The sequence below is a fragment of the Nylanderia fulva genome, unplaced genomic scaffold (assembly GCF_048542155.1).
Source record: "Nylanderia fulva isolate GAGA-0341 unplaced genomic scaffold, ASM4854215v1 Scaffold1, whole genome shotgun sequence".
Classification (NCBI taxonomy): Eukaryota; Metazoa; Arthropoda; class Insecta; order Hymenoptera; family Formicidae; genus Nylanderia; species Nylanderia fulva.
The window spans coordinates 1,954,980-2,096,786 of NW_028189192.1; the positions used below are offsets into that span (position 1 = coordinate 1,954,980).

Consider the following 141,807-nt stretch of genomic DNA (forward strand, 5'->3'; position numbering starts at 1 on the left):
GAAATCTAGGCGTGACATGTTTTTGTGAAAAAAATTATTACGTACGATATAAGTTTTTTCTCGGTGGAAAAAATACATAAGTATTCTCAAAAGGTTTCTCTTTTTGCGTGTGCAACTAACTACATTATGTCTCTCAGTCGAGACGTTGTAATACTAATATATGAAAGCAGTTATTGCAAAGGAACGAAATATAATTGGGATTAACCTAAATAAAGCTTGTTATCTGAATTTTATTTTGGCTCAGGACAACATTTTTAAGCAATCGCGATTATCTGTCTATAGTACTTTGCAATAAAGTAAATAATTTAAATAATTTAATAAACAATAATTAAATTTTCAAATATATCATTATACGATATGGACGATCCATTCACAATTAATACAAGGTTCTAATTTTCTCATTGTTTTAAAAAAATGGAAGTAATAAACTTTGGACTTTGGACTGACAGCAATACTTTCAAAAAATGATACACGTGTTACCTCAACATGGCAAACTGGTATGATTGCATTCACGCCAGTCGCAATGGATACGTTATTTTTTTCTACATATGATATGCCAAAAGTGCTGTTAAATAAAAAGAGAAATAGCGCGCGAGAAAATAAAAAGGCAATTATCTCGCGCGAAAATGTCGCTTTTCTCTGGGAATCACAGATCAGCAATATTTTTTGTCTCATCTTTTATGAAATATATATATATATATATATATATATACACACAATATACCAGATAGCCACAGTAATTATTATGACATTATTTTGATGTCAAAATGCATCATTTTGATGTCATAATAATTACTGTGGCTATCTGGGTATATAAAATATTCTAAATAAGAGTATTATTCACAATTAAATTCTCGAATTCTTTTCCGACGATTTCATAATTGATCATAATTCACCCTCACAATGTAATATTGAATTGATTTTTCTAACGTTTCCAAGAACTATAATTATAAATTGATCACGTACTGCTTGCTAATTGTATATGCGAAGCACGTCGTTAAGAAATTAATTCTTTGAAATGCAATAAAACGCAGAAAAACGCGTGCAATTATCGTTTGAAATAATGACTTGTGATTAATGCATTTTCTCGAATCATAAAAGTAGGTTACTTTTATGATCTGCTGAATATTCGCGAAAGTAGCAATGTATTTAATCATCGTGTCCCATAAAAATGTTAAGCACATGAAAGTTTGAGATAAAAATATATATTGCACGATTGTAAATTAATTACTTCTAAGATTTCTTACCTTATTATAATTAATCGAAGGTGCCTTTTATTTCTTATTTTAATAGGAATTTAATCTAACACTGTTAATTTAATTAGAAATATTTTCAAAGGTAAAATAATGATTGTGCGCGACGATTGAACGAATTTTAGTTAAGTGCGTGGTGTGCAAAGTAATTAAGTTCTATATACACGTAACGCACTGAATGTGATAAGATATTGTATTGTATTGCATGCAATGGACGGGAATTCAATAGTGCTTAATAAATATAGTAAAGTGAGAAAAATGAAAAATCAATGACATATAATATGCTTGCATTACCTTGCTTGCGTAATATCGAATGTCTTCTAACAAGAAAACGGTCGGAACTAACTCTCACCGATTTTAGTAAATTTGGAATATGTTTTAGAGCATTGAAAAATATTAGATCCGTATTTTTTTTTTTTTAGTTGCGTATCTCGACATTTAGGGGGTAACCACTTCCTTGAAAAAATTGGTTTTTTTTCATTTCTGAGTTAATACGGTCAAAGATATAAAAAAATCATTTAAATAAAAGTTTTATTATTTAAAATTTTTTATAACAATTCTGAAAGCTTATTTAATACCAAATCCAACCATATGTAACAAAGTTGTTTTCCAACAACGCATTTTTCAGAAATAGGCTAAGAATGCCATTATATGCGCTCCATTCATATCTGCTAGACGCTCCCTACTCGTGATGACCGTCTTTCCTTCGTAATCTCACAGAAAGAATGAATTAACCATAAAAAAATTATATATATTTATATTTTATTTACATTTTCTGAAAAAGTGAAATTTTTTAATTTATCCTTATTTTCACTTGTTATTTTTGTAAAATTTGGAAATTTTGTAAGGATAAAAATGGAAAAACATCGAATGTCATCAAATCTGCGTCACCCATCTGCGTTATAAATGCTTTCTGCATATTTGTGTGTGTGTACCAGTGTATTGATTTTATATTTCCATAATGCAAATTTGATAACGTTGTGATATAAAAACATCAAAAGCTATGAAGTATATAAGCGTCCATTATATGAAAAGCTACCATTTTATCTTATGAAGTGATAACGTAAACAATTGTGTATTGTACACCAAAGAGAAGAAAAAGAAATGAAGAAAAGAGGTGTCGAAATTAATATAAAAAGATCATTACAGTAATTATAAAGTACGTATTATTTTTTATATAATCAAAATTCGAAACAAATTTAAATAAAATTATTGAATATTAAATACAAATAAAAAAGGCCTAAGAGCCATACGCGGATGTTCCTTGCGTACATCTTCAACAAAAATTAATTTTTCGATTCCCGATTCAGCGACTTTTGGATCTATATTTTTCTCTCGCGTTTATTTATTTATTTCTTTAGGGGGGTATAGGGGTTTATAAATCACTGTTCAATTTCCAAAATTATTTTCCTTTTAAAAATAATATTATATTCAATATACAAAGTTTCCTCGTATATTTAATTCACAGTTTAATGGCCAAATATATGAGAATTTTAAGTTGTTAGTCAATAAAATTTATTCATTATAATATTACATCATATGAAACGCTCCTTCAATATAACGTTGAATAATTACAATCATAAAAATACATCGTTTTAATTCGAGTTTCTATATAACTATTTTGTCAGTTAAAACATTTTAAATCTTGGATAAAATAAGAGTGCCCAAAAAAGGCAAACTGGTTCGAAGTTTGAGATTTTTTGGTAATTAAATGATTGTTTTTCCAAACATGTTCCCTAAAAATTTCGAATAATAGATACTTGTTATTGCTGCCGATATAAATCAAAAAATAGGATGCGTGGTTTGTTGCATAATATCAAAACTGAAATTCTTAACATAGAGATATTTGATTTATATAGAACTTTAAACTCACTTAATAAAAAACGGTCAAGACAATTCCAAATTCTCCAAAATCTTTTACCATCTTATATCTGGCAGGAGATTTTAAATCACCATTGCAACTCCTTTTCTTTGTTCAACCAAAAATTATATCTCGTACATAAGAAAAAATTCCTATGGCTACGTAAATCGCATGAAACAGAGTACATTAAAAATATTGATCCTATCGAATTAAAAACAACATCTTCGACAAATATTGTTGATAACACTGTTTCTGCCAACAGTTTTCGTTATGCTACACATAACCCTTTACAACAAACTAACCAGAAATGGTTTATTAATTTAACTGATAAAAAAATTCCCCCCAATGTAACCAATCTATTACAATTGGGAGGTGAATTTAGTCTCCCAGTTAAATTAAATAAAAAAGTAGCTATACACGAATTCATCAAAGATATAGAAAGCAATTCTAACGGGATCAGAAATCTTACTTCGATTCGTAATGCTGCCATTCCACAATTTTCATTATTTTTAAACAATAACGACAAAAAAACGGACATACAAGAAAAATTATTTCACATGCATAAAGACACAATTAAATTCTGCAATCAAAATCCTAATATTTTATTTACCAGAGCAGATAAAGGCAGCATTACAGTCGCACTAGAAAAAGAATTTTATATAAAAAAAGTTGAGAGTCTCCTAGAAGACGATTCTACGTATACCATAGTTAAAAACAATCCATCAACAAAAATAGAAAAAGACCTCAATATTTGTTTAAAAAAATGGTTGAAAAAAGACTTCATCAACAAAAAAGAATATTATTATTTATTTTCAAGCGACTCTCTTCTTCCTAAAGCTTATGGGCTCCCCAAGATCCACAAGGAAAATATTCCTTTTAGATTAATAGTTTCCTCAATAAATACTTCTCTATATAATATTGCTTCTTTCTTTCATAAAATTTTAAAAGATAGCCTTCCTAGAGCGGACAGTTTTGTAAATAACAGTTTTGATATATGCAACATTCTATCAGGGAAAACAATACAAGATACCGACATAATAGCTTCATTGGACGTTGTTTCATTATTTACTAATGTTTCCGTAGATCTTGCATTAAACGGTATCAATAATAGATGGCATTTTATAGAGTCACACACAAAGATTCCCAAAAATGAATTCATAGGTATGATAAAATTTATATTAACTTCTACATTTTTCACTTTTAATAACATAACTTACAAACAAATTTATGGGACTCCTATGGGTTCCCCACTTTCTCCGATCATTGCCGATATAGTCATGCAGGACTTGGAAACATCAGTAATTAGTAATTTAAATTGCGAAATGACTTTCTATTTCCGTTATGTAGACGACATTATTTTATGCACTTCCGCTGACAATATTACATATGTTTTGAACGAATTCAACAATTATAACGATAGACTACAATTTACATTGGAAAAGGAGGATAATCGTTGTATAAGCTTTTTAGACATAATGATCAAAGTAATAGATAACAAAATTTATTTAGATTGGTATCACAAAAAGACATTCTCAGGTAGATTACTTTCATTTTTTTCAAATCATCCGACTTGTCATAAAATAGGAACAATTTATAACTTGGTAGATAGAGCTTTATTACTATCACATCCGCAATTTCACAAAAAAAATATAGAGAAAGCTATTAACATTTTGCTATCCAACGGTTATCCTCTTGATCTAATTTTCACAGAAATAAAACGCAGATTAAAAAATCTCTCAACTAAGAAATTTAACAAGCCTAATAATAACAATATAACAGATACTAATAATACTAATACTAACATTAAATATTTTGTCATACCATATATAGAATCAATATCTGAGAAAGTTGCTTCAGCAATAAGAAGACCTGACGTAGTGGTAGGATATCGTTGCATTAAAAAATTAAATGACTTCATAAGAGTTCAAAAGGACAAAAATAATTGCCCCACGAATTCTAACGTTATTTACAAATTGAATTGCAACGATTGTGACGCCACATATGTCGGACAGACAAAAAGACAGTTAGGAACGAGACTTAAAGAACATAAAAATAATATTAAATTAGACTCTGCTAGACATTCGGTTATCACGGAACACATTCTAAACGAACAACATACATTTGACTGGGACAATATTAAAATTATGGATCATGAAAAGAATTACCAAAAAAGACTAATATCTGAAATGATCCACATTAAAGAACAGAAAAATGGAATTAATTTAAATACAGACACCGAATTGTTAGACAGTAGTTATTTTGACATACTTAAAAAATTTGCTGAATCATAATTTAGAAAAAACATTGGTAATAAATAAATACATCACGCTCTCTATTTTGACATTTGGTATTCAGACTTCGCAACACACACTTGAAATATCGGGGAAAAGGACTTGTTAAAACGATAATGTAAGTTGAAAGATTTTTTAATTTTTTCTGACATTGATTTAATTCGCGTATTATATCCGTAGCATGCTCAAATGTCGCATAACTTGGCATCTCAGACCAATCGCCTTGCATATCTATTGGTCAACAGCGAAGAATCGTTTCAATTTTATATTTTAATATTTAACTAACTTTGTATTTTTAACATCTAACTTTATATTTTAATATTTAATTTTTATGTATTGATAAAGACTGTAGTGCAGTCGAAACGTTTACAATTTATATCGATTCTGTAACGGAATGTTAATTTAATGATTTAACTATTAATAAAAAAATTTTTTACATCTTATTTATTTGCTCGTTTAGTTGGCCTACTATATATGATTGTTTAATTTTGTTTAATTTATACGAGCCTTTCATTAATTAATTTTATAAAATTAAATTCAAGTATGAGATATTTCACGTTTAAAGTCTTGGTAGTGAACCAAGAATAATATGTGACTTGTGCACATTTTTGTTTATTTCCAACAAAATATCTCATACTTGAATTTAATTCTTAGTAGTGAACCAAGAATAATATGTGACTTGTGCACATTTTCGTTTATTTTCAACGAAAATTAATTTAATTTTTCGTTGGAAATGAACGAAAATGTGCACAAGTCACATATTATTCTTGGTTCACTACCAAGACTTTAAACATGAAATATCTCATACTTGAATTTAATTTCATAAATTCCTATACCTTCCTAAAGAAAATTAATTTTTCGTTGGAGATGTACGCAAAGAACATCTGCGTATGGCTCTTAAGCCTTTCTTATTTGTATTTAATATTTAATATTACAGAGCCTTGATATACTTCTTTAAAATTATTGAAATTATTTAATTTTAATATTTTTCAGAATGATACATTTTAATCCATAAACGTAATAATGTTACTCTATGTAACTTTCACTGTTTTCAATCTTCCACAAATTTATTTTTCCTTTTAAAAATAAATATTATATTCAATTGATACAAAGTTTCGCTCGTATATTGTAAATACAAACAGTGATAAATAAAAAGGCCAACTTATCGAGCAATTATTAGAGTTGTTCAGTCAAATAAAATTTATTCCATGTATAAACTATTAAACATAAAACATTATGTAAAAGCTACAAACATTCAATACTAAAACTTAAGCAAAAATTACAATCATAAAATAATAAAATAAACGTTTTAATCGCACGCGGTCTTCCTCAGTATAATATTATATTCATTGTTAAAATCTATTTTTAATTATTATAATAAAAAAAGAAGAGTGACCGCAAAAACAGGCCTAAAACCGCCCGTTTCGTGAACGTCGAGTTTTGATGTTGGTAATAAATGATTGTGTATCATCAAACATTGATTCCCTAAAAATTTCGAATTGAGCATACCTTTTATTGCTGCGATATGAAGGGTTGAAGTTGGTATTATTCACAAATAAAGGGTACGCCATTTTACACGTTCAACACAAAATATCTCGAGATTATTTCTCATATCAAAAAATGTTTTAGACAAGATTTGTTTATCTGTTAAAAGACCAATTTATTGTGACCTCAAATTGACATTTAAGTCAAACTTGTAAAGGTCATTTAGAGCTCAACTTGCGATTTTCAGTACTCATCTCGAATTTTTCTAAAAATGTCTATTTGAACGCTATATGACCTTACAAATTATTCCTTAAAGGTCCATTTAAGATTCACGAGTAATTAGACCGCAGAGACAGGTATCCGACATCAGTTGAAAAACATTTGATTGAATTTCGCAAATTTATTTGAGGTCATGATAAATTGGCCTTCTAACAGATAAACAAATCTTGTCTGAAACATTTTTTGATATTATATATTATATATTAAATTATATATAATATATTAATACTAAAATTGCACGTATTAATAAACTTATTCTAATGCTTTAATGTCAATCATAAATTATAGATAAATTATAGGTTTTTTAGTTGCGTAAGCATGTCTATTTATTCTTTGACCTTATAGTTAAACCTCTCATTTTTAAACATCGAGTTAAAAATTATTTTTGTTGATTTTCTTCAATAAGCTCTACTTTGGTTTTACTTAAAACATTTTCTCATTCTCAATTTACAAATACACTGGTCGAAAAAATTATTACAACACGCACTTAATATCAAAATTTCGCGTAAATTTAAATAAGCGTATCTTCGTGAAAAATTATCGTATTTGAAAAAACTTTTTTTATGTTTTAAAGAGTGAACTTTCTACTTTAAGATACTTTCGTTCGATTTTGATTTCATCCTCTCCTCTTCTCTCCACCCTTTTATAAAGTAAGATGTATTTTTTTTCAAAAAATTGCAAAATTTGACGAACTCTACGAAATAAATTTTTTCGCAAATCTTGAATCAATATCTTCATTATTTTGTTCGTTCACATATGTAACGATCAGCGTTTATACTATTTTATAATTTCAATCCGATGTTTCTCTTATTTTTTATTATTTATAATTTTCAATTAGATGGTTGTTTTATTTTTGTATTGAAAAAGGCTGTTGTGACAGCCGAAACGTTTACAATTTATTACAATTTATTGTTAAGATAATAAACACGAATAATATTATATAACATCTAAATCAATTGCTCTTTATTGGCCTCTAACTAATTGAGTATTGTTTTAATTTGTCTTAATATAGAAAACACACAATAGATTACTTTAACTAAAAAAATGACATATTTTAATTATAAAGCATTGTGTCTTGTTAAAATACAAAGTGATCAAAAGTACACATTAAAAAAATATATATATTCATTTAATACAAACACATTGCACACAAATTGTAGTAATTGTCAATCATTATTTCTGATAGAACGATATATATTGCTATATTCTATGTGCAAAAGCGATAATTGTTTTTTTTATTTTTTTCAGAAAAATTATTTATACTCCGAAAAATTATTTGTTCAAGAAAATGTATTTCAAAACCGAGTTGATATGGTATAATGCTTTACTACTGGCTTTATTGCACATTATTGGTATTTATGGTTTATTGACTTTCAACTATTTGGAAAACCCAATGACTACATTGTGGAGTAAGTGTTCCGAAGTTTTGATGTAAGATGAACAACCCACTTTCTGACTTTTTAAATGCAGCAAAGACAGTTATTCTTTATTTATGAAAAAGCAGTATAAAATAAAATTGATAACAAATAGTTTCATTGTGAATCAGAATTTTCTGTATAATATACACATTTAATTTGCTAGCAAATAAAACTAGATATTATATTAAAGTTATTTATTTAAAAATACCAATCTATTGTCGGCGTTTGTGACCCTCTGATTTATTATTAATTATTTATTTCAAAACGTTAGATTCTTTGCAATTAAAAGTAATACATAGTGTTCTTTATTTAATTGATAATTGATATGATCATTAACGTCAAAGAAAAAAATAAAATTAAAATATATTGACAGAGTCAATAAGTGTGTCAGAAAGTGGGCGTTTATCTTACATTTTTACATAGAAATCTAAAAGATGTTTGAAAATGATGATATTTTCCGTGTAACTTTTAACGCGCATTTCGACTCTCAGAATTATATATTTGAAGCGAAATCGAAATCATAATAATTAGCATAACTTGGTGCGAGTTGAAACGTTCAAATATTTATAAAGCAATTAATAATATTAAAATTCTTCAATTATTTCCTAAGCCATTTGATATTTGAAAATTTACGCAAAATGATACTTTAAGAAAGTACATTTATTTATATTTTTTTATACTTTCAGCTCTATTAAATTAAATCCATATTTGTTAAGAGTCAATTCGTGTTTGCCAAGAACCGTAACTGACATGTTTGCTGAATGTGCAATCATAATCATGAAAGATAAAAAATTTCTTTAGTGAAAATATCAGTATTTTTCTCTTGGATCTCTACGTATCTCATTTTACAAATTGTTTACAAATTGTTTACGTTTTTATTGTTTTAAAAAATATAAATATAAATAGGGTAAGCTCGGAGAAGATAACCATAATTCATAAAAATGCAAAAAATATACTTTTTTGTTATTTTTTAATAATATTTGACACATTACTTTATTTGTGAAGAATATATAATATCTACTATCAAAATTAAATAATAAACACATAATAGAAATTTTTTATATTATCAAACTACTAAAATATGAACATTGGCCATCTTTCCTGACTTTTATGAAAATGTTTATAGTATTATAAGACAGTCGAGACTATATATTTTATGTTAAAGTAATTAAAAAATACTTATAATTTTACATATTTAGTTTTTTATTTGTATACATTAAACATATTAAATATTAATATATTTTTTAAATATAAAATAAACTTTTATATAAAAATTAAATTTTAAATATAATTTTTCAGATTGATTTTTTCACTAAAAATAATCTTTGAAACAATCTTTATAAAATAGAACAGAAGTATTTAGATTAATATAATATAATTTTCTCATATTTTGTAGTTTTTGTCGTGTACATTATATCCCATCTCGGAGTGACCGCTGGCGCACATCGACTTTGGAGTCACAAAAGTTACAAAGCCAAGTTACCATTAAGAATTTTCCTTATGGTATGCTTTAGCGCTTGTGCACAGGTATCTTTAGTCCCATTACATTTTATTAATTTGATGAAGGCAGTTCTTTATACACATTATATATAATGCATGCAAAATGTGTTAAAAAAATTATATTTAAAATTTTTATTTTAGAGATACAGAAAATTAAATTACATAAAAACAAAGTTTTTTGTATATTACAAAAATGTTGAAAATAAATAATCCTTTACTAACTAAATCTTATCATACAAACAAATACATAAATCTTACATAAACAAAATTATATTACAACGTTTAATTATCAACATATTTGGTATTAAAAATTAAAAAACTTAGACAAGATGTTCGATTCGAAAAAAATCAATTTTGATTAAAGTTAATTAAAAAAGTTATATTTTATGGCTTTATGTTCAACACTTCTTTGAAAATACATAATAATATAAAAATTATTTGTTTTTATAGAATTCGATATATAAGTGGGTGAAAAATCATCGTATGCATCATAAATATAGTGATACTAATGCCGATCCTCACAATACCGGGCGGGGGTTCTTTTTTTCGCATGTTGGTTGGATAATGATGAAGGAAGATCCGGAATATATTGAAAAAAGCAAGCAAATCGATTTATCAGATATGAAGTCAGATCCCGTTGTAGTTTTTGGTGAAAAGTAAAAACTATTCCATTTATTTGGTCATAATTATTATTTTTTACATAATAATATAAATAAGTATCTTTATAAAGTTGGCGCCTCCATTTTTTAAATTCTAAAAAAATTATGAGAGTTCTAAATTAATTTCACGACGTCCCCCATTACGTAAAAATTCTTTTGCAAAATTTCCGAAAATATTCGGTTTTTCAAATTATGTTTTTATTTAAAGTATGTTTGCTTTAAACAAAACTCTTTCTAAAATCGACTGAGTGAGAATTCTAAAACTTAAAAAAAAAACAGAACTCTAATAATTGTTTTAAATTATATAGACAAATTATGTCTGTATAATGTATACATTTTTTGATCAAATAATAACTTTTTTTTTAATTTCTTGAAATATGTAATTTTTAAATTTAATAAATAGATTTATAGTGAAATGCACATATATAAAAAAGCGTTAAAATAATTTTCAAATGTTTAAAGTAGCATTTTTATAGATACTTCTTGTTACTTCAATTACTGTTTGGTTTCATTCTACCTACAATGATACCCGTGTACTTCTGGAATGACACCTGGGCTAGAGCCATCATATCGCAAGCGTTTATACGATACATACTCACTCTAAACGCTGTGTGGTCTATCAATAGTTTCGCTCATGCCGTTGGTACCAAACCATATAATAAGTACGCAATTCACATGTATAATTCACGATACTTGGAACTTGTACTTTTACAGAATTACATCTATATATAGCAAACAACAAATAATAAATAATAAAAATTGCCAATTTTACATAAATAATTTAACATAATTGTCTATCAATAATAGCAATTGTATTTTATAACAAAGCATTATGGTAAAGTTTTCGAAAAATAAGAAAATTAATTGATTCTTTTTCTTATTGGAATAACTCCTTGATAATTTTTATGAAAGATCAAGGTTTACAATCTCATTATATTGACAATGTTTGATAACATCAGTTTCTTGTTTTTAGGAATATAGAACCGACAGACAATAACTTGATGAATTATATAACGACAGGAGAAGGATATCACAATTATCATCATACGTTTCCATGGGATTACAAGTCAGCAGAATTAGGAACCAATATAATGAATTACTCTACATTCTTTATCGATATTTCTGCAAAATTAGGATTAGCCTATGATCTCAAGTATCCATCCCTGAAATTGGTAAAGAGCGTCATTTTAAATAGAGGTGATGGGAGTCATCCAAAACACCAAGAGCAAAGTCCAATTAATTAATGATTAATATAATGATTAAAAATACAAACATAATCACAAAAGTAAAACAAGAACTGTAGTAAAATAAAATTTTAAAAATAGCCCAAAAAATAAAAAATACATCTTGTACTTAAATATGTATTTTGTGATCGATGAATTTTGTTTTTTGTTAAAACACAAATTTGAATTTTAACGGGTTAGAAAAAGCCAGATGCAAATAATAGTGCGTCGATTTCAAAGAAAATTGTTTTAATGAGGTTGAACCCATTGAAACTGAATAATTATATGAAACATAATTTCAATGAAAAATTAATTTTTCTTGAAACCGATTTATATATATACACATAACACAAATTTTCCTTGTGTTTTTTTGTTGATTTATTTTTAATGATAAACAAGTTAATAGTATGTAACGTATGTAAATTAATGCGTAAAAGGCGTAAGGGACAATTTTTAAACTCTATGTAATAAAAAGTTTAATTTAAATAATATAGGTGATTGGGCAATATTAAAGTAAATAACATAGATGATTGTGCAATATTAAAGTTAAATATTACAAAAGTTAGTACACAATTATAAATAAATAGGAAATCTATTAAACTATTATTAATTATCAATAAAAAAATCAAAATATAAGAATTTTTAAATTTAACTATTTAATAACAATAAGTATATAGACTATAGACTATCTCAGGTAGATCTATTTTTCAAAGAAAAATAAGTTTCTTTACAAAATTTTCGAAAATATATTGTCTATAGAATATTGCAATTTTTAGCTGGAAAATGAAATTAGATTTTCATAAATTTTTTATAAAAATATATTATATTTTATATGAAATGTATAGTTATTACTTACTTGAAACACATTTGCTGTACAATTTATCTCTGTGACATAGAAACTCTTAATAAATTCTTAATAAAACAACTTACATAACTTTAAATTGTTAATTCAGAAATTTGCATCTCGTGGCACGAAACGTTCTTGTTTCGAGGTAAACATTCTTGGAGAAATCCACGATAAAAGTAACAAGAAAGGTCGAAATTAAAAGATATTGCGCAATCAATATCAATATGGGTGAAGGTAATCAATATTGATTATGAAATATTTGCATGGAAATTTTTCGGAGTGGCAAAAACGCGCTGCGGTTATATTTCTTGCCGTAGTGGAAACCGTGATCCAATTTAGTCTTCTAATATTTCATCCGACGAAAAATCGATTTTTTATATCAATGTCAACTAAATGGCCGATAAATATTATTCTTCTTATCTCATTCGAAGAATATTAGTGTAATTAAATAGAGAAGCTCTCTCACACGAAATAGCCATTTGATACAAAATAACAAAATTACTTGTTATTATTGTACATTATATTGACAACTTATACTAAAAATGCTCAAATTTGTTTTTCCCTCGAAAAAATTTGTTTATTCCACACAAAAAAAATATATATCTGCTCTTGGAAAATTTATCGTACGGAAGATCGATCTTGTAAAGTTGATTTATTAATCAATTTGAGCAGCGAAGGGATGAAAAAATTAAGTTCTATGGAAAAGTACGGTGAGATAGATTCTTTTTGCCTTTCTGGCGCTAATTTAGAGCAATTAATTAGGTGAGCATTCAGTATACAGAGACCCATAAAGCTTACGTTCTGAGATGAAGCAAAATTAGCCTTGAATCTTTCTTTTAACAAGAAAGACGGAGAGAAGAAAAATTATTAATATGTATATATATAATAAATTATATATATATATATATATATATATATATATATATATATTATATTGATTATATATTAATTATGTATTTTTATTTTATTTAATTTACATTTCATTTTTTCGACTCTCGTGACTCAATCGTGCAAAAAAACTGTGTATCTACAATCGAGAGTTACGATGTCCTGAATTTATTATCCAGCGCAATATTTGACACGTTATTTTCGTAAATGCGGATGGATGACACATATATAATGTGAATTCACCAGCAAATGGTATCACGCACTCTCCGTTTTTCTATGACGCCGTATTATATTCACTGTAAATGACAACACACAGTTCGTATTCCATAAAAAAGTGTGATTGACATAGTCATTATATGGATCATTAATTATAAGACAAATATGTATTATATGAAACTGCAAACAATAGCTTATATCAAGTCCGATCTTGATAAGAAACTAGTCGACGGAAAAGCTTTCACTTTTTATAGCTCATTGTTGGTTCTTTTTTTCTCTCCCCCTCTCTGTCTTTTCCGTTCTTTTTTATTTAAATTATATTATAATAAGAATATTAAATCGGCTTTTTTAATATAAAAACACGATATATACCTCCTCCTTCTCGGCCATAGAGCCAAACGCGATGTTATTGCGAAACTTAAGCAAGAAAATTAAAAAATCTGGGAATTTGTATCTTATGGTTGAGATCTCAAAAATTCCCCTTGTTCCTCTTTTTTTAACTTCCTCTGTAAGGAGTATTTATTTAAGAATAATATCTATTATCCTTCGAATATATATTTATTATTGTAGAAATGTATTATTGTAAACTTAAATTATATATTTAGTCTGTATATATATATGTATATATATATGTATATATATATATATATATATATATATATATATATATATATATATATACACATATCTACACACACGCGCGCGCGCGTGTGTGTGTGTGTGTGGAAAATGTCAAACGCAACGTTTCACGCAACGTATATGTGTGTAATTATATTCTTCTATAAATAAAGATAGTTAACAAACGCGTAAAAAGATTGGTGTTTACGTTTCGATATGCGTATTATTAGAATGCGTACGATATTGACTTCGTATTAAAATTCTGGTTGTAAACAAGATTAGAGTGCGTATATACATATGTTATTAACATCATTAATATGATATCACATTGAATAACATTACGTATAAATTGACGTAAGCTCCAATTATTCAAAACTGCATCCAAATTATTCCAAAAACAAAAAGAATGACATTTCAACACATTTCTCACCGTGTCGCATTATTATGTATTTCCTTCCCCCTTTTTTCTTCTTGTCATTTTACCTTTTTTAGTGCAAAAGTTGCGTCTCGCGTCTACATGTTTCGCAACGACGATAATAATAGTGATGACAATGACAGCAATAACAGCAATAATCCCATGCCATATAACAACTTACACATATGCTAAAGTCAGCTAAAGCAAAAGCAACGAGAATGAGCGTATGATTAGGGTGGATTATTATTATTTTTTTTTTTTTCGTCATTCTCGGATAAAAAATAGAATTTTTACCCCAAACACGACACGCTTGCTGCGAGCGCTCATCGCCAACTGACAGCTAACAACTGATGCGTCAAACGCTAGGCGGCAAAACTAAAAAATCAGCGAGAAAATGTCAAACGTCGATGTCAAATGTGACAAATAGAATTTATCTGCATTGTGTAATGTTTGCGATAAAATTCTGCGAACATTACAGAACATTGCACTTTGCTGCATGTAAAATTTTGTTCTTGTATTTCTATTTTGTGACATAGCTTACATAAACTATGAAAGAAAAAAAGAGAGAGAAAGAGGCAGATATTATATCTTGCATGCGTATAGAGAGAATTATAATCATATTAATTATATGCAAAGCATAAAGAATGTTATTATAACATTTAATGCTGCATTGTATTTATATGTTGTATGTATGCAATTTTCAATATGATTTTTAACAATATAAATGATAATATTTCTTTATATAAGAAACCATTATAGTACGACGAGATATATTATAATTAGTGATTACCTAATATTTATGATTTATAATAATATAATAATAATATAATAATTTAATAATTGATGATTATAATTAGTAATTCCTTTTTTAACGAACTAATGATAAAAAACCTAAAGTTTATTGAATGTAAACTCTCACTTAAAAAGAAATTTTCAAAAAATGTGCGATTCACTCGTTTGCTAATTTTTATAGTCGTCATTTTTTGCGGTAAATTTCAAAGGTTCTAAAAAATTGCATTGTGATAATGAGCAAGACCTATATTAAAATAATTCGATTCTAGATATTTAAATCTATTCTTTCACAAGGTTTATATTTTTTGCAACGTGCATGTGATATTTCATATTCTCTAGTATTTTCGTGACAAAATTAATCCCTATTAGCACAGCTGTCAAAAAACTATTTAAAGTTATTTTTCTTTCATTACGTACCTGAATTATTCAATATCCACAAAATCCTTTGAAGTCATTCACCAAACAATCGGTTGTTTCTTTAAAGATGAGAGAATCGAGATGAGATTGTTCTTTCACACACGAAAACGAATGTTTCTTTCAAAAATTGACACGAGGAACAACTTAAGACGCTTTTCGATAACGCGATGCCATCCTGCAACAATCAATAAAATATAATTTTAGCAAAGTTTTAATATATATTTATATATTATAGTATAGGATAAAATGCAAAATTAATCATTATTCAAACGTAAAAAAATTACTTTCACGATGTATTTATTTTAAGTAAAAATTTTAGTAAGGTAATTTTAATAATTTATTATATATATATATATATATATATATTTTTTTTTTAATATAAACACACATAGTAGATTGAATGTATGTATCGCTTTAGATATATCGTGAAATTAGTTCAAATATATCGAAATTCATGCGTATCATGTATGTAGAGTATTGCACATTTAAATGTCAAATTCATATGTCAGTCGCAACTGTGATAATGATACATAGACGTTAATTTTCGTGCAATAGAACCTAATATATATATCAGAAAAATTCAATATCTCAAGACCAATTTCAATTTCAGATTTAATATCAGTTTAATAAACACAGTATCGGTGCAAAAAGATAAAACTGACGCTATTATCATATGCAACCTATTCCTGAAAATAAACCGATCGCATCTACTTCCGCAGACACACAAGCATCTGATATTAATGTACAGATGCGAGGAAAGTAAGTGAATTATCAATTTTACCCATCACAACTCTCTGAATATATTTTTCTTTATCGAATACACAATAACATTCAGATCGCGGAACACATCGATTCAGATCGCGGAGGAGAGGAACGAAGATGAAGATGAAGATGACAATACTTGTTGCAATCGCGCAACCTTCTGCCCTCCGATATTACGGGAGACCCTCGTGACCGACGTGATATCCGCGTGCTTCAATCTACAACTGACATCGGCGGATCTCTTCTGGTTCGGGACTGTGACCGGCATGATCCTGCTGGCCTGGGCCGTTCTGTACTTTTGGTTGGGTGACGTAATGTTACCAGGCGGCAGCGTCTTCGGCCTCCTACTTCTCATTCTTTTCTCCTACGTGCTCGGCTGGACTCTCTCTTACATCCCTCGGCTTCATCTGCCGCCCATCTTCGGCATGCTCCTAGCTGGTATAATATTACGCAACACCGATGTCTATAATATACACGAGGAACTCGGACCGCGCACGACTTCCAAGATCAGGACCTTCTGCCTGACCTTCATCATGGTACGTGCCGGCCTGCAGCTGACGACGACTGCATTAAGGGCGCATCCTGTGTTCGTGATGATTCTCGCACTTGTGCCGTGCACCGTAGAGATGCTGACGATCACCGTCTCCTGCAGATATCTTCTCGATTATCCGTGGAATTGGTCTTTTATGACAGGGTGAGCGAATTTTCATATCGTCGCACGCAGAATTTCTCAGAATTATATTAATTAGGAATAATCGCAAGTTTAAAATTTCATTCCAGGCATCTTAACAAAAAGAATAATTCATACAAAATTATTATATGTATGAATATTATACACACACCGAAAGATTTGAGAAATTGAATTGTTTTTTTGTTCTAATATTCTTTAAAATTCTTTATAATCTTTTTATTAAAAATAAATATTAAGAAAAGCATTATTTATTTATTTGTTCAAATAAAAATTTTACACAGTGTTATAAAATATCTTATATATTTTTTATTTGATAGAATTTTATAATTTATTAAAATGCAATCGAGTATAAGATTCTCTTATCTTACTGCAAAAAATATAAAGAAAGATTTATACAGTATTAAGTTGCCTTTCAAGGACAATCGTGGCCTGCATATCTCCGGTTGTATTGGTTAACTGCATGCTCACTCTAGCTGAACAAGGTTACGGAGAAGATAAAGGCTTCACCAGCTTATTATGCACGGCAGCATCTATCGACGTCGTCCACATGGTGTCTCTATTTTCCATTTGCTTCTCTTTCGTTTTTAGCAATGGTATATAATAAAAATCATAAAATATCCTAAAACGTCATATGAAATACATTGATCAATTTGCTAATTATTTTAATTCTTTGAACGCAAAAGAGTTTGCATTTCAAACAAATTTTTCGAATCTTCGACGAAAGAAAATGGAAAAAGAAATATCGATATAAGATAACATAAGAAATTGACGATATGCATTTTATAATTTATATTTAAATTGTAGTTCTAAAGCTAAATAATTATCCGCGTTCGCAAAAACTATTCGTTTATATCTAATATGTATGTAAATTGAACATATGTGATTTAAATATTTTGTAACTTTCATAACATAAATTAAACAAATACATTAATGCTTAGCATCGCAAACTGGTAGTAAACTGCATAAAAATTATAATAAAAATATAAATGTATGAAGAAAGCTTTTCGTATCAAACAAGTTATACATCTTTCTAGATGACAGAAGAACAGAATGGTGGTCTTATATCCCTGGTGGGATTCGAGATTTCCTTCTAGGACTTATAATAGGAATTATCTTGGGCTTCGCCTTGGCCTTTCTTCCTCATCGCAATCACGTAAGTATTTTATTCACTTCCTCGCGTTTAAGTATATTCGCGAAATTCGAGTCACGTATTCGCGAAAATACGTTCGTACAATCTGAATTAATGCCTTATGATCATCTTTTCGCAATGTTTCATTAAAAAATCGCTCCTTCCAAAAAAATAAAATGTTGTGCCATTTTTATGATAAATATTTACATATTCTAATTTCTTATATAATTTTATATTAATTGTACTCCTACTTTTTTGATTGTACATCAGAAACATGCATTGTGGTATCGCATCGGCGGTTTGGCCCTTGCATCTTTGATGTGCACCACAGCAGCATCAAGACTTGCGGTTACAGGTGGAGGATTTCTCGCTACCGTTATATTATCGTTTATAGCAATTCACGGATGGCGAATCTTATCAGTTTCGTATGATGTAAGTATAGTAAAAATCAATCGAAAAATAAAAAATTTTCTCATTGTTTATTCGCGTCTAGTTTACATCTTAGAAAAATTCTAGATTTATTTCCATTGTTCTTTTTACATTGCAGGCTACGCCTTTTCATAAAGCGTTTTATTTCTTGGGGCTTATTGTACAACCGATTTTAGGGGGAGTAATCGGGGCTGATATCGATTTTAGAAATTGGGCTGCATCGAAATTTGGACTCTACCTCGCCTGTGTACTCATAGGTATATCCGTAAGTTATCATTTTTTATTTAGTAAGAAATAATTTTAAAAGGCAATTACAAAGGACATTGAATATATAAATTTTTTGAACATTATATAAAATGATAAAATTTTGAAATTAATTTTCTATCGCGACATATCAATATTTATATGTTGTAAATGCAGGTTTATATATCGATATAAATTTTACACAATTTTCCAAAAGGCGCGCGGTATCACCACTTTTCTAACGACTCTAAGAATGCCCTTCACGTTGAGAGAACGATTATTCGTCGCTATAGCTTCAGTACCAAAAGGAAGTTTACAGGTAAAAAAGAAATTATCTCAAGTAACAAAAAAAAATATAATTAACAATGTGTAAAATTTATTTTCAAAGATATTTTCCTTATAGAAATTTATTACTAGTAAGTCCAAATAATCACTTATTTCGAGTACTTAAAATTACTGTCAGTAATTTAAATACTCGAAATGAGTGATTATTTGGACTTACTAGTGATAAATTTCTGTAAAGGTTTAAAAACGTTAAAATAATATTTTATTGATTAAATCCCTTTTTATTTATTAAAAAATGTTTATTTTCACGTTAATATATAATATAAATATATATTTAACATTTATTAAATATTTATTTTATTAACATTTTATTAATATAACTTTATTATATTATTTTTTATGAATAAAATGAATAAAAAGGGACTTGACTAATTTTTTAACGTTTTTAAAATATCTTTAAAAATAAGTTTTAAACATGTTTTTACTATTTTTGGAATCTCTTCGTGGTATCTTTATATCGTAATATAAGCAATTTTTTTACGTGAAATAATCAATTTAACATCAAATTAGGCAGCGCTAGCGCCGATGGCGTTCGAGCGTGCTAGAAAGGAGGACGATCCAATGAATATCGAATTAGCCCTCGATGTGGTAAGATTATCCGTAATTACAATAGTATTTCTGGCCCCGCTTGGCGCGCTCGGCATGATGACTAGTGGCCCCTTTTTCCTGAAGAAGATCAGTATCGAGGAACAAAAAAGGGAGCGTGAATTGAGCTATTCGCGCATCGTAGCTCTGCAACCCGTTATAAAGCGCAAACGAAAGAAAAAATTTATTGCAAATGCCAATAATAATAAGACACTTCCGCTGATAGAATCGACACTGTAGCATCTTAATATAAATTCATATATTTTCCCTTTTTCCTTCATTTCTTGTAATACAATTAATTATGAAACAAAGAAATATGTACATACTTGTTCACTGCTGTTGCTCGCAGCTTGGTTACAACCGGCGAAGAGATGGCGACCTCGATTTCGCGCGTATAGAAATAAACTCGGTTGACATCGAAATTGCGATTCCGAGGCGTAATTCGATTCATATTTCACGACGAAAGTCCGACACTTCACTGAACACTTACTTTTCGCACGAGATTCCGGTCTAAATGCACAATAATCGCGAAAAACGCGGGAGCCGCGATGCGACGCGCCTCTATTTTCCGACATTTTGAATTTGAATGCGATATTGCGATATTGCGATTCTCGAAGTATCGAAACTATCGAAGCGGCGAACCAATCACAACGTTGCTGTACGTTTCCTTCGAAGTTGTGTTCGAAAATGCGTCGAACGTAAAGTAACTTTTATCAACCAATCAGAACAAAGTGTCCTCAGCTTCTAATTGGTCGATTACAGTCTATTCTATTCGATGAGTAGATTTTTGAACGTAACCTTAGGTATTTTGATTTGAGGGTTAGATTGATTTTGATACGTCGCACGTGGAAACGTTCATATTTTCTTGAAATTTATTTATTTATCCTCAAATATGGTTCGCAAAAAAAGGTAACATTTTGTAAATAAATTAAATTCATAAAAGTAAAATCTGAATTTTAAAAAGTTCTAATAGCGTACAAAAATTAATTCTGCGAGAAATTAAAATTAGATTTTAATTATATGAAATAATTTGCGAAATAATCATCTTTGACAAAATTTACTAATTTTTAATTAAGAGATGAATGAAAAAGTAATTAAGTTCACAATTTTTTAAATTTAAAGGACAATTTATATTTATGCTTTGTAAACGCTTCAATTTCTAAATAATATTAAAATGTTTTATATTTGTTAATTTATTTTCTCTTATGCTAGAACAAGGAAGCCTCTTGATAATGAAGAGGCAAGTGATATGGAAGATGATATCGCAGACATAGACATGGATGCTGTGACAGATTCAGAGGAAGAATATACAGAAACTGAAAGAAAATTGCTAGAGAAAGTGCGGAAACAACATACCACTGAAAATTTTGATAGTGAAGATGAAGTTTACAAATTACATGAGAGTGATGAGGAGGAACAGGATGATGATCAGCAAGATTCGATGGAGTCTGATGTTGAAGAATTACAAGAGGATCATGATATGCCAGATGACAGAGCTTGGGGCAAGAAAACAAGAAATTTCTATTCATCAGACTTCAAATATACAGATTATGCGGTAGCGCCTCAAAAGGATTTAATTAATGCTGATATGGAAGAAGAGGAGGGAAAGAAGCTGCATTTGCGATCAATGGAACAATATTTAGATCTTGACAGCATGAATATCAATCAAGTAGTACAAATTTTAACTGATAGGAAAAGTGATCAAAAAGATAGTAAACAAATATCTGATAAGGAATCTTTTATGTTTATGGTCAATAATTATAAAGGTATATATATAACATACGTCATGATATTTTTTGCTATTATTTAGTTTATTACTAAACATGATTAATTATTTCGTTTATGAATATAGTGTTTTAATTAATTTTGTAAGAAACTTTTCTCTTTAAGCAAAGCTTTCCACAAATATATCTCTTAATATATTTTTAATGTTATAAGTTTATAAAGTGAAAAAATATATTTCTTTTGCATATATTGTATAAATACTAAAAACCTTGAGAGCATTAATGTATAACTATTTCTTTTACAGATTGTATGACAGAAGCAAGAGATATTTTGGCACCCTTCCTTAAACTGGTTGAAAATGGAACATGTCCTGATTGCGACGCTGTAACTTTAATTAGAACTAAATATTATGTTTTATTAAATTATTGCATCAATATCTCTTTTTGCTTGATACTAAAAGCTAAAGGTTTGCCAGTAAAAACGCATCCAGTTACAAAATGTCTAATACATTATCATAAATTGCTCGATCAATTGCAATTAGAACAAGGAAATTTATGGGAACAAGTGGCAGAGATAGTTAATGCAGTTAAGGAGGGTAAACCTATTTATTGTATATCAGATGGTTCTAAAATACAAACTCGTAAAGATATTCCAAAACAGACTGGTTTAAAAAAGAAATCAACACATAAAAAAGAAACATTAATAGAACAAGTCGATCAAAAACAATTACTATCAGATAGTATGGAAGAAGTAGATCCAGATGAAAAAGCTATAGATGATGAAAAGGATAATGCCATGAACGTAGATCCTATAATCAAAGGGGAAGAAAAAAGAGCGATCACTTATGAAATGGCAAAGAATAGAGGTCTTACACCTTATCGTAGAAAGGAATTACGCAATCCTCGAGTAAAACATAAAAATAAATACCGTAAAGCGTTAATTCGTAGAAGAGGCGCGGTACGTATACATATTTATATAAAATATGAAAATTAAAAGTTTATTGCTATACTGACATAAGAATTTAAGATATTTTATATGATAAATATTATTTTTTGCAGGTAAGAGAAGTCAGAAAGGAGTTGAAACGTTACGAAGGAGAGATCTCGGGTATCAAAGCTGGTGTGAAAAAGGGCATTAAATTAAAATTATAAAAGGATTTTACTCATACATATATCAATGAAAAATTGATATTAATGAAATTAATCTCGTTCAAGAACTAAGAAAGCAAAATCATATATAAACATTATTAATCCCAATATTCCAATTGATAATAATGTATTAAATGTTGTATATTAAAAAATATATAGCATGTACCTAATTTTTAATAATTTTCGAATAAAGAAGGAAAGAAAGTACACACTTGTAGTTATTTAAACAGTAAATATACGATATTAAATACAGTATGACACTAATACAGTAGACAAAATGCTTTATTTTATCAGAAAATTGTATGTACATATAGAATGAGAAACACAATGGCGTTTTAGCAGCAACATTCTTTAAAAACTACAGGTTTTTGTTAAATGAAACAACTTTCAAAGTATTATATTACAAAACTTAATATATTTACTCTTCCTTGCTGCAAATTAGTTCGTAAAGTTGCAAAACGGTATGTAGCATTTACGAAACTGGGAACGTCAATAAAGTCAATGAATAATTTAAACTTCTACTTTTGCTAATATATCCGATTCGCGGAACAAATGGTATTCTTTATTATCCGCGAGGTCGACTTTCGTGCCGCCATATTCGGGAAGTAATACAACATCTCCAATCTTAATGCTTAAAGGCACATGCTCTCCTTTCTAAAAAAAAAAAAGAAAATATAATTACTAGCAAATATTGTTTAGAATAGTAGATAGTAGCCAGAAATATATTAAATGTGATATAAAAGTATGTACAATTTTTCAATACATACATCATTCCTTGCTCCAGGTCCTGTCGCAATAACTGTGCCTCGCAGGACTTTGGCTTGCGCTTTCTCCGGCAATACAATGCCACCTTTTGTTTTTGTTATAGCCTCCGCTCTTTGTATGAGGACTCTGTCGAAAAGAGGAATAAGTCTCTTCACAGCATTAGCAGCAGCCTGAAACATGTATAATGTAATTATGTATATTTTCTTCAGTCTCAGTGTTTTATTTAAACTATAATAGAAAAATTTCTTGTGGAAATGATAACCAAGCTATACTCTTCATGACTGACGTTTAATTAATTACCTTCTCTGTTATAAATCTTCGGGCATTTAAAATAATATAAAAATTTCATTAAAGTATATAATAAAGAAAAAAAATTGAAGTATGATGCAAGCAACTAATCAAATTTCTCGCTATACGCCAACTTTGTGAAATACCTGAAATTCCTGCATATTTAGCTACTTTTTTCCTTTTTCAGAGATTAAATTACTATACAAGTATGTAATTGCAGTCGAGGCACCGATTCGTCCATATCTCGACATATTCATAAACAAACGCCATTCGCTTCGAAGCAATAAACAAAAAGAAACAGCAACGATATCGCAAAATATTTCGTTACTTTAGGAATAATTGGGGATACGATTTAGAAATAATGAAGATAAAAGGCATCTTGTGGAGTTATAGAGGGGTTATAAAGAGAATGACGTTTCGTAAAAAACAATTTTCTCCACAAAAAAGAAGACAAAAATCTATATCTCTACTGCATCTCGTGTTTGTTTCATACAGAATTTCTCACCATAATTGCGATTTCTTTGGCAGTCACGACAATTCTAGGCAAAGCACGATAAAAGCACGCTCTCGAACACGTTGTGTAACCTAAACTGCGGCCGGCACTCTGAGCAGAGATCTTCTCGAAGCTTCCCCTCCACGAAGGTTCCTGCGAGTCTCACGTTGCGCCACTCGTCTTATCGCGGCAGAAAAGTGATTACGCAATCACCGGCGCTCCCCGTAGAATTTCGAGAACCACTCCGGTCTCTTCGATCTTTCGACTTTGAACGAGAAATTAATTTTATTACTTATTTATTTCGTCCTTCTATTATTCTCAAATCCCCTTTCGATTTACGCTCTTGAAGTTGCCGCTAGAAAACGTCATTACCGGCGAGACTTATAATCGATAAATATTCACGATATAATCGATATATAAAAGCGAGCTGTCAATTTTTTTTTTTTTTTTTTTTTTTTTTTGCATATCGATAATTCGCCACGTCATGATATTTATGAGAGATAACGAGAAAAAATAGAACTGCCTGATAAGAGGGAAAAAACGTCTTTACATCGAATTTAAATCTCGCTATATGACATGTATAAATAATAAGCAAAAATAGGAAAGTTTCGAATTTTTGATATTCGTTTTCTCGAACAGTCGCGTTAAAAATAAGGCGCTAACTTCCAAATATACGATAATAAAAAGGGAACATATAGATATGCGAGGATGACTGACGACACCAGCTGATTGCGTCACGCGGGATCGTCGTACTTTCTAGAATCTGTTCCACGCGGAGGTCTCGTTCCATATATATATATATATATATATATATATATTATTTGCGTTTCTATGAAAGAAAATATTCATTAAACCTTGAAAGAAGACCACCTTTAATTCTGTTTCCTCCTTTAATTTATTTTCTGTACACGAAGCTCGAATTTTGATCGTCCTAATTATTATTCGAAATTAATGTCCGTCGAATTCAGTCGAACGTGGTGGAAAGATAAGGAAGAGGTTGGAAAAAGAGGAGGGGATTATCTCTCGTCTCTCTCATTCTCGCTCATCCAGTTCCATTTCGTTCCGAGTCGCGCAGACAACGTGTGCGGGTCACTTCGCGCCGATCTTCAACTCTCCGTTTCTCGACGTCGATCGACACCGGTCTATTAATTTCGCCGAGGAGCACCTTATTAAGGATCGAAGGTGAGAGGAAACGACGCGGGAAAGATCGCGAGGAAAATTCCCCGAGGCGAATTTAGCCGGCCGGAAAGTTCCGCGTGCGCGATCTTCGCGAATCGTCGACGGGATTCTCGTTTCTTCCAGAAGACGATTCTCGAAAAATGAGCCTCGGGGTTCCCGAAACCCCGGGTCCAGAGGGTTTTCCGGATTTTCCGCGATCCGCGGAAGCAATGGTTTTACTTCGGGAATCTCTTAACCTCGCGGTCCCACGCGGAACTTTACATAACCACATTTTCATCCTGAGATTGAGAAGATAATTTATGATAAGAATATTTTAGCTGAATTTGATAGATATTTACAAGATTTTTGCGATCTCTTTGTTATATGCTTACACGATGTGCAAGATTCTCTTATAATAATTTATCTTAATTTATTAATCTATCTGTCTAGTATAAGATTTTTTTTTAATTTTGTATCAATTAAATATTTATCTTTTTTTGTTTATAATAATACAATTAACAAGAGAAGTGAGAATTGAGTTGAATTTAACAGATATTTTGAATATTTTTACAATCTTTTTGTTACATGCTTACACGATATGCAAGATTCTCTTATAATAATTTATCTTAATTTATTAATCTTTATCTGTCTAGTGGAAGATATTTTTTATTTTAAATTAAATATTTTATCTTTTTTTTATTTATAATAATACAATTAACAAGAAAAGTGATTGTTTCAATATACTTTTAAAAATTGCATCAGAAAATACAAAGTTACTTTTTTAAGTTAAACTTATATATATTATAGATAATAATTCTTAAGGTTTGCCAGTAATAATTAATAAAAATCTTTCCTCAATGGTAAAAGTCGACTTTACTTTGTTTTTTTATATAAAACATTTCTACAATTTCTCTTTTTCTTGTTTGTTTTTCTTGATGCAAGATCCGATGCAAACTAACGACTGAATGCAATGTAGTGTCTTTGATATTATTTCTATGTTTTTTGATGCGCGTTTCTAAATATCTCTTATATATATTATATACATTGTTAAAATGATATGGTTTAAAATTAGAACCTCGACTGATATTAATTATGTTTCTTTTTAGATGCACAGACTATCTACCATATTGAAAGGAACTGCCCTACGCCAGTTCCAGGCACGTACTTATGCCAAAGATGTGCGTTTTGGAACGGACGTTCGTGCTTTGATGTTGCAAGGTGTAGACATTTTAGCAGACGCCGTTGCAGTGACGATGGGCCCTAAAGGCCGCAATGTTATTGTGGAACAAAGCTTTGGAGGTCCAAAGATCACGAAAGACGGCGTAACTGTGGCAAAAAGCATCGAATTAAAGGATAAGTTTCAAAATGTCGGAGCTAAATTAGTACAAGATGTAGCTAATAATACAAATGAGGAAGCCGGTGATGGTACCACAACTGCAACTGTATTAGCTAGAGCTATAGCCAAAGAAGGATTTGAAAAGATCAGCAAAGGTGCAAATCCTATAGAAATCAGACGAGGTAAGAGGATCAATTTTATATAATTGATAAGTTAACTTAATATCTTTTACGTATCATGCAGTGTCTTAGGAAATTTTATTTTTTGACCTTGCACTGCGAGATAAATTTAAGATTAGTTTATGTATACTTGATATATTTTTGTCGGAATTATTTATTAAAAAGTCTGTGACCTTTCAGGTGTAATGTTGGCGGTAGATAAAATAAAAGATGAATTGAAAACTTTGAGTAAACCAGTCACGACACCCGAAGAAATTGCCCAGGTAGCAACGATATCCGCTAACGGTGATCAAGCCGTTGGCAATTTAATATCTGATGCCATGAAGAAAGTTGGAAAGGATGGTGTGATCACTGTAAAGGATGGTAAAACTCTCAATGACGAGCTGGAGGTCATAGAGGGATTGAAATTCGATAGGGGCTACATCTCTCCATACTTCATCAATTCCAGTAAAGGAGCCAAAGTCGAGTTTCAAGACGCGCTCCTTCTCTTTAGCGAAAAGAAGATCTCCTCTGTGCAGAGTATTATTCCCGCATTAGAACTGGCCAACACGCAACGCAAACCTCTGATTATAATTGCCGAGGATGTAGATGGCGAGGCTCTGTCGACGCTCGTTGTCAACCGTTTAAAAATCTCACTGCCAGTGGCTGCGGTTAAAGCTCCTGGTTTTGGTGATAACAGAAAAGCTACTCTTCAAGATATGGCAATAGCTACCGGTGGCATTGTATTCGGCGATGACGCTAATCTTGTCAAACTAGAAGACATCCAGGTAAATATATGTCTGATTTAATAATTCAACAGCCTATAGCTCTCAATCAATGTTGTAGAATTTCATAAATAATTTACTTTTCAGGCAAGCGACTTGGGTCAGGTAGGAGAAATTATCATCACAAAGGATGACACTCTTATTCTGAAGGGCAAAGGGAAAAAAACTGATATCGACAGAAGAGCTGATCAGATCAGGGATCAAATCGAGAACACTACGTCCGACTATGAGAAGGAAAAGCTGCAAGAACGTTTGGCGAGGTTAGCCTCTGGAGTCGCTGTCCTGAGAGTTGGCGGAAGCAGCGAGGTAGAAGTTAACGAAAAGAAGGACCGTGTACATGATGCGCTCAACGCCACTCGCGCCGCTGTCGAGGAAGGAATTGTTCCCGGAGGTAAATCTCGATCTCCTCGTTTCACCAGGTCTATTCTTTTCAGCTGAACTGACTGCACTAGTTTAGAGTTATTTCTTTCTTTCCAATGTAGAGTAAAAAAGATAAACTCTGAACTCTAATGCAGCCAGTTCAGCTGAAAAGAACAGACTTCATGAGAGTGTGTTTTTGTGTATACACTAATAAATATAATATTATGACGACGGTTTTTCTTACAGGTGGCACTGCTCTGTTGAGATGCATTCCGGCCCTGCAACAGCTCAAGCCGGTGAACAGCGATCAGGAGACCGGGGTGAAAATTATAGCGGACGCTTTGCGTGTGCCATGCCTACAGATCGCACAAAACGCCGGTGTCGACGCCAGTGTGGTGGTGTCCAAAGTGAGTGAGGGCAAATTGGGTTACGACGCTTTGAAGGACGAATACGTCGATATGATTGAAGCGGGCATCATCGATCCCACAAAGGTCGTACGCACGGCACTCACCGATGCGGCGGGTGTCGCGTCGCTCTTGACGACGGCGGAAGCGGTCGTCACCGAGTTACCCAAGGAGGAGACGCCGATGGGCGGTATGGGAGGAATGGGAGGAATGGGTGGTATGGGTATGGGTGGTATGGGCATGTAAAAAGAACAAAAAATAGACAAAGACTGAGAAAGGAACATCATATTTGTACCGCGATCCTGTACGTTATGAGACACAGCCGCGCAACGTTGTTGAAATAGATTCGGACATTTAATCTCTATTCGAGCGAAACAGAGATCTCCGATCACAGTTTGTATTTTGAAACATTAAAAGTGATAACACTCGACGCATCTGATATACGAATCCATCGTATGAATTCGTCGTTTGTTTTACATTTGCTTCTGTTCTAGGGATCTGTAACGTTACAAATAGTATATGCAGATCATTCATTATTTTTAATTTAAGCGAAGTATACATGTAGTACATGTAGGAATGTTTCAAATATACAAATGCATTTAATTGTAAAAAAAAACGGTTACTACATTATGAAACTTGTTGATATGTTTATACAGGTGATTTTGTGGCGAATTAACGATTTAACCAATTACATGATAATTTTTAAATAAATTTCAATTATTTTGTCCATCGTTGAATTTCCCATATTCCATATGATAATTGTTTTATAAAATCAGAAATGAATAGGTCTTGTTCAATGCTTGATATATTTCAGTTTTCTAGTTATGTAACATTCATTAGAATTGTAAATGTAAAGATATGAATGTATGTGTTAATTATGGAAGGTTAAATATATTTAGATTCATAATTTTTTATAATTATTAAATTTATTTTCTGCTTTAATAAATGTACGTTAAAATTACAACTTCTCTTTCTATGTGTGCGTGTTATAATAATTTTACAAACTATTATTGCAAACAAGTAAATAATCAAGAGTTGATAAATGAAAATTTTTATTAGAGTATAAACATTCTTATTATCCATTGTCTTGTTTTATTACACTTGCTTTTTCAATAGTAATATATTAAACACTAAATATGCTATATAAATATATGTCAAACAATCAAACATGTCAAAAACAATCTCTATTACATGTATATATCTTCAGTCATTCATTATTTTACATATGGGCCTATTACGACATGATCATCTTAAATATCTGTTGACATTTATATTTTCAGAATATTATCCTATAATTAAATTACTATTATTTTCTGAGATTATAAACATCTAGGTATTCAGGCTGATCAAATCACATGCAATCAAGACATATTTGAAAAAAAAAATATTCTCATCTTTATACTTTCGTAAATTTTTCATATTACGCAAACTCCAAGTACTTGTGCCTATCGATTTTTTTATATAACATAAAATTACTATAAAATCAAGAAGATATAGAATTATATTAATTAATTGAAAAGATATTCCGCTCTTGTCTTTGAAAAACAAAGTTTAAATTTGAACCTCAACGTAAATAAATAGATTGTTTCTTACAAGCATGCGCGAGTCTAGAGCACTTGCAACATATAAATATTTTTCAAAAATATGTTTATTCCTACCATATTTTTTATCCAATCATTTTAATCCAATAAAATGTACAAAATATAGTTGCGGGAGAGGTAGAGAGAAAGACAGCAGAAGTGTAAGAGGAAGAAAAAAAGCAATTTTTTAGTGTAGAATTGGTGTGTGTGTTTGTGTGTGTGTATGAAAAAGAAATATTTCATATTCAAAATACAAAGAAGTCCATTTTAAAAAATATTATATATATATATATATTAAGCTTAGATGTAGATATATCCATAATAAAAAGCATACTTATGTTCGCTATATATTTATATCTAAGCGCCAATCTTCTCGATCTCGTCGGCATCTTCTGCGTCTAGGTAATGAATTTTCTTGCCAAAGTGTTTCTCTATGTCTTTGCACAATTGCATCGCGTGCGGTGAATCAATTAAATTAATGGCAATCCCCGATTTACCGAATCGACCTGTTCTGCCAATCCTGTGCAAATACGTTTCGCAATCGGCTTGTCGTTTTTGATCCATCGGCAGGTCAAAGTTAACCACTATTGTCACCTGTTCTACGTCGATACCTGTCAAATATTATAAATTATTATCATCTTTATATATTTGTTACAGTACGTTTAAGTGTAACTACTAACAAAATTCATAGATTTACTTGCACTATATATTGCATTGTTATATTTACCTCTGGCTAGGACGTTTGTAGTGATGAGAACTTTTTCAAGTCCTGCTCTAAATCTATCTAGCACGGAAATTCTTTGTTCAACTGTCAAGTCACCAGACAGTATCGCTACTGCATGTCCATCTTTTGTCATCTTCTCCGCCAACCAACTGGCTGTCTTTTTAGTCTAAAAATAATACATTTTTATCACAACACTTATTTAGGAATAATAAACACACTCCTCTCGACCAAACTGGCAATATTCGTTGATTCTTATTTAATAAATAAATATTGCCAGTTTGGTCGAGAGGATTGTGTTTAATATTTTTATTTGAATCACTGGTTATTTCAAATATCTGCATTTACTTATTTAGGATTTGATCAATTTTTTAAATACAAGTTCAAAGTTCTTACATGACAAAAAATAATTGCTTGTCCAATTGTTATTACACCATAGATATTGGTAATGGCTGTATACTTTTCATCTATGTTTTTGCACTTAATGTAGTATTGTTTTATATTGTCTAGACTTTCCTCTTCTCTTAATAGTCGTATTATTAATGGATTACTGACTATAATCTCTGCAAAGTTCATCACTTCTGGTTCATATGTCGCAGAGAAAAACATCATTTGACATGTACGTGGGAGTAATCTGCACATAAAGTAAATATAAGTAATGTCTCACATAAAACAAACATTTTGTTATATGTGATGCAATATTTGAGAAATTACTTATGGATACGAATGCATTGGTCTTGATGACCTTGTGTAGCAATCATTACATCCGCTTCATCCAATACAAACACAGATATTTTGCTTAAATCAAAAAATTTAAATTTTTGTCCCCAATCTAGCACTTTTCCTGGAGTTCCTATAATTATGTGCTCAGTAATCTTTAATCCACGGCTTACTGAAATGATTAAAATAAGTGTCAATTGTAGAAGTTGCACAACAAATAATTCAAATTGCATAAGAAAATAATGTATTACTTTCTTCTCCTCTCACAGCATACTTTATTTTTATCTCTGGGCAAAAGCGTGACATTCTTGCCGCTACTTCGCCCGTTTGGATCGCTAATTCATAAGTTGGCGATAAACAAAGTACTTGTGGGTAATCTTTTGTAGGATCCACTCGACTTAACATGGCAAGTACAAATGCAGCTGTCTTACCAGTTCCAGATTGAGATTGTGCAATCATATTTTGTGGTCTAAAAAAATTGTCCTAACAGTTTAAAGACTGCATCTTAAGAAAATATAGAAATAGAAAACAATTAGATTACGCTTACGGATCAGCGAGTAAAGTAGGTAAAGCAGTTTCTTGAATTCTAGATGGGGCATTGAATCCCATAGCATACACTCCTTTCAATAACGCAGGTTTGCTAAATTAAAAATTGATATATGTAAAAAAAAATGTCATTATGTGTTAATATTTGAGTGTGAAAATAAAGATTATTATAATTATTTACAGATGAAGAGCATCAAATGTTTTGACACTGTATAACGGAGAACTTGGATCCTTTCTTTGAATCTCTACATCTTTCGTGGTTTCAACTAATCCTTTCCTTATAATCTTTTGCAGAAGAGATTTCTCCGCTGGCGAAATTTGTTCCTCCGATGTATCATCATCACTCTTTGAATCATTCACAGACACAGGAGGAGTGGTCGCAGCTGGGCTTATTTTATTTAAATTCAAGTTTGTCACCTATATGACATATATAATCAATAAATTATTCGATCAAGTTCAAACGAGGAACACTGAGAATCTAAAACACAAGCAGTGTATTGAAAAAAAAAAAAAAAAAAAGGTACCGGTTACATTATCGCACAGACAAAAATCAAAATAAATCGTGGGATCAAGAATATGTAGCGAGTCGCCGATTCTACGAAGAACAGTGATTTTCCTGTCGCATTTTTAAATGAACATTGCAAACACGAAAAGAATTACGCTCGAGCGAATGTGTAATATATTTCCCGCGAGAATCTCTCTTGTTACCTTCGACGCCAATTTGTCCTGTTCATCGGCATATTGGCCCCAGTCGACCTTAGTCGAAGCCATCGATGCGTCGTTTCTAAATTCTTTCACGATTTCTATGTGTGTGAATCAAAATATCCGATTGCTTATTCCGTTAACAAATAAAGAACGGGCAAAGTGTGTACGATAATATAATCCCTGACGTCGTAATGGGTCGCGAAGAATGACGAGTGACGATGACGGACGGACTCGAATCAGCGTCAGCAGCTCCGAATCGATGCTGGCGCCGCCTGGCGGTGAAACTACGAAACTCGAATTGCGGAACTGTCAACGCCGAGAAATTAATTCCTCTAGATACCACAAATTATCCACCACAATTTTCACTAGACTCCGGTAACAAAAAATAACCGATTGATCGATCGCTCATTTTCCTCTTCCACTTCTCTCCAACACTTATCGATATCACAGCTCCCGATATATCGCGGCCATCATTACTCCTTTCTACCTTGCGAGAAACTGAAGGTTTACCATGTCAGAGCAGTAAGTGTTTTCGTTTCTTAGGCGAAAGAATAGCAAAAAAGGCGACTCTCGAATTTCAATTCGTACGTTCAATTCACCCGTCAAGAATGATAAGTTAAGCAATCGTTTTCGGAGAGACGCGATCGCGTTAGCGAGAGGCGAGAATGATCAGGTTAGAATCGACGAACGCCTAACAATGACGTTGTTGTGACTCGAGAGGCGAGAAAGCTTTCCCAGATTAGCGTCTCGTTCAAATTCGTTCCCTAAAACATTATCTATCTCTCTTTCCAGTGACGATACCTTGCTAGACGAAGATCTTGGGGACGAGGAATATGATCTGGGTAACGACGAGGAAGAGGCACTTCTAGCTGATGACTATGAAATAGAGAGGGTGAGCATATTGTTTACCCATTATTTTTCATTCGGATGAAAGTATTTATACTCCTTTGATATATTCGGTTATTTCAATCGTGCATTGCTGCCTTAATTTTAAAATACTTTATTTTTTAATTTTTTGTTCATATACATTTTGCTTTTGTTGACCTAATTTATTCAAAAGCAATTGCTGCAGTTATATATATATATATATATATATATATATATATATATATATATATATATATATATCATTTGTTCTCAACAATTGACAACAATAGGAATATCAAAATGATAATTAAAAGTAATGATATTGACATTCCTTTAATATTTTTTTTTACAAAGGTTTCCAATAGACGAAGAAAAGTTAGACTTGATTTTTGTTTAAAATTTTTTATTTTATATAGCAAATCATATTTTTAATGTATATATTTATATTATTACCTGTGTATTAAAAAAAATGTTTAATGCTTTTTATGCATAAACTGAAAAAATTAAAACTGCGTTAATTATGCACAATAATTTGATTAGCGAACTGTTGAATGTGCTAAAAGTACCTAATTCATGTATTTTTGAATTCCAAAGTTTCAAACATATGCGTGATGTATAATTATTATATTAGCCCTAATGTTCATAGATGTATTCATATACATACATAATATTCGTAATATTAAATATTTTTCTGGTTAAAAATTGTGGATATATAATTTACAACATTACATTTATTAAAAATTGTAAATATATATATAATTTACAATTTAGAAAGTAAATATTTTACACATGTAAAAATTCGTGAAATTGAGACTGTTCAACAAGATGCAGCACGAACACTTCTGCTTGACTGCAAATGGTCGTGAAAATTGTTACTGCAATATAAAAGATATATGCTTGATACAGGCATTACGATTTGTATTAATGAACAGCTACAAAATTTTATACAGGTTGAAAAAAATACAGGTAGCTGTTACAACCAAGTGTTCTGATAATAAAACAAAAAGTTATACAAATACAAATAACATTTGCTTACTAGATTGGAAATTAATGCAGACAAAAAATTTGATATTACTATAATTTATCTTATTTTATAATATAATGACGTTTTTTTGTATATTCAACAATTTGAAATGTTGTTTTAAAATGTTTCTCTCTAAAAATGCAAATAATTTGTATAGATAATTCTTTAGACAAGTATTACATTAGAAGATGCTTATTTGATATTATGAGAATGCTACATGTATTTGTTTCACCTACTGCGTATAAATGCGATTGTAATTTTTGTATATTAAGATTAAGCGAGATATCAAAAATGTGGAAAGTGAATAGAAAAAAATATGCAAATCTATGTTTCTAAGTCCATTTAAATAACAATTTGATGACTATATACACAATTTAATAATTTGCAAATTTACCCATCTCTAATTTGTAAATCTTTATGATTATATCTCGCCTCACTTACCAGAAGAGTTTTAAGAATGGTCTAATGTAAGGTGACAAATATAAGAAATATAGATACATTATTATAAATAAAAATTTATTTATTATTAAATATTTTTTTCTGCTGATTTATATAACATTAATATTGTAATGTTTTATGATTTAAAAAATTGTTATTGTTAAAAATAAATTTATAATTTTTTGTATATCTAAAAATAGTAAATAAATTTTGTTAAATATGCATATAAATTTTTATAGAGAAAATTATATAGAGAGAACTTTCTATTATGATGTAAATTCTTATATTAGGCCATTCAAATGTATATTATGAACTTTGTTCAACTTTCAACAATTTAGCGATTGTGTAAAAAGCTAGATACATTTCGGGTTTTTTAATACAAAATTGTATATTGCGATTTCTAGTATTAAGTGTTCCCAGATCATCCAACAAATCAAGGTGTAAGAAATAATTCAGTTATATGATGCAATAAGAAATATTCTGATTTCTTTATAACTTGAATTTTTCCATTTAATGTAATCATATTATATATTGATGCTACTTTAAAACTTATTGCAAGTTTTTAAAATTAAGAAGAATATATACATTTTATTTGTATTTGATTAAAGTTTACATTGAACATTATTGTAATTCTTTTGTCTTTAATATGATTATGTTTATATGTGTTTATATAAAATTTGCGCTTAAATTGAAAAAAGTAAACATATTTGACAAATTGTACTTGTAAAATTCTGTTGTATAATTGTATACATATATCGAATTCTATAGACTGAATTATATCATACTATACTATGCAAGTTTAATCTTATACAAGGCCTAAACAAAGCTTTTATTATACAAAAGTGGTACATCGAATGTTACATATTTCATCATCGATTAGTATTTTATCGATATAAGTAACCAGCTGTTACATGTTATCGAAAAGGTATCATATGCACATAGTCACATTTTTCCATCACTGTGTACTCGGACTTGCCATCCTCACTCACATTTGTTTATAAGATCTTTCTGTTTCATATTATTATTACCATTAGAGATAAGAGCATGTTTCCTCCAGTATGTGTTAATATAGTACATTGGTGTAGAAGAAGTAAATCTTTAAAGAAGAAAATTCACTCTAAAAGTTACGCTTATCGTGTGGGGATCAAATATTATCAGGACCAAAATCAGGAATCAGAACTTATACAATATGCGAGTGTACATATCGATAGTTTTTCCACAAACTTTGTTGGAGAGAAAGGAGGATAATTCCATTTGCGCACACTTTAGATACACATTAGTTACAATAATGATACATAGATTATAACTACATTATATGGATAAATATCACGTATTTGCATTACAAATATCTGCCAATTTGATTCCCCGAGCAGCAGAATAGCTATAAGGGAGAAGAGGAAACAGATGATGTACTGGACTTAGGAGTCACGGACGCGCTCGACGACTTAGATGGCGAAGACGAGAATATAGAGTTTAGTAGAGGCAATACTGATAAACATAGCGATAACGATTTCTATAAAGATGGAGAACATCCGATGGAGATACAAACTACGTCGTCGTATTACGAGCAAGACGACGGTGCCCAGCGGTACGCGAATGAGCAGGCATCGCGTCAGTCTGATCAAAACTCGGAGTCCAATAGCGTTAATATTTCTAATAATATTGGCAAGGGCGATCTGCGCGAGAAGCTCCAAAGAAACGTGCAGAAGACTGTTTACGTCGGCAACGGACAAGGAATGGAGGACGACGACTGCGAGGAGGCGAAGGAAAGGCGTAACAGATTTCAAAACGAGCGTACAATGATTTCTCCAAAGATGAACAATGATATCCCGGATACCTTAGAGAATGTCGTCACGTCGGAACCATCCAGAGCGCCGTTCAGAGGAAGAGGACGAGGCCGTGGAGTAAGAGGAAGCAGAGGAGGACGATTTAACGTACAAAATACTGGAAACTTCAATCCAAGGTAACGATGGAATCTTAATAATTAATATGGTAATAGAAAATATATATATACATATATTCTTCAAAACATGTTATGATTTGATAGAGATCCGTACACTTTAAAACAAGTTATGCTGAAAAAATCAAAATATAATATCACCTTTAAAATTATATAATTTTGACCGGTACTGTATTTGTTCCAACTAATAGATATACATTTTAATGAAATGTCTCATTTGCAGATTTGGTGCGCCACGACCAGGTAATTTTGATCAGCCACCTGCTTGTAGACCGCCACTAATAGAGACCAGACCACCGTGTCTCCTTGGTGTACCAAGTAACGTACCAAATCAGCAGATAATGTATCAACAGGCTAATCCACAACAGCCTTTTCAACAGCCCTTCGGCCCGAACGGTCCATTGCAAGGGCCACCGGTGCAATTTGCGGAGAACAGGCCTCAGTTTAGTCCCGGACAATTTCAGGGCCTGATGGGACCGCGTCCGATCGGTAGCCAAAGGCTGCCCGAGTACGGACTTAGGAATCCTCCCTTGGCGGGAGGATCCATGCAAGGACCAGGCTATAATTGTCCGCCTAACCAGCAGCCGCCATATCATCCGTCGAATCATCCACCGAATCATCCGCCGAATCATCCACCGAATCATCCGCCGAATCATCCGCCGATACAACCGCCGTTTCAAAATCCAGGCGGCGTCATGCAGGAAAATCGACCGAGTATGCAGAGTAATCAGGGAGGACCCTTGTTGCAAGGAAATCCGGGAGGAGGAGGAGGAGGAGGATCGCTTCTCGGTAACCCGAACTGCCTGTTACTGCCTGGAAATCAGCCCAGTTTGTTGTTACCCGGAGGAGGAAATCTACCAGTGTCTATAGGCCAGGGATTCCCGCGCCAGCAGCAACCGCTGCCAAGCGCCTCTCAAGGTCCACCTATGCAAAATCTACCGCCGAACGTGCAAATGTCTAGTCAACCACCGCCCTTCGAGAACAGACTGCCGCCGCCGCCGCCACCACCGCCGCAATTTCAAGAACCCCAATTCGAAGGTCGGAATCAGTACGACACAAGAGTTGGTTTTCATCCTTCCGATCAAGTACCCAGTAACCAATTTAATAATACGATGCAACCGGTATCACAACAGTCGGCGCCTAATGTACCACACAGTGTGTCTTTACCTCCAGGCCACAAGATTCTAATCAATCCTCATTTTAGAGGCACCGTTCAACCCGCGAACGATGGTAAGTGCTTTTAAAATAATCATTTATATCGAATGTATTTAGATTATTGATATTTTTGCTAAAAAATTTTTTCTCTAATAATTACATGACAGCTCGACTTGTTTGGGATTCTAATCAACAACAAACTCCAGTTTCTCACGGTGGACAGTTTTCACAACCACCATCGTATCAAAATCAGGGACTCTATAATCAGGCCCAACAAGGTTCATCGCAGTATCATCAAAACTATCAGCAGAATAAAAGTGACGTAAGTAATTGCGTAATACATGAAAGCAAAAAAATAAAAATAATTAAAAATTATCAATATCCGCATTATAGGATCCATACGCATATTTTTCCGATGTGTGGCAAGAAAATAGACCACAGAAGCCTCAGAATAGCCCGAATAAACATTATTCCTCGGATAACAATTATTCCCGAGAGGGAAATTACAGTGATAATAAATATAAATTAGATAGCCAATGGGAGCAAAAGGATAGTTATCCAGAAGTAAATATTATGTTTAATATCAAAAGCATGATGCACTTGTATTAGATCATTAGTTTCAATCGTCTCGTTTTCTCTACATTAGGATTACAGAGGCTCTCAAAATTATCGTGAGAGAGATTTACCGCTACGAGCAAGGAATGATCATACGCAAAGGAGCAGAACGCCACCGAATACGTACCGTAGCGATTCTTACGATCAGGTTCACAATATGAAATTTTCTAGACCGCCGAACATTGCACCCCGTGGACCAAATAGACCGCCGCAAAAAAGGATACCTGAATCTTTGGACAAGGGATCGCGGGAAGTAAGTCCAAAACGCAATAAGCCGTCTAACAGAAATCTTCAAGAAATACGAAGAGTGGATACGACAAATGAACTTGTTGCTGACAAGGTGAATTTCTCATTCTACAAGGAAATTTGCTTCGAAATAATGATAGAATTTAAATACATCGCAAAGTTATGATTTTAGGAGGAAGATAATGATCCGGAGATGCAGGAATACCGCAAGAAAATGGAAGAGCAAAAACGTCTTCGGGAGAGAATATTACGCGAGAAGGAAAACAGGCGTAAGATGGCTGCGATGGAGAAACAAAGTGAAGATATCAAGATGGATTCAAGTACTCCAGGTAAATTGATTTGTTGTCCACACTTGTACAAACACCTCTATGTTTTTCTTATCAACCGAAATATTTTAGTGAACGAAAATACACAACAAGAAATGAAACCTGCGTCAGCATTGATGGGGATTGTAAAGGATGTTAAAACACGCCCTGGTGTTGCTAAAGGACGCGGTCGTCCTACCAATGTACAGAGCACAGAGGTACAACATTAAATGTATCATTATATTATATCTTTCAGTCATGATTGATTTCTCGATGACGAAATGTATAAATTATACAATTGTATAATATATATATATATTTCTGTGCTTGAAATTTTACAACAAATTCCTTCCACATGCATATAATTAAATTATAAATAACAAGGATATATATATGACTCAGTGATAGTATTTCGTAATACAATTTACATAATTGAACTTATGCACAGATACAAAATGTTACATAATTATATGTAAATATACTTAAATGCATATAAAAATTGAATATAGATCAGTATATTTAGACTGAACAAATTTTCTCTTCAGAATCAGCAGTGTTATACTGCATATTTATTAATTATAATAGTAGAAAATATTATTTCTTAAAAATAATATACATTTTATTATTAATTACATATATACATTTTTAAATAAAATATTATTTAATTACACATACAATTTTTTTAAAAGTTATTGTGTACATTTTCCTTATATTCCAATAAAATGTGCTTTTTTAATAAATTGTTTTTTTTTTCTCATTCTTCCTTCAGACTCTATAAACATATTTTAACAAATTTTAAAAAACTAAAAGTTGGCAAACTCTTTAATTAAAGTAAATTGTTTAGGAAATATATAATGTTAGTGTAATTTAGTCCAAGTATGTGTTTTACATTATTATTATTGTAATCAAATAATTAATTAATAGTAGTTATAATAGTAATTATATATAAGTTTTAATAGTAGTTATATATAAATTGATGCAAACGTTTATCTAAAATAATGTATTTTTTGTTATAGGCTGCAGACAGACCATCTAATGTGCGAATTGTTAGAACGATACCAACTATACAAACTACCGATTTGTCAGATACAATCGGTTCGAGAGATAATACCTCCGGATACGCAATTAATCAAGTCAACGATAATGTACAAGTAAGACAAGTGATACAACAACCTGGCACACGAAGAGTCGTCATACAAAAGCCTCTATTAAATGCTCAAAAGGTTATCGCTACCACGATACAGAAAACTGTCTCCAATCTGCAAAAGAATCAGGGACTGCAACAAAAAGTAGTGCCAAATATGCAAGTTGTGCAAACGCAGAAAATCATACAGAATCAGGCTAATACATTACAAAAATCTGGAACTGTTGGACCGAAAACCACGAATATTGGTCAGAGAGTGATGACGCATAAAACACCTGGTAGTCTACAGAAAACTGTAATCAACGATAACGTGAACGTTCACGGTCAAAAAGTCACAAATACGCAACAAAATTCTCAGCGAATCGTGTTACAAAAATCTGCAGTTCAAGTGAAAAAATTACCCGAGATAAAAACGAACACGGTTAAATTAGAGAATTTGGCTGCAAGCACTTCTGAGGCCCAAATCAGACGTATGTGTCAAGCCATCGGAACTATTGAGGTGACTATATTTACATGAGAATATTTCACCTGGCACACTCAGTTTTATTATTTTTATTACGTATATAATTTTTGTTGACATGCTTATTACATTTACTATATACACGTTTCATGTATTTTCTTAACTTAAAAAAAGCAAGACGATTAATTTTTTTGCATGTGCTTTTTATTTCTCGACATGAACTTGGATATATGTGCATGTAAAATAATAAATGTATTATTTCTTATAGAATTAGTTGCAACTAGAAGGTATTACAGCAAAATATTAGAGATTTGTATTTGATATGTATATCTTTGATCTTCTTTAGCTATCAACTTAGATAGCTAATTTTATTCCAATGATTATAGTATTATTAGGAATAATTAGGAATAAGTAATATCTTTATACTTTTATAACGCTTTTTACATATGGTACATGCATATATTATAATGCATTTTGTTTTACGTTTAATTATTAAAATTATAGATTCTATAACAAATGTTAAAATGTTCTAAATACATTACATTTGCATATAATGTAATGATATATATTGACCAAAGATTATTACATGCATATAAATGATCTAAAAATATCTAAAAATATTTTATAATGTTACTTATAATCATTATTTGATACCAAATTGACACATAAATATATTTAGTTTATATCATTTTTCCAACATTATTATTTTTTTCTTATTGAAGAATGTAACTGACAGTGAGTAACTTTAAAAGTGTGATGAAACTTGATGTGTGATGAAACTTTACACTGTAAACTTTACATCGCAATACGAATTTGAAAGATAATTACTGTAATAAAACCAGATCGCAAATTCTGCAAACATTGAAATTGTTAGTGACTTATGAATCTTCCTTATTTTGTTCCTCTCGAGAATGTATGCAGCGCAGACAAATCGTATTAATTTTCTTTCAAAATTATCACATTTTTTATTGCTTGCTTTACACATATATATATATATATATAGACACTTTTAATTTATTTAAATATACTTGACAATCTAATATATCTAACAACATAATCTCTATTCTTCGTGTTATAGAGCATACGTATGGGCGAGGGTAACGCGACCATCGTGTTTAAGACACAATCCGCTGCCATGGTGTTTCACAAGAAATACCAGCGTAAAATGCTAGATCTATCGCTGATTACGGTTCGGCTTGTGCCGCAAAATACTCTCGCCAATAAAGTGGTAACGGCGATCGCGAAGAAATCTTAGAGACGAATCTTGAAATAGATTCTCAGCATATTCTCTACGTTAATTCCATGTAAATCGCGACCTCTCTTTGATTTTTTTTCGTTTCGAGGTCCATCAGATTTATTTAATAAATATAAAAATATGTATCTATATATATATTTTATACACGTATATATATATATATACTCCACGATACTACAGTTTGTAAAGCTTAGTGAAGATGTAGTGAAACTTCCACAGAAGATTCCAGTGAAAGAATGTAAACGGTAGTAAGAATTCTCGAATTTTTTTTCAAACAATCATGAGACATTCAGTGTTATTTACGAGAATTTGTCTATGTACATACATATAAGGAACAATTGTATATTTCATATAAAATAATGTATAATGATGTGCATAAAAAATAAACATGACATGCAACAATATTCAAGTATAGAAAAAAAGAATGATTGTACGCAAAGTTTATTATAAGTAGTGATATATAGCGATAATACTTTCTCAAAAAACCATAGTGCTTTTACGAGCAAAAATAAAACTATTCTATTAAAATCAGCTGTATCCAGAAGGGAATATCTCGCGAGTCACAATATATATATATATATATATATAATATAAATGTATATTTAAGTAAGAAAAGAAACACATTATAAAACATCCTATTATATGCATCAATAATATATTGTAATCTAGATACTCAATAATAATCTTATAGTACATAAACAATCATATTACAATAAACTGCAGCTCATTTAAAGTATTAACTCTAATTTTATGTGTTAAATTCATTTTTCCAAATTTATCTTTATAAGACTCTTTTGTAAAGGGGAAAATATAAAAGTGGACATTATAAATAAAAAAACCAATATGTAAATATTTTTTGCTTTTAAAATAACTAAGAAGTAAAATATATAAGGCTTCTTTGCTTTTCTTTAAAGGTTACTAATTAAAAATACAAAGATTAAAACAGGTCTTAAATTTATTAATATATCGAAACTGTCATAAATTTAATTTATATTTAATGAGTAAAATTTTCAATAAAATATCAATTGCTCGTTTTCTTTTTAGTTAAAAAAAAATAGTGTATACATTTTTAAACCGCTCTATTTTTTATCGTATTTGTGCGATATTATACCAAAAATTAATTTTTAATAATAAAAACAGCAAAAAATGTGGAACGCTTCACGATTTTGCGTGTCATCCTTGCGCAGGGGCCATGCTAATCTTCTCTGTATCGTTCCAATTTTAGTATATGTACTGCCGAAGCAAGTACAATAAGATGTGTCAAAGAAGTTCCTTATAAACTGAATGAGTAGTATAAGTGTACCTACGAGAAATTGAAAGTGATATTCGCCGCCTAGTGGTGAAACTATGTACTACAATAGAAGAGCGAAAGAAAACAGCTGATTGACTTTCGTGTTACATGGCGCGAATAAAAATTCGAATATATAATCGTATTATTAAGAATTAGTAGAAGAAAAAAAATAGTACAAAACAATTATAATGAGGACGTAGTTGTGCACTTCAATTTAATTAAGATATATACGCGATTGGAGTTCTACGTTTACGATATAACCTATAATCTTTTGTATTCATACTAATATCATCAGTGCTAATATTTTATTATTTAATATTTAATACAATGGTTAAATGCGCGTATTTTTTGTCCTATAAAATGTCATTGGAGTTTTGTCAACCGAGACGTTCGGAATTTTTACGTACGAGTATCCGGATGTGGAATCCTACGCGAAAATATACGAATAGGCCGGCTATTATTTTAGGAATCGAAACAAGCTGTGACGATACAGGATGCGGAATCGTGGACACCGCAGGAAAAATATTAGGCGAGGTGATAAACTCGCAGCATCTTACTCACTTAAAGTAATTGCGATTATCATATCTCACGAGCTACATATACTTGAAAGATCAACATGAGTATCATGTGTTTAGTTCACAGTTAAATGAATCATTAATCTATTGATTAAACCTGTATTTAGTTCTTACTAAACAATTTGTTTAGTTATTTAATTATTTATTTAAAATACAAATTTATCTTTGTGTATACAGGTTATTAAAAAAATTATCTACATCATTTCCAAGATAAATGACAATCTAAAAATCTATTTTAACTGTGTTTAATTATATTCTTGTTTTTTCAGATATGGTGGCATAATACCTACAATCGCTGGCAACATGCACAGGCAACGAATCACTGCAGTCTGCGAGGACGCACTGAAATCAGCGAATCTAAGATTAAGAGATATAGATGCTATTGCAACCACAACTAAACCAGGTCTTCCTTTATCACTCGCTGTTGGAAATACCTTTGGCAAATACCTCTCTAGGATCAGTAACAAGCCATATATACCGATACATCATATGGAAGCTCATGCTTTAACTGTACGGATGGAAGAAAGAGTATGTACAATTATAATTGCATATTAAGCATATGTGCTGTACACAGCAAGAGTAATTTATATAATATTTTATAGATAGATTTTCCTTATCTCGTTTTGCTCGTATCAGGTGGCCACAGTTTATTAGTAATTGTTGAAAATGTGAATCAATTTTACACATTAGGTACTACATTGGATAATGCACCTGGTGAAATTTTTGATAAGGTATATTTATAAAACTTGCTATTTATATATAATTATATATACATATGCTAATATACATATATACATATTATTTTATCCGTATTATATTTTATTTCAAGTACAATTTTTTTGATAAATTTGGAATCTCTGTTTCCAAAAGTTGTATGAGCAAAATTTTATAGAAGATATGTAAGACAAAAAGATTTCTAATGTAATTTAATAATGATTTTAGATTGCTCGTAGACTTAAACTTGCGAATATATCAGAATTTTCACACATGAGTGGTGGCCAAGCAATAGAAATGGCAGCGAACAAAGCGACAAATCCGAAAAAATTTGTTTTTGAACCTGCCATGACGGGAAGGAGAAATTGTCAATTTAGTTTTTCGGGTATATCAAACAAAGCATTACGATACATTCTTAAACAAGAAAAGGAATTTGCGATTGATGGGAACACAATAATCCCCGATGTGTATAATCTCTGCGCTGCACTACAAATAGCTGTTGTAAAGCATATGTGTCTCAGAACACAAAGGGCAATGGAATTTATTAATAATTTGAATTTGATATCGCCAGAGAAACGAACTTTGGTATGTTGGTAAGACAATTTACATCAATTTTTTATTCGTTCTATATATTTATTTAAATGCAGGTAGTATCTGGCGGAGTGGCATGCAACAATTTCTTAGCAAAGGCTTTAGAAATTGTTTGCTTGGAAAAGAGTTTTAAATTCGTCAGAACTCCACCCCGATTGTGTAACGACAATGGCGTAATGATAGCATGGAACGGCGTGGAAAGGTGGATAGCGAATGTAGGTGTTATCCGAAATAGGGACGAAATTGAAATGATAGCTGTCGAGAAAAAGGTACCACTTGGGGAAAGTTGGATCGAAAGAGTGCAAGATGCGAATATAAAATGTAAATTAGTAAAATTAAAGGGGCTTTGTGATTAAACATCTGATATGCAATTTCAATTTCTCATTTTAACAAAGACCTTTTATTTTCGAACAATTAATAAATGTGTTTGTTAGAAAAAAATTGGAGGAAGAAAAAATTACTTCACTTTTAAAAGAGATCTTAGCACACTTTTGACGAGTCGGTATTAATAATAGAATCAATTTATTTGTTTTATAAAACATTTATTTTTATAATGTTATACGAATCTATATAACAGTCGGTGTGCGTTCTTCGTTTTGTCGTTTTATCCTATCTATCAGCTGTAAGTCCAAGGAATCGCCATACTGAGCGATATGTTTCTGTTCCTCATACTTATCTAAGATGTTTCGTATCCTCTCTTTAATTGTTTCTATCTCGTTTGTATTGTTCAAAATTAAAGATACGGGTAAAATATCGTCGATATGTATTATTTGCTTAGGTCGCATTTCCTCTGGACATGTAGCCACATAGCCAGATAAATCGTGCAATGCCGGCTTAATTTCTTCGAGGATACTATCAGCATTTTCAGTGTCCATTTTATTGATTATAATCATGGTTGGCATTTTTAATAGGTCCGGTTTGTAAAGTTCGATCTCCTTGTTTAATAAAACCACAGTTTCCAAACAAGATCTGTGTGTATGGCTGGATGATAATTGAAAACCTTGTATGTCTACAATAAACAAGAGCAGCTTCGTCCTTTCGAGATGCTTCAAGAATTTATGACCCATTCCGATATTCATATGCGCGCCCTCGATCAAACCTGGTAAGTCCGCAATACTAAGTTGCCTAAGATCTTTATACTTCATGATTCCTAATCTGGGCCTTATAGTAGTAACTGCAACAAATATACAATTACGAAATCTGATATTTGCTTAAATATTAACAAAAAGGCAGATTTCTTTAAGATAAAGTAATGACACTAAATAAATTAGAAGGTATTATACAGAAATGAGATCTTACAGGGATAACTAGCGATTTTAGGTTTAGCTTTTGAAACTGCTGCCAATAATGTGCTCTTGCCGGCATTAGGAAAGCCGACCAGTCCGACGTCGGCGATTAGCTTCAAGTCTAGTTTTATCGTCTGAGATTCTCCCTTCATTGCACAGTAACCTGTTTCCTTACAACCACCTATTCCACCTTTCGCTACCAGTAGTTTTGTGTCTTCCTTGTTTAATTCTCCTAAATTTTCAATAGAAAAAGAAATGAGAAACGACGAACGCACAGAAAATATATGATTGTGATACTTAAAAAAATCTTATTTACCTAATAATATTCCATTCTGATTGTATATCGAAATGCCACATGGGACTGAAATAGTCGTGTCTTGACCAGGTGCACCTATAATTCCCTTGGCCGCACTGTCACTTCCAGAGTCTGCTTTGATCCGTTTGGTCTTCAACTTCTTGACAACGTTTTCTAGAGTCAGCCCATCCTTCGCAACGACGTACACGTTACCTCCTGCGCCTCCGATTCCACCATAACGAGGTAATCCAGAACCACCCGTACCTCCTCTAACATGAAGACGTAGTGTGTCGAGGAAGTTTGAGCGTAGATATTTTCTAGGAAGCTAAGGTACAAAAGTGAAACGTTTCTTTTGAAAATATAACTAAATAATTAAAAAAACCTGGGTTATAATCTTTAGCTTTTATCGGCCGAAGACAGTCAAAGAGACTCTTTCAATCTTTTAATATAACTAAATAATATAAATGTAATAACTTTATATAAGACATAATTATATATAATAACGTTATTAATATTTTAACACTTCCTGTTCAAATATTAATTGTTAATTACGTAGATATTAATTCAAATGTTCCATAATAAGCGTAATTTAACAAAAAAATCTTTACCTTTTTAACACACTCTAAAATTGGTGTCAAAAGTACCATTATAATAAGTGTTATGAGAAATACGTAATTTTCTCAAATTTTGTTTAATTATTTTTTTCCCACGTTTTTATATTTGCGTGTCCTTTGATTTAATTTTATTTATCAATCATATGTCATTTTAGAGAGGTTAAATTATTGTCAGCCATGCCGTATATTTCTACGGCAAATTAACTTATCAACTGAAATTATCGATCGAAATTCGTCGATAAGTTCGCAAGATGGCCAGTAGATGGCACATTAAGTCTTCATTTCGGTCCCACCATTTTTAGTGCAACTTGAGGAAGTGTAAACCGTCTTTTCCGGCAACGTCCTGCTTCGAGATATATTCAGAGAAGAATATATCTTATTCAGACAATCAGACGCGATGGATTTCTTCCCTGGCTGGTCCAAATCTCTCCTAGGAAGCTGAGATCTAGAAGATGGAAACTCTTACAATAATGGATCTTACGAAAGGTGCATTTTGTTATTTTTATTTTATTTCTAAATAATGCGTCCATTTTGAAAAATACGATTTTTCCTTCTTCCTGTTTCATTCTCTTCCTCGCAATGAAATGTTTGTTTTTATGTATTATTGTTATACATCTCTTTAGCATAATTCAAGTTTTGATTTAATATGTTTATAAATATCTTTGTGTATATAAATTTAATTCTTCTAATGAAAAATTTGTGATACACGCGTATGTACATATATATGTATGTGTATAAACAAAGTTGCTAAAGGAATTCATATGTAGCTTTAAGAAACATCTACGTTAAACAGATATATTATAGTTTATTTATCATTTAGCCGCGTGCTCCGGAATGAACCACGTGATGCTGAAATAGACACGAAGGAAGTCACCGCTCACATGTCGCGGCATATATATATTTCATTGACGCAATCATATGATATCTGTGATATACACAAATCGCAATATTTTTGATTTATACCAAAACAGAAATATGGTGTTTCTTAATCAATAGTACAGTATCAATAAAAAAAAATATATAAATATAATATAAATTAGAAAATAATATAAAAGAATATAAAAAAAGTCCGAGAATATTTAAAGCAATTTCGATAAGGATAAGTATAAAAATGAGAGAGCAAAATAAAAAAATGTCTCTGCAACACACATATGTATGTGAAGTATTAAAAATGATTTTGTTTATATAAGCTACACATAGTATATGCGCCGTTGCCAGTTAAATTAGCTAAAGTTAACCGAAGTAGTTTAACTCTCCGACTCTCATCTCCTTCTACTCTGTGCAGAAAAAAAATATTGACGCGGCCTTTCTCGTCCGAGGTAATGAGCCGACAGTTCTCCAGGAGTCGATGCATATCCTAGGGTCAAGTGATACCAATTACTAGGAGGATATCGCGGCGGATCAATTGGCGGCGTCGCCAAAGAGGCGGGGTAAGAGAATGTCCATCTCTTTCTCTCTCCGTCTCTCTCTCTCTCTCTTCTCGACGGAGGCTCGTCTGAACGGCGAAGAAGATGCACGTACGCGAAGCGTTAAAATTAAATCTAGCCAGAGACCGTCGACTACGACATCCACGACGGCGACGTCGCGGCGAATCGACGCGTCCTCTAGCTCAGTCTCAAGAGCACACCCCGACTGCACGGATGCGTTCCGATTGCCAATCGATCTAGCATCCCACCCCGTCGCGAAACTTCCTCTCATTTCTCTCTTTTCTCGCGAAGAATCTACCGAATCAACCCCGGGTAGTCGCCGCCAATCGCCCGAGGATTCCTCGCGAGACGTCGGATTCGCGCGAACTCGAATCTCACTCGACCGCCTTCACCTGAGATCTTCGCCGAGGTAATCGTCCTTCGTCAAGATCCAAGTTTATGATTATCTCCCAAGCAGAGGATTGCCGCTTGTGTCGTACACTACAAATTTCATTATTTCATATTCATTAAATATTGTGTTTGATATTTATAATCGTAGAGCTTTTCGCTTTTCTCGTTACTTAATAACGCATGATATATATATACATATAAATCTTTGTTTCTTTGCTGAAATTATCTCACACAGCATGGACACTCATACATCTAGATCCAAAGCCGTCGTGTGCAGGATTAGCTGGTAGGACGCTGTGCAGAATTTAAACGCCAATATCATTGTTTGCCGTCCGCATAACTAGATCCGCTCGAGAGAGAATGCTCGACTACGTAATCACCGAAGAACGCATATACTGTAAATTTTCCAATATTCTCTCGTCCGAGGTTGAAATTTCACGAGATTGTTACCGCGTGTCTCTCTTCTCTCGTTAATTATCGCAACTCCATTTATACAAACTTAATATGTTAGAGATAAAAAAATGTCCTTCGTCTTCGTTTTTTTGTTTTTTCATACTCTAGAAAATGCAATCATGCATAGGAAAGTGACACAGCGATGAATCCGAAATCGAACGCAAAATCAATCTAGCGAAACGGTCGCCAGATTTTTCGTCCCCTGATCGTTTTTGAATGGTCGTGGAACTAGAAGAACACGCGGGCGCGAGGAGTCTGTGTCATCGGGTTACTAGCCTTGATCATCTGCCAAATACTTGACAGGGAAAGCGTACCGTTGTCGTTGCCACTTGTGCTAATTTTATGTACGACGCAGAAAACTACGAAAATTGACAGTAATGGAACAGAGAACCCTCGTGACAATATCATCAGTTTGTTATTTCTCGAGTATTTTTAATCGCGAGAATTCGAACTTGTTGAAAAATGCATGTTAACATTATAAGCCGCCTAATATGCAGACTTATACATTCGTACAAAGATGCAAATTTATTACTGTAGTTTTAAATTTTTTTATAAATTTACACTCTCCTTTTTTTCTTTTTACATATACACATATAAGACAAAAATTAAATTTAGTAGAGAATTTTTTATATATATAAATAAAAAAAATATATGTACACATTATTTATATATATATTCTATATTATATAAAATTATTAAATATTTGATACTGTTTTTTATTCTGAGAAAAAAGAGAAAAGAGAGAATTTAAATTTATGAAAAAATGAAAAATATATGGACGATCTTTTCTAATTGCTAATTCGCATTTCCGATGAAACAGATGGAGCAGATGGAACGAGACGACGAGGATTTTGGCGATGGCTACATCGCAGAGTCGCACCCTCTGAGGCCGACGCATCTCACGATACCTCTCGGAGGCGATTCTCGTGCACCCAGCATCAGCAGCAGCGTCAGCGATCTGAATGTTCCGATTTACACCAGGGAAACTACTATACCGCTCTCAGCGAGAAAGGTAAGGCTTTCATAGCTATATATGTTCATCGAATGAGCGGAGAGTTTATTGCTCTTGCGTGAGATTAAATACACGCTCCTTATAAACAATCGTTATGCGATTTAAATGACGATTAAAAAAACTGCGAAATCCATCACGATAAAACATTGAGAATGATGCGATTTCAATTTTATTTAAATGAAAATGTTCAAGTATGAAACGCTCGTAGTATTCGCTCTCAATAGCTAGTGTCTTTCGATCTTTACCAGAATTGAGTTTTATTTATTTATAGCAGAGAAGACAGATACATACAATATTAAAAAATAATATGCATTTTGTAACATATGTGTACATTTGAAAAAAAATTTTTCTGGACAAATTTGCTGAAAAACAAGAATTTTCAAATAATGCACTCAAAATAATTGAAGCAAAAATTGCTTAAGCGATAATTAAAATCCAAGAACACTATTTAATCAGAAAATACGTGTTTATTACATCAATATGTCATAGAAAGGCGCTTGTACTCTTTTAGGCGCCAGACGAGATACATATCTCGGACGGAGCGCCGAACCGAGAATTGGAAAGGAATGTACCTATATATTGAAAAACGTTAGCGGGATAAACATCTTATATTTAGGACGATGTCGAAATCGCGGTTTATTCGAGGCCAGGTGGGCGGACACCTTTCGCGCGCGCGCACATTTCGTTTTCGTGAACGCTGTAAATGCGGTGGAAGACCCGTGTCGGTTTAATCTTGTTGGCCGGATGGCGTCTCTCGTGTACACGAAACACGTGTAACACGTTACACGCGAGTATAGCGCGCGTTACTTTAACGTGTAATCCATTAGCGCGTCGACGATATGTCCGTCTTGCATCAATATTATCGTTAAAAACTCGACATTTCTCTGTCTCATTATTGATCGTCCGCGCTATTTATTCTTTTAGATTATCAGAGGGACATTTTATATCTGTAATTATTTGTTTTAGGAGGGGGAGGAAGAAACAATATTTTATATCTAAACAATATTTTATTATAATTAATAGCGTGAAATGGAAGGAAAGCGTATTTCTTCTTTTCCGTTAAACGAATAAGATCGTAGCTATACTTTATCATCGAGGAAACATTCGTTAAACATTGTCAATTGTTTTAATGGGTGTATAAACACGCGCTCGCGTACATTATGTTCAGGAATTTTTCCGCAGTACAGACTGACGTCGAGATGATTATCACGTTAGATTCTTGGCAAGCATCGCACATAATTCTTTGTTATATATATAAAATAAATCTCTTCTTACATTTTTTCTCTACGCGTTTCTCTTCGGTAACGTAATCATTTCGCGCGACATTATTTAAATCGGAGTAATTTTCGAGGAATTTATCGAGGAATTTTCAACTAGATTTTGTCCAGTTCTGGATCCTCATTGTTGAATGATCTTAATTTTTTTAGCAAATTTAATTTATTAATTACATTAATTGTTATTTTCACTTTCTCGCCCCTTGAAGGAGAAGAGATTGCACGATTGACCTCCAGAAATGAGATCGTAACTTAAGCGTCCACGAATCGTGTCACCAATATTGTTACGATCTCTAACTCATCTTACATCACGGTCGATCCGATTCCAACAATTGCGATCAACAAATAATTTTACCAATATCCCCCATCGTTGCAATCAGTGGCGTAACTATGTAGCACATCGGACACATTCACGACTACTGAAAAATTTGCATCCGACTCTTAACTTTCCCTTTCAAGTAACATTCTCCTGGATTTGCGTTAACATTCCAATTCTCTGTCACGAGTGTAATACAAATAGTATAAAGCAATATAAAAAAATTGCAGTCAACTGTGAATTGTCTCTTCTCCACGTGACAAGTCTATATTCTTTTCTCGTCGTCTTTCTCTCTCTTTATATGATTTTATCCTTTTTATTTCAACCTTTTTTTCTTCTTTTTTCTCTATCATCTTGCTATTATCGAGTTACGCCATTGGATGCAAGAAGACAATAGACGAAGCTAGCCCGCGAATGATGACGCAATATGCGGGGCGTATTGTGTACGCGGCTGTTGTATTCGCGCGCATTTGACCCGAGTTTAATGGAATTCTAAGCATTCGATTAATATATGCCCCCTTGTTGCGTATCGCGAGTAATTAAGCGATGCGTATCGCTCGAAAGATACGACGACATTGAGGCTCGATAAAATTTCCGCGCTAATCGCGCGCGAAGGTCGGATCATTATGCCGTTCGTATACATATATGTGTATATAAAATACGTGTCGGATATGCGTGTACAACTTTGACAGAAATAGTCTTCGCGATATCACGCGATATCACGCTACAATTATTCGCGCCTGCCCTCTGTCCCCTCCTTTTTCCCCTTTATTCTCAACAGGTGGATTCTCGCGATGACGTAAACGAATCGTATCGATCGAGACACACACCGGTTTCCATAGGGACTTGTCTAGATATACGTTTTTTATTGTATAAATGTATGTGAAACTAATATATAATAAAATTATATCATTTTTTTTCTATTTTTTTTAAAGGTCCTGGATCCTCGCCGCGGCTATGTTGGATTCTGACGTCAGAGGCGAGAAAATTCTTGCGTGCCATTTAAAAAAAAATGAAATAACAACAAGTCTTTTTGGCACACTTGTAGAATAGTCTGAAAACTATTTTTTTCCCTCGACAGTCAATCAACAATTGTAAAATGATCCTGATGATCAGACTTTGCATGTGCAAAGACCAGACGGACTGGACTTCATATCGCAGTCCAGTCATTTTATATAGCTGTTGATTAATTATAAAGTGTGTATTTTAAAAGTGTGCTAAAGCCATCCGAAGTAAATGTTTCATTGAAATGTCTTTTTATTTAAAAATGGCACGCAAGAATTTTTAGCGTGCATTTTCTCGCTTCTGACGTCACAATTCCAATGATAGACGAGGAGTCGGGAGCCTTAGATTTTATAGAGATTTCGAGATGATTTTTTCGTTTGAGTACATTAACAATTGCATCAGCTATCGTCGTTCAAGGTGGAGGAACGTAAGGTCGGGAATGATTCATCGAAGAGATTAGAATACACCTTCGTTGTTGAAACTCACGCGACGACGTGAGACGACTCCGTCATCGTGGCATCTTATTGGCCGACCCGGTAGGTGTGTGCGGAGGCGCGTATAATCTGTCCTGTATCTCTTTCCGGCGCGAACGAGAGAGGAATCGTCTTGCCTTATCTGACTGGAAAACTGCGCCGGGACGTCTCACTGCAACTCAACTGACACGAGAGATTATATTAGCCTGTATGCCTCACGCGTGCGCGGGTTCGCCACGTAAAAATAGAAAATTATTACGTGCTCCTCTCGACGAAGTGTAATTTTACGCGGAAATAAAGATAGCCGATCGCATCGGCTCTTATTTTTCCGTAGGCGTAATCTGCGAAAATCTCTTGTGTATTTGCAATATTATCGCAAAGAGTTGGAAAGTGTGCACTTAAAAAATGTAAATTTAGTAGATACATCGATTTTAATTGAATTTTTTTCTCATATTTTCTACGATAATATTAATGTTAGATGTTAAAATTTTGAGCTCTCTATTTATTTTGACGATTTCCTCATCATTTTGGGAAGCTCTTCTTGACGTCTCGAGTTTAAAAAAAAAAATTGCACACGCATATTTTTAATTACGCATTAATGCATTATTTGCATTATTTTATTAATCGATCAATTACTTATCAATTATAGTCGTTTCCGTTTGTTTACATTCATCCAATGTAACAAATTGAAAGTAATAAAGAGATTATTCGATAAGTATATCGAGCATCGACGTCAATGGAGGCGTAAATATAATAAATCGCTAACTGAATTCAATTTTAGTTGTACAGAAAGTGGAGTAGAAAAAAAATAGAAAAACATAATCGATCTTTAAAAAAAATTTGCATTATTTCGAAAAAAATACATATAACACACGTTTAATTTATTAAGCGAAATAATCGTTTTTGAAAATGTCTTTACATCTCGAACTTATTCTTTGAGATAACTCTTGGAATGTCACAATGCATTGCATGCAATCGGTTTATTTGCAATTTTATGCGTGTCACGCGACTATAGGACTTGAGGAAGGGCATGTCATTTATTTTTTTTTCTTGGGAGCGTCACGTCAGCCGCAGCATCCGGAATGATATAAGATGAATGTTCAGTTACATTTTAGTTTAGTTTTAGTCAACGTGCGATGATATCGCATCTGGCCATGTGCCAGCCCTCAACAGACGTATGACGTCACTGGATGCTGGCGCGATCGACGCGAATCTCTTTTTCACGCGGAACGAGAGACATTCATATATGGATATACCTCTCGTTTTTATCCCCTCTATATATTTCCTCTCAAATTGGTAACATGAATAATATCTTGTATCGCGAAATACTTTATATCTTCTTACCGGATCGGCAGCGGAAGAGCCGATCGCTTCCGTATGTTTAATCTGTACTTATCAGCGAATATATATGTATATATTGATAAACCGTGCTTACGTAACTTGATTGTCGCCAATTATTATCAAGATCGATTTTTTTCGGCTCTCAACACGCGAGTTTTCGAAACACTGTTCCATCGCGAAAGAAAAAAACATTTCGTATTACAAAAATTTCTACAAAATTACTCCTTGTTACATAATACACTTCATATAACATATTCTCAAAAAGATGTATCCAAAAGCAATCGTACACAGATGTTCTCGGCCAATTTGAAATTAAGCCAATTTTTAGTACTCGAAGAGATGAGACGGAGGAAAGGAAATGAAAGAAGAAAACGCAATAAATATTTTCCCTCGAGACATTAAAGAGTGTCTTAGTATTCCACACAGAGAGAATTTTCTCTTAGAATTTACCCTGACAAATCATGGTAATAATGAGACAATATGGTTATTGGAAGAATTTTTTATAAGGGTATATTCTCTAATTAATTAATTTAATGATCTTGTTAAAGTTCTCTCTAATTAAATAATTTTATGAGTTTATTTTCTGATTAATATTTATTATTATTAATAATGTATAGAGTAAATTTTACATATATAGTAAAATTAGTCGAACATATTTTCTATCTTATTGCGATAGATATATTAATATTTTTAAATACTAATCAGAGAAACTCTAAAATTCTTCCAACACCATATTGTCCCACGATTACCATAATTTTCCGGGTATAAACTCCAAGAAAAAAATCTCCGTGTGGCACCATTCGAAATGACGAGCAGATCCCGCCTCTCGCGCGACGTCATTGTTTTAACGATCGGCCGAAATTCCGGTGAATGACGCAAGCTCTCATCAGCCAGCGTACGCGGAGGCTCTTCTCCCTCAGACGGAAGTGGGGTTGCACGAAGGGGTGAAACGTGTTTGCGCGCCTGCGTCGCAAGACCGGTCGACGCGCCAGCTGCGCCAACCCCTGTCCGTTGGAGGGTATTAAGGCGCACGAGGATCGAATCGAGGGCTCAGAATAGACGAATCCCTCCCGTGTCTCACCCGCGAGGTCCCAGAGAGGTGAGTTCGCACATATTTTTTACGGGTCATTTTTTTCACCGGAAAGAAAAGACGACGATTACACACGTGTCGTGGATTTCGTTGCTCCAGTTTCTGTGCACATGTCAACACAGGAACACTTCGACTTTCCCTTCGCTAGCTCGGGGCTGGGGTTGCGTACGTCACGGTTAGTCTATAATATCGTCGAGATCGATTTTATCCGCTGGAGTTTAGGTGAAATTCGAGAAAAAAATCTGTTTCGCATACATAGTTCGGGTCAAAGTTCTTTCGAGACCCGCCTTTTTACATTCATCCCCATGTGTTCTCCGGATGGTCGTACTGAAGTAATTTAAGAATATAGAACTCGAGGTTTCGTCCGAACTGCTTGTCAAGATTATATTAATTTCGAATACGAGGCTCGTTTAACGATTACCGAGCACTAGTTTCTTTCATAATGTCGTCATATTGTGAATTCATGACGAATGAAAGATATACCCGTTGACCTTTACGTTTGACCTTTGCTACGGTCTTTCAATGACACTTCAACAACATCGCGACTGTAGAATGGTATGTTTTTTGTTTAATGTAATAATATAAGTATCTTTTTTTTCTTAAGAAACAAAAGCCAGGATAAAATCCGAGACAAATAAAAAACAGGAAAGCTGAATATATATTATACGCGCGCATGCGAGATACATTATAGATGTATGTATAATACCTCGTTACAGTTACATAACACTCTATGTGTTGTTTAAATCTGATTCTATTATACGCAGCGTGCGTGACACAATTTCATAAACAAATAATCATGTGCTTTCCAATCTAAAAATCCATGATAATATCGTAAACAAGGGATACGATTTGCGTATAAAATTCTTTTTACGCAGAAAGTATTATAATTGCATTTTTATTAAAGCATATAATGGGTTATATAAATTAAATTATCGATAGGCAAGTGCATATTATTGCATAATTATATTGTGATAAAATTGTAACCTTACGTCAAATTTTCTTTTGCATCTTACTATGCGATTAGATTGCTTAATTAAAGATCACAGTTTTTTTAATCGAATTCTCCCAGATAAACATTTTCTTTACATTGTTTATCTCTTTCGGAACGATAGTGCTGTAATACGTAATTTTTTTTTACGCATATCTTCTGTCATTGTAAGGGTATCATTATAAGCCGCTATCTTTTCAAGATTTTTTAAGAAAAAAGTGGCGTGAGAGAGTTGACGATTTAGTAGACCAATGAGCTCTCGCATCATGTTGATTAAGAAAAATTCTGTTCAATCGAACGATGACAGCATTATATTATTAAACAGCGATACTTGAAACTTCAAAAATTATCGATAATGTAAAGAAAGCATTAATTTCAAAGTATATTTAAATTAATCAAAATCACTTCGCGCACGAGAATTTAAAATAATTGTTTATATTTTTTTTCGAATCAAAGAACATAAATTTTAAACCTTTATTTTTTATCATTTTTTCTCTTTAAAAAAGCGACAGCAATTTTAGAGTCTCATCACAAACGCATGTTCAAGTCGTGCTTAGTAAATGTTTCACCTACTCGCGCGGATTTGCATAAAGTTGAAAGAAAAGAATAATAAAAGGACATAGGAAACTGGTTGCGTCATTCTGTTCCATTGACAATGCAATGACAGGTGACAGATGGAGTTTTCCGAGTGGAATTTCACGTATGCATTAATGCGTCAAAAACGCGAACACATGAAAATGTTTGTTTCGTATACTTATTTTAACGAAAACATTTTGTGAAATAACACTTTTACGGAAATTGAGACCGTAATTTTATTTAATTCTATTAATTTTTTTGTTGACTGTATAATATACATATATTATATAGATAACTCTTGTTAAATTTTGTTACATTATAAGAATCTTGTTTATCTCCGTAAACAGAATGGGAATTTCCATCTAAAAATTTTATTTAATACACACATTTAAATTACTATAAAACTTATAACAAATTATTACAGGTTTAATATTAAGTATATCAATTTGCAAAGCACATCTTGATTTACATATCGAAATATTCCGCTCAATCTTACCTGCATTGCATCATGTTCACATTTATCACTCTTGTATGAGTTCTTATTTTTTTTTTATATTGCGTAATACGCGATATAGATGACTGTTCTTAATTGATGAATATTGCATTTTGTAAGACGCTTTGCCGGATCATCGAAAGATACTCTTTATCGCCGCGAAACAACTTTTATATTCGTTTTTGGGCTATATTATACCGGCGATCTTTCGGGTCTCGTCGTATCTGCATAAAAGAAATAAATGCACTGAGAAATATTAATGAACCGCAAAAATGTATGTACTTAACACTGCTTGCGCTTCTTAGAATTTTACTAACCAATTGTCTGTTTCCTGTTCTTTCAAGCTGCCTAAACAATGGGCGTGGAAAAGGAAAAGGTATGTTACATATCTAACAATAAAATCCTTGTTTGTTGGAGGCGTAGAATTAAAAATTTAAACATGGGCAATTCATATTCAAATTGGCATGCAACATTAAGAGGTTCCACGTTTTTTAAATTTCTTATTTATGTAAATAACAATATAGTTAGCTGGATATTTTAAGATATTGAAGAACTAAATGAAAAATTAAACATGGATAATTCATATTCAAATTAATATAAGCATGCAACTTTAAGAGGTTCCACGTTTTTTAAATTTCTTATTTATGTAGCAACTTTCATAAAGAGCATTAAATTGCAGAGTGAATTAAAGAGTGCGAAGATAGATTTACAATAACAATAAAGTTAAGCTAGATATTTTAAGATCTTAAAGAATTAACTGAAACATGGATAATTCATATTCAAATTAATATAAGCATGCAACTTTAAGAGGTTCCACGTTTTTTAAATTTCTTATTTATGTAGCAACTTTCATAAAGAGCATTAAATTGCAGAGTGAATTAAAGAGTGCGAAGATAGATTTAAAATAACAATAAAGTTCAGCTGGATATTTAAGATCTTAAAGAATTAAATGAAACATGGATAATTCATATTCAAATTAATATAAGCATGCAACTTTAAGAGGTTCTACGTTTTTTAAATTTCTTATTTATGTAGCAACTTTCATAAAGAGCATTAAATTGCAGAGTGAATTAAAGAGTGCGAAGATAGATTTAAAATAACAATAAAGTTCAGCTGGATATTTTAAGATCTTAAAGAATTAAATGAAACATGGATAATTCATATTCAAATTAATATAAGCATGCAACTTTAAGAGGTTCCACGTTTTTTAAATTTCTTATTTATGTAGCAACTTTCATAAAGAGCATTAAATTGCAGAGTGAATTAAAGAGTGCGAAGATAGATTTAAAATAACAATAAAGTTCAGCTGGATATTTTAAGATCTTAAAGAATTAAATGAAACATGGATAATTCATATTCAAATTAATATAAGCATGCAACTTTAAGAGGTTCTACGTTTTTTAAATTTCTTATTTATGTAGCAACTTTCATAAAGAGCATTAAATTGCAGAGTGAATTAAAGAGTGCGAAGATAGATTTAAAATAACAATAAAGTTCAGCTGGATATTTTAAGATCTTGAAGAATGAAATGAAAAATGAAACTTGTGCTCGAAAGAATTAAATAAAATGTTTTCCAAAAATTGGATTAATATCGCGATGTCTTCTAAATGCAGTCTTGCACTTCCTACGCCTCCGTCACTCGTGTACGTCACAAGATTGGTATAATTAAACATTTTCCTCTCTAGTCGAACGACGACATTCAGGAACAGGCGGCGACGCCAACGGCACTGGCCCCAGCCCCGAAGGTAATTCATCTTTCTCCGATGTTGATTCTCGAATATAGTCGTGTATTTGCGCGGTAAGTCGCTGCAGAAGAGACTGGACATTGTTCAAGTTTCAAAATATTGTGAAAAATATTTTCAAATATCGTTGAATTGTATTCAATAATTATTAGGATGGCTGACAAAATCATTTTTTTTCTTTTTATGATGAATCGTGAAACAAAATATCTCTGCGATTTAATCATCGTTGTTCTATTTACAAAAATACGACCATACTCGAGGATTAAAAACAATTAACGAGAGAGAGTTCTTTTATATTACATATAAACTAAAATTTTCTCTTGCTTATTTATTCTAAATTCTTTACGATCTTGTAAAGTCACACGTTATAATCTCTTAGCTTATCCACCTTGTATAAACCGCCCAAACAAACGCGATAACCCTTTTTTTCTTACGAAATTTCTTACGAAATAATCTCGACTTTTTCCTCCCTCGCTTATCTTTTTATCTTCCTTCTTTTGCACGCAGTCCCCGACGAGCGATAAGGACTGGGTAAGTAACCAAGCAATACCAAACATATTCGTCGCGATGAATCGACGCGCCTCGACGGCGGAGGCGAATTATTATTTAATGTCGAGTATGCATCGCGCAGGGAAAAATGCATGCGTGCGTAATGAGCCGTTGTTTATGTCTCGCCAAAGTCATTGACTCGCGAATTATCACGAGGTCTCGTCCCATTAGCGGATGTGTCGGTATATAGTAGACGAACCCCTCCTGTCGTGTCTTGGGTACACAGTACATCGACAGTTATTTCAGATGTGTGTACAAAACACACGATTGTATCGCAAAAGAGAGAGAGACAGACGAAATAAAATATTAAAACGATAAGATAAGCATCTCCGAGGCGAGAATAATGCACCACTGTATATACGTATATGTTAAATTATCAATTACATGTGTTGTGATGGGGCAAACATAATAATCGAAATAATAATTCACTATGTATTTCTCTTTCGGCCGCCGAAAGCGAGTTTAAACACGATTCAAAGTTCACGAGAGATAACGCTTCTATCGCGGCAATGTGTTGAAATTTCGGTGATTAGAGAAACAGAGGGAGAGGAAGAAGGGCGATATAGCATTTAGTTATCGGTTTATGTGGCAACTTGCCGACGCTAAAAGGTTTTAGAGGCATAAATTAAGTTTTTACGAAAGAAATATAATAGTGAAAATTATAATCTGTTATAATAGAATTAAGTTAGACACTTTTTTTTTACTTTAACGTAATCCATTATTATTGACTGATAATAAATTTATATAACAAATTTATAATAATTAAGTTTCAAAGTATTATGAAAAATATTTTCAAATATTGCCGAATTTTGATTCAATAAATTATTAGGACTGCTGGCAAAATAATAATTCTTTTCTTTATTTTGTTATGAATTGAAATAAGATATCTCTGTGACTTAATTTATGCATCATTGTTCTACAAAAGGAATATGACCATGAAAATTAAAAGTAATTAACGAAAAAGGATTATTTTATATTATATATATATATATAATAAAATTTTCTCTTATATATATAATAAAGTTTAATAGATAAAAGGATAGATTGTGCAGGTGATTAAATAAAATTTAATTTTTTGACAGGTTTTAACTTTTTATTTTGACATATGTATATATTGCATTGTTTAAAAGACGAGATATTTAATTTTTCGAATGATAAATTGACACCGAATAACGTGTCGTGACACATCTACTTTTCTTATTGTCAGAAACGTTGAATTTTATAGAACGCAATTTTTGATGACTCCTAGTGTCAGGAACATGTGCGTTTATATCAGCGGTATTTACATGCAAATTAGATCATACGCGTATCGTCATCTCTCTAACTTCCATATTGCGACAATTGGTAATAATTGCCTTTAATAATAGCGAGCCATATCTGTCGGGACTTATTCATATCGTGTATTAATTACAATCTTTAACTATCCCACTAGAAAGAAATAAGAATTTCTTGAAGAAGAAATTTTGTAAATTAATTTTATCTCCATGTCACGATTTCTATTATACTCAAAATTTATTTAATAATATCGATTTATTAAAAAAAATAATAATAATGCGCACACATTTATTTTTTATATTTAACCGACAAAAAATGTGTTTTCAAGAAGGAATGATGGGCAAATTATTTAAAATGTTATGCCGCAATATCATCTTTATAATATCTGTGTAAGATAACACATCTGGTGCATTCTCTCTCTTTATATATACTTATACGTTTATATTATGAGACATCTTAATTAAAATAATCAGTGCCAATAGCTTTCATTCGGTAAATATTTGCGACAACGCATTTTTGGATAATGATAAAGCATTGCTATTCAAGTCTCAGGAATGTCATTAAAAAAGTTTCCATCTCTCTCTTTCTCTCGATCGAACTTTGTATCTCCGAAAAATGGCGGGAAATCTCGCATTGCAGGCTCGTAAATTTTAATGAAGTTTCGGCGCGTTTTCGGAATGTCGGCGCAGTAAAAATTAACATATTTTGTCTCGATGAACGATTTTATTTACAAACACTCCGGTGTTTAACTCCTCGAATTATTATGCCGTGAGCGAGTGTGTCAAAAAGCGAAACGTGGCGACTCGAAGTCGACCTCCGGGGATAGAAGCACTTCAATGCGGCTTAATTGCTAAATTGACCGACGTGACAGACAAACCGACCGTCATTAACGAGTCGCGCGTCCGGTATCGTGTGTATACAGACTGTTTAAAAGAGCTCTTAGAAGTGCGCAAGCAAAGAGGAATAAGGTGCAAAGATGCTGCAAGATGTTCCATGTGTTTCTCATCTTATTTTTCTCTTTTTTTATTTTTTACATTTTTTTAAGTTTTACATTTTTTCCCAAGACAAAATTGCGCGTACAGAGAATATTTTCTCTTAGAATTTACCCTGAAAATCGTGATGATTGTGGAAGAATATATTAGAAGAATTTTATAAGGATTTCTCTGATTAATATTTTTATCACAATAAAAAAATAAAAATGTATACACAATAATAAATATTAATATTTTTTATTGTGCTAAATATTAATCAGAGAATTTTTTATAAAATTCTTCCAATACTGTCCCACGATGACCATGATTTTTAGGGTAAATTCTAAGAGAAAATTCTCCGTGCATAAATTTTCGCTTATAGGTTCGTCAATATATTCTGAAGAACTGAAACAAAGATTTATATATATATATGAATATTATATGAAGGTTCCCTAAATAGGCGAGAATACTTTGATAATAATTATATATGATAAAAATATATGACGAAGTTGTCAGAAAATTTTGTAAATCTAATTAAACAGGAATATTTATATTGTAATTTTGAATATATCTCTTATTGACTTTTGCGTGATCAGCTGTGATTTAACAAAGTTCGGCGTACCTACTCGCTAATAATAATATAATGCGCATCTCTCATCCCTATCTCCGTATCACGCGATATTCATATCGATTTGTGACCGCAAAACACTCCTTTTTTCCGTAATACGAGAATATATGACTACGATTACACCGTCTCGATATCCCAGGAATCGACACGCAGTTTCGTTTTAATCCCCTTCGGCCCCTCGACGCACAAACTCTTAAAAAATCTGACATTAGCGACAGAAGGAAAATTAATTAATCATCGGAAAAATCGGAGAACCACCATTAAGAGCCAACTCTCGATAAGTTTTACCCGACAGGTAGCATATCTTCGTCTCTTTTCAGATAAATTCTAAAAAAAAGAGACGAAGATATGCTATATACCTGTCGGGTAAAACTTATCGAGAAGTTGGAAAAATCGGCCCTAAAAAATGTATACGATATAGTTGATCGCAGAACTCTCGCTACTTTCGCCGATTCGCGGGACTCGAACGTTCGACTATCGAGAGATCGCCGGCGACTTTCTTGCGACTCGAACGCAAACGCACCTCGGAGGGATTCGCTATTATATTTTTCTTTTAGTGGGGGCGATTCTCCCCTCCCCCGATGCCGAAGGGGTGCGTGGGACGGTGAAAGGTTCACATACCGCACCGCGTGTCTGTCGGAATATCCAGCCGGCGAGGTTCGTCCAATCGCGATGTCGGGTCGTAACGGTCCAGAAGAAGGAGGGGACGTCCTGGAGAGCGGGGCCTTTTGAAAATCGGCTTTGAATAGACCATCGCACGAATATCGGCGGCAGTCGCGCGCGCTCGTGACCGTGACACGCAGGTCTTCGTCTCGTCGAGGTCATCGTACGCAGGGTTCCTGTTCCTCGTTAGAGCGAATTTTCCCGGAGTTTGCCGCCACCGATAGAAACCGATCCGGAGAAAGTATTTGTGCGAGAGAACAAAAACGGAGATACCTGCGAGCCCGAAAGAGAGAGATAGAACGCGGACTATTCGCTCCGACCAAGCATGCAGCTCAAGGTAAAGTTCTCGAAAGCAAACGCATCTTTCTTTTTTTTTTTTTCTTTGCACTTTTAACGAGGGACTAAACGGAGAAGTTCTCACGGATCGAATTTGCGGAGCCGATCTTTTTTCTCTCGAATTTTTTGGTACTCGAGTTCCCAAGTTTTAGCTTTTCATCTCCCACAGTTTGAACTTTGAATTAAGGGAATTATTTTTACTGTAAGATAAATACTGTTTAAAATTCAGAGACGTACGATTGCATCATCTAGTTCAGAATGTCTTGATCCGTGTGAGAAACTTTTAATTTTCTAATTACTGTCTCTTAAAAACCTCGTTATTTTCGTTCGAGAAGGAATATTTCACAAAGTGCGACGAAACTGACCCAAGTTAAAAAAAGTATATATATATATATATATATATTTGTAAAAACAAATCATAAATATGTCTGTCATCAAGGTTCCTTTAAAGGTTAATCTTGAAAACGAGCGGCGAAACCGGATAAGAATATGTGTTTTAAATACTCAGGAGAATCGAAAAATTTGCGATAGAGAGAAAGAGAGAAGGTCAACTCTGGATGTATATTTTTGAATCGTCGATGATAAAACTTTTACAACCGCTTTATTCTTAAGATGAAAGTCGGCGCGTATATAAATATTCGCGAATATAATCAACCGTGCACAAAAATATACGTCTGGATTATATCTGGGGAAAAAAATCAAAGGTATTCCGGACAGATATCGTTGACATGTATTATATTCCTGAAAGAATACTCGGTAGAGAGTTTTGTACATGTCAAGTCAAACAGATCTCTCAAGTATGTCATTGTATGATTTTAATTCATCGATTTCACCGAACACTCTGTCCATAACAATTTACGAAATTTTAGAAATTTATTTTTTCCTATGCATATGTGAGCTAATATTGAGTAATAATAGAGTAGTAGTAGTATAGAATATTATTTATTATTTTCTGTGCATTACAAGGGGATTGCTTCTCTTAAAAAAATATATATATATGTAACATACACGTCTAATATAAATATAATATATTAGAAAAAGTGAGTATATATAAAAATGGCAAAATTTAAAAATAGCGTGCAAACAAGAAGGAATTAATAGAGACTTTTAGTTCTTGAATAATTACAAAAATAAGAAAATAATTAAAAGATACAGATTAAATAATTAAAAGATACAGATTAAAATCTGATATAATATAAAAATTATATACATATCTTTCTTAGGCTTCATAAATGTGCTTTTGCAAAATTCGCTTTTTATGTCCGAAAATATAATCGAGATTTTAATTTCAGCAAAAAACTTAGTTAATCATTAATTTCTAATAAGAAATAAAAATCTGGCTACAAACCATAATCGTGAAACATTAGGGTGGGTATATTTTTAAATTCCTCGTTAAAGTCGTAAAGTATGAAAAAATTGCATATGCATCACATGCATTTTCCTTTATTATTTATAGCTCCAATAATTATGGCATATTTTAATACTTTCCGCATTTTGCGGAATCAATATATTTTTTTGCTTTATCATTGAATTATGCTGAGAATGTATCAAATAACAGATAGTGCGGCTGTGATTTAGACTCACACGTGTTAACATATAAAGAGATTTTTAATATGCGGTGCAATCTAAAAAAATCGTAAAATATTTTATTAATCATATTTAATATTTTATTTAATTATACACGGAGAGAATTTTCTCGTACAAAAAATTTATCCTGAAAATCATGCGCGGTAATCGTAGAACAATATATTTTATAAGAGTTTCTGTGATTAATATTTACAATAAAAAACATTAATATGTACAATTAATCGAACATATTTTATATTTTATTGTGATAGATATTAATATTTTTTATAATATTAATTCTTTTGATAAATATTAATTCTTTTACCATATTGTTCCACGATTAGCATGATTTTCAGAATAAATTTTAAGAGAAAATTATCTCCATGTATAATTAAATAAAAAATATTAAATATGATTAATAAAATATACATTTAAGATTTTTATTGCAAATGAAACGTGAATGGTCTCTATGTATTGGAAATTGAAAGTGTTGAGTCCGGCACGCTACGAAAACAGTTTCTGCGCGTCGATTAGCTGCGATTCGATAATGATCAAAAACGGAGGAAGTGTCTCGTCAGTGCTCCTTGAACGCAATGTACGAGATCTGCTCCGCTCGAAAGCTTCAATGAAAGCCTCCGTCAATGAAGGCCACGTTTACGCACGGTGTAAAATGTTGACGAAAAATTGTTGAGCGCAAAAAAAGTGGAACCCGATCTCGTTCGGGGCCGTAATCGTAACCACTTTGAAACGTTGTCATTCACGTGGAACAGAATGCCGACATCAATCAAGTCCTTTGTCTACACGCGACATTTTTTCGCTTTAAAAGATATTATTCGGAACACTTAGAAAGAGAATGGCTGAACGTCGCTAAAGTGATTAGCGTCGCCCCGTCATCTTTGTGGAATTCTTTTTCAAGGAAAAATTATGAGCCATTATCATAATGCGCAAATGGTTATCGTTATTAAATCTTGCACTAAAAAAAACTACTGAATACTACTCAAATAAATATTTACTTTAATAGTCTCATTTACACATTTGTTTGAAACAAATAGATATTTATCTGTTTTGGAAAAGGATTTCTTATATCACATAAATATTTTTCAAAAATCAATATTATTAGTTTCAAAAAAATGATGTATAAAATAGAGAGTATTGAAGTAAATCTTTATTTGATTATTTAATAATTTTTTTCAGTGTGTATATTTTACCGTGGATGCATATATCATATCGCGAGATCACCGCACGAGAGAATCTTCTAATCCTCGTCATATCTGTTTATCCTGCAGAGAATATCTGAAACATTTCGCGCTATTTTTTGATCAGCGAAGGTTAAATTGAAAAAATATCTTTCTTGAAAGTCGGAGAAGGTCGAATAAAAAAAATGGTCAGTTTCGTATTCATCAATCATCTTTGAGTAATGAGCTGAATTAAAGAGTGAAAAATCATGAATTTAAATTTCAAAAGTGCATAAAATATTCATTGAAATTTTTATGGAGTTTAAGATAAAAATTTAAAATTATTTTATATTTAATTCAATACTTATACTTTTAATAGAAGCATCTAGGTGAAAAAATATTCTTTACTATATTTTTCATTTATTTATAATATCCTGTTGAGATTTATCTGTTACAAATATACTAACAAATCGAAAATAAATATGCTGAAAACGTAATTTTTATATCAGTTATTATTATATATGAAGGGTTAAAGTGGATTTAAAATTCAAAACAAATATATTATTCAATGTTGATAATTATAGTAGATAGCCGTGACAGAGATGATGACCTCTTATAAATCTTTCGAAACTTCTTATAAGTCTTATAATGAAAACATGTTCGAATGTTTTACAAACTGGCCAATTGATATTTTTTAAAAATAATTACTTCATTATATAATCCAACATTACGCAATTTACTTATTATTTTCTGTTATTAATTTATTGTGCATTTTTATGCATACACAAACACATAGAGACTTTAGTAAAAATTAAATCCTAAATCTGATTTATTACATCTTAAATTGATTTACCGAGCAACACAATGGACTTTGTCCGGTTTCTTTGATACGGTTTATTCAGTGTGAAACGGTTACCCTTCATGTCTTTAACTTTCTTTTATATAGATTGCTCACCGACATTTTCTCACGAGAGAGGGGACATTAGGTTAAATACTTTCTATTGCTTAATGACATGGGACATTAATACGAAATTCTTCTATTTCAATGACTTTTTCCACAAGATCTACCCACATCTAAAAGTTTTATTTAGAGAAAATAGAATAAGGAGGAAATCAAAGAGTGGAATATGTGATTATTTCCCCATATCAATCTTTGAAGAACATTAAAAAAATAGAAAGAGAGAGAGAGAGAAAGCAATAAATTGCATTCCAAATATTTTCCTCAGAAAATATTACATATTTTATTAATAAAATAAAAAATGTGTAAAAGTAATAGCGCACACACACAATAATTACATAAAAAATATTATATAATAATAACTATTTTATTTAAAGATGTTCTTTCTGTTACTTAATGTACTTCCAAGTTACATTACGTAAGTAAGGATCTGTGAAATAAATATTATAAAATATATATTATATAATACATATTAAAATATAAAAATATAATATATATTATGAAATACAATAAGAAATTTGGGGAAAAATGAAATGATGATAGCTGCCTCCGAAGAGTCAATTTCCCAATTTATCGTAGTAATAGTCGCGGACCTTGTACGGGGGCACGACTATTTGCTTTCCGCAGGCGGCGGCGAAATTAGTGGCTCGAGGTAACCAGGACGACGGCGTCTCGAAAACAGGCGGCGTAACGTTTTACGAATGCTATTTTTAGCATAACTCGAGTTCCCTTCTCTAGTCGTGCCGCCACCGTCTCTCTCTCTCTCTCTTTAATCGGGAGGCTCGACCGTCGGCTGCGCCAACCGCGACGTGCCGCGCCTTCTTTGCGGCCAATGCGAGAGGATCTCGTGACTTACGCGCACTCACGCATAGGTATACGTGCACATAAATGCATAACGTATGCACGCACACACGTGCGCGCGGATGGCTCGTTCCCGCGACACGGATACGTCATGGCGGTCTGGAATTTTGCAACAAAAATGTCCCTTTATATATATCGCCGTGTGCGAGCGTATAGTCACGTGCGTGTGCATTAGTGTGCGTGCTGCACACATTTAAGCGGCGCTTTTACGCCGCGCGGACGTCACGCCGTCAGACGTTCAAACGACTTCGAGGGTCATAGGCGTCGCCTTCAAGCAGACGGTCACGGGTTATCGCCTAAACGTGTTCGATGAACGGCGGGAAGACTCTGCGAATTTATTTTTATAGTCTTATTGTGAAAAATTGACGAGACATAACACAGCGAATATTCATTAATAACTCGGATTGTGCAACGATCGCACGCAAGGCGGATGCTGGCCCAATTTTGACTTTAGCAAATTTTCTATCGCAGAATAAAATTTTGTGATGGATTTTTTTATTACATATATATTTTTTTATTTTATTAATTTTTTTGTAGATTTTTTTTATATTTTGCTCTTTTAAAGAAATATTAATTGTACATTGTAGTATGAAATAATTGAAGGAAAAAGAGAAATAATTTTATGAAATTTATCGCATAAGTTAGAAAATATTCTTAAGATATGGATTGGATCCGTAGGGGATTTATAATCTCGAAGAATCTTGGAGAAATTGCGCCTTTTTTATGAAACTTCTTTTTCAAAATTCTTACTTCATCGCGAGAAGATCCAAGACTTTGAAAGCAATTTTTCTAGACCCGATTAAAATTTCAATTTCGCAAAATAGATTCCTGTCAATCTATTTTAATTCGCTTATTTTCTTGCGAGGACGTCATTCAATCGTATTAGAACGGAAAATTCTCATGAAATTTTACAGTAAAAGAGAGAGAATTGAGATTCGCGTATACAACACTCTATAAATAAGGACAATTTAATTGACGGGACTTTCTTCGCATAGATAAAATGTACTAATTTCATAAGATAAATCTCGAATGCAGAAGACGTCTGAGATAAGCAAAAGACAGCGGAAGATAAGGTGAATTTGTGTCGTTTTCAAGGATTCTGCATTCGTCGACCGTGAGCTAAATCACTTTATCCGTGCCTTGCGTGCGATCAATATCGCTCAATTTTCCAGTAATACAAGAAGGCTTCGCCCAATTGCCTCTGGGAATTGTACCTTGATTGAAACCCAGCAATCTTAAACGAAACATATGCGGGTAGCAGTCTTTCAATTTTCAACGTTAATAACTGCAGCATTAAGATAGCATTCGGGAAACCCGTGAAAGGAAGAACAAATATTACGTCATCTATTCGGCCACCCATTTAGATCCAATTAATTAAATCGGTTTTTATTACCGTATCTCTTAAGTCCATGAGTAATCATGAACGATAAGCCTCTTCTATACTTTCTCCATATTTTTTTGCGTCATAAATATTTTTGTAATTCCCCACGAGTAAGCGCGACTTTTTCTTTTGTTCAAGTTCGTGATATAATTCGCTATAGTTAACGAATATTACTGCGGAAACATAGACAGAAACGTGACTGCTATTTATACTTTTAGCTTGCTTAACAATAATTATTAATACGAGCACCTGACCTTTACTTCGTCTTAACAAAAAATTACATGAATTAAAATCAATTGGATCGATAAGAATTTTCTTTTTTATATATCTTTCTATATACATATATTCTCTTTGCTTTACAGATTTTCTCGTCAATTGTTAAATATTTTTTTTCTTTTTTATGAATTTAAGATATAAAAAATATATCAAAATATAAAGAAATATTTAAAGAAATATATTCAACATTTTTGGTTTCTTATTTGGTCATATTTTTTTAAAATGCAGTTCGTTCTTAATTTCAGGCAAATTATATAGATATTGCAGGGGGTATTAACATAGATAAGGATTGCTATAATTTTAATTTAATTGGTCTTTTTACTATGAATGAGACTGCATTTTAACACAGCGATCTATATTTCATGCGCAATTTTGATCGAGAACGTAGAACCGCACTTTTGTCATTAATAATGGATGTCAAGCAACGCGAATTATCGAGATTCGCAATTATAAATGCCTCTTTACGTAACACTTCTTTTTTCTGTATTTCTTTTTTGCATTTTCATAAAGTCGTTTCGAATGTATTGTATTATTCCTCATTATTATTAATACTCTAAGATTCTGTCGTGTCACTCGATATAATACATCGTTTCGAATTGGTCAATGAAAGAGAGGCATGTCGTAATTTATACAGCTGATTTTGCGTAGTTCAACAACTCTTAATGGACGAATCGTTTTGCGACAAAGCGTTTTTTTTTTTTTTTTATTTGCGGAAGAAGCCCGAAATGACCGGCGGTGCATCACGAGACTCGGAGACGTTGCGCAAACTTTAGATTTCTCATTTGCACCGGCGCATAAAAAGCACGAGATAATACGTGCGAATATTACTTTTTTTTACAACGTTGCACAGAGACGTTACCTGCGTCCATCGCGAAATTCAATAATCATTACATTGCAAATGTGTAGCACGTGAGGGTGAATTAAATATTCCTCACGAACTCGTGAGAGAGCATGAGAAATCTGATGTTGCGCTTATGCAAAATTTTGCAAGAATCAAATTATGTTACGCAAAGACGAGGGTCGAAAAAGGCTAGGGAAGATAAAATTGAGAGCTATAGGTTGCGCAAATGCACTATTTACTTTATTTTACAAAATAAATTTCCTCATTTATAGCTAAACAACAACGTATTCTCGGAGATCTTTCAGGGGTAAATGAGGGGAAGGAGAGGAATAAAGGCGACTTAAAGAGCGAATACAGAGATAGAGAGAGATTGTCAATAATGATATATTTATATATTTCTTTATTTTTTTCTTTAATCTTTTGAAGAACAGTCTAAAGTTCGCGAGATGACCGATCGACCAACGAGTACAACTTCTCGCGAATTATTATTATACAGGGTGTTTCTAAAACTTCGTTAGAGACTTTAAGAGCGTATTCTACAGGTCAAAATAAGAAAAAATGTTCCTCTAAACATGGATCCAAAAATGCTTTTTCTCCGAGTTATAACCCGCTAAAGTTGGGAAAAAAAGTCGAAAAAATGTATTATAATTCTCGAAGATTTTTACAGAAATTTTGCACAGCGTAGTAATTAATAATGAACTTCATTTTTATGTGGTTTTGACATGCAATTTTATCCGATTTTGAGAAGGAGATATGAAGGGGTACATTATTTATGAAAAAACGTTATCCTATATATGTGATACATTTTTACATTTTATATATATTATATTTTTGTATATATTATTAATATACATATATATCATATTTTATAGGAACTTTTTCCGATTTCGAGCCCTAGAATACCCTTAAAATCTCTGGCATAATTTTAGAAACACCTTGTATATCGCAGCAGTGCATAGTACAAGTGGATAATAAACTTTAACGTTAAGAACGGATACGTCGATGGATTATTGCGATATTATATCCGGGTGTACGAAGTGCACTCGGCTATCGGGCCTCTGCCGACGTCAAAGGAGAGATATTGTCGAAAAATGCACCGATAAATATTTATGCGAGCAATCCTATGTGTATGTAAACACACGCTTCGCGAGCATTATGATGATGATGCGCTTCATTTGCTATTCCCGCCGATTCCATTGTGACCCTGCAAAATTTCTACGTTTATCGGCATGACATTTCCTTCTTTTTTTCTTTTTGCATAAGAATGGATCTACTTGTTAATTCCAGACACAAATTGGCGAGATAAGCGCGCCTTTCCTCGACGTCAATAATCAATGACATAAAACAGCTGATCGCTACGCGCACTTCGAAGATTGATTCAGATTAATAACGTGATGAATAATTCGAGAATTATTACAGACCGATCCCTCTTCTCTCGACGAAACTTCTAGTATCACCTGACGGTTGAATGTCACAAGTGGATTTGCATAAGCAAAATCCTTCTATCGGCTACTTACGCCATTGCTTGCTCGGCACACAAAGTCCCCGCGCGTAACTTGAACGAAGTATCAGTTCTCCATGGAAGTGGCACATGTGTGTGCGTGTGTACGTGTCGCGTTATGTATACATACGTACATCCAGCAGAAAAAAAGAAAAAAAATTGCAGCCTCTCTGTAGCGCCGTATTAAATACATATACGCACACATACGCGCATTTACATTTACGTGCATCTTCCGGGTATGTGTGCACACGTGCTCGCGGGCGCGTGTGTGCGTCGGAGGTCTCCTAGTATAAGAGCGTACAACGGGGGTACCGACCCAGCAGTCTTTGGCACGTGTTCCGAGGCACTGGAGAACGACACCCGAAGTCGTCGTCGGGGACAAACGATTTTTCTCGCGATTTTTTTCCTCGAACCGTGAAAGTGAAGTGTGTTCGCACGTCGCGGGAGAAGGCTTATTTTGCAGAAAAATGACAGTAAAATCGACCGATTTCGAAGTGCCATACTTTAGGAGAGCGGTATGCATCCTTTACATGTTTCTTGTAAATTCTATTTCGAAGGAAGAAGAAAAAAAATTCGATTTTCGGATACCTCAGAAAAAAATGATATATTACTTTAAAAGGCGATCAAGAAATACAGGATAATTGTACGGAACGATTGTGATAGAATTTCCGGAACGAAATCTCTTTCAGGGTTCGACAGATGCTAATTTCTTCCAATTCGTGACTCTCGATGTCGAGCAAAATGTATCCTATTACATTTGCGCGTTGCATATTCATCACTTCATTAAGATCTTGCACGTTTCATCGGCGCATTATCGACATTTGCATTTCAAGAAAGATGCAACAATGTCATACATAATTGGAATAATTATTCACAGGATCGCTATCAATAGGGCATTTTTCACACTTGAAATATCGGGGAAAAGGACTTGTTAAAACGATAATCATGCTCAAATGTCGCATAACTTGGCATCTCAGACCAATCGCCTTGCATATCTATTGGTCAACAGCGAAGAATCGTTTCAATTTTATATTTTAATATTTAACTAACTTTGTATTTTTAACATTTAACTTTGTATTTTAATATTTAACTTTTATGTATTGATAAAGACTGTAGTGCAGTCGAAACGTTTACAATTTATATCGATTCTGTAACGGACTGTTAATTTAATTATTTAACTATTAATAAAAATTTTTACACCTTATTTATTTGCTCGTTCAGTTGGCCTACTATATATGATTTGTTTAATTAACGTTATTTTATGTTATATATATATATATATATATATATATATATATATATATATATATATATGTATCTTACATCATATATTTATATATATATTATATAAAATGTATATTTTGTATATATTATATTATATACTTTATATATATATATATTAAATATATAATATAAATAATAAATATATAATTATAAAATATATAAATATAAATAAATAAAATATTATATGTCTATATAGGTTCTTTTTTATATTTAAATGTGCGTATAAATAAATGTTTGCGCATTTCTGAAATATCAAAGTGCCTTTTTCGATACTCTTTTGTATTCGATAAATCCTCGTATCACAATTTTAAAGCAGCGATATCGTTTTTTGTCGCAGGGTCTCAACGGACGATTAGCGTTCGCTATCGCTGCAGCCGCTCTCGGCTCATCGTTCCAACATGGGTACAACACCGGTGTGGTTAACGCGCCTCAACAGGTATGACAAATGAATTTTCGCATCGACTTAATTATGCGTAAGACAACCTTCTGCGATCTCTGGCTTCACGTCGATTTTATTTGCAACATATATTAAAGAGTCATCCGACACTCTCCGTTACACTTGCTTATTTCCTAATACAGCGACAGGATTACGATATATTGATTATTATTATTATGTCAAAGTCACGTCGTAAAGTAATATAACAATAAAATATTTATGAACCTGTGTACGCAGAAGGTAAACGAAATATAGCGGGAATAAGGAATGAAATGATGACGCGCGCAAAATTTAATATACTGCCGTGTTCTTATATCCAGCTCATCGAGGACTGGATCAGCCAGCTGAAGATGAACCGCACGGGCGTGCCTACGAGCCAGTCGGAAGTGACGATGATCTGGTCGGTGGCGGTATCGATCTTCTGCGTCGGCGGGATGATCGGGGGTTCCCTGGTAGGCTGGGTGGCGGATCGCTTCGGCAGGAAGGGCGGTTTGCTCCTGAACAACATCCTGGTAGTGCTCACCGTCATCTTCGAGGGATTCGCCAAGACGGCGAGGAGCTACGAGATGATCATCGTCGGCAGATTCCTCATCGGTATCAACTCCGGCCTGAACGCGGGTCTGGCGCCGATGTATCTGGCCGAGATCTCACCCGTTCATCTTCGCGGAGCCGTGGGAACGGTCTACCAGCTGGTCATCACCATCTCGATCCTAGTGTCGCAGATACTGGGCCTGGAACAGGTCCTCGGTACCAACGATCAGTGGCCGTTGCTGCTGTGTCTGACAATCGTGCCGGCATTCTTCCAGATTTGCACCCTACCGCTTTGTCCCGAAAGCCCCAAGTATTTGTTACTCACCCGCGGCAAGGACACGGACGCGCAAAGAGGTAAATGATCATGAATAAAAGATTGCGAATAGTATATAAGAACGTAGAGGATCTAGACGAATAAGACAGACAGCTTTGTTCTTGCTCTTCCTTATAAAGATTTTTTCTTTCCCCAGCACTGGCCTGGCTACGTGGCACGCTCGAGGTTCACGAAGAGATGGACGAAATGCGTACAGAGTACGAGTCCGTGAAGCTGATACCGAAGGTCACCGTGCGCGAGCTGTTCGTCAATCCGGCGCTCCGCATTCCGCTCTTCATTTCCGTTATGATTATGTTTGCTCAACAGTTATCCGGCATCAATGCCGTCATGTTCTTTTCGACGAAAATTTTCACGATGGCACAGCTGGATAAGACTGCCGCGCAGAACGCGACCATGGGAGTCGGCGCGATGAATGTCTTGATGACCATCATCTCTTTAGTGTTGGTAGAGAAGGCAGGCAGGAAAACACTGCTCCTGGTTGGATTCGGCGGCATGTTCCTGGACACTGCTCTGCTTGCCATTTGTCTCGTATTCGCTGTAAGTATCTTTAAATTTGATTTTTTCAGCTGAACTGCACCAGTTCAGAATTTATCTTTTTTATTCCTTTACATTGGAAGGAAAGAGATAAACTCGAACTAATACAGTCATTTCAGCTGAAAAGAACAGACTCTTTGTATTCTCTGATTGAAATCACGGAAAATAGATGATATGTGTGTGAAAGAGAAAATTAAAATTGCAATCAAATTTATTTTCGCGCCTCCGTTTTTTAGGATACGTCGCGAGCGGCAGCATACTTCTCAATCGTGCTCGTCATCATGTTCGTCGTCTTGTTTGCAACTGGACCAGGAAGCATCCCGTGGTTCTTGGTGTCCGAGTTGTTCAGTCAATCCGCTCGTCCACCAGCCACCTCCATTGCCATCGCCGTAAACTGGACCGCAAACTTCATCGTCAGTATCGGCTTCCTGCCGCTGCAAGAAGCGTTAGGCGCTTACGTGTTTATCATCTTTGCTATACTGCAATTGTTCTTCACACTCTTCATATACAAGAAGGTGCCGGAGACGAAGAATAAGACCATGGAGGAGATTAGCAGCATGTTTAGGCAAATATCGTATCAATGAAGGAAATGAAGTAAAAAAAAAGATGGTTTCTGACAGAAATCTGTATCGACACGAAATCTGAACAGCGAGTGCGTTCTCTTTCTCTATCTCTATCGAGGAACTCAGCGACTCGGCGAAAGTGGCACACAGTTTACTCTACTTACGGTCTATCAAAAGCGCTTCCAACACTCTGTCCAACGCGCTATATAAAAGTTCTGTACTGGATTCATATTCGACGTTGAACATTTATCGTACGCAGAATTTGAATGCTTGTTACGATGTATCTGACGTAACATTATCCGTGTAATAGTGCCAATTATTGAGAGAAATCCGAAAATTTTAACTTTTTTTTACTATTTAATTATTTATCTCCTTTTATTCTTAGTTGTTTGATTCGGGAACTATATTGTACAAGAGCTTGGACTGAAAATATCTCAAGGGCAACGACGGGTCGTCGCGAGTCCTTTTATAAGCGCGCCTGGTTTATAAGTTCATAATCTTAGTTCCTATATACGTGTATATATATATATATATATATATGTTGCATCCATACAGCGAGAAAAAGTTGTCGCAAAAATAGCAAATAATCGAAATGGCACAGTATAAAGAACACGATTCTTTCATCAAGTCTTTTCGACCATCGATTTGTTTCTCACATCAGAAACAACGATATAACATACAAAGTCACGACACAACTCTAGTCATGAAAAGACCTCTAGATCAAGTGTAACGTTGGAAGAATCTTTTGTGCTGACTTTTACTTTTATTTTTGAAAACGTCCGATTCATTTTACATCGACAGATTTGTATCGCTTTGCTAGACGATTTTTTTATACAGGAAATAGCACGAGGTAGTATATCATGTTTCAAAAATATCACAATAACGAGTACAATTGGAATATTTTTATGAAATAACGGTTTTATAATAGCGCGTGAAAAAAAAAGCTTGTGTTCCTATTATCGATATAATTGCATCGTGTTACTATAGAAGAAATTTAAATAATCATTGAAAAAAAGGAATTATATAACGTCGATATACATTATGCAACAATGGAACGATATGACAAAATATAATTTCATAAATATAAATGCATTTGTGTTTTTGCATCCTTGCAGATGTAACGCGAATAAATAAATTTATATTATACAAGAAAGTTTTGTCGCGTGTTTCATCGTACAATGTGATTAGATTTTATTCGTAAGCAAAGTGTGTATATTAACTGCTTTTTTTAGAAAATCATTTACAACATAAATTTGGAAAATATTTTACTACGTGAACCCGAAGCGCAAGTTTTATTCAAATGAGAACGAGAAGAATGTGTTAAGATACAATTGTAAATACAGGAATATAAAGACTAGTATTGTATAGCATAGGGAAAATAATGTTATATTTATGTATATGCACGTAGTGTTGATTAACGTTTAAGAAGGATATATCAATGTTATCATATAAATATATATATTTTTAAAATATTTAGATTAATTTTAATGGTACATATATATATATATATATATATATAAAGAAAAAAAAAAATATATATATATATATATATATATATATATATAAAAAGGAAAAAATGCGATACGATACATATACTAAACACAACTCAGGAACTGATCGTTATCTCATAAATTGCAGATGGATATAGTGTATTAAATGTGTTTTATACTTTTACGCTATGTCCAACATCTCAAAAGAATACTCATTTATATAATAACTGATTTAGTTTTAACATAATGTCGGATTTTTTGTAAAACGAAAAAAGAAGCTAAGTTTACCTATAATAATGCGTTCCAAAAAAAATCAATCTTTTATTCGCCTTATTTGGGATATATTTTATGTTAAAGAAGTAAAATTTCTAAATCTGATGTTTATTATATGTACGTTATCTAGCAGTCTTTTTAGAGACGAATACTGTGTATTTGAAGTGTATTAATCGAACGATTTGCTTGTCGCAAAACTGTAAATAATACAAACTTCTCGTTTATCTTTAGTTAGTTGATTAGTTAATTGATTGCTAATTATCATATAAGTTTTTGCAATGCAGTTATTAGTATTTAGTTTTAGACGATTCTTTTATAAATAAATCTATCAATTCTTATAGAAAGAGAGAGTGTTTCCGGTATCTGTATCAAAAAAAAGTAATGCTGTACTCTGTAATCTATTATTTGTACGTGAAAAGATATTCACGCTATGTAATTAATCAAAATTAAGAGAGTATCTTTATTAATCTATTTGCGTATGTATCACTAAGTGTTACAAAAATGTTTACAATGCGTTACAGTTTATATGATGCCGATAATATCGTCTAAATAAAAAGATTGGAATATCAAGAACAAAACGATATAATTCTGCATACTCGATACTAGCTAGGCATATCTAAAAATACTAAATATTTAATTTTATAAAATATGAGATATATTTCTTATCTAGTTTTTTAACAATCTCCATTTATTATTAACTTAACTTGCAAATGCATTAATGCTGATGAATAGCTTAGAAGATAGAAATCGAATAGAATTGGATAAAAATTTCATTTATTTTTTTGGTAGATTAATTTCCACACATTTCTCAGCGTAAAGAAAACTAATGATAGAGCGATTGACAAACTGACAGTAGAAAAAGTTCTCTCTCTTTCTCTCTTGCACATTTATTATATTTATAAAATGTTTATATTTTATTATCTATTATTTTAATTCAAATTACATACCAATAAATGGAAAAGAGTTCTCTTTCTCTCTTTTATACACATATTTATTTTATATAAAGTATGTATTTTATTAAATTAAACATTAATTTTAATCCAAATTTTACATATATAAATGAAAAAGAGTTCTCTTTCTCTCTCTTTTGTACATTATTAATTATTTTACATAAAGTGTCTACATATTTAATTATTTAAATTTTTTAATACAAATAATCCAAACTACATATATAAATAATTGGAAAAGAATTTGATCTCTCACACACATTTATTTTCTAAAAAGAGATTACAAGTAGAGCAAATTTATTATCTCAATATTTGTGATAAATGTTATATAAATATATCTTTTATTTCATAATAAAAATATATACACGTTTTCCTATATAAAATCCAAATCGAAACGATATGTCAAGTAGATGGCGGCCTCTGGCGGGAAAGTCGGAAGCGCGCGGCGCGTCGCTTATTGGAGTAAACACGAAGCGGAGGCGCCGCGCTCGCACACCTCGTGCGTGCTCGCGCTGGCACTCTCGCGCTCGGTCCCGCGATCCGTAAAGAACGTCGCGAACAACATTTTTCGTGGCACGCGCGAAGAAAGGAAAGAGGTGAGAAATCCGCGCGTCGGACGGTGACGGGAAGGAATATTCGCGCCGCTCGAGGAAGGTGATCGACGACGACGGCGGGGTCCGCGCTCGTAGCATCGCACCGTACGCGGGGACGATTAATGTGCGCGGGGCGGGCGCGCGGTATCCTCGTGGCGGTCGCAAATGGTAGCCGCCGCGGCGACGGCGACGTCATCGCCGCGTCCGCGGCAGGAAGATGTCAAACGTCAGCTCGCCGTCATCGGAGCGACTCGTGAACGGTGAGAAGAAGAGCGTCGACGCTGCCGCCGCCGTCGCCGTCACCGGCGCTGTCAGCGGCGGCAGGGGTGGTGGAGGTGGAGGAAGGGGGAGGCTCGGCTGCGAGGAGAACCGCGTGGGCGACGCCGCTGGTGGAAGCGCGCCGCTCCTCGCTTCATCCAGGAGTCGCGGCGGTAGCGCTGGCGTTGCTAACGAGGCCGCCAGACCTGGTGGTGGCGGAGTCGTCGCGACCGCTGTTATCGACGGCGCGACGCCAGCGAATTCCAGTCGCGGGGCGATCGCAGGATCGCGTACTCTCGACGCCGTTTACCGTTGCTACACCTACGTCGTCGCCGACGCTTCCTTGTCCACCGGTGATGACGTCGTCGTCGCCGAGACGACGAACCGCGTGGGATTCGCGTTGAACAGTAGTGCCGAGACGACGACGACGACGCCGTCGTCGTTGTTTCACGCCGGTAGCACCGACGCTCGAGTCAGTGTCAGCAACAACAGCGCCACAAACACCGTCGTTATTGTTGACGCCGACGACGTCGACGACGAAGACGACGAGGACAACATGGTCGCGGCGATGAACGAGCACCTGTCCAGCGCGACGACGACGACGACGTCGTCGTCCTCCTCGGCGTCGTCGGCTATGAACACCCTCGCCAGCGGCAACAACAACAACAACAACCATCCCTCGACGATGACGATGAGCAACGTTGTCGGCAACAACGGCCGCGTCGTCCAGGAGTTCCACCAGGAGGTGGACAGCGACGTGGACGTCAAACCCGTCATAAACAGCGGCAGCGCCGCGGCCGCCGCCGCCGGCATCCTCAGCTTCCCCTGCGACTTCGATCACATGTACGCCAGCATGACAGACGGCGGAGCACCGGCCGCGGCAGCCGCCCTCGGCGTCAGTCCTCTCCGCGGCAACGAGCCTCGTCAGAACGACCTCACCGAGGTCAAGCACCTGAAGGAGCTGCTCCTTCTGCACCTGGACCTCATCCAGCAGCAGTCCGAGCAGATCGTCACCAAGGACAAGCTCCTCGCCGCGCTGCGCCAGGAAAACGAGACGGTATACATAGCACGTGACGAGGATGTTTTTCATTTTTTTTTTTTTTTTTTTTTTTTTTTTAGTGCGTTGTGTGTTGCTTCCCGCCTTTTTTCCTTCTCGAGAGAGAGAGAGAGAGATGCGTGAAAAGATAGTGAATATTAATTTTTCATCGCGAGGAATGGCTTGAAAAAGTGACACTTTGTATTATAGGCGTAGGTGTGTTTTCATTCGATTTTCTTTTTTTTTTTTTTTTTTGCTGCATTATTTTCGGTCACATGGCATCTGTGATGACGTTTGATGGTAGAGAAGATGTTCGAAGCTGTGATATGTTTATATCTGTAGAGAATGAAACTGTAATTACGTCAATTTCTTTAAACTTGTCTCTTGATAATGTTCTCGCTTGTTATCGTAATTTGCAAAATTGACAGGTAGCGTGGATGCTCAATTACTAAGTGCGAAAAAAATCCCGTGCGATTGTCGCTTTAATCAAAGTTACTGTAATGCAGTGAATGGCAGTGTGCGATTTTTTTTCAATTTTAAAACCCGATCCTCCAATCCCATTCGTTGTCCGATTTTCATCGTGGTAATGTGCACTTTAAAGGGACCTTAAACACGCAAGAGGTTGAATTAAGACTTGCTCCAGTTTGGAAAATTCTTTTCTTCGTCCGCATCATTTTATTTCGCGCCAATTTTAATTTATAAAAATCAAATTAATATATTTTCTATTATATATATATATATTTATATTTATATTTTACTTTATATATAGAGATTATATTATATATATTTGCATATATATTATAATAAAAATGTCTCGAGGCATAAATAGATAGACGATTAAATTCTCAATTATGCGAGAAATTCCAGGAATGTTGACAATCTTTTTAAAGTGCACATCACACGCTCGTGTCACTCGATCCCAAGCTAAAATACCGTCGAAGGTCCGCACTTTCTCGGAGACTCCAAACTCGCGCCATTCGACGCCCTCGGTCGCGATTTCGCGGGATCTCGCGGAACCAAGAGAGAGAAGGTTTGCGGGTCGAAACGTCACACGCGAGATCGAGTCTCCGTTGGCCTATTCTCGGTTCGTCTTCGCGGTCGTCGTCGTCGTCGTCGTTGCCGATATCGATCGCGTTCGGGAAGCCGCGCCGCCCTTTGACGTGAGAAAAACCGAGCCGCCCCCTCCCCCCCCTTTTTTCGCCTCCATTTTGTAAAAAAATGCCGCGCACACTTGCTCGCGAGTGTCAACCCTCCCTCTCCCGGGTCTTCCTAACCTAAACATGGGGCGCCCGCGGGGAACAGGTTGACCGTGAAGGTCAACTGCGCGGTGTCAACACGTGGTGGCGCTACTTCCGCATTTTACGGCGAAAGAGGGAGGGAGAAGGAGAGACGTTTCGTTCGCGAACAACGACGTTCCCAGTGCTCGACATGTTTGAAAATGACAGTTAGACCGGGGAGAGACACGCAATTCCGCGTCTCGCGATGATGTAGTTGACAGCGCGCGCGAACACCGAACGTGTAGATCGCTCTCCCTTCGCCGTCAACGAAACCGGGTGGGTAGGTAGGGCCTGGTGCCTCGCCGTTTCATTGATGGTGCGAATGTCGAAGCGCGGGTCCGTCGAGCTAACCTGTCCGAGCCTCGTCGCAAGGGTGAGAGAGTAAACGAGTTCGGGACGATTTTCTTCCCCAAGTTCACGCAGGGCGACTTAGACATGATTTGCGAGGAAAGGAAAATCGTGTACACACGGTACACGAGGAGTGTAAATAGCGTTTCATTAATTTGTATATATATATATGTTGTGTTATATATATATATATATATATATATATATATATGTGTGTAGTTTCAAGTGTATGATGTTACGGTTGTTTGTTGCAGTTAAAACTACGTCTGGAACGTATGGAGAGGCGGGTGAGCCTTCAGAAGCTGAGATCTGAATGCAGCGAGAATTCGACCGGTTCGGAACACTTGGGTACTTGTTCGCCTACGAGTGTCAATTCCGTAAACGTACCGTCGACGAGCGAGTTGCACAGAAACGTTCAGTGCGAGGGTGGCAATACTTTGCACGAGACCTTCAAGATACGTCTCAACACCAGCGGCGGTATCACCACTGTGAAACAGGAACCACTTGATAATCAAATTAAGGTGGAAGTGAAGCAGGAGCCTATTGAGTCTAGGTACGAGTGGGAGGAGAAGAAGAAGAGACGATCGGATCCTACCCCAGTGTCTATGGGTAGTAAGAAGAAAAGGGGCATCTCCTGCTCATCGATTGTTAGTACCGAAAGTGTACAGGACAAGGTGTTGAGTCAAACTTTACACGAGACTAGTAGGAAGAGCGATAAGAAAGCTAAATCTCTCGTGAAGAAAGAATCCTTTCTCACGACGGAAGAACATTATTATACAGCTGTAGGGGATCCCAATTATACCTTAAGTCTGAAACAGTCCAATCCGGTAGAAACAGGTAGTTCTCTCGAAGTCCCTAATTGGAGAGTGAAGGTATATACGAGTTGTTATACGATGGAGGGAACTGAGAATTTGGACGATGAGATTTTTAACAAGAGACATTTGAAATTGGAGAATGATGAGAGGAGGAGAAAGCGATGGGATGTACAGAGGATAAGGTTTGTTTTTTTTTTTTTTTTTACTCGATATATATCATCTCTATATCATAATTTGATTTACATCTAAATTTTATCACAAATATTAGGGAACAAAGGCACATAGAGAAATTAAAACAGAGACAAGAACGTCAAAATCATCAAGCTACGTGCTACAATACTAATCACACCGGTCCTTGTCCTTCGTCCATGGAGGAGGAAACTGTTACGTCCTTGTGGCCTGATGTAGAACAAATTCAAAGTCTCCAAGTGGATCTTCACTTGCCAGTAACTGCATTTGGCTCTTCTATTCCTAGTTTTACTCCAATGTGAGGAAATGAACTTTTTCAATGTACACGTATTACATTTTTATATATAATATAATTGATATAATTATCCCTTTCTTTTCAGTGAATTTTCTTTACCTTGGTCGAATACAGCACGAATAAAGTGTCGACGTCCTAAACGTTCAACAAGTAGAAGAAAATCTACAGGTAGGAGAAAAGTCTAGGGGATATAAATTTTTATAAAAATGGACAGAACTGATTTTATCTGTACCGTCGGTTTTAAACTCTTGAAAATACTATTGCTCCCTCTCACGCCATATTTGAAACGTTTCTCATTGCTAAGCAGATAATGTAGGAGCATCCTTCCCCCCTCCCTCCCAAAGATATTTTTATTGACTTTTTAAACATCTGCAATATAGTATACTTTATTTTTTCTATATTTTTGTTGATTAAGTAAATTCATTGTCAATACCACTTCTTTGATACGGCTATTCTACATTTTGTACTTGGTGTTGGTCATTTTATTTATATAACTATGAATATATGTATATCACACATGACGAAACGATGTATCAGTTTATACTGATATATCGGAAAATTTTCAACTCTGAAATAGATTTCCGTTCCATTTCAGCGAGTTGACAATATTTGCAAAATTTTTTGACAATTATATCAAACTATTTATATTAATTTTGTAATTAAGTTTTTTTGCTATTACTAATTGTAAAAATCTTAACGAAATCTCTACCATGTACACATTAATGACATACACTTTGTAAAAATATGTTGTAAGGCAATGTTACATAACGGAAGAATATAATCAGTTTTTTAATCTTGGGTAGCCTCTTTTTTTTAAGGTTGTGTGCAAATTCTGTGTATAATATCGCTTAATATGGAAAAATGTTAAATACTCAGTATGAAAAGTTAGGTATCTTTGCAAACACAGCGCAATTTTGTTAACTCTAAAACTTTATAGTACAAATATATTTATTGCACAGTGTCTCAGAAAAATATGCGCTTCCTCTCAGTGACAGATTCTCTAACATTTAAAATCTTCAGGAAAATTTGAAGGCCTAATTGTAAAAAATAACATTTAACTTTCAACATTGGACTTTTCGCTGAAGAAAAATTCATGTTGAGAAAATCTGTAACTAAAAGAAACTGGACGCCTTTTGATATAATTTATATATTGTGTATCTATTGAGTTTTAAGCTCTCTTGTTATAAGCGATTTCAGTATAGCGTATACTATTTTTGCTCCCAACACATGTTAAACGCTATATCATGATCCGAGAAGCAGGCGGGGAAAAACTTGAAATATTTGTAAACAATTGTAAAGTCATTAATACTGCGACTAATGACTGTTTTGTAGCACAATCAGTTAAACTTACTACCTTTGTGCAAATTTATTTGATAAATAAGACGTATATGTATTTCTTCAGAAAAAATCACAAATTTTCATTCATGGTACATTATCTTTGGATATTAATATTATTTTATAATTCTGTAAAAAGTATAATTTTGTAGCTCTGTCCCAATTGCTTCAATTTTCTGACAATAGCACCTTATCGAGAGACGATAGTTCGATTTGTGATAATTCCGATTTCATTTGCGTTATATAGAAAAGCTGTGGTATTACGAATATAAGGGATATCGCGATGCGCGAAATAATAAAACGAGCAGATAACAACATATTATTTTCGCATATACATATTTCCATCTGCCGTATATCACATAATTTTAAGACGTCGTTAATCCGCGTAATAATCTATCTATCTCCTGAATGAACGAAAAAAAGAAAATTGTATATATCTTCAGTGATAGCTTTTTTTACGTTCTATTTTTTAAAGGTATATATATTTTCTATAATAAATAAGTACATTTATATAATATTTATTATATATGTAAAAATATATTACATATATATATGTTACGTATATATATATATAATATATTTATAATATATATAAAAATATTATACATATGTATATATAAAATGTAAGATAGTGTATTAACCGTCCGTGAAGACTATTAGAATTTCATGAACACAAGACAGCATTGTATACTGTTGATACTACGAATGTAATTATCGGTACCTTGTAAATGACATTTTTTTTCTAGCTGTGAAATTATCACTTGAGTTCTTAGTACATATTCTATAAAAAAAAATGTGCGACAATTCTATAAGAGGATATATAAATTATTATTTTCCAATATATGTCAAGAGAGAAGAAATTTCATTGTGTCGGCAGATGAGTGTGTTAAAAGTTGTACGGAAATTTTCAAGAGGGAGAAAATAGACTTTCTCCAATGTCATCTGCCTTAAACGTCCTGCTATGTAATATCTCGAAAATATAACATTTTGAAAATAAAAAGGAAACATTGAATGAATCTTTCTATGGCTCTGTTCGATCTGTGCGCAAATTCCCGAATCCGGAGGAATGAAGAGTTGATTCTTAAAATACGTGAATGCAACGAGAATTAACAGATCGGACGTCGAATTTCATCATTGCACTTGATTTTGATACTTGAAAAATAAGAAATTATGTCTCTCGGCGAATAAAAAAATTATTTTTCAAGAAACGCGCGCGATGCTGTTTCTCGGAAAGTATGTAAAAAAGTCACTATACTCAGGAAATATAATAAATTACTACTCAAGAGATATAAAGTTGACTTTCTCTCTCTCTCTCTCTCTCTCTTTTTCTGTCAATTACCCTGCATATGGTCTACTAAGGATTAAGGGTGCGTTCCGTTATGCACTGCAAGTACTGACAGTACTACCAATAGCGTTCCGATATAGATAGCAGTGCACTGCGAAAGTACTATCATGAGTATATGACGTCATTAATTTTGACGTTATTTCCTGTTGCGATTACTGCAACCGGCGAGGTAAAGCACTCGCAGTAATCAAGATGGCTACCTCCATGTGTACGATGGAACTAACTTTTAAATTCCATATCTGAATATAATGATACAATATTTTTAACGTAATTTTTACATTTTATTCTAGGTATTTTAATTTGTCGTCTCATTTCATTTATTAATTCCATTTCCAAATCGCTTTCACTTGATGACTCACTCGAATCATATATATTCTCGATTAAATTATATGTAATTAATGCAATAATGGTATTATCCATTTCACCAATTTTTCACTCGATGATTATTAGCGAAAAAGGTTAGTTAAAAGTCTGCTGAAAGCGTACTGTAGTGCGTTCCGTTTTACTATTTTGCAGTAGCTTCAAAGTGCACAAAATTAAAAAGGAACGCTGTCAACAGTACACTTGCATGACGTCATAGTGCCAGTACTTGCAGTGCATAACGGAACGCACCCTAAGGCTCTTGGATTCTCGCCGCATATTAGATTGTGACGTCAGAGGCGAGAAAACACACGCTGAAAATTCTTAGATGTCATTTTTTAATGAAAAGTTACTTCAATGAAATGTTACTTCAAATGGTTTTAGTACACTTTTAAAATACCTCAATTAATAACAATTTTAAACTCAATTAAAAACAATTTGTTGTATAACAGTCAATTAACAACCGTAAAATGATCGTGATATCAGACTTTGTCATGCCGAATGACCACGCATGTGCATAGACTAGACGGACTGGGTGGTTTCATATTACAGTCATTTTACAGCTGTTGATTGATTATAAGAGAAAAATATAGTTTTCGAGGTATTTTTAAGAGTGTGCTAAAGTCATCTGAAGTGTTGTTTCATCGAAATATCTTTCTTTTGAAATGACATATAAGAATTTTTAGCGTGTTTTCTCGCCTCTGACATCACAATTCTAACATGATCGGTGAGGAGCCAGGAGCCTTCTCGATCGAGAAGCGTTTAAGGGTGGAGATGGCATTAAAGCGTAAAGCGTCAAGATCCCTAGAAACACTTTCTATGCACGATGAACGGTCCTAGCTCGTCGTACTCCTGCCTGGAGATCCACATCTGTTGGAACGTGCTGAGGCTGGCGAGGATCGAGCCGCCTATCCAGACCGAGTACTTCCTCTCGGGCGGCGCGATCACTTTGATCTTCATGGTGGGCGGCGCGAGCGTCGTTATCTCCTTCTGCATCCGATCGGCGATACCCGGATACATGGTGGTGCCGCCCGAGAGCACCGAATTGGCGTATAGATCCTTGCGGATGTCGACGTCGCACTTCATGATCGAGTTGTACGTCGTCTCGTGTATACCGCAGGACTCCATGCCCAGGAAGCTCGGCTGGAACATCGCTTCCGGGCAACGGAAGCGCTCGTTGCCGATCGTGATGACCTGGAATCGAACCGTTACCCGTTACACGTCTTCGTCCACTGACCGCGCCGGCCAGGCAATCCATGACGAGTTAACATTCCCTGGGCGCGAACGCGTGCGATTAATGTTAATGAGTGCGCCGCCCCATTCCATCATCAAAGCTCATTACGCTCAAACGTCATTTGCGAGGTACGCTTATCTTTAGCAAGGAGAAATGTATTTTTTTTTATTAGTTACAAAGAAATAATTTGTTTAAAGTGTTGCTAGAAAAAGATATTCCAATACAAAGTATCCCGATCTCTACGATCAAAAAGAAGCGAGACTTACCTGACCGTCCGGCAACTCGTAACTCTTTTCTAACGCGGTCGACGCGGCGGCCGTTGCCATTTCATGCTGGAAATCCAAGGCCACGTAGCACAACTTCTCCTTGATATCGCGCACAATCTCGCGCTCAGCGGTAGTCGTGAAGGTGTAGCCTCTCTCGGTCAGAATTTTCATCAAGTAATCTGTAAGGTCGCGGCCGGCTAGATCCAAACGCAGAATTGCGTGGGGTAGAGCGTATCCTGAAGAAAGAACAAAAGATTACAACATCAAGCGCTGACGTATTCTTCTTTTCAGGTCATTCGGTGATGACGAACGGAACTGAGACGACCAGAGGACAAGCGGAGGAGCATAATTGTACCTTCGTAAATCGGTACCGTGTGAGACACCCCATCGCCGCTGTCCAGGACGATGCCAGTCGTGCGTCCTGACGCGTACAGCGACAGGACAGCCTGGATGGCGACGTACATGGCCGGGGTGTTGAAGGTCTCGAACATGATCTGCGTCATTTTCTCGCGATTCGCCTTGGGATTTAAGGGCGCCTCCGTCAGCAGGACCGGATGCTCCTCCGGCGCGACTCTCAGCTCGTTGTAGAACGTGTGATGCCAGATCTTCTCCATGTCATCCCAGTTGGTGACGATCCCGTGCTCTATCGGGTACTTGACGGTGAGGACACCCCGTTTGCTCTGCGCCTCGTCGCCGACGTAACTGTCCTTTTGTCCCATGCCCACCATGATTCCCTATACAGAAACATGTCCTTTGTGATTAGAGTAGAATTAATTAAATTATAAGATATATATTATGAGATGTGCAAACTTGATTTATTGGTGTTTTTTTTTTCTTCACCTGGTATCGGGGTCTCCCAACGATGGAAGGAAACACGGCCCGAGGAGCATCGTCCCCGGCGAATCCGGCCTTGCACATCCCGGAGCCATTGTCGATCACCAGTGCGGCTACGTCGTCGTCGCACATTTTAGAATATACAAGAATGATGCAAAATTAATTTCACGATTTTCTAAATTTTTTAGCGAATTTTTTAGATAGCGATTCGCGCCTGCGACGGATAAATTGGGAGTTGAGGACTCGAAGAAGACTAGATGTTACTGCGTCCTCGCGTGACATTGGAGCATTGCGCTTCCTCGTAGAAGGAAGAGTTGCTTTATATACGAGCTCCCTTCCTCTCCCGCCACAGATCCGCGACGACGCATATCCGTGTTTTTGTACAAAGACCTCGGAAACTGTGGTGTATCTCTCCAAATCGGCTTAACACTTAACGCAGATTTCTCTCGTAATTAAACGCAAAGAGAAATACTTTCGCTTGCTGTACATATACAAGGAATATTTGCAAATTGATTTTGATCTTTTTTCGTAAAATCTGTTTATAAATTTGCGAATTACACGACGAATACATTTTAACAATGAGAATACAATGATAAATATAATAATGTATAGAGTTCAGCTTTTTACATTAAAGGTAACATGCACTTAAATTATACGTGAATAAGAATACGAGTTTAAGAGGGTGCAACCTTAGATTAAAGTATCACAATTTTTTTATATTAAAAAACATCTTTCTGAACATTTTGCATTATATGATAAAATAATTTTTTGGACATGTCTAAGTGTTTAAAGAAAATAAAAACTATCCATTCAATTGTTATAATTTTTTAATCCGTTCAGAAAGCTAAATTATATGATTGTCCAATTTAAAAAACTTGTAATTTTATCAAGTTTCATAATTTTTTAAAATCGCTAAAAAAATTGATTTTATTCGACCCATAATTAAAATTTGAAAAGAGAAAAACTATCAAATCGAAAATGTAAAAAATGAGGAAGAAAGTGAAAATAAAAAATATTAACGCACAGAGAGTGAAAAAAAACAAGATAAATAATTTCGTACAATATAATTTTACACCCGTCCCTTAAAAATTATGATAGAACATAATGTTACAAATTCGCATTTAATTGCCGTTAAGTATTAATAGATAGCATTCTTGCATACACTTACACGTTCACATGTACATACACATTTTACACGTTTATTACATTTTAAAAGAATATAATATCTACAATTTTTTAATAATTGAGTTAATTTCTTTTTAATGTATGCCAATTATAACTGGCTAGTTACCGCTCCGTAATGTTATCTCCGTTGAATGCATAAAAAGTCATCGCGGTAATTGGAGCATACGTTTCTCCATGTTCTTGCAATCGCATTGATGCATTTATCTGCAAATCTGCCAAAGTAGATTGCGATCTCTTCAGATATTACGCGCGAAGAATGCAATTTCATTTGCGCCAAAGCCTCTCAGGCGAGTGAAAATTCTATCGAAAGATAAGGAAAAGATGCATTCATTGAAATTTATTTTAGAATTCCAGCCGTATAAATTGCAACTGAAGCTACATCGAACCAACGGGACAGCGCAATTGTAAAATCATTCAATGATTCCATTCCATATAAGTCGCACAGTTATCGGGCGGCGAAATTGAACAAAAACTGAAAAAAAGTAACACGCGAAAGCTCATAAGGTTAATGGGCTAAAATATCTTAATTGATCTAAACTGTGCCCTCCCACAAATGTGTGTGCATTTTTCTAAAATTAGATAATCGAACTACTATCTATTCTATAAAACATATTCAAGAAGCTTTAAAAGGACTTGCACTATTAAAAAAAAAAAATAAATAAATAAATTGACTCTCCAAATTTTACAATAATTTTTTCGTCATATAGTGTCATAGAATTATTACAATTAATTTACAATAAATACAATCGATTTTTTTAAATACAAGCATGTGATACAAATATCGTTGCAGTTACTGTTGCACTGCATTTGTATCACTTTGCAAATATAACACAAGCGTTATTCCTTTTAAGAATTTACTTAATATACAAACCGACGTGCATTACAGGGAATCGCTGTTCCGTAGACTGATCACCTACCAGAGCGATCCCTGTAATCGCCGTATTACGCTCCTTAATTAACTGTTCGACTAATGATATTAATTAGGCTGTGAAATTAAGTACCCACTTTGGTTTAAAATTTTTGCCTAGATCATTTTTTTGCATAAACCACTTTTAATATTTTTAACAGCATAATGCTACGTGGTAAGTGCAACGGACTAAAAAGGCCACATACAAACAATTTTCACATAATCGATACTATATAAAATATTAAGCTTTGTTTTACAATATATATATATATATATATATACTATATATTTATGCGCGTGCATATATATACATGGCATATTCATATGCGTATCCAATTGATCTTTAAAAGGTGAATATAGAGAATAAAGAGGCAATTTCACATGCCGCTAAAACAAGCGATTGAAGCGACAAATTTGTAATCCAGCATCAATAATTTTGTAGTTTGAATCAGTTCAACTACAAAGCATTTACTGCTTAAACGCTCAACTTTCAGTTCTGTCACGCTGCTATCTTTTTCATGTACAAAAATTATCGCTGTTTAATTCAGCGACAAGTTGTTACGTGATCATTGTGTCGCTCAAACAATCGGTTTCAGCGGTTCGTGAAAAGGCACCTTAATATTAAAAAATCAATCGAAAAAAATTACAACAGAATTTTAAATAATTTACAATAAATTAAAATCGTCAATAATTATACTTGATATTTTAAATAATTTTAAATATTTTAAATTTATATTTTTAAATATTTATATATATACTAATTGTGAAACACAAGTATTTTCAAAAATTACTTGAAAAAGGCTTCTTTTAAATTATGATATTTATAATCTAATGTAATCTAGTGAAAAAAAAAAAAAAAAGCATTTTTCACTTTTTCCTTTAGTTTGGCTATTTGCATACAGATTCACATATAAGAAGAATATATCTAATTTTCTTTTAATACAAATATATTGCACAAGAAGTAGTGTGCATTTCTCGATATGGACTTTCTTTATAAAGCAAATAGACTTTGTAGTAAGAATAAGTTAAGAAGTTTCAATTGCCAACATATCGTTATTATATATATATCTATATAATGTATCTGTGTGTGTATCACAACAGTATTAATAGATTTACTTATCCCAGAGACCGACTTCTTTCATACGTGTTTGAAAGTATTTCTCCAAGGCATTGGCACATCGGTAATATTCAGTGTCGGAGCTATTGTACAATCTGCAGTTAGTGAAGATCCGTAACATATCTGCTATAAATAATCTCTTAATTACATAGTATCCAGCGTTTAAACGCTCTTGCATGGTTTTGAGATCTGTAACAAGAATAAATAGATCTTTAGTTCTTTACACATTTTTGCTACAATTGCTTTTTCCTAATTATATGATCATAAAGCAATACAAAACCAGTTAAATGTACAAACACTTTTCTTAAACTCACCCATGGGATATATTATATGATCGTAATAATCTGGAGCAACATTTTTATCTACGGGTTCCAAGAAAGGCCACGCTGCACTATGCTTCTTCACGCTGTTCAAAACACCATTTAATGTGTTATATAGAGAATCTGACATATCTAGGTTTGGCTCTATCGATTCGGCACCTTGCGCTCCCTTCGTCACACCTCTCGTTCTAGTTTGAGCGGAACTTTTCCATCCAGTTTCATTAATTCCCGGAATAGACTCGATGGGAATTATTCTTACGCCTTCTTTGAAACATGTCAAGCCTTGATGCGCTTTCTGTATTTCTTGTTGCTTCTGATGAATAAGCTTCTTTAAAATTTCCTTCTGCTTTCTGATAACCGCCGTGAATTCAGTGTACACAATCTTCGGATTTAGTTCACAATGCATCAATGTCGCTTTTACATAATATTTAATGTATCCCTGGTGTACCGATTTCGGCAGTTTTATGTCTTTGCTAAATCCCTGCTTCTTAAAGTATCCAATAGCAAAATCATCTGCGAACGTGAGAAAATGTAGTATGTTGTTCTTGATATGATAATCTTTCAACATATTCATCAAGTGTGTCCCGTATCCTTTTACTTGCTCGTGACTCGTGACAGCACAGAACACTATTTCGGTGAAACCTTGGCTTGGAAACATACAGAAGCAGATACCGCCAATTGGTCGATTGTCCTTTATCAAGGCTAGTGTTTTGTGCTTTCTAAGACAAAAGATACATTCTATTACTGTGGATGTGACTATAAAAATTGATTTAATACGCCGATATATATAAATAAATATTAACCTTAATATTTATTTAATATATTACTGATATTACTCACGGATCAAAAACAAGCTGAGTAATATATTCTTTGAACGTTTCAGGTAATTGATGACTAAATACGTCTTGTAATCCTATCAGCCAGAGCATAGTTTGCTTAGACACTGGTCGTGTAAGACTGTTTCCAACAACATGAAACTCTATTATCTTTTTACTTTCTTCGTTTTTAGCAGTTTCGTCCCGCGGAACGTCCGGTGGAAATACCGCGTCAGAACCGGATATATAATTAGTGTCATTAATAGACGCGACAATTTCAGCGATAGTCTCATCCGGCAGATCTTCAAAAGTCTCTTCGTTCTTTCGCCTCTTTGGATCAAGGCGCACTTCGATGTTTGAACGTTTTTCTTGAATTTTCTTCATTCCAGGACTAATATTGATTGTAGTATAATTATCCTTCTCATTTGGTTGCACAGTGACTCTTTCAAATTCCCCTGTCTTTCGCACTTGGTGTGCCTTTGATTCCAAGGCAATTTGAAGATGAGAAGGTGCAGACTGTTTAAATTCGGGATCCCAAATAGGCGAATTATCAGAATAAATTTCTTTTTCCAACAATGAAAGAAACCTTAAACATAAAAGGTTGTAACTCAAATGATATTCATAAGACATGAATATAAGAATGAAAAAAGAAATGTCGAACATACTTGGGAAAATGTGTTAGAAGTAAAGGCCTTCTCTCCGGCGTTAATTTTTCTCTTTCACTTTGACATTTCAGCATTAATTGCTCACAAACTGATCTGAATACAGCCTGTAGCAAAGTCTTTCCGAAAACTGTGTGAGTATCATAATGCGGCAGCGAGTCGCAAAATGCAGGCACATGACAGAAGACAAGCCAACGAGCATAACTAAGTTTATAAGCAGAGCTTTCCTCCGCAGTTCGAGCAGCTCTGGTACTGGGCGCTTCAAAATTCCAATAATTCAGGCAGTGCGAAAACATATTTGCCATGTCTGACATTACATGCCATTCTCTTGGAAGCAAATGACTGAATTTATATAGAACAAAATTCATCACTGCCTCCCTTATGCTTGGTCTTTCAAACGGTGGGTGTCCTAATGGACCTTCTAAGATTGGTTTTATCAAAGATAAAATACATTTCCTCAACACTTTATATAAATAAAAATATACTTTTTTAGTATCGATATCTCTTTCTCTGTTTAAAGTCATGAAAATGTTGTCTGCATCAATAACCATTCCTAATAATCTGTTGATTTCATCATCAGATTGCACTGATATATGCTTAATGTGACTATCTAAAGTATGAGTACACATCTTGCATGGATCAAAAAAGTTTATAACAGGCTGCTGTGTCTCGCCTTTTTGTGTTTTTGAAATTGGTTGTGCAGTTCTCCAGCCACTACATTTGCACTCTTCCATTTGACAAGCGCTGTAACTTGCAAGTTTCAATAGTTTCTTCACTTGTGGCCAATTATACATTTGCTGCTTGCGCTGCTGTATCCTCTGCAGATTGTTTTGATTTCGATTTACTTGATTTTGTGGCTTAGGCGAATTTTGATCTTTACTTTCCGGCTGTAAATTACTAGTAACAGACTGGCCAGTCTCTTCCAAAGAAGTCACGGTTGTTTGAGATTTAACATCTTCGGATGCCATCCTGAATAAAATATTACAACATAATAAAACGTTAGTCACATTATATTGTAAGAAATATATATATATATGTAGTTGTGTATAAATCAATCATTAATAATTAAAAGCTTTTGAAATAAATTAATACATACGTTAATTGATGTTAATAGCTCCTTCTATAATACAAGTAAATCAGGTTTCAGTTCTCTCTACGAAATTAAGTTTATTCCCGACGATATATTGTTGGGCTCGAATATTCCATAATACTTTTATTTAAATAATTACATCTGTATGTAATTTTCACGCTGTTACAATTTGTGTATTTTTTACTACGTTATGATATTATAATGTATCATTACTATTGTTGATGTCAAAACACAAATTTTTGACAGATTAGGTTATATAAATTGCATCCCTTTCTACATTTCCAACTGCATTCACGTCCCAGATGGTCTGTTCTCGCCTTCTGCACCTTGATTTTTCGCTTGTTTTTTTTCTCTCTCTCTCTCTCTCTCTCTCTGTCTCTCTAGATGCTCAGAAGTGCAAATGACACGAGCAGACACTCCATATTAGCCAATCATTTTTCGCTCTTACGGAACAGCTGGTAAGCTGATTGGCTACAATAATTATTTCTATAGGGTTTGGTCATATCGCGGTAAATTTTAAATCTGCTAAATACAAAGAATATAAAGTATAATTTTTTAAAATTTTTTCCATAATTTTAACAGATTTAAATTTACGATTGTTAGATTCTGCAATTTTAAAGATATGTTTCATGTTAATTTCATGCTTATTTTCAACATTAACTAAAAATAAAGATATCATCAAACTGTTATTTTGTAAATTAATATAAATTATATGTGAAAAATTAAATTTTATTTTAATACGAGAAAGTATCGAAAAAGTATTTTAAATATATAAAAAGTATATATATTATAAAAGAATAAACACGTAAATAAAGTCTACATTACAATATTATAGAACTAAAAAATTATAATTATAAAAAACTTAATAATTAAAAAAAGAAACAATGATGGCACTTATACAATCAATAACATAAAACTGATTAATGGCAAAACTTAACTAAAAAACAAATGTTTAAAAAAATGATCAAATATAAATTTTTAATTTCCAATTACATTTTTTATAATCACAAATTGTCTACAAAAGTAATATTTGTTAACTTACACGAGAGTCCAAATAAGATGCATTCTATAAAGATATATGTATAAAACATACTTTGATAGCTACATATCATTTTCTATAAAATGTTAAAAATAAAGAAAATATATGAAACGTAGAACGTTTTATTTATTGATTTTTTTCTTTCATGGTTCTTTCATGAGTATCTCTTCATAGAATAGTATTTTATAATGTAATGAAAAATTATATGGAAATTCTGTGTGCGTACACATGTGTATTTAGAAGTAATAGAGAAATAATAGACAAATATACATATTGATCGTATTTGTATTTTTTATATTATATCACACAAGAGGAGATATATTTGAAAAAATTCTACTTATCCCATAGACCAATCTCTTTCATACGTGTCTGAAAATACTTTTCCAGAGCATTGGCGCAGCGATAATAATCAGTGTCTAGACTATTGTATTGTATAATCTACAATTCGTAAAAATCCGTGTCATATCTGCTATAAATAATCTTCTAGTTACAAAGTATCTAGATTTTAAACGGTCTTCCATAGTCTTGAGATCTATAATATGAAGAATAATATAGTTATACGTATTGAAAATTATATATATAGTTATTATTTATTACTATTGTACCAGTGCTTTTACTATATATTATTTATTGCAAATTTACTGCAAAGAAATGGGCAAAGGAATTTTAACTTTTTTAATTAAATTCCACTCTTTTAATTCTAATTAAATTCCAATCTCTAATTTTCAATATTTAATGCATATTCCGATGTAGACTTAATTATTCCCCTGTCTTTCGCAATATTCTTTGAACGTTTCAGGTAATTGATGACTAAATACGTCTTGTAATCCTATCAGCCAGAGCATAGTTTACTTAGACACTGGTCGTGTAAGACTGTTTCCAACAACATGAAACTCTATTATCTTTTTACTCACTCGTTTTTAGCAGTTTCGTCCCGCGGAACGTCCAGTGGATATACCGCGTCAGAAACGGATATACATCTATAATTAGTGTCATTAATAGACGCGACAATTTTAGTGATAGTCTCCTCCGGCAGATCTTCAAAAGTCTCTTCGTTCTTTCGCCTCTTTGGATCAAGGCGCACTTCGATGTTTGAACGTTTTTCTTGAATTTTCTTCATTCCAGGACTAATATTGATTGTAGTATAATTATCCTTCTCATTTGCTTGCACAGTGACGCTTTCAAATTCCCCTGTCTTTCGCACTTGGTATGCCTTTGGTTCCAAGGCAATTTGAAGATGAGAAGGTGCAGACTGTTTAAATTCGGGATCCCAAATAGGCGAATTATCAGAATAAATTTCTTTTTCCAACAATGAAAGAAACCTTAAACATAAAAGGTTGTAACTCAAATGATATTCATAAGACATGAATATAAGAATGAAAAAAGAAATGTCGAACATACTTGGGAAAATGTGTTTGAAGTAAAGGCCTTCTCTCCGGCGTTAATTTTTCTCTTTCACTTTGACATTTCAGCATTAATTGCTCACAAACTGATCTGAATACAGCCTGTAGCAAAGTCTTTCCGAAAACTGTGTGAGTATCATAATGCGGCAGCGAGTCGCAAAATGCAGGCACATGACAGAAGACAAGCCAACGAGCATAACTAAGTTTATAAGCAGAGCTTTCCTCCGCAGTTCGAGCAGCTCTGGTACTGGGCGCTTCAAAATTCCAATAATTCAGGCAGTGCAAAAACATATTTGCCATGTCTGACATTACATGCCATTCTCTTGGAAGCAAATGACTGAATTTATATAGAACAAAATTCATCACTGCCTCCCTTATGCTTGGTCTTTCAAACGGTGGGTGTCCTAATGGACCTTCTAAGATTGGTTTTATCAAAGATAAAATACATTTCCTCAACACTTTATATAAATAAAAATATACTTTTTTAATATCGATATCTCTTTCTCTGTTTAAAGTCATGAAAATGTTGTCTGCATCAATAACCATTCCTAATAATCTGTTGATTTCATCATCAGATTGCACTGATATATGCTTAATGTGACTATCTAAAGTATGAGTACACATCTTGCATGGATCAAAAAAGTTTATAACAGGCTGCTGTGTCTCGCCTTTTTGTGTTTTTGAAATTGGTTGTGCAGTTCTCCAGCCAATACATTTGCACTCTTCCATTTGACAAGCGCTGTAACTTGCAAGTTTCAATAGTTTCTTCACTTGTGGCCAATTATACATTTGCTGCTTGCGCTGCTGTATCCTCTGCAGATTGTTTTGATTTCGATTTACTTGATTTTGTGGCTTAGGCGAAGTTTTATCTTTACTTTCCGGCTGTAAGTTACTAGTAACAGACTGGCCAGTCTCTTCCAAAGAAGTCACGGTAGTTTGAGATTTAACATCTTCGGATGCCATCCTGAATAAAATATTACAACATAATAAAATGTTAGTCACATTATATTGTAAGAAATATATATATATATGTAGTTGTGTATAAATCAATCATTAGTAATTAAAAGCTTTTGAAATAAATTAATACATACGTGAATTGATGTTAATAGCTCCTTCTATAATACAAGTAAATCAGATTTCAGTTCTCTCTACGAAATTAAGTTAATTAATTATTCCCGACGATATATTGTTGGGCTCGAATATTCCATAATACTTTTATTTAAATAATTACATCTGTATGTAATTTTCACGCTGTTACAATTTGTGTATTTTTTACTACGTTATGATATTATAATGTATCATTACTATTGTTGATGTCAAAACACAAATTTTTGACAAATTAGGTTATATAAATTGCATCCCTTTCTACATTTCCAACTGCATTCACGTCCCAGATGGTCTGTTCTCGTCTTCTGCACCTTGATTTTTCGCTTGTTTTTTTTCTCTCTCTCTCTCTGTCTCTCTAGATGCTCAAAAGTGCAAATGACACGAGCAGACACTCCATATTAGCCAATCATTTTTCGCTCTTACGGAGCAGCTGGTAAGCTGATTGGCTACAATAATTATTTCTATTGGGCTTGGTCATATCACGGTAAATTTTAAATCTGCTAAATACAAAAAATATAAAGTATAATTTTTTAAAATTCTTTCTATAATTTTAACAGATTTAAATTTACGATTGTTAGATTCTGCAATTTTAAAGATATGTTTCATGTTAATTTCATGCTTATTTTCAACATTAACTAAAAATAAAGATATCATCAAACTGTCATTTTGTAAATTAATATGAATTATATGTGAAAAATTAAATTTTATTTTAATACGGGAAAGTATCGAAAAAGTATTTTAAATATATAAAAAATATATATATTTTAAAAGAATAAACACGTAAATAAAGTCCACATTATAATATTATAGAACTAAAAAATTATAATTATAAAAAACTTAATAATTAAAAATAGAAACAATGATGGCACTTATACAATCAATAACATAAAACTGATTAATGGCAAAACTTAACTAAAGAGCAAATGTTTAAAAAAATGATCAAATATAAATTTTTAATTTCTAATTATATTTTTTATAATCACAAATTGTCTACAAAAGTAATATTTGTTAACTTACACGAGAGTCCAAATAAGATGCATTCTATAAAGATATATGTATAAAAAATAAATAAAACATACTTTGAAAGCTACATATCATTTTCTATAAAATGTTAAAAATAAAGAAAATATATGAAACGTAGAACGTTTTATTTATTGATTTTTTTCTTTCATGGTTCTTTCATGAGTATCTCTTCATAGAATAGTATTTTATAATGTAATGAAAAATTATATGGAAACTCTGTGTGCGTACACATGTGTGTTTAGAAGTAATAGAGGAATAATAGACAAATATACATATTGATCATATTTGTATTTTTTATATTATATCACACAAGAGGAGATATATTTGAAAAAATTCTACTTATCCCATAGACCAATCTCTTTCATACGTGTCTGAAAATACTTTTCCAGAGCATTGGCGCAGCGATAATAATCAGTGTCTAGACTATTGTATAATCTACAATTCGTAAAAATCCGTGTCATATCTGCTATAAATAATCTTCTAGTTACATAGTATCTAGATTTTAAACGGTCTTCCATAGTCTTGAGATCTATAATATGAAGAATAATATACTGTTATACGTATTGAAAATTATATATATAGTTATTATTTATTACTATTGTACCATTGCTTTTACTATATATTATTTATTGCAAATTTAAATTTTATTATTTTAGAATCATATTTTTAATTTTAATTTCTTACCCATAGGATATTTTATATGATCATAATAATCTGGCACGTCGTCCTTATCTACAGGTTCTAGGAATGGCCAAGCCGTACTGTGATTCTTTACACTATTCAAAACACTATTTAAAGCGTTATATAGAGACTCCGACATATCTATGCAATCTATAAGTTCTAAATTTTGCGTTCCTTTCGCCAGACCTCTCGTTCTCGCTTGCGCATAACTCTTCCATCCGGTTTCCCGAATTCCCGGAATTGATTCCACGGGAATGCCTCTCACACCCTCTTTGAAGCACGTCAAGCCAGGATGAACCTTTTGTATTTCCTGTTGCTTCTGATAAATTAATTTCTTGACGATTTCTTTTTGTTTTCTCAGAACTGATGTAAATTCGGTATATACTATTTTAGAGTTTAATTCACAATGCATTAATGTCGCTCTTTCATAATCTTTGATATATCCTTGATACATCGATTTCGGTAATTTTATATCTTTGCTAAATCCCTGCTTTTTAAAGTATCCGATTGCAAATTCGTCCGCAAATGTGAGAAAATGCAATATGTTATTTTTTATATGATAGTCTTTCAGCATATTCATCAAATGTGTTCCATAACCCTTTACTTGCTCTTGGCTAGTAACAGCGCAGAACACTATCTCAGTGAAGCCCTGAGTAGGAAACATGCGAAAACAAATACCGCCAATTGGACGGCCATTCTTTATCAAAGCTAAAGTTTTATGCTTCCTATTTGCAATAAATAACACATATCAAACATAAGTAATAACAACATTAATATTAATAATATTATATTAATATAAATAATATTAATGATAAAGTAATTAACATATTACTGTTACTTTGGACAAGATATACTCACGGATCAAAAACGAATTGAGATATATATTCTTTCGGCATTCTGACCAATTGATGGCTGAATACATTATGTAATCCTATCAGCCAAAGCATAGTTTGCTTAGACACAGGTTGGGTGAGACTGTTTCCAACAATGTGAAATTCTATAATTTTCTCGCTTTCTTCATTCTTAGCAGCTTCATCCCGTGGACCGTCCGGTGGAAATACCGCATCAGGGCCACACATATAGTTGGGGTCATTAATAGTCGCAACAATTTCAACAATAGTATCATCAGGTAGATCCTCAAAAGCCTCCTCTCCTTTTCGTTTCTTTGCCGTTTCGTGCCGTCCTTCGGAATAAGAACGCTTTTCGGCAAGCTTCCTTATTCCAGGTCCAGGACTAATATTTATTGTAGTATAATTATCCTTCTCATTTGGTGGTGCAATGACTCTTTCAAATTCCCCTGTCTTTCGCGCTTGATGCGCCTTTGATTCCAATGCAGCTTGCAGATGAGAAGGAGGTGCTTGTTTAAACTCGGGATCCCACATGAGCGAATTATTAGAATAAATTTCTGCTTTTAGCATCGAAAGGAACCTTGAATATTTATGATTATGTAGCATAGAACTCTATTAATGAAACATTAATGTAAAAAAAGAAAAGAATTTTAAGACATACTTAGGAAAATGAGTTAAAACTATAACTCTCTTCTCTGGCGTTATTTTTTCTCTGTCGCTATGGCACTTGTCCATTAATTCTCTATAAAGTGGTTTGAATACAGCTTGTAGCAAAGTCTTGCCAAAGACCAATGGAGTATCATGGTGAGGTAAGGAGTCGCAAAACGTAGGTACATAGCAGAACATAAGCCAGCGGGTGTAATTAATTTTGTAAGCAGGACTTTCGTCCATAACACTTGTTTTTCTAGTGCTGGGTGATTCAAAGTTCCAATAATTCAGACAGTGTAGAAACATTTTTGCCATATCGTACATGCTTTGCCATTCTCTTGGAGAAGAGTGGCTGAATTTGTATAACACAAAATTCATCACTGCCTTTGCTATACTAGGTTTCTCGAATGGCGGTTGTCCTAATGGACCTTCTACAGTTGGTTTTGTCCTAGATAAAATAGATCTCCTCAATACTTTATACAAATAAAAATATACCTTTCTAGTATCGATATCTTCTTCTTTGTGTATAGTCATGAAAATGTTGTCCGCATCAATAGCCATCCCTAATAATCTATTGATTTCATCTTCGGACTGCACTGATATATGCTTAATGTGACTTTCTAAAGTATGAGTACAAGTCTTGCATGGATCCAAAAAGTTTATAATAGACTGCTGTGTCTCGCCTTTTTGTGTTTTTATAACTGGTTGCGCATTTTTCCAGCCATTACATTTGCATTCTTCTGCTTGACAACTGCTGTAACTCGCAAGCTTCATTAGTTTCTTGGTTTGTGGCCAATTATATATTTGCTGCTTGCGCTGCTGTATTTTTAAAAGATTATTATGTTGTCGAGTTCCATGATTCGGCAATTTTGTTGAATTTACATCTCTAACATTATTTTCCTGCTGTAAAGTATTATTAACAGGTTGCCCAGTTTCTTCCAAGGAAGTTGCTATTGTTTGCTGATTGATGTCCTCAGATGCCATTCTAAAAAAATATTTTACATTATTTGAATAAAAAGCTATAATTACACATTATTTTCTTTCAGTAAATTAATATGTTTACTTACTCAAAAGTTTTTCATACAGTATAAACTAATAGTTAAAATAGCAATTTACTGCGAATCGAGTTAATTATATTTTGATTCTCCATATTGTTCGTTCATTAACAATATTTTAGATAATTACGATACTTTTTACACACAATTACAGTGCGGCAATATTTTTACAATCGATCAGTATCATTACTGATTTAAATCATGCTTCTTTTTAATTGAAGAATGCTTGTAACTGTAAAAATTATTTAATATATATATATGTATCTCTACTCTGGATTTTTTAAGGTTATATTACCGAGAGAATTCATTTTTATTCTGTCTCTCTGTATTCTTGACGCCTCGCTATTCTGTACAATTATAAATTAGCTGCGAGTTGTGTTCGAAAATCTACTTGCCTGAGTACAAGTTTCGACTGACCAATCAGATCGAAGAAATCTTTGCTCCTTTTGTCCTGATTGGTCGATCAAATGTCACTTTACTCCGATGAGTAAATTTTTGAACACAATCTTGCGTTTCTCCCTCTTTCTCTATCATTTATATCTAAACATATGTGTGTAAATGATTTTCGTAAACGTGTGCGTCCATGATACAGTATCGTATTTTTTGGAAATTCGAACACGAGAAGCTGCAATGTGCAATAAATGTTGAACAGTGCTATATTATATATTTAAAAGACGCATAAAAGAATAGCAGAAATTCGCACGACGATTTGTTTGCGCAAAGATGGCAGAGAATTTTGGCAAGGAAACACCATCGACTTACAATGAAGAAGCCAAGACTGCGGGTCAACCGTTGTCGGACTTTCTGTTGCAGTTAGAAGATTATACACCAACGGTATTAATCTCTTTTTGTTGATTAAAGTACATTTTTTATCTTACATTGTGCAAAGCGTGTTGCTGAAATTGTGTTTATCTATTTGTGTTTATGCATATGTCAAGTGTATTGTATATCTCATATGTTTGTACCAGGTACCTGATGCCATCAGCGAGCATTACTTGCATACAGCTGGTTTCAACACTACAGATCCCAGAATGTAAGACTAAATACTGTTTATATAACTATATGTTATTTATGCCCTATGTGTTATTAGGTCTTCACTAATAAATCTTTATTGATTTTAATACAAATTTACTAATTCTGAATTGATATCTATTTTAGAGTACGTCTGGTATCTCTAGCAGCACAAAAATTTATCTCGGAGGTTGCCAATGATGCGCTGCAGCACTGCAAAACGCGTGGTGCCAATCAAAACACAAAGACAAAAGGGAAGGATCGACGTTATACACTGACAATGGAAGATCTCACACCAGCAGTTGCGGAATATGGCATAATTGTGAAAAAACCACATTACTTTGTTTGAATATTTGAAAAAATTAGTGCAATTGAGTTTTTTTTTTTTTTTTTTTTTTTTTTTTTTTACAAAGTATATCGATGGCATCGATATGAAGCAACATTTGAATGCAAAAATTTTTTGTCAACTATAATTGAATTGCATAAACACTACAACTAAAACATGAATATTTTCCAGAAAATTGTTAAATATTAGTTATGATATATTTTGTTAGTGATATTGGTATATATATTTATCATGTGATTATATTATTACTAAATTTTTGTAAAAATTTAGGAATATATTTAATATAGTGTGATTTAATGTATGTAATAAAAAATCATCTTCAGGATTTTTTAAAAATAAAAATTGGTTTATTTGAATAATAAGGACAAAGGAATTTTAACTTTTTTAATTAAATTCCAATCTTTTAATTCTAATTAAATTCCAAACTCTAATTTTCAATATTTAATGCATATTCCGATGTAGACTTAATTATTTAATACTTTTACTGCTAGGTCATATTTTTAAATATATTTACTTTTTGAAGTAGGATATAGTTTTTGATTAAATAGGATACAAAAAAAAATTTATATTTCAAATTCTCAGAGCAATAAATTTTTGAACGTAATCTTGCGCATGCGCGAATTCGTCTCGCATTTTAATGTAGGTAGGCAATCTAAATATTCTTAAGTCTATGCACATCGTCTTTAAATGTGTTATAATACGAAATCCCATAAAGAGAGATGCGAGAATTATGATGAGTAATTGAAACATCGTGAGGAGTAGGAGATCTATTTCGAGTTGTATGTTGTATTATTCAGTTGATGAACATAATCATTTGCTAAACAAAGTAACAAGTCAAAATGAGGTACGTGTGTTAACCTCGTATAATGATTAACCTAAATTTACATATAACTATTTGCTGTTTTTCATATAAACAAACATGGATTTTAGTTCCGAAAGCGGCGACTCGAGAAGAAATGTCAATCAAGGTCAATCGAACAGCTCTGCGAGGCCACTGTCAATCGAAGGTCCTTCCACCTCTAATAACATGCAACCAACTCCGCAACCTTTACCAAATCAACCCAGGCAGCCGACCAATCTGCAAGGATTGCTCAAGTATGCCATGGACGCAGCACAATCCGAGGAAAACAAATCGCCGGTCTATCCTTTGGACGAAGAAGTATGACATTTTATTTAAGATCTTTTTTTTTCAGCTGAACAGGCTACGCTAGTTTAAAGTTGTCTTTCCTTGCAATGTGGAGTAAAAAACTCGTGCAGTCAGTACAGCTGAAAACAATAGACCTTGAATTAGATGCAGAATTAGAATATACTGCTTCAAAAAGTAAATATATTTAAAAATATGACCTAGCAGTAAAAGTATTAAATAATTAAGTCTACATCGGAATACTCTTAATTTGTTCGATGCTTGTACATTGTACGCTGCATGTTACAGAAAAAGACGTTCTTGAACGAAGCACTATCGTCGTTAACGGTGAACGTAATAGAAGAAATGCAGAAGGCCATACAGATCTTGTCTGATGTCGGTAATCTACGAGCCGACGACGATTCCTCCGAGTACGAGAACGCGCTAGAGAGGATGGCGGATCTTGTGGACAATATCGACATAGCCAATGATTTTTACAAGATCGGGGGTTTCGCGATATTCCAACCATGCCTGAACTCGTCGCACAGTAACATCAGATGGCGAACAGCTGATATCATGGCTGAATTAGCGCAGAATAATCCGTTTTGCCAGAACAAGCTACTCGAAGCTGGAGTGTTCCCTGTCCTGTTGTCCATGATCGACACAGATCCATCGGAACAGGCGAGGATAAAAGCTCTATACGCAGTATCGTGTAAGTGATGATTGATAAAACTTGATTTTTTAAATTTCTATATTTTGATTTTTATTTAACAATTATATTTCAAACGCAGGTATAGTCAGAGGACATCCAAAGTCCTTAAGGTATATGGACACAAATGATGGTTATTCGGTGCTTTTGCGAGCGATGCAGAGTCCAGTGGAGAAGCTGCAGGTGAAGTCTGCGTTCTTGCTCTCTAGCTTGTGTAGCAAGGACGACTCGAGCGATATAAAATGTACCTTAGCGAAAATGGGATTTATAGAACAAGCTGCAGGCTTGTTGGGTAGAATGAATCTGCAGCCGACAGTCAGGTAATGTACCTATAGCGTTTCGAGGCAAAATCTTGCGACTTTTAACATATTAGGGCCTGAGCACAAAGATTGTCGTAGTCGTTTCCGACAGAGTCGTAATAAACGTAAATCGGATAACGTAAATCAATGCACAATGATTTACGTATTCATATAGTTGTTTACGTGGCCTAATGAATACGGCTTATGTTTACATAGATCATTGTGCGTTGACTTACATCTACGATTTACGTTTACGACTCTGTCGGAAACGACTACGACAATCTTTGTGCTCAAACCCTTACCCTCGATAACTTATTTGATCGAGTATTATTTCTATCGCAGAGAGCAATTGTTGAGAGTTCTTCATGGTATGGTAAACGATAATTTTTTACCGGCGCTGAAGGAATGTCGGCGTCCCCAGTTATGTTTGAGAATCACTTTGGAGCAATTATTGTCGGAATTAAAACCCGTAGAAAACCAAGATGAGATAGACATGTGTTCCGAGCTCCTGGACAAAGTGTTTTTCGAGCCTGACACTAATCAGGAGAGATAACAAAATTGTATGTGTATCATAGTCTCCCCTCCTTTGAATAAAAGTATAATATTATTTTATAAATTAACGCACGTACTTATCTTAGTTTTTTTTTGTAAATCTAACATGTGTGGTTTTGGATATTTACAATTTTAAAAAATATACAATATCACGTGTGTGTGAGTGAGATAACAAATAAAACTGCATCATTAAATCACACCAAACAAATCGACCGAAATATTTTGTTCTAAAAAAAACATGTATTTCACAACTACACGTTTATAAATTATCAATTTTGGAGAAAATTGATTAATCATTTGGAATTTTACATTTCCCGTGCCTTCTCCCTCTCTTTTGCGCTTCGTATATAACTTTTATATTTAAAAACAATGGAAAGTATTAAAAAAAATATACGCGAAAATGAGTTCTCTCTCCCTTGATATACTCCGATAATGCATAACCGGTCTTTTTCTCTGAATTAATTCGATGAACGGTACGCTCACGTACATCCGGCACGTACATGCGTCAATCAGACGACGCGTTTCATCATCCGTCCCCACCATGCGACACCTTCGTTGGCGAGTACATACTCTGCCACTTTCCTTCGTCTCTTCGCGCTGGTTCCATCCATCCCTCTCTCTTGCTCTCTTTTTCCTTTTGGCGCGCGGTCCGGTCTAGTTGAACCGAACCGTCAGCCGACAGCCGGCAGTTCTCATCTGGATCTCGACATGTGATCGTCCTTCTGCCGGAATTCTCCAAATGTCTCGAAAATCCCGCTCGCTCCTTCGAGACCCTAAGGAAGCTTCCGGGAGATCGTTCTTTCCCTCGAAGCGGATCTCCCGCCTTCGGCCGACCGATTGATCCTGGAAGATCCGAGGATCTTGCAGAGGATTCATCATGGAACAGAAGCATTATCGGCAGCCGCGATGACCAGGAAAGGGGAGCGTCATCGCTATAGAAGTCGACGTCACGTCGAGCCATCTCGCGAATTGGCAAATTGAAGTCACCGGCAAATCAGTATAAGTTGACGAGAACGAGGAACATCAATCCGAGATGAGCGAGAATCGACGCCGAGTCTGAGAGAGTCGACCACGTGGGTTGCTGCTGATCGATAAGGATCCAAGAGCGAGAGAGAGAGAGAGAGACGGAGAACTCTATTGGTGATACTTCTTCCAACTAAGATAGATTTTTTTTAGAGCGGATAGATCACTTTCTCTTTCTTTTTTCTTTTTTCTACGGAATTCCTTCCGCAATGCACGTGCGGAGACGCAAGATCGACCCAATTAAGATTTTTTACTCCGAAAAAGGAGAACGATGATTTAAGGCGGGGCAAAAAATCTTGAAACTCTATGACGCTAATTTAAGTTGTTAATTTGCACTTTCTCGTAATCTTCGATAAGAAACGCGCTTGAAGTCTTGAAACTCTCAACGATAGTCGGTGAAGTAGTATATCATCACGGGATGCTGAACTTTGAATTGTAAGATATTATCCGACAATATTATACGGTGTGATATTTCGAAGCAATTATTAGACGACGAGAGACGAAGCGAGGGAGAAGATAGAAGACGAGAGAGAAAGAGAAGAGAGAGGAAGAAATAATAAAGAGACGAAAGAGAGAGAGCGCGAAAAATGGAGAATGGACACGATGACATCGATAACAATCTGTGGGTGTTCGGATACGGATCGCTCTGCTGGCACCCCGGTTTCACGTACATCAGAAGCATGACTGGATACGTCAAAGGCTTCAGCAGGAGATTCTGGCAAGGCAACACGGCGCATCGTGGGACGATCGAGAAGGTGAGGAGACTCGTCCTTCAATTTTTCTCTCTATTCATTGTCTCTTCTCTCTTTTTCTTTTTATTATTGCCAATTATCGCGTCCGTCATCATTTATGACTGACCCGATGTCTAATAGACCGTGTCTAATGGACACGCATAGAATGGAATTGACTCTATCTATCTAGGATCCTATATATACGCGGTCCAGTAGCAGACGAATTAAATGAGATAACGAGTCGATTGAAACCGGGAAAAATTGGATTTTGAATTTTCAGCAAGCTCCAACGTCTCTCTTTATTTCATATCTATAACTGCACTGGAAAAAAATTATTTAATTATTCAAATAAATATTTATTTCAATACTATTTTATATATCATTTTTTTTAAACTAATATTATTGATGTGCTGTGAAAACATATTTATTTAATATAAGAAATCCTTTTTTAAAACAGATAAATATTTATTTCAAACAAATGTGTAAATGGAACTATTTAAGTAAATATTTATTTGAGTTCAATAGTTTTTTTTAGTGTATAATTAATGCAATTTTATGCTGGACGAAAAATAAAAATATATGAGATTTATTGGAGATGATTTGATTAGGAATTTTGGTGAAAATTGCGTTTTTCGATTAATATAATTGTTATATATTCGATAAAATCGAATTTTGAAGAATCTTGTAGTGGAATAATAAATATTCAAGATATTAGAAAAGACTTACTACGTACTAATATACTCATGTCATCAATATCTCTTTTGTTTACTTATACTCTCAACATACATTTTCGCTTTAGACGATGATAAAAATTAGAACAGCTGTGCGAATTTTGGGTAAAGCAAACATCCGTATGGCAACGACCCTGCGATGCGGGGTAAAATAATAGAATTTCGTAACTATTTATACGAAACTAATGTAATTAATTATGCATGCAATCGAAAATTGAAAATTGTCTGCAATCAATTTGAAAAAGAAATAAAAACACGTTTTTTCCCGGAATTCGCTCTATTATAATTTTAATGAAAATATTGGATATTAATTAATTTCATGTGCATATGTGTATAATAAGCTGTAAATTGAAATATGTAAAAGCAGAGTAATTTTGTTGGTATCGGAAGAGAAGCAAAATTATATTTGTGAATTTTTTCTCGACGAAACTATAATGTAAGACTACGCTTATTATTACGCACGTCTTTTTTTGTATCCAGAAAAATTTCAGAATGAGATTGATTGTTTGCTAAAGAAAAGAACAAACAGGAACTGATAATAAGGCTAAGGTTGACCAAATCGTAAAGCCAAGGTTGACAAGTTTTTACAACAGTTTTATTTTCTACCTGTTCGCAAGAATGTTCGATTTATCGTCGACTTGTTAATCATTACGTCATATCATGGCATTATCGCTGATAATTCGATAATTTGATATTTCGCTACATTATTAAATATCGATTTTTAATTAAATCGCACGAATAAGCATTCTCTCTTTTTCTCTCGTTGAATTATTCAAAAATGTTCAATAGTCTCTCTGTTATCGCCGATGGCGATGCATTCGCGATGTTACATATATTTTCTGAAATATATATGTATATGCGCTTTATGTGCACGTGTGATTTTGGTGTCGAATCACGTGATATCTTTATTCGTGCGAATATTCTATTAATATCCCAATTTTGTCGCTCACCACGCTATTCTTTTCCTGGCTTGGCCTAATTCCAAGCGCGTACGCGAAGATATACGTTTTTGTGGGCATTGTAATCATTTATATACACGCGTGTCTCGCCACGATAAGAGTTTTCTCATCGGCGCAGACCAAAAAATTCGAAGGACGCCTCAAGTCCGGCAACCGAAAATGTATAACGCGATATAAAAAAAAATATATGACGCTTTTTCTCTCTTCCTTTATTCTAAAATGACGCACGGGAAAAATTGCTTCCTTGTTTCCTCTTTCTTTGTTTTCATCAACTTCCCATTTTACGTATTTTAATTTTTCGAATGCGAAATGTCGCTTTTGACATATTCTAAAGTTATGTTCCTTTTTCGCGCAAAATTATTCTATTACATTGTTTAGAAATAATTAAGATACATTGATAACGATATATTTTATATAACAGCTGTGTCTTTAAAATGTAATTCATGGATATTTTTTTTCTCGAAAAAATATGCATTTAATCGAGATACATAATAAATAAAATTCTTATAGAGATTTGATAAGATGCATTTTTAGTAGTTCTGCGAAGCGAAAACAGAAAGTCATTGCTTTCATTTGGATACAAGTTTTTTTTATGCAAACTGTCAACTCGAAGATTTCTAGGAAATCTTGCTGATACAATATCAAAAGTATAAATATTTTTCTTTTTTTTTTTTAAGGAATCTCTTTCCACGAAACGAATGTTTGTGTTTTGCGTTACGCTTACGTATAAAGTATAAATTACGTGAAATTATATACATATATAACCAGTTGGAAACCAGTAGTAACCGATATCTTCAAAGAGAAAGATTAGCTCTATATGTGTACGTATGTTGTATCATATATAACTCTTTGTTTAAAGTGACATTTCGCAAGAGCGCGATTTCTGCTTACAGAAATTTGTATTACGTAATAAAAACATACATATAAATAATGTAATAATAACGTAAACATACGAGATATTTTTATATACAGCAATATGTTTCTCTTTTCAAGATACATAATTATTTTGTATACTGTTTCGTTCCATTGCGAAAAGTTTTTCAGATTTCCGAAACTTGATTCTTCACACAAAACTCCTATTTCATCAAATAACTGCGTGCAATAATGATGTTTCTTCTTTATGTTACAGCCTGGACGAGTCGCTACCCTGATCGAGGAAAAAGAGGTTTGTGGCAATTTATATCAGAGTAATTAGTGATGCATCATTAACTCTTCTGTCAACAAACAGACACCCATACACCTGAAGCAACTTTAACTAATTTAAATGTATGTCAGAAAAATATTTGATGTAGCAGCTGTTATAAAGAAGTATTAATAATATATTATATATATTATATATTTATAGGATATATTATATACATTAATAATAATATATTAATAAATATTGATATATTAATATTTATTAATATATTAATGCAGTTGGATATCCGAATATCCATACATAAAACGGGGAAAAATGATGACAGAAGAATTAACGATCCCGAAACAATTCTTTAGGGAAAAGTACGTGTGATAATTTCTCGTGCAATGCAGATATTTTGTTCTTCGTCCACAGGGAATAGTTTACGGAAGAGCGTTTCAAGTCCAGGATAGCGCAGCGTTGTCCTATTTGGAGAATCGCGAATGCGCTCTGGGAGGATATCTGACGACCATCACGACGTTTCACAGTCGGGACGAGGGCAAACAGTTCTCCGTGATAATTTACATCGCTACCAACAAGAATGAACAGTGGCTCGGCGAGGCATCGTTGCCGAGCATAGCGCGTCAAATCACCGAGTGTTCCGGCCAGAGTGGACACAACGTCGAGTATCTCTTACGGTGAGGGACGCCCGTACAACGAACTCTCTCTCTATCCTTATCCCATTTTCGAAGAAAGATTGTTATCTGGACCAAGTGTCACTCCGATCGATCGTAATCACTCGAAATTTCTTTTTCTTTTTTTTTATAAGAAATCAAATCTTATTCAGCTATTATAATAAAATTTTTATATAATCATCTAATAATTTTATTAAATATTTAATTTTCTGCAATAATTTTTATATTTTATTTTATATAATATAATACATTTTTATTATACGAATAATATAATTCCTATAATATAATATAATTATTATAATAATTTAATATACACATTTTTAGAACAAAAAATATTTGTATATTATATTGAAAATATATATTATTTCAAAGAGGAAGAGCTATATTCATCTCGTTCTCTCGATTCGTTGGTCTATGTATTATATAAATTTTTTATATAATATTTTATTAATCTACAATTAACGAGACGATGCGTTCATCTGACAGGTTGGCGGACTTCATGCACCGTTACTTGCCGGAGGCGCACGACGAGCACCTCTTTACATTGGAGATGCTGGTGCGTTCGCGAATAAAGGAGGAGAACATGTGCCTGGCGACGTTGATGGGTAATCGCGACTTCGCCATCGACCTCGACGAGGACGCGGAATCTGCCGGTCGTGCGGAAGCCAACGAGCGACCGCCCCGCGAGAACTCCTTCCAGTTCAGCGCGCGGATACCGTCCAAGAGCTTGCGTTGCGTGAAGATGTAGTCGACACGACGCGAGTCTCTCGCACTTGCGTGCGTGATTCGCGAGCGAACAAGCAAATGGCAGCTTATTTTCTTACGCGACGTTCGAGTACAAATATGACTCTATAGGCGTAAAGTAGTAGCGGGACTTCACCACGTTCCCATAAGAATAGGAATGCGAGATGAAAATGTCGAACAAGTCGAGAAGGAGGATCTTAATAAAAGCTACGCTTCTTTATCGCGGTCGATCTGTATCGACTACGATCTAAATTTAAAAAGCAGCTGCACATTCCATCGGGAATATAGTCTCGCTGCTGGTGTACGTCTTCCTTCCGTAGAGGCTATTCTATCATACGTGTTTATGAGACGGCTGTGTTAATTTTGTATCGCGCAACGTGCTGGACACGTGCACGCTTAGAGAACTTCGCCCACTTCCTATTTTATTTTAATGCCGATTTATTCATTGTCAGCTATTATGTATTATTTTCTTTTAACATAAGACAATTCTTATTTTTATCTAGACGGAGCGAGAATCATATGTGCGCGGACAAAATAAGATTCGAGAATTTTTTAAATTCTTAAATGTTTGAGATATATATGCGGAAAAAGAGTTTTTGCAGACGTTTGCTAGTGAAGTGTTTTTGTATTGGAGACTATACGCGTGCATATCTCGCTTTGAAATGTTTATTAAGCATTTTAATATTGCGAACTGATAATTTGTACATATATGACTAATTATATACACAGACACGCACGTGCGTGCGCGTCTCTCTTTATTTTATGCACGTTAACGTACAATATAATATATTTCTATAATAAAAATTCCATTTAGGAAAAAAGAATGAAATGTATCTACATATATACGGATATATAGATAACTTTCGTGCTACGAAGAGAATTTTTTACCGTTATAAAAATTAGAGGAGAGATTCCTAAATGAGATTGCGTATATACATATATGTAAAATAAATCACGCACAGTCTACAACTTTTTTACCGCGCGTCAGTAAGTAAGGAAATTTTATCAATCAACGATGGATACGTTAGCGATCTTTCCAGATCTTATAGTGTCAATAAAATAGGTCGCTAACTCTTTTTTTATAAAATTATTTCTTATATGTACATAATTTTTATCTCGATATAAGACACTTGCCTCAGCTAACACGCTCTAATTTCGTAATCCCTATATATTTATTTCTGTCATTATGACAGAAATAAATTTCACCTGCACGCTTGCGTGTCCATTTTAGAGAATGGAGAACAAGAAAGAGAGAGAGGGAGGGGGAGAATATTTGATGAAATATTTTTGTTTTATTTAGAAATTCGGAATTTTGCGCAGTGAAATAAAGTGCGGAAAGTCGAGAAATTTATGAACGGTACATTGTAATATAGAACAGCCATTCATCCAGCCGCTCAGAGACTCCATGAATATTAGACTGTCTATTCTATGGAACGCTGCGCCGTACATTTTAGCTACTATTATTTTACGTAATAATTCGAACATTCAAGTTTTAGAAGAAAATTTCCTAGAGTACATACAGGTTCGATAACAGTATTCTAACGGAATAATCCGTCCGTACCCTTATCTTCCCTCTTATTTCTTTCTATTATTAGTGATATTGTATATATTATATATGTGTATTTTATCAATTTATGTTATTTTATGTCGAAAGATCCAGCGACGATTGTAGAAAAATACGCGTCGCCAAAAATTAGACTAAAAAAAAGAGATTGCTCATATACATAAACGTATAAGCAATTCTATATTCTGCGATTGTTGATGTATTTAATGTAATTGATATTGTTTAATTAGTTTAAAACAAAATGTTCTAAATTAATTAACCAAAATATGCAAGTAAATTATTAATTTATGCAATGTAGAGGTGTTTTTTTTTATCTTTATATCAGAGAATTTGAGTAACGCTTTTACTGCCACGTTACGTATATATCCATATCGATTTGCGTAACAGACTGATAACATCCATAAAAAGAAGTAAAGTTTACATCAGTCTTGAAAAATGAACGGCATAACGAAGGGAATAATCTTGCACGTATCGATTCGAAGGGATTATTAGTATCAGTATTAAGAATATTGAAACAAATCGTATCAAGAGATAATCTTTCGCCGTGCTTTTTTTCCAAAAACAAAGATGAACACGAATCTGCTATGATATATTTGTGATGTGGGACCGGTTTCTGCTAAAGCAAAAGGGTCTGGTCATTCATAAAAAAAAGAGAAGAAAAGAGGAGACATTTCGGACACGATCCGATTGGGTCGCATTCGTGATGCAGTTGCACGCCGCCGACTTAAGTCTCCCGTGTATCTCAAAGTCACGCCTTCACGGGCGTCGGATTTATTGTTAGAACAAGTTTAGACATTTATCGCGCGATACTACAAGAGAGAAGAGAAAAAAGAAGATACGCGTCTCTCTCCGTAATGTGAAAAAAATGCATACGCAACGCTCGTCCCGCTTCTCACGCATTTTTCTACCCGATCGATCGGTGATCGGAAATATAAATAGCGATCCCACAATGTGTCAGATTCACGAGACCCTGATTGAAGCAACGAGCTTAATTTTGATAAATTCTATATAATTAATGAAACATTTACTTATACCTTTATATAAATATTTATGAACTTGATGTATAAATTATATATATCTTATCAATATTATATATCAATATATAATATTATATATAATATATATAAATTATTTATATCATTATTTATATATATATACAACTTTTTTGAATATAAAGTATAATAAAAAAACCGGAAATTCAGAAAGACATATAATTTGGATGGAATTGACTTCAATTCACTTGATTTTCGCAAGGAAATAAATTGTAGCAATCTTTCTAATCGAATTCTTTGACGTTACGTCAGAACGAATATTATTTCAGTTATGAACGCCGATTTTCTTACGATAAAGAGAAATCCGCCGCGCACAGTTGAAGTTTTCGAATCGACTCGAACAACAAATAACGACTTGCCCGTGCGGGTCTTTATAGAATGGACATACACCGGCGTCTCCGTCACGCATCGTGACGATAGAACCAGCCAGGTATCTCAGGGATAACGTTACTCCGTAACGTAGTGCATCCACTGTCCTGTCCTGCAATTCCCATTAAGGACACCGATCGAAGTCTTTTAATTTAAGGTTGAGATTAAATTTATATTCCATTTTTTTTCTCAGAGGAGAAAGAGAAATTTTTCATTAAACATATCGATTATTTATATAATAAATATTATTTTCAATCTTTCAATATTTTCAATATATATCTATATTATTTTCTAATTTTTAATATATATTAAAATACCTCTTTGAATATATAGAATTTAAAAAAAGCGTATCTTGTTTTATACATTGTATATCTATGTATATCATTATTTGAAAATTGCTAATTATTTTTGCGTAAATGACAATCGCCCATGTTATATACGTACATAAACATCGTCGACAAAATAGGTGTATAAAATATTCGATATTTTTATATAAAATCACTAATGTCTTCTCATTAATGCATGTGAAAAAAAAACTACGATGATGATCGTTTTCCGAAAGCGTGTATGCATATATATGTATATCGCGTGGAAATTTACGTAACGACATCGTATCGTGCGCTCATCCTCTTGTTGCAATGATATTTACTGTGAAAAGCGAATGAAAGACGCTGCATGCAACAAATTGGACATGGCCGGCATGAAGAAGTTAACAACTCGCACACGAGCCAACTCGAGCGTGTACGGCGTATACGCTTCGTTTCGCTGAAATAATAACGAAGAGATCCCTCCTCCCTCTCTCAGACCCGACCCGGTGTGTCGTCACGGTGTAAGCAGGAATTTCTTGTTCTCCTTTCCTTTACATTTTCACCGAAAATTACAAAAAATTCTCGACGGATTCCGCGAAACTTCTCGGAATTAATATAGACGTTAGATAATCGCGTTTCGAGAAATTAAATTTCGCAAGGAGAAAAGCTTCGTCAAATATTTCACTCAAAATATTCGCGATATATGATAATAATTAATTATTAAAATTATTATTATTATTCTCGAAAGATTTCTTTCGAGAATTATAAAGTCTGCCCTCCGGATCGTCTGATCAACTGATGAAACTGTTCGATCAAAATAATCAACTTTTTTATTGCAATTTTTTAAATTTATATCTGCGATTTGACTCTTCTGTGATATTGCATCGCGTATTTAGAAAATGAACCAGATACGAATCTGGACGATTACCGTCATTAGGTGAACACCTACGATGCAAGAAACGTCCTACACGCGGGAAACGAAACGGTTTTGCGCGATGTCGCGATTTCAAGTCGCGATTGACAAATCAACGATCTGGCAATGCGATCGCGCATGAAAATGCATAAGCGGTAAGAACTTCGTTAAGGCCGGCCCGGTCCAAGGAGCGTAAAATGTGCCACGTGAGATTACAGTCACCGATTCCTATCGTAAAAATGTCTCCGCGAATGTCTTGGAAAAAAATCCGATACGCGTAGCGAGCAAGCGCATTACTCAACGTGACAGATTTGTGACAGATTTGTCGGAGTGATTATAAAAAAAAACAAGATAATATTGAAATTCAAGAGACTGTATGAAAAGACCATTTTCTAATTCGCTACTGCAACGTGAAAGGATGTAACAGCGACGCGTTAATGACGGCATTTGCCAACAATTATCATCGTACATAATCACGTACATCTGCTTTGCAGAGATAAAATTCGCGCGTTAAAACAAGAGCAAATGTCTCTTTTTCTCGAGAGGGAGAGAAATTTCTCCCGCGCGAGAAACGTGCAACAACGAGAAACAATAATGCGATTCCCGTGGACCGTAAATGCACGAATCAAACCGTGCATTAACTTTGCCTCTTTTGCCGCAATTACGCGCGGCGCGTTTCTTCATTATCATATACATAACGAAAAAAAAAAAAAAACTTTCGCCGACATATTTTGCATTTCCTGCCAATTTCGACGATGCATGCGCGCACATATGTCATCCGTTCTTTTTTTCCCGCGCATTTCTTTTTCACTGTTCGTCAGCGAAGAAGAAATTCTATCGCAGCCATTGTAATTATAATTTACAATTATAAATCAAGCTATCCTGTAACAAGTCTTTCATTTCGTAGTCTAATAATTAATTATTCCTCAAAAATGTTCGTATGAGAAATTCGAAGTGTTGTAAAATACAAAATCGTTATTATCCAGGCAATATATGCCGCGGAAATAAAAACGAAATATCCATTATTGGCTCATTTGTCGAAATTAGTTTCGTGCCGCGTAGGCGATATAATCGCAGCTAATATGACGTATCTCGGCGTAATTGTTTGTCCCCGTTTAATGCGGGCCGTGCAAATGAAGCGCGGCAAATCCCCGAGCGGTCGGCGATGCATAATTAACGTCCCGATGCTGGCGTCTCTTTTGTATCATTTATGCACAAATGATTAATCCGGACTCTCATAATTTCGCCGCGATAAAATAGCGATTTTTTCCCACACTCACACACATTTGCATTTCTCTATTACATCTCGAGTTTCATCAGCGAGAAAACGACACATATAGTAGAATTAATTTAAAGATAATTATAATTAATTAAAAATAATTATAATTAATTTGAAAATAATTATAACTATATAAATTATATAACTGATGCAATATATCATGTCTCATTTTCTGTACAAAAGGGGCTGCTATTTTATTAACTTCGTCTACGTATTTTCCGCAAGATCCGTGTACCGCGATTATCGTCGCATTTATCATTAACCCCGCCGCGACTCAATTAATAATTCAATGTCACGTCGTAAACACCGCGCGCCTGAATGTAACGTAAGGCGAAAGAAAGGGCGCACAAAGGCGCCTAATTTGACTGAAAATCTCTTCGTCATTAACGCGCGCGACTGCGATGCACCTCGTCGATCATTTAACGGCGGCCATTATGCGCCGGTGCATCAATTAACTGCATTCGTGCTTCTCCCGTGCATCCTCTCTCTTTCTCTACATGTGTATGCATATGGATAACAGAAAGAGAGAGAGAGAGAAAGGAAGAGAGAGGAAAAGAGAGAAAGGTTTCTGTGTCGAACGAATCCCCTGGGCAAAACGATGTTGTATATGTCCGCTTCATGTATCGATACCGGTATTAAATATGCGAGTGCATCGATAATTTTTGCAATTCATTTATTTAACAATTTATGTACGAGTGCAGAGATCTCTCAAAATTTTTACATTTGTATTTTTGTTCGTTAAAAAAAAAATAAATAAACGGCACCGCCTGGACAGAGCTTTTGTGCAATTTTAGAGAGAAGTCTTATAATTTCGAGAAACTCGTATCAATTTCTCTGTCGAGGTATTATAAATTTCTCGGAAATAATTTGGAATAATTTATTTCTGCTGTAGCCTAATTGTGAATTAAATTCCTTTCGATTCGATCTATAATTTAATTTTAATTTTAATTTTAATTTCAGCTTATATGCAATGACACTTTATTTCATTCCATTTTCACATTCTTTTTTCATTTTTAATTTTATTTTTAATTTTTAAATGATGACATAAGCTTCAAAATTTATTTGGATTGATTGATTTATTTGATTCGATTTGTAACTCTAACTTTTAATTTGTAACTTTCGATTTAAACTTAAACGTGTAAAGCATTACACTTAATAACACTTATTCACGCTTATGCACACAAATTACAGCTATACAGACTGCAAGTCATATATCCAAAGCCGCAAGGGACATGGATTGAGAAATAAAGAAAAAGAAGAAAATAATAAATTCCGCTTCGAATGCAACGAACGGATCCGATTAATGATCGCGCAAACTTTTTCTTGTCTCGCTTTCGAAAGATTCTCGAGTGTGCTGCGCCCGATTAACGCATCGATCGAAATACGCCCAAGCGAGCTAACGGCTCGCCTTCGGAAGGTTATTCATATCCTCGATTCTCCGAAAACTAGAGCGAAGCCAAGTTTCCGTACATCGACGAATGACAATTATCCGGAGGTCGAAAGGGGTCGTCTCATAAAAGAAGAGGGTTGGCGCGACGAGGGTGAACTTGAAAAGTTCCTGCACGAGGATCGCTAAATAACGGAGGATCAAAGAGGTTTTTTTCGAGAAGAAAGAGACAACAGATCAAGATAAATATATGCATAGTTTTTTTCTTGGGTATATATTTTTCGTGCATTTTACACACCCAGTACGGATATTTGCGTCATGGAGGTTCGCATAAATTCACGGGGATAGCGGAGTCACTTTGCTTATCACCTGCCACCTTCGTGAAACGCTATCCCTTTGATATCGTTTTACACGCTGCGCGATTATCAAAGTGGATCGCTTCGGTGTGTGGGCGTAATGTGTGTATTATATTATGCTTTATTGCCGACACCCTGTTCGATGTATGAAATCGTCGATATTTGCAATGCGCACATTTCATGTATGACTCTTGGACAAACGAGACTATTAAAAATGATTGTAATGGCAAACTTAATGATTCGATGTATTTCAATTAAACACCTCCAGTAATTTTTTTTTAAATTGACATTTTAATTGTAATATACAAATATTTCCTATTCTCGTTATATAGTCTGACACAAACAAATTTTTTTAAAATAATATGTTATTTTTAGATTGTGAAAGAACTGTAGATATTAATTTTTCTTTAAATAATATATTTCAATATATTTAATTTTTTAAATATAGTTATATATGTATATTTAAATATCTATAACTTACTGTATGAAAATTATTGGAGTTTAATTGAAACTCTGAATCATTAAAAATTCGTCATTTAGAATATTATTTCGTTCTACTTTGACGAAACTGGCTAATATCTTTTCTGCAAATTCTTCTGCAATTTTCACGAATTAAGCAGCTTTGAAGATATCTTTGGAGCAACGGATAATTGCACGGTTTGGCCTGCTAGTAATCAATATTATTGAGTTTTATTAGTTTCTGCGCATTGGTTATATAGGTAACCTTCCGGCGCGCATAGAGCCGTATTAATGTTAATTGGCAATCATTTCTCGTCGGCGTTTCGCCTCGCGTGCATGTCGAACGGTGCATTATCTATGCGCCATATTCTAGAAATAAATATCGCGCACAAGGTAAAACCTCGTAAAAACCGTACTCGCACTGTCGGGACAGAGGTAAATATCAGATAAATCATCCAAATACCTACAAACACGTGCTGATATCCGAATAAGTCGTGTCACATTTTATAGAAACTACACGATTTCCAATTATGTGTTCAGCATGATTTCGGACGATTTATATTTAAAAAAAATTATATTTTTATTTATATATTTTTTTTTTATTTATATTTTCATTTATATGTATATATTTAATTGTTCTATATTTAATTTGATTTATACATTTGAGTGTCTTATTTCAGGTCGCGAACGCGCGCGGATCGCGAAGCAGGTAGCATTAGATAGACGGTGTCAGCTGCGACGTCTCTCTTCGGGAAGAAAAGGCGAGGTCTCCCCAAGAGGGGATAACCATGAGAAGAGTCATCCCGCTTGCGTCATTCACCTGCCGCGCGCGCTGCGTCCGGTACCGTTTCAAATGTCCGTTGCCGTTCTTTCCGGCTCGGATAGAGGACGATCGTCATCAACGAGCTCGCTGATCCTGATAATCCTCTCCTCTCCTCTCTTGCCTTTCCTTCCGGAAAAGAGTCCGTCACGATCGAAGGATGCGAGAGGGAACAATTAACAGGGTGTCCAGCAGACTCCGATGAGAAAAATTCCCTGACTTTTTCAGATTTTCCAAAACCAGAAATTCATTTTTTCCCTCACTTTTTAATATTACTTTTTCCAAATATATAATTTGCATATATCTATATGATAAATCAATTAAATGCTAAATCATGAAATCCTGGAGATATTTTTGCCAACAATGAAAAGGTTCGCAAGTTCAAAAAACTAAAATTTAAATAATCAATTATACAATCTGCATTATGTATGATAATCGAAACAAACATGTCACTAAACCTATTTAAATAATCACCTTTTTATTTTTATTATATCAAATTTTTTTATATAGTAAAATTTTTAGATAAATAGTAAATAGTAATTTCCTGACTTTTTCCTGACAATGCCAGATTTATAAAATTCCCTGACCGCTAAGACATCCTGATTAAGGTTCTCGACGAATTTATGCGGATCAATCGGAGGCTCTCGTCGAAAATCTCAAAGTCAGCGTCGATGAGAAGGATATATATTATTCGAAGTCATTGCGAGCGAAGTCGCGTCGGAAACGACTTCGTGTGTCGAGAGATCCGGCCGCTCAATGACTCACGGTTTACATAAGGGATACACGTTTCCAACGGAACGCATCAACGAGAGAAGAGTGCGACGTACCCCGTTCGAGGCTTCTTAAGTTAAACCTGTAAGGAGAAGCACGTACGAAGAGATGTACAAGGTGTCCAAGGTGTTTCCTCCGCTCCTTCCCGTTGAATTCTAATGACCGACTATTTGCAATTCTTAGAAAAATCAGAGTGTATTCGGATCTTATTTAAATACGCTTTCATGTTTCATTTACATGAGTCTGGATAGTTTATTATATATATATATATACCTTTATTCAATTTTTATTCAAACTATATTATTTTTATAACATATCGAGGGCTATGTATATAATATATAAAATAACCTTTTTAAATTTAAATTTTTTTTAATTGATGAAGAATTTTCCAAACTGTATTCAATGCGAATAACCACTCTGTTCCTCGAATTAAAAAAAAATGTATTTAACTACCTTTATTAAATTTTTATATAACATATTGAGAGCTAGGTAATATATAAAACAATTTTTAAATTTAAATTTTTCAAAATTGATGAAAAATTTTCGAAACTATTCGACGCGAATAACTGCTCTCTCTGGAATGAAAAAAAAATATTTTTGATTCAACTGTAGCACTGCAAAAAACAGATAAGAAGAACCGTCCCTGCGACAAAGTGGAAAAACTGCGCTTAAGAGGATAGGATTAGGCGAAAATCGAGGTAGAGACCACAGCTGGGAAGGTTAACGCGATCAGCCGCGAACGGTGACGTGGTCACGGATTGGCCTAGGCCCTAGGGTTACGCTTGAATTTGCAGCCGGGCTTTCTAGCACGATCGTGCTGCAGCTCTCCGACACCGACGTGTTGGTGCCGGTGATGGTTCCATCGGGGCTATTGGCAAATCGAACGAGTCGGATAACGCGGTCCCGTCGCATGTATATGTATATACGTGCATACATATATAGGATATAGACGGTGGTGTGTCGGTGGTGACGCGAAGGTGGAGGTGGACGAAGAGGTGGAAGAGGTGAACAACTTTCACGCGACGCCGCCGCCGACGAGGACGAGCTTGTTCGTATCGGAATGCTACTGCGCCGATGTATCGGGGAGTCGACGAGGGAGGGAAAGGGGGCAGAAACTTACGGCCGATGTGCCCCCTTAACCCCTTCGGACCTCTGCGTTTCCTGCGCTCGATCGTCGTCAGAGATTTCCTGGATATAGGGTAGGTGCAGCTTAATGCGCGGCGAACGATCGCTCGGGAGATATTCTTGAATAAAGGAATTTTTCCATTTCATAAAAAGAGACCTCTTCTCTAGAAATGTGAACGAATGCAGAAAGAAATTCATTGCACAAATATAAATTGCACATTTTATTTATCTCCTGTTCCTATAATTTTTTGAACAAGATTCAAGATGTAAATTAATTATATTATAATTTTATATCGCGTATTTTAATGTGCATAATATATGTATATAGTAATATATTAATAATTTATATATATTAATATATTATAAAAATTTAATATAATAGTATATATTTTATATAGAATTTAGAATTTAGATGTATATTATATAAATAAATTAATAATTTTTATATATTAATATATATATAAATTATATTAATAATTTATATATATTAATATATATTATAAAAATTTAATATAATAGTATATATTTTATATAGAATTTAGATGTATATTATATATTATATTATATAATTTTTATTGGAAAGATATACAGAAAATAAATATCTTTCTCGAACTCGCGCGTTCGAAGAGGACCTCCTGAACCTGAAAATGCACTCGAGTTTCTGCGAGATGCAAATTTTGACGTCGCACGGAATCGAGGTCTCGCATTTTCCCCCATTCTCACCCCTCAATCGGAGTGATTAAATCCTGCCAGGATGCTCCTCCTTCTCCTTCATCATCTACTTCCGGCGTTTAAATTCTCGATGTCCTTTTTTTTCCGACCCGTCGTCATGTAAGAGGAGCGAGAAGACGAGAGTTGCGAAGCCTATACACGCACCGGCAATTATTATATTGGGGATCCTGATGCGTTGCCTCCGGGACCCGCGTGATCCTTATTTTTCTTCTTACGCGAAACTGGACTTCTCTCTACATCTCGCATGCTCAGTCGAACGGACGGACAGATTAGGATCTCTTCGCACCCCCGAAGGGTTTCGAAAAACAGATGTTCTCGTAAATATCAAATTATAAAAGTAGATGATCTCTCTTTCGAAGCGCGCGAGATCTCTCGAGACAACGAAAACAAGATTTTCTGCGATTATCTCGAGGAATGAGCTTTGCCGAATTCGAGGGGTAACAATAATTTTTTCGCTTCTTACTAATCATTATCAAAATTATATCTTTTCAGACATCGAAACATTCTCTTTACATTTTTCTAATAATCTTAAATTGTTTTGTAAAAGAAATATCGTCAAAATTTGCAATTCAAAAAGAGATACGTGAGTTTTTCTTTATTAAGAGAATTAATTAATAATTGACTTTTATTTCTATTTTCTCTCGCTTCCTCTACACGGAGAGAATTTTCTCTTAAAATTTACCCGGAAAATCATGGTAATTGACAATATGGTATTGAAAAAATTTTAAGAGCTTCTCTGATTCAATATTTACCACAATAAGATATAAAATATGTTCAATTAATTTTACTATGTACATATTAACATTTTTTATTTTCATCTTCAGAGAAATCTATAAAATTCTTCCAGTGCCACGATTTTCAGGATTAATTCTAAGAAAAAATTCTCTCCGTGTAGAATCCAAAAAACGCAAAATTTAAAGAAATGCAGCCAAGATGCAGAATGGTAAATCTCACCGCGTTAGAATCGCGCTCTCCTTTTCGGAATGCAGATTTTCGTTAAAATAAAAGCCTGGCCGACTGTCCCGCGAACGAGCAATTTCGCCTTAATCGGTGCATTCACGAAGATTAGGTGTATGCTCTAGGATCGTGCGGAGGCTAATGATTAGTCTAATGGGAAATCCGGGTCCGCTCTCTCTCTCTCTCTTTCTTTCTCCCCAAGGGGTCACGAAGTTAAGTCAGGTGAATTCTTCTGTGTTTCAAGTAGACAACCTCCGGATTACTTTGTTCGAGACGGCAGCCTCGCTACCAGAGCCGAGATTTCACCGGGTCAAAGACACGATGAGGAAAAGAGAGCGAGATAGAGAGAGATGTGCTGCTGCTGTTGTTGATGAAATTTAACCGTGTTATATTAGCGAATTATTACTTGTCAAACACTTGGCTCGTTATCTATTAATAGAGATTGGTTAATGAAACATCTTACGGCCCATCTTACCTGTTGCTTAATGAAGAGTTACATAAAGCATTCGCGTTTTCCCACTGCCCACTCGATCAATCCCAAGTGGGAACTCTCTGCTGACGATCATTATTATTATTATCATTATTATTATTATTTTTTCTCCCCACTCGCGCGCGAATCCATGGAATATTCAGCTTTCTAATATTTCAACGAAAATGACGGAACGGACAATTGCATTTCCTCGTGTCATAATTTCCGGCATGCAGGGATATATAAAAAAATATATGAGAAAGGAATGCATACATGAAGACAATTGCGTGTCAAAAAAGATCGAAGAGTGTTGATGGAGCGAAGAAATTCACGCTGCCGGCATTTTCCAGAGAAAATAGGCAGAAGTCGCGCCAGCGCGACACAACGGCGCAATAAGAAGGAAAACCGCGCTGGAGGGAAAGAAAGAAAATTGCAGCACATACAATGTGGGAGAGTAGGATAAATACGGGCGTCTAGTCTTTAATGTATACCATAAGCAAAGGAAAAGAAAGAGAGAAAGAGAGGGACGACGCGACGACGTCACCCGCAATAATCGTTATACCGCTGCTGTGCGTTTTTAAGCGGTCGAAGGACGCGCCTTTACGTATCATCGATTTCCACCGTGAGAGGAAAAACCGCGTCGCCGTGCGATTCAGCGGAGATCGGAGGATAATAAAAATCGATTGTCCCTGAGCGATCTCATGGACCGCGATCTCGAATCTCATAGACACGTATATATATGTGTATGCATGTATGTATGTATGCGATTTCGCAAGCAGGATTTACAATGCTATGACTAATCCCATGGTAAAGTCTACGGGAGGAATATTCCTCGCGATTGGAAATTTGCATATATATTCATGAGATCATTTTAGAGGACTTGGAAAAGAAGTTTCTCTCCTCATAAATGTATATTCTTGAACTCAAGTGTCTCTCTTCCTGATAAATGTTTCCCGTGCAAAAAGTCATTCAAAATTAATTGTCTGCTCCTATTTGTATTTATAATGCATATTATACATATTTTTATTTATTATATATAATTATTATTATATATTATACATAATTATATATTATATATAATATTATATATAATGTATAATATATATTATTATATATTAAATATTTTATATACAATTAATATTATATATAATTTTATATATAATTAATATATATTTTATATTCACCCAATTATCTATATCCTATATTTTTATTATGTATATGTATATTATATAAGCTTCATATTATATAATCTTTACTTTAAATTTTCAAACAGTAAAATCTCGAATGTGTCATTATAGTGTCACACGTGGCATTAAGTCGCGAGGAGGATATCGTGACGAGCGCGTATCGTCGCCGTCACAATCGAACGATTATGCTGCGCGTTGAGGAATCGATCGGCGATGGGCATCGAGAGGCAAAAGTCGCGGACAATAACGGCGCTGTCGAAGGTGGAGAATTACGACGTGGCGGCACCGAGAGGTTCCTCGCGCGTCGGCGTCCGGACTCGCTGAAAGCACTCTCGAGAGTCTCCATATGTCCGATCATCTTTATATAGCCGAGCGGAATTAATAGCGGTGAAAATATAACAACGCTAATTTCAAACATCTACATAGAAGTCTGCAAATAGCGTGAGAAAATATAAATATGAATAAGTAAAATAATTTGGCGACATTTCGACGTGCAAGAGAGATCTCGACAAAAACATTGATCATTAATTTAATTTTGCAAAATTTAAGTAGCTGTTATTTATTCATATAGTATTTTCTTTAATTTCAAGAATTTTTATATAAATTGAATATAATATAAAATATTATATAATTTTATTATTGCACACAAAATTTCTTTCAAGAAAGTATTCACATCTTCTTTAACAAGAAGAGAACAATTTACTTTCATCAGATGAATTTATTATGTACTTTGACATATTTCACGATATATCGACTTTTTTATAAAATAAATGTAAAATGAAAAACAATATCTATTTGCGAAACATTCAAATACCAACAAGTTAATATATAATTATTACTCCAGCACATCGCAATGTCACTAAATTACTTTTAAAATATACATAAAATAATTAATAATAATTTCAGAAAACCGTGTTAGGTACATGATATGTGTGTAACCTCATAGTCCCATTATTTATAACAGTAAACACTTCTAACAGTATTCACGTACAAATAATTTTTTATACATAGGTACACATGTATAATAAACGAGAGAAATCGCAAAATAATTTGATTGCGGTTAATTAAAATCCAAGGTAACGTAATGCCCGATTGTTAAGTTATTTAACGGATCCTGTTAAGGCATCAGTAATCTCACGTCACCTTCAAAGTCGCCGTCATCGCCGTCTTCATAGGTAGGTAATCACCAATTGCGCCCTAGCGATCTCTCGCCGATGCGTTCCATGCATCGGCGACTACGCGAATCCTTACGTAACCCGGCGACGACGCGACGATAGTTTATTCATGTAACAGGCATGGCCGATTCCGCAATCAGTTCCGGTGCGCGATGGCCACTCCGTATAGCAATGAATCGGAGACAACTTCGATACTTCTACCATGTACTAACAATAATGTCGGTCTCTCCATTGTGTAGCCTCGCTCGACAGAGTCCGATGATAATAAACAAAACATTTCATTGTTTTTAATATAGTCTATAATATCAGACAATGATCTCGCGGAGGTGCAATTTTTTATATTGCATCCGGGACTATTTTGCGCAACGGATTGGACTTTTAGTGACGTAATATATGCTTAATATCAAATATGTATATATATTTCTCGTCAATGTTTCGATTTCGCGGGCTTAATAAATCATGATAATAAAATATTATATATAATGAATGACAAATTACTTTAATAATGTTAATCTTTCCATTGTGCAATGTCATTTCAACAGAGTTCGATATAATAAACAAAAATTTGTAATCTAATTTATAATATTAGATAATAATTTCACAGGGATGCAATTTTTTATATTGCATCCGGGAACATTTTGCGGAACGGATTATATACTTTCAGTGACGTAATATGTTTAATAATATATATTTCTCGTCGACGTTTCGATTTTAATGAATCATAAAATACTATAGGATATATCGCAATAATCAAAAATTCGATGAAGGACAACTCTTCGATACTTTAATAATGTCAATCTCTCCATTGTGCAACGTCGACAGAGTTCGATAATAAACAAAAATTTTTAATTTCTAACATTAGATAATAATTTCTAACATTAAATAATAATTTCGCGGAGGTGCAATTTTTTATATCGCATCCGGAAATATTTTGCTCAACAAACCGTGCATATTCTTTCAGTCACGTAATATAATTACTATATAATATTCCTCGGTGGTCTCGCGGGAAATATTCGACGTTTCGATTTCGCAGGATTAATGAATCGCGATAAAATAAACTATCGGCAGTAATCCAGGCTCGGATGAATGAAGGCTCGTCGCGAGCAAAAGTGGTCTTTGGAAAAAGGAAAGAGAAGAGAGAAAATGGTCGGTCGTTACGAAAAAATCACGAACCGTGTTATCGTCGGCCGAGTTCGTTACCAGCAAGGCAAGGCAAGAAGCGAGGGCACAATTAGAAAGTACAAGGAGGATTCTCCTCGATCAAAGAGAATGCGGCGTAACGCAATGCGAGTGGAATTCCGAGTTCGATTTCCGCGACCGCGAATCATAGTCGGTCTTAAAGAAAAAAAAATGGAGCTAAATTTATATCGAAAAAAGATCCGCCTTGAGGGATAAACAGACCGGAAATATACCACGGCGAAATATAATAGGACCGATCCGTGCAAAAGGCCCGTCAGAAAAGCCTATTACCTTATTCAGGTAGTCTACGTCACTGCGGATAGTCGCTTGATCCACCCTCGTTAGAGAGGAGAGTCGTCCGATGGCGAGAAAGAGAAAAAGAGAGAAGACGGAGGGAGAGAGAACGTCATCTCGTCAAAGCGACGACTATTAATAAATCTACCGTCCGACGACGGTGATTTCGAACGCTAAGATAGGCTCCCGCGTTGACGTACACGGAACCTGCAGATCTGCTCTCTTGCCGTGCATTCATACACAAGTGTATGCACATATGTGCATATATATACACGCGCGCAAACATCTCGTGTTGCGGAGATGAAGGTGGGACGGAGAGGAAAGGATGCGAGAGAGGATCCGTGCCACTCGGTCATTGGTGAACGTACCGTGCCGTACCGTTTCGTTTCGTATACCGTATATATCCTCCGTCGACGGAGAAGATGTCGCGGTGCATCTTCCTGATTCGAGATACATCGCGCGGAGAGAAACCTCTCCGCGTGTCGTCGATTAATTAAAGGGTGAAATTCAAGTTGGAAAAGAGAGCGCGGGGATGTTGATCTCCGTCGCGTAGTTCTCAACCTCGCGAGTGGAAACGGTAACCCGTAAATTATTATATTGTATATTTACTTCACGTGTAGAGTTCTAATTTTAATTTTAACTGCTAGTTTATAAATTAAGAGCGTAATATATATTGTCTCCTCGTGTCCCCGCTTGTTTCCGTGTGAGAGGTGACTCTTTTAAGCTTATAAATAGATTATTGTTCCCCGTTATATCTCACAAAGGATCAAGAAGATTCATTCTCCCTTTTCCATTCGTCTATTATTCAAGATTGAAAACAAATTAATAAATAATCATGTAATCATATAAGTCTATCATAAACTAAGTCAAGTTAAAGTTAGTTGCTTCTAAAATTAATTTAGTCAAGTTAAAAGTTGCGTGAACAAAAAATTGACTTAGTTAAAGTTAAGATTAAATTAACTGAAGTTAAATCAAAGGTTAATTTTTAGAAACATTAAATTAGAATTTTGTTGGTTCATTCTTTAAAAATGTATAATGAGAAATAACAAAGAAATTTTGATTTTTATATAGAAATATATTTTTTGGTAATTACAACTGATGACAAATGAACATAAAAATTAATTCAACTTTTAACTAATTAACTTAGTTATTTTAAAATTGAATGATCTTGATGCGCAGTTTTGCAACCTAAGCAGCAGTAAACGAAATGTAGAACGAGGAGTTTCGCGCGTCTTAACTCGCGATATATTGAATTAAAGAAATCGGAGAAGGCGAGTTTTCTTCGCGAGTCGCGTGTGTGCACGTACGAGGATCTAAAACTTAATAACTGCCCTCGACTCGCATAAAACTCTACGAAACGAAGCGCGGGAGAGACGAAGAGGAAAATCGACTTTCCTCCTCCTCTCTTTCGAGCCCTCTCTCTATCTCTCTCCGTGTTCTCGGCGGATGAAGCACGAGAGAGGTCAGAAGGTAGCCAAGTACCACATCTCGTCTCGAGGCTGGTTTCTCGCTTCGGAAAAAGCGGCGAGAGGTCCCGGGAGCCACGACCTCAGCGATTCCCAACGCGCGGGCGGCCAAAGTGAGAGAGAGAGAGAGAGAGATCACGCTAATTTATAGAAGTAATTCCGATAACGGCGGGATTAGCGGATGACGCGAATAAGAGTTGCGAGAGATCAATATTCAACGCACGTAGAAAGAGAGAAATTGCGAACTCTCTGCGAACGCGCCACGTTAATCCACGCGTGTGTGTGCGCGCGCGCGATTACGTTTTATTGTGAATATATGCGGGATTGATAATGCGGCTAACTGTAAAAACAGATGAGACAGGGCGCCGCGGGAGAGATGATATCGCGAGGAAAGAGACACGAGGAAGTCGTCAGATGCGTATATTATGCACCGATTGAGACGAGGAGGACCTAGGCACTAACTCGTAATAACGAGCAGCATCTCTTCGTCTCCGTTACGTGACGTATTCGAAATTCTCTTACAGAGTGAAAGGACGAGGTATTGCTCCTTTTTTTCGGTCACAATTTTCGAATAAATTTTTCATCTTGTTCCTGTCTTTTTTTTTAATTTTTTTATATGCAAAAAATAAAATATTAATTTTTTATATTATATTATTTATAATTATAAAAATAATTATATAATATAAATATATATATTATATAATTATATATCATTTATTTTATATTACAATTATTTACATATTTTTGAAAATGCATAATAAAAAATCTACAAATATAAAATTAACATTTTGCATATATATATAGTGTGTATGTATACACATGTACAAAAAATATGCAAAAAATAAAATATTAATTTTTTATATTATTTATAATTATATAATATAAATATATTATATATTATATAATTATATATCATTTATTTTATATTACAATTATTTACATATTTTTGAAAATGCATAATAAAAAATCTACAAATATAAAATTAACATTTTGCATTTATATATATATATATATATATATATATATATATATATATATATAGTGTGTATGTATACACATGTACACGATTTTCTCGCATCTGGCACCTCGAGCCGGGGTCAAAAGGTAGCGAAGCGCCGGCGGGCCTGGTTCTTAACCGCGGTCGTAAAAAGGCGCGCGGAGACCTCGAGAGCCTGACCTCGCGGTTTCCGATGCGATGCGCTATAAAGCCCCCGCTTCCCACTCTCTTTTCCACTCGACACAACGGGGGTACAGCGCGAGTCGTTAATGACTCTGCGCAATCTCCCCTCCGCGTAACGATAATCGATTACCGTGTTTGTTTCTTGTCGACAAGTGGACTGAACTATGATTTTCCGTAACGTTCCGAGACTAGCGAAGCGCGACCAGGCTACCAAGCAAGAAGGGACATTTGCCTCCCTCCTGGAATCGGTAAACAAATTAAGCATTATTGCTCTAGAATTTATTTGCATATTTAATATAAAAAATTAAAATAAAACAAAATAACAAAAAATAAATTTAAAAAAAATTTTAATTCTAGAATTTTAATTCTTTCATTATAGAATTTACCCTCAACATATTTTATATCTTATTATAAATATCGCGCTAAATATTGAATCAGAGAAGGCGAGTTCTCTTATAAAAATTCTCAAGTAAATCCTAAGAGAAAATTCTCTCTACGTATAATTCTGCATATATAAAAAAAATTAATGTAAAATTGAAAATCGAAGAATATTTATCTGTTTTTTTTTCATATATATCCACAGGATTTAAAGGTAGAAAATTTCGATAAATTGTAGAGAAAAGGACGTTCCTCGGCGCACTCGCGGAGGCACCATTAACGCGTTGCAGCGTGCATTCAGCGTTCGCAGAATGTAGGTAAAGCCGGCAGCGCGCGTCGATGGTAGACCGTTAAGACCCGATCGTTTATAAACGTACGACAGCAGAAAAGGGGGAGTGGAAGGTGCGCGAAGCGAGGATACCGCGAGTGGTGGTGAAGGAAGAGAGGTGAGTGCATACTTTTGCACGAAGGTGCGCGAAGGAGTTCCAAATGTCAGCGGAGGATCGACTCTCGCACAGAATCGCGGACCTGTTCTCTCTCTCTCTCTCTCGGCGTGCGAGTGAACGTTACGGCCGCGTTATGCCACGGGATCGGGAGAGAAAGAGAGATAGATCTCTTTCTTTTTCCCTCCTTCACCCTCTCTCGGAAAATCCTACGATAGCCGGCCACCTACGCGCCGTTCGCCCATAATCATTTTCTAGGAATTACTGTTACGAGAGAGAGAGAGAGATCTCCCTCTCGCCTCGTAACGGACGAGCGATGGACCGCGAGAGAGAAGCGTGATTAGAAGCATATATATATATATACTTATAAAAGACGTGCATGTACACACAATACCTCCGGCGGATCGCATTTTTAATTTCCACCCTTGACGCGTCATCTCTTTGTTTTCTGCCTTTAATCTGATGGTACTTCGAATGATATACATATATGTCGAATTACTAAGGTTGCTCAAGGAAGTATAATGCCCTATATTTTTTCTCAGAAAGTATTTATTCAACAATGGATGTTACCTTCTTTTATATTATTTTTTTTATTATTCTTTATGTTATTTTTCGCACATAAATCCCTATCAACTTTGTACCAATTCCCGTTCACACATGTTCTCATTGTTTGAATCGTGCATCTTTAATTGTCAGTGGTCCCCAAAAAATGGGAATTGAAAGAAGCCAGATCTGGGAACTATAGGATGGATAGAGGGTTGAATATTTTTTGAGAAAAAAATGTGGAGCATTACTCTTTCCGAGCAATCCTATTATATATTTATATATAATTTCGCGAATATATCTTTATATTAATTTATCAGCAGTTTGATTAATACAGTAATTCTCAGGGTTCGACTCGAGTGTATCATAACTTTGTTTATTCAGCAAACGAATTACGGTTGTTCCCTTCTTTTATATTATTTTTTATGTTAATTTTTGCACATAAATCCCTATCAACTTTGTACCAATTCCCGTTCACACATGTTCTCATTGTTTGAATCGTGCATCTTTAATTGTCAGTGGTCCCCAAAAAATGGGAATTGAAAGAAGCCAGATCTGGGAACTATAGGATGGATAGAGGGTTGAACATTTTTTGAGAAAAAAATGTGGAGCATTACTCTTTCCGAGCAATCCTATTAATTATATATTTACATATATAATCTCGCGAATATATCTTTATATTAATTTATCAGCAGTTTGATTAATACAGTAATTCTCAGGGTTCGACTCGAGTGTATCATAACTTTGTTTATTCAGCAAACGAATTACGGTTGTTCCCTTCTTTTATATTATTTTTTATGTTAATTTTTGCACATAAATCCCTATCAACTTTGTACCAATTCCCGTTCACACATGTTCTCATTGTTTGAATCGTGCATCTTTAATTGTCAGTGGTCCCCAAAAAATGGGAATTGAAAGAAGCCAGATCTAGGGAACTATAGGATGGATAGAGGGTTGAACATTTTTTGAGAAAAAAATGTGGAGCATTACTCTTTCCGAGCAATCCTATTATATATTTACATATAATCTCGCGAATATATCTTTATATTAATTTATCAGCAGTTTGATTAATACGGTAATTTTCAGGGTTCGACTCGAGTGTATCATAACTTTGTTTATTCAGCAAACGAATTACGGTTGTTCCCTTCTTTTATATTATTTTTTATGTTAATTTTTGCACATAAATCCCTATCAACTTTGTACCAATTCCCGTTCACACATGTTCTCATTGTTTGAATCGTGCATTTTTAATTGTTAATGGTCCCCAAAAAATGGGAATTGAAAGAAACCAGATCTAGGAACTATATAGGATGGATAGAGGGTTGAACATTTTTTGAGAAAAAAATGTGGAGCATTACTCTTTCCGAGCAATCCTATTTTATATTTACATATAATCTCGCGAATATATCTTTATATTAATTTATCAGCAGTTTGATTAATACGGTAATTTTCAGGGTTCGACTCGAGTGTATCATAACTTTGTTCATTCAGCAAACGAATTACGGACACGAGTTGGAAAATCACGCCTCGCGTCCCCGAGACGTCCCGTTCATCGAGGAGAATAATTCCGACGCGATGAGTCGTCCGTAATTCGAGATCGACCCGGGTATATCGTGGGACAGATCGAGTGTCGCACGGTGTCGTCCGGGCGCGGATTTCCGTTTGTCGATCAAAAACGGCGCGCGGACAATCACAGCGGCGATCGGCCGCTTAAAAAGGTACCACGAGGTAGAGAGAGAGAGAGAGAGAGAGAAAGAAGCGATTTGCGCGAACGACCGTCCACGATAATGGACCGGATCGTCCGTCGATTCGTACGTTACATCGTCTGCCACCTGCGTACGTGAACACATACACTCCGAGAAGAGAGAGAGAGAGAGATCGCCCGGTTACTATAGTCGAATCGTGGGAATCGTCGGATTACATCCGCCCAATTAATTTTTTCGCCGGTACCGACCCTACGGTTTCGCATGGCGTTTCCGAACCGGGGGCGTAGAGAGAGAGAGAGAGAGAGAGGTGATGGCTGCTGCTGCTGCTCCCGTTTTTTTTTACTGTTGCTCGTTTAGCTCGCTACAAGCGGCAGATAATACCGGGATGCATCTCGTAACGCGATGTAGTTTCTTCAACACACTAGAACCGCCTTTGTGTGCGCGGTCGTGGTTTACGTGCGTGTGCATGTATGTATTAGTCGACGATTAGACGGAGGAAATCGCCGTTGCACGACTAATAAGACTATTCGCGGCTGCAGACGCGGCTCCTAAAAAGCGAAAGTTTAAATTTGCAATAACTGAGGGAATTTGCGATATTTCGCGCTACTATATTTTGCCGAATCGGGGACGAAATTTTCGCAAACAAATTTACGATATTTTAGATCGAATCATCTGTCCATTTCACATCTTATCATTTTTTAAAAATTGCGATTATATTGAGGATTTTTTAAATCATATTAATAATTTTTTATTTTATACTTTATATAATACCTAATATAATAGGTATATAATATTATACATATATTGATATATTCGATATTTTATATTAAATCATCTATCCATTTCACATCTTATCATTTTTTAAAAATTGCGATTATATTGAGGATTTTTTAAATCATATTAATAATTTTTTATTTTATACTTTATATAATACCTAATATAATAGGTATATAATATTATACATATATTAATATATATATTCGATATTTTATATTGAATCATCTATCCATTTCACATCTTATCATTTTTTAAAAATTGCGATTATATTGACGATTTTTTAAATCATATTAATAATTTTTTATTTTATATAATATATAATATATAATTATACAATTTATGTAATAATTTTTATATTATTTAGAGAGAAAATTTCCCTTTTCGTAGTCATATTATTTTTTATCAAGTATTTGTTCTAACCTTTTTTTTCTAGAAGAAATAGGGCTACTCTCTCGAGAGAAAGAGATTGATGTTCCTTCTCGTACGAGAGAATGCAACGCGTGCATATTGCACGCGTGGTGAACAAGTGCGAAAAAGTAAGAGGCCACGCGCTCGCGCACACGCGTGTGCATATACACTTGTCTCTCTCTCTCTCTCTCTCTCTCTTTCCTCCTCGATACTCTCTATATATCTTTCGGAGGACTTTCACTTGCCCTCCGCTTTGGCGCACATCGCCGAGCGCCGAGTTTACGAGCACGTGAAGAGGGAAGGGAGAGTGCATCCGAGCATCCTTCTCTCTTCTCTCCGCCTCCGCAACTTCACCTAGATGAATGCATCGATGCAGCGACGGATTCAAACCTACGATGTCAAGTTATAAAGGCAATAACCTGCTTAAAATAAATAATGAAAAGTAGTTCCTTCGAAGCGAAATATCTCTTAAGGCATCGCGAAATTATTTAGAATCTATACTTTATTGATTCAACGAGATGTGCAACATGTTGAAAGGGTTTTTTGTAAATTAATATTGTATAAAGGGTGATCTTTGAATTTAAATATAGAATTTAATAAATTTAAATATGAAAACATGATTTTTATATACAGAGAATTCTTTCTTATTGTTAGAATTTAGTCTGAAAATCATGGTAATCGTGAGACAATTTATGGTATTGAAAGGATTTTATAAGAGTTTCTCTGATTAAATATTTACCACAATAAATAATATTTATATGTACTATATGTAGTAAAATTAATCGAACATATTTTATATATCATTGTGATAAATATTAATCAGAGAGAAACTCTTATAAAATTCTTCTAATGTACTTCATATATTGTCCCACGATTACCATGATTTTGAAGATAAATTCTACGAGAAAATTCTCTCCGTGTATTTTCCTCTAAATTTATATGCAGACACACACCTTCAAATATAAATTTAATTAAATACTATGATAAATATAAATTATTAATTTTAATTATATCTATGCAACGACCATTTGTTTCATATTTCACTTACTTTTTCTCGAAATTGAGTCGGATAAATTTTCAAACAAGCAGACATCGAGAGAAATCGAGATGTCGATTTAAAAGACAAAAAACACGATTATTTTATCGAAACGAAAACGAGTAATGTTCGGCGACGACAGCTTCGACCGTGTACGACACGAAGCAATTTTTCAGACCGCTGCTTCCGATCGGCGCCGAATTCTGCAAGTATATACGGCACGGAATAATGTCGGACACGATGCGGTTGACAGTGTGTTGGGTGGTCGATGGTCTCGTGGTCGTTGAAGCGCAACGAGGATCGCGCGAAGGGCCCGCCAACCCCTTATATACATATCCCTGATCGATGGCGACAGTTTGCGACGGTTCGTCGACTGTCCTTCTACCTGGTAATTCGGCGCTCTCGCCCCGTCGCTTTTCTAAATTGGAAAAATATCACGCGCCTCTCCGAGACGCGACAAAGTCCAAATGAATATAGATATATACGTCTTCGTTGTTTTTTTTTATTTTACTCCGGTCGTGATTAATTCTAAAAATATTCATTCCGTTATCAATAAATTCCGCTCTTCTCGGGGATTGACATATCAGATAAAATGCATGAAGCAACAAGTCGTTATATATATATATATATATATATATATATATATATATATATATATATTGTATATATGTACAATATATAATTACAGGGTGTCTAGCTTGGTCTAGCCTAGGTCAGGGAAATCTGAAAAACCGGGAATTGTCAGGGAATTTATAAATTTGGAATTGTCAGGGAAAAGTCAAGAAATTTTTCACATTATTCTATATTTGTCTCAGTAATTAGAAATTTTTTATTAAATAAATATAAACTTTTCCTTGATCCCCAGCACGCTAATTTTCTGTGTTGTTAAAAATCGGTTCATTTACATGTTCGTTAATTAGAGATAAAATTAAAAAATTTGATATAATATAAATAAAAAAGGTGATTATTTAAATAGTTTATAGTGACATGCTTGTTTCGATTATCGTACATAATGCAGATTGTATGATTGATTTAAATTTTTATTTTTTTTAACTTCCGAAACTTTTCATTGCTGGCAAAAATATCTCAAGAATTTCATGACTTGACATTTAATTAATATATCATATAGATATATATTTAGCAAATTATATATTTGGAAAAAATAATACTAAAAAATGAGGGAAAAAATGAATTTCTGGTCTTGGAAAATCTGAAAAAGTTAGGGAATTTTTTTCATTTCGTCTGCTGGACACCCTGAATTACGCTAATAGGTATACATCATCGCGTAAAAAAAGGAAGAGAGTCTCTTCAACTTCGTTGACGAAATCATTGTTCGCGCTCGCTCATAAATTATGCGAATTTCGCGAGGTAGATCGCGACTAAATCGCGGCCAGTCACCTCTTCTACCAGAGAGGGATTCTATGAGGACGAGATCTAAAGTCGAGGGAATTGGACGGGTGAAGAGCGTCGACGTCACCGAGGGACAGGACGAAGACGTAGGAAAGTATTAGGAGACGACGAGAAGCTAGAGGGAGAGAGAACGGGCAAAGGAAGAATTCCATGGCAATCGTAATGGGTTTGCAGCAGCGGCAACGGCAGCTCAGTAATACGCCGCTGCAGGTAATAACCATCGCGTATATAACGACACGATGAGTCGTGGGTAGCTCTCGGCCCTCATGAGGACCCCGAAGAGAGGAAAGGAGGTCCCCCTCGACGGCTTTCACGAGGTTCCCCGGTTTCTGACCGTCGATATACGCGGTGTGCCAAATACACCCGAGTCTCATCATCGCTTTTAAGGAGGCCGCCTGCTTTAAGGTGCCTTCTCATTCGCAGCATGCTGCAGCAGCAAATCAGTAACGTGATCAAAATTTATTAGAGCATATTTCCTCGTTCCCTTATTATTTCAAGATTAAAATTACGATTTTTGCTTTTGTATTTTTATAATAATTTATTTTATTCTTCAAAATCTATTATTTATCTAATATATAATAATAATAATTAGAATAATTAGAAACTAGTTGCGTGTTCTTCTGCGTTGCTGCCTTTGCTGTTCGTTTAATTAAACTTCAACAATAGCAACAAACTGCTGCGGCAGCATATTGCACATGAAATGGTACCTTTAGAGAACCAAAAATAAGATTGATTTTTGAGAATTTTTTGGGGGAAAAACTTTGCAGCAAATTATTCCGAAACTCTTAGGTATCTATTATTTAATATTTACAAGTGTAACAATATTCTTTTAGTTAAAAATATGGATTGTGAAGGTCGCCTTTGAGGAATCTTTTTTCGTCGTCGGAGTTGCAAATTGACGAGCTTTCTCATATCTCCAAATCTTGTCTGAAATTAAAAATACTAAAAATTTTCTTATTACTTATGAAATTACATATCGATGAGCCTTTAACGTTAATCTTATTTTATTGATTCACCGACGATATAATTTCATAAATAATATTAACATTTTTGGTTTTTTAATTTCAAACGAGATTTGGAGATATGAGAATGTTCGCAAATTTGCAACTCCGATAGTGAGGCTGCAAGATTTTTATAAAGCGACCTATGCAGACCATATTTTTAATTAAAAAGAAATTTTTTGTGTTTATAAATATTTAACAATAAATACCTAAAAGTTTTATGCAGTTATTATAAAAAATTCTCAAAAAACACCTTGTTTTTAGCTTTCTAAAGCAGGCGCCCCTTATAATCCTCTTAATAATGATATATCGTGTTTTTAATCGTATACGAGAAAGATGGCAAATTGCTAATTTCTCTAATTGTAAGCTAATTAAATAGATTACAAGACCATGCCCAATTCATTAGAGGCTTTTAAGGATGATAATGAATGATATCTGCTGGAATGTCGAATTATTTTGATCTACTAACGACAGTAAATAACAAAATAATGAGAGATAATACATTCTGCACGCGTAATTTTGTGGAATTGCTTCATAAGGAATTACATAATTACAGTAAATACTTTCACTTTCTCTATGAAATCGTCATATGGTACGATAAAAAAAACGTATCAATATACATTTTTTATTTTCTCGCATTGCAATATTTTTGTAATAGATAATTAATTTATACATAATATAATTAAAGGGCAAAATGGCGAATGTCACGTACGAGCGAGATAATGAGTTTTTTTCGTTCTTTTTACACTTTTATTTTATTTTAGATTATATGTAATTGCATTTTTTATTCTGTGTCTCTGATTTGATTTTTCAAATCATATTTTGTCTTTTTATTTTTATTAAAAATTATTTAGTAAAATGGTATAAAAGGTTTACCGAAATTACTCGTTTTATTCATAAAAAGATCCG

General features: G+C 34.0%; 18 protein-coding genes and 1 non-coding gene across 27 annotated transcripts; 11 read left to right on the plus strand and 8 right to left on the minus strand.

Moving 5' to 3' along the window:
* The first annotated feature begins 5,275 nt into the window (after positions 1–5,275).
* Positions 5,276–12,295, plus strand: LOC114928452 (acyl-CoA Delta-9 desaturase-like). Its single transcript, XM_085488967.1, has 6 exons — positions 5,276–5,523; positions 8,418–8,578; positions 9,984–10,114; positions 10,538–10,743; positions 11,223–11,408; positions 11,720–12,295. Exons 2-6 carry the CDS (start codon positions 8,458–8,460, stop codon positions 11,988–11,990), a joined length of 915 nt encoding a protein of 304 aa, XP_085345093.1. The 5' UTR covers positions 5,276–5,523; positions 8,418–8,457; the 3' UTR covers positions 11,991–12,295.
* Positions 12,296–16,807: 4,512 nt separating this feature from the next.
* Positions 16,808–20,586, plus strand: LOC114928466 (sodium/hydrogen exchanger 9B1). Its single transcript, XM_029299684.2, has 8 exons — positions 16,808–16,921; positions 16,998–17,618; positions 18,033–18,208; positions 18,650–18,768; positions 19,015–19,176; positions 19,292–19,438; positions 19,634–19,735; positions 20,272–20,586. The coding sequence occupies exons 1-8, from the start codon at positions 16,836–16,838 to the stop codon at positions 20,584–20,586; spliced, it is 1,728 nt and encodes a 575-aa protein (XP_029155517.2). The 5' UTR covers positions 16,808–16,835.
* A 572-nt stretch (positions 20,587–21,158) lies between these two features.
* On the plus strand, positions 21,159–23,426 carry Sas10 (UTP3 small subunit processome component Sas10). Its single transcript, XM_029299431.2, has 4 exons — positions 21,159–21,255; positions 21,559–22,112; positions 22,376–23,028; positions 23,130–23,426. The coding sequence occupies exons 1-4, from the start codon at positions 21,239–21,241 to the stop codon at positions 23,220–23,222; spliced, it is 1,317 nt and encodes a 438-aa protein (XP_029155264.1). The 5' UTR covers positions 21,159–21,238; the 3' UTR covers positions 23,223–23,426.
* Positions 23,427–23,483: 57 nt separating this feature from the next.
* LOC114928324 (10 kDa heat shock protein, mitochondrial) lies at positions 23,484–25,003 on the minus strand. Of its 2 annotated transcripts, XM_029299436.2 has the most exons (3): positions 24,778–25,003; positions 23,987–24,154; positions 23,484–23,873 (listed from the first exon to the last, which is right to left on the minus strand). In XM_029299436.2, the coding sequence occupies exons 1-3, from the start codon at positions 24,778–24,780 to the stop codon at positions 23,730–23,732; spliced, it is 315 nt and encodes a 104-aa protein (XP_029155269.1). In that variant the 5' UTR covers positions 24,781–25,003; the 3' UTR covers positions 23,484–23,729. The 2 variants fall into 2 exon arrangements, with proteins under 2 accessions (XP_029155269.1, XP_029155268.1); XM_029299435.1 differs by lacking the exon at positions 24,778–25,003 and having other exon boundaries at positions 23,987–24,163.
* A 658-nt stretch (positions 25,004–25,661) lies between these two features.
* Positions 25,662–30,764, plus strand: LOC114928317 (heat shock protein 60A). Its single transcript, XM_029299422.2, has 5 exons — positions 25,662–25,947; positions 27,030–27,441; positions 27,619–28,205; positions 28,290–28,593; positions 28,809–30,764. The coding sequence occupies exons 2-5, from the start codon at positions 27,030–27,032 to the stop codon at positions 29,210–29,212; spliced, it is 1,707 nt and encodes a 568-aa protein (XP_029155255.1). The 5' UTR covers positions 25,662–25,947; the 3' UTR covers positions 29,213–30,764.
* Dbp80 (putative ATP-dependent RNA helicase Dbp80) lies at positions 30,597–33,499 on the minus strand. Its single transcript, XM_029299430.2, has 8 exons — positions 33,242–33,499; positions 32,715–32,950; positions 32,535–32,627; positions 32,239–32,456; positions 31,982–32,159; positions 31,664–31,901; positions 31,274–31,436; positions 30,597–31,157 (listed from the first exon to the last, which is right to left on the minus strand). The coding sequence occupies exons 1-8, from the start codon at positions 33,302–33,304 to the stop codon at positions 30,904–30,906; spliced, it is 1,443 nt and encodes a 480-aa protein (XP_029155263.1). The 5' UTR covers positions 33,305–33,499; the 3' UTR covers positions 30,597–30,903.
* Positions 33,500–33,656: 157 nt separating this feature from the next.
* Positions 33,657–43,111, plus strand: LOC114928316 (uncharacterized). 2 transcript variants are annotated; one of them, XM_029299420.2, is made up of 11 exons: positions 33,657–33,760; positions 34,031–34,130; positions 36,941–37,530; positions 37,751–38,757; positions 38,850–39,004; positions 39,076–39,246; positions 39,329–39,637; positions 39,716–39,872; positions 39,942–40,066; positions 40,865–41,491; positions 42,531–43,111. In XM_029299420.2, exons 1-11 carry the CDS (start codon positions 33,750–33,752, stop codon positions 42,705–42,707), a joined length of 3,429 nt encoding a protein of 1,142 aa, XP_029155253.2. In that variant the 5' UTR covers positions 33,657–33,749; the 3' UTR covers positions 42,708–43,111. The 2 variants fall into 2 exon arrangements, with proteins under 2 accessions (XP_029155253.2, XP_029155254.2); XM_029299421.2 differs by lacking the exon at positions 33,657–33,760 and adding an exon at positions 33,767–33,911.
* Positions 43,112–43,849: 738 nt separating this feature from the next.
* On the minus strand, positions 43,850–43,956 carry LOC114928516 (U6 spliceosomal RNA). Its single transcript, XR_003819077.1, has one exon. It is a non-coding gene; the product is annotated as a U6 spliceosomal RNA (small nuclear RNA).
* Positions 43,957–44,043: 87 nt separating this feature from the next.
* Positions 44,044–46,249, plus strand: Tcs4 (Threonyl-carbamoyl synthesis 4). The gene is made up of 5 exons (XM_029299432.2): positions 44,044–44,564; positions 44,843–45,101; positions 45,176–45,304; positions 45,516–45,872; positions 45,935–46,249. The coding sequence occupies exons 1-5, from the start codon at positions 44,326–44,328 to the stop codon at positions 46,232–46,234; spliced, it is 1,284 nt and encodes a 427-aa protein (XP_029155265.2). The 5' UTR covers positions 44,044–44,325; the 3' UTR covers positions 46,235–46,249.
* Positions 46,250–46,383: 134 nt separating this feature from the next.
* On the minus strand, positions 46,384–48,451 carry LOC114928323 (GTP-binding protein 10 homolog). The gene is made up of 4 exons (XM_029299434.2): positions 48,068–48,451; positions 47,481–47,784; positions 47,178–47,396; positions 46,384–47,052 (listed from the first exon to the last, which is right to left on the minus strand). The coding sequence occupies exons 1-4, from the start codon at positions 48,104–48,106 to the stop codon at positions 46,445–46,447; spliced, it is 1,170 nt and encodes a 389-aa protein (XP_029155267.2). The 5' UTR covers positions 48,107–48,451; the 3' UTR covers positions 46,384–46,444.
* On the plus strand, positions 48,415–79,726 carry LOC114928318 (solute carrier family 2, facilitated glucose transporter member 1). Of its 6 annotated transcripts, none has more exons than XM_029299426.2 (8): positions 51,337–51,355; positions 59,256–59,287; positions 60,597–60,656; positions 61,161–61,184; positions 75,256–75,354; positions 75,675–76,239; positions 76,356–76,756; positions 76,990–79,726. In XM_029299426.2, the coding sequence occupies exons 2-8, from the start codon at positions 59,267–59,269 to the stop codon at positions 77,335–77,337; spliced, it is 1,518 nt and encodes a 505-aa protein (XP_029155259.1). In that variant the 5' UTR covers positions 51,337–51,355; positions 59,256–59,266; the 3' UTR covers positions 77,338–79,726. The 6 variants fall into 6 exon arrangements, with proteins under 6 accessions (XP_029155257.1, XP_029155256.1, XP_029155259.1 ...); XM_029299425.2 differs by lacking the exon at positions 51,337–51,355 and adding an exon at positions 56,751–56,863; XM_029299424.2 differs by lacking the exons at positions 59,256–59,287; positions 60,597–60,656; positions 61,161–61,184 and adding exons at positions 48,415–48,559; positions 49,359–49,503 and having other exon boundaries at positions 51,164–51,355.
* A 757-nt stretch (positions 79,727–80,483) lies between these two features.
* On the plus strand, positions 80,484–87,188 carry LOC114928467 (uncharacterized). The gene is made up of 4 exons (XM_029299686.2): positions 80,484–81,934; positions 83,793–84,535; positions 84,622–84,840; positions 84,923–87,188. The coding sequence occupies exons 1-4, from the start codon at positions 80,837–80,839 to the stop codon at positions 85,020–85,022; spliced, it is 2,160 nt and encodes a 719-aa protein (XP_029155519.2). The 5' UTR covers positions 80,484–80,836; the 3' UTR covers positions 85,023–87,188.
* On the minus strand, positions 86,016–91,207 carry LOC114928468 (actin 403). Its single transcript, XM_029299687.2, has 4 exons — positions 90,218–91,207; positions 89,733–90,111; positions 89,378–89,613; positions 86,016–89,071 (listed from the first exon to the last, which is right to left on the minus strand). The coding sequence occupies exons 1-4, from the start codon at positions 90,341–90,343 to the stop codon at positions 88,682–88,684; spliced, it is 1,131 nt and encodes a 376-aa protein (XP_029155520.1). The 5' UTR covers positions 90,344–91,207; the 3' UTR covers positions 86,016–88,681.
* A 53-nt stretch (positions 91,208–91,260) lies between these two features.
* LOC114928368 (histone acetyltransferase KAT2A-like) lies at positions 91,261–99,895 on the minus strand. 2 transcript variants are annotated; one of them, XM_085489365.1, is made up of 5 exons: positions 99,841–99,895; positions 95,221–96,186; positions 94,581–95,141; positions 93,735–94,459; positions 91,261–93,609 (listed from the first exon to the last, which is right to left on the minus strand). In XM_085489365.1, the coding sequence occupies exons 2-5, from the start codon at positions 96,183–96,185 to the stop codon at positions 93,416–93,418; spliced, it is 2,445 nt and encodes an 814-aa protein (XP_085345491.1). In that variant the 5' UTR covers position 96,186; positions 99,841–99,895; the 3' UTR covers positions 91,261–93,415. The 2 variants fall into 2 exon arrangements, with proteins under 2 accessions (XP_085345491.1, XP_029155336.2); XM_029299503.2 differs by lacking the exon at positions 99,841–99,895 and adding an exon at positions 96,314–96,951.
* On the minus strand, positions 97,788–99,897 carry LOC114928369 (histone acetyltransferase KAT2A-like). Its single transcript, XM_029299504.2, has 4 exons — positions 99,841–99,897; positions 98,748–99,713; positions 98,261–98,668; positions 97,788–97,878 (listed from the first exon to the last, which is right to left on the minus strand). The coding sequence occupies exons 2-4, from the start codon at positions 99,710–99,712 to the stop codon at positions 97,845–97,847; spliced, it is 1,407 nt and encodes a 468-aa protein (XP_029155337.2). The 5' UTR covers position 99,713; positions 99,841–99,897; the 3' UTR covers positions 97,788–97,844.
* Positions 99,898–101,148: 1,251 nt separating this feature from the next.
* Positions 101,149–104,426, minus strand: LOC114928397 (histone acetyltransferase KAT2A-like). Its single transcript, XM_085489326.1, has 5 exons — positions 104,124–104,426; positions 103,070–104,041; positions 102,419–102,988; positions 101,564–102,285; positions 101,149–101,408 (listed from the first exon to the last, which is right to left on the minus strand). The coding sequence occupies exons 2-5, from the start codon at positions 104,038–104,040 to the stop codon at positions 101,215–101,217; spliced, it is 2,457 nt and encodes an 818-aa protein (XP_085345452.1). The 5' UTR covers position 104,041; positions 104,124–104,426; the 3' UTR covers positions 101,149–101,214.
* Positions 104,427–104,633: 207 nt separating this feature from the next.
* On the plus strand, positions 104,634–105,680 carry LOC114928396 (transcription initiation factor TFIID subunit 10). The gene is made up of 3 exons (XM_029299550.2): positions 104,634–104,945; positions 105,080–105,144; positions 105,270–105,680. The coding sequence occupies exons 1-3, from the start codon at positions 104,835–104,837 to the stop codon at positions 105,469–105,471; spliced, it is 378 nt and encodes a 125-aa protein (XP_029155383.1). The 5' UTR covers positions 104,634–104,834; the 3' UTR covers positions 105,472–105,680.
* Positions 105,681–106,117: 437 nt separating this feature from the next.
* On the plus strand, positions 106,118–108,219 carry LOC114928352 (hsp70-binding protein 1). Its single transcript, XM_029299468.2, has 5 exons — positions 106,118–106,312; positions 106,399–106,627; positions 106,901–107,303; positions 107,383–107,620; positions 107,942–108,219. The coding sequence occupies exons 1-5, from the start codon at positions 106,308–106,310 to the stop codon at positions 108,150–108,152; spliced, it is 1,086 nt and encodes a 361-aa protein (XP_029155301.1). The 5' UTR covers positions 106,118–106,307; the 3' UTR covers positions 108,153–108,219.
* Positions 108,220–108,280: 61 nt separating this feature from the next.
* Positions 108,281–116,015, plus strand: LOC114928351 (putative glutathione-specific gamma-glutamylcyclotransferase 2). Its single transcript, XM_029299467.2, has 4 exons — positions 108,281–109,929; positions 112,725–112,760; positions 113,151–113,413; positions 113,897–116,015. Exons 1-4 carry the CDS (start codon positions 109,762–109,764, stop codon positions 114,156–114,158), a joined length of 729 nt encoding a protein of 242 aa, XP_029155300.1. The 5' UTR covers positions 108,281–109,761; the 3' UTR covers positions 114,159–116,015.
* Positions 116,016–141,807: the final 25,792 nt, after the last annotated feature.

Excerpts from the sequence above, each read along its gene's own strand:
- LOC114928452 (XM_085488967.1), top strand. The coding sequence starts at position 8,458 with ATGTATTTCAAAACCGAGTTGATATGGTATAATGCTTTACTACTGGCT. Across the intron at positions 10,115-10,537 it reads GCTTTAGCGCTTGTGCACAG|AATTCGATATATAAGTGGGT; the intron begins GTATCTTTAGTC and ends TTGTTTTTATAG. Across the intron at positions 10,744-11,222 it reads GTTGTAGTTTTTGGTGAAAA|ATACTTCTTGTTACTTCAAT; the intron begins GTAAAAACTATT and ends GCATTTTTATAG.
- LOC114928466 (XM_029299684.2), top strand. The coding sequence starts at position 16,836 with ATGCAACCTATTCCTGAAAATAAACCGATCGCATCTACTTCCGCAGAC. Across the intron at positions 16,922-16,997 it reads AATGTACAGATGCGAGGAAA|ATCGCGGAACACATCGATTC; the intron begins GTAAGTGAATTA and ends AATAACATTCAG. Across the intron at positions 19,439-19,633 it reads GTGTACTCATAGGTATATCC|GCGCGCGGTATCACCACTTT; the intron begins GTAAGTTATCAT and ends ATTTTCCAAAAG.
- Sas10 (XM_029299431.2), top strand. Across the intron at positions 22,113-22,375 it reads TATGGTCAATAATTATAAAG|ATTGTATGACAGAAGCAAGA; the intron begins GTATATATATAA and ends TTTCTTTTACAG. Across the intron at positions 23,029-23,129 it reads TAATTCGTAGAAGAGGCGCG|GTAAGAGAAGTCAGAAAGGA; the intron begins GTACGTATACAT and ends TATTTTTTGCAG.
- LOC114928324 (XM_029299435.1), bottom strand. The coding sequence starts at position 24,163 with ATGTTTCAGGCTGCTGCTAATGCTGTGAAGAGACTTATTCCTCTTTTC. Across the intron at positions 23,874-23,986 it reads GACCTGGAGCAAGGAATGAT|AAAGGAGAGCATGTGCCTTT; the intron begins GTATGTATTGAA and ends TTTTTTTTTTAG.
- LOC114928317 (XM_029299422.2), top strand. The coding sequence starts at position 27,030 with ATGCACAGACTATCTACCATATTGAAAGGAACTGCCCTACGCCAGTTC. Across the intron at positions 27,442-27,618 it reads TCCTATAGAAATCAGACGAG|GTGTAATGTTGGCGGTAGAT; the intron begins GTAAGAGGATCA and ends GTGACCTTTCAG. Across the intron at positions 28,206-28,289 it reads TCAAACTAGAAGACATCCAG|GCAAGCGACTTGGGTCAGGT; the intron begins GTAAATATATGT and ends TTTACTTTTCAG.
- Dbp80 (XM_029299430.2), bottom strand. The coding sequence starts at position 33,304 with ATGGCTTCGACTAAGGTCGACTGGGGCCAATATGCCGATGAACAGGAC. Across the intron at positions 32,457-32,534 it reads CCTACTTTACTCGCTGATCC|ACCACAAAATATGATTGCAC; the intron begins GTAAGCGTAATC and ends CAATTTTTTTAG. Across the intron at positions 31,437-31,663 it reads AAGCAATTATTTTTTGTCAT|ACTAAAAAGACAGCCAGTTG; the intron begins GTAAGAACTTTG and ends TATTATTTTTAG.
- LOC114928316 (XM_029299420.2), top strand. Across the intron at positions 39,005-39,075 it reads ATCAGCAGAATAAAAGTGAC|GATCCATACGCATATTTTTC; the intron begins GTAAGTAATTGC and ends TCCGCATTATAG. Across the intron at positions 40,067-40,864 it reads CCAATGTACAGAGCACAGAG|GCTGCAGACAGACCATCTAA; the intron begins GTACAACATTAA and ends TTTTTGTTATAG.
- Tcs4 (XM_029299432.2), top strand. The coding sequence starts at position 44,326 with ATGGTTAAATGCGCGTATTTTTTGTCCTATAAAATGTCATTGGAGTTT. Across the intron at positions 44,565-44,842 it reads CAGCATCTTACTCACTTAAA|ATATGGTGGCATAATACCTA; the intron begins GTAATTGCGATT and ends TTGTTTTTTCAG. Across the intron at positions 45,305-45,515 it reads CTGGTGAAATTTTTGATAAG|ATTGCTCGTAGACTTAAACT; the intron begins GTATATTTATAA and ends TAATGATTTTAG.
- LOC114928323 (XM_029299434.2), bottom strand. The coding sequence starts at position 48,106 with ATGGTACTTTTGACACCAATTTTAGAGTGTGTTAAAAAG. Across the intron at positions 47,785-48,067 it reads TTTTAGAGTGTGTTAAAAAG|CTTCCTAGAAAATATCTACG; the intron begins GTAAAGATTTTT and ends TTTGTACCTTAG. Across the intron at positions 47,397-47,480 it reads TCAGAATGGAATATTATTAG|GAGAATTAAACAAGGAAGAC; the intron begins GTAAATAAGATT and ends TTGAAAATTTAG.
- LOC114928318 (XM_029299424.2), top strand. The coding sequence starts at position 51,164 with ATGGAGCAGATGGAACGAGACGACGAGGATTTTGGCGATGGCTACATC. Across the intron at positions 51,356-75,255 it reads TACCGCTCTCAGCGAGAAAG|GGTCTCAACGGACGATTAGC; the intron begins GTAAGGCTTTCA and ends TTTTTGTCGCAG. Across the intron at positions 75,355-75,674 it reads TGGTTAACGCGCCTCAACAG|CTCATCGAGGACTGGATCAG; the intron begins GTATGACAAATG and ends TCTTATATCCAG.
- LOC114928467 (XM_029299686.2), top strand. The coding sequence starts at position 80,837 with ATGTCAAACGTCAGCTCGCCGTCATCGGAGCGACTCGTGAACGGTGAG. Across the intron at positions 81,935-83,792 it reads TGCGCCAGGAAAACGAGACG|TTAAAACTACGTCTGGAACG; the intron begins GTATACATAGCA and ends TGTTTGTTGCAG. Across the intron at positions 84,841-84,922 it reads ATTCCTAGTTTTACTCCAAT|TGAATTTTCTTTACCTTGGT; the intron begins GTGAGGAAATGA and ends CTTTCTTTTCAG.
- LOC114928468 (XM_029299687.2), bottom strand. The coding sequence starts at position 90,343 with ATGTGCGACGACGACGTAGCCGCACTGGTGATCGACAATGGCTCCGGG. Across the intron at positions 89,614-89,732 it reads CACGGTACCGATTTACGAAG|GATACGCTCTACCCCACGCA; the intron begins GTACAATTATGC and ends TTCTTTCTTCAG. Across the intron at positions 89,072-89,377 it reads ACGAGTTGCCGGACGGTCAG|GTCATCACGATCGGCAACGA; the intron begins GTAAGTCTCGCT and ends GTTCGATTCCAG.
- LOC114928368 (XM_085489365.1), bottom strand. The coding sequence starts at position 96,185 with ATGGCATCCGAAGATGTTAAATCTCAAACAACCGTGACTTCTTTGGAA. Across the intron at positions 95,142-95,220 it reads CTTCTAACACATTTTCCCAA|GTTTCTTTCATTGTTGGAAA; the intron begins GTATGTTCGACA and ends TTTATGTTTAAG. Across the intron at positions 93,610-93,734 it reads TCATATAATATATCCCATGG|ATCTCAAAACCATGCAAGAG; the intron begins GTGAGTTTAAGA and ends TTCTTGTTACAG.
- LOC114928369 (XM_029299504.2), bottom strand. The coding sequence starts at position 99,712 with ATGGCATCCGAAGATGTTAAATCTCAAACTACCGTGACTTCTTTGGAA. Across the intron at positions 98,669-98,747 it reads CTTCAAACACATTTTCCCAA|GTTTCTTTCATTGTTGGAAA; the intron begins GTATGTTCGACA and ends TTTATGTTTAAG. Across the intron at positions 97,879-98,260 it reads GACGAAACTGCTAAAAACGA|ATCTCAAGACTATGGAAGAC; the intron begins GTGAGTAAAAAG and ends TTCATATTATAG.
- LOC114928397 (XM_085489326.1), bottom strand. The coding sequence starts at position 104,040 with ATGGCATCTGAGGACATCAATCAGCAAACAATAGCAACTTCCTTGGAA. Across the intron at positions 102,989-103,069 it reads GTTTTAACTCATTTTCCTAA|GTTCCTTTCGATGCTAAAAG; the intron begins GTATGTCTTAAA and ends TAAATATTCAAG. Across the intron at positions 102,286-102,418 it reads TCTCAATTCGTTTTTGATCC|GAAGCATAAAACTTTAGCTT; the intron begins GTGAGTATATCT and ends TATTGCAAATAG.
- LOC114928396 (XM_029299550.2), top strand. The coding sequence starts at position 104,835 with ATGGCAGAGAATTTTGGCAAGGAAACACCATCGACTTACAATGAAGAA. Across the intron at positions 104,946-105,079 it reads TAGAAGATTATACACCAACG|GTACCTGATGCCATCAGCGA; the intron begins GTATTAATCTCT and ends TGTTTGTACCAG. Across the intron at positions 105,145-105,269 it reads AACACTACAGATCCCAGAAT|AGTACGTCTGGTATCTCTAG; the intron begins GTAAGACTAAAT and ends TATCTATTTTAG.
- LOC114928352 (XM_029299468.2), top strand. Across the intron at positions 106,628-106,900 it reads TCTATCCTTTGGACGAAGAA|AAAAAGACGTTCTTGAACGA; the intron begins GTATGACATTTT and ends TGCATGTTACAG. Across the intron at positions 107,304-107,382 it reads AGCTCTATACGCAGTATCGT|GTATAGTCAGAGGACATCCA; the intron begins GTAAGTGATGAT and ends TTTCAAACGCAG.
- LOC114928351 (XM_029299467.2), top strand. The coding sequence starts at position 109,762 with ATGGAGAATGGACACGATGACATCGATAACAATCTGTGGGTGTTCGGA. Across the intron at positions 109,930-112,724 it reads ATCGTGGGACGATCGAGAAG|CCTGGACGAGTCGCTACCCT; the intron begins GTGAGGAGACTC and ends TTTATGTTACAG. Across the intron at positions 113,414-113,896 it reads AACGTCGAGTATCTCTTACG|GTTGGCGGACTTCATGCACC; the intron begins GTGAGGGACGCC and ends TTCATCTGACAG.